The sequence below is a fragment of the Equus przewalskii genome, chromosome 21 (assembly GCF_037783145.1).
Source record: "Equus przewalskii isolate Varuska chromosome 21, EquPr2, whole genome shotgun sequence".
NCBI classification, from domain to species: domain Eukaryota; kingdom Metazoa; phylum Chordata; class Mammalia; order Perissodactyla; family Equidae; genus Equus; species Equus przewalskii.
In genome coordinates, this window is record NC_091851.1 from 23587543 (window position 1) to 23713270 (window position 125728).

At 48.7% G+C, this 125728-nt stretch overlaps 2 protein-coding genes across 6 annotated transcripts; both read left to right on the plus strand.

Moving 5' to 3' along the window:
• Window positions 1-5156: 5156 nt before the first annotated feature.
• On the plus strand, window positions 5157-33316 carry MAPRE1 (microtubule associated protein RP/EB family member 1). 2 transcript variants are annotated; one of them, XM_070588013.1, is made up of 7 exons: window positions 5157-5391; window positions 10329-10452; window positions 19411-19556; window positions 21779-21986; window positions 24533-24654; window positions 29556-29708; window positions 31576-33316. In XM_070588013.1, the coding sequence occupies exons 2-7, from the start codon at window positions 10332-10334 to the stop codon at window positions 31630-31632; spliced, it is 807 nt and encodes a 268-aa protein (XP_070444114.1). In that variant the 5' UTR covers window positions 5157-5391; window positions 10329-10331; the 3' UTR covers window positions 31633-33316. The 2 variants fall into 2 exon arrangements, with proteins under 2 accessions (XP_070444114.1, XP_070444115.1); XM_070588014.1 differs by lacking the exon at window positions 10329-10452 and having other exon boundaries at window positions 5249-5391.
• Window positions 33317-39293: 5977 nt separating this feature from the next.
• Window positions 39294-105998, plus strand: EFCAB8 (EF-hand calcium binding domain 8). 4 transcript variants are annotated; one of them, XM_070588008.1, is made up of 27 exons: window positions 39294-39500; window positions 42851-42890; window positions 45192-45360; window positions 48766-48884; window positions 50342-50442; window positions 53250-53385; window positions 56178-56283; window positions 56503-56587; window positions 57152-57276; window positions 59767-59840; window positions 64358-64488; window positions 68638-68705; window positions 69028-69179; window positions 70678-70815; window positions 72226-72339; window positions 73533-73760; window positions 74510-74580; window positions 75366-75570; window positions 76383-76592; window positions 77763-77897; window positions 84823-85044; window positions 85591-85728; window positions 92768-92936; window positions 102742-102871; window positions 104069-104273; window positions 104357-104455; window positions 105325-105998. In XM_070588008.1, exons 1-27 carry the CDS (start codon window positions 39412-39414, stop codon window positions 105793-105795), a joined length of 3930 nt encoding a protein of 1309 aa, XP_070444109.1. In that variant the 5' UTR covers window positions 39294-39411; the 3' UTR covers window positions 105796-105998. The 4 variants fall into 4 exon arrangements, with proteins under 4 accessions (XP_070444109.1, XP_070444110.1, XP_070444111.1 ...); XM_070588010.1 differs by having other exon boundaries at window positions 39374-39500; window positions 45177-45360; XM_070588009.1 differs by lacking the exon at window positions 77763-77897.
• The last annotated feature ends 19730 nt before the right edge of the window (window positions 105999-125728 follow it).

The window sequence follows — 125728 nt, forward strand, 5'->3', positions numbered from 1 at the left end:
TCCTAATACAAGTGACTAGAGTGATTAGTTAAACGCTTGATGTCTGGAACAGTCATCTCAAGACTATTTCTTACAGCTCTTGGGTAGCTCATCAAGGTGATTAATGACGCAAGAATCCCAGGGCTGATTTCTCCCAGTTCCTGGTGGCTTTGTGGAATTGCCCTGCTCCACTGCCCCCAAGTTGTGGAGTGGTTCAGCCACGTTCAGCAAGGGCACTTGGCCCCAGTGAGAATTGGTTGGGAGTGGCCCCGTGATTCTAACATAGCTGCCTGTGGCCTCACTTCTTTGGCTAGAGTGTGTACCTGTTGCAACTCCCTTCAGTAGTAACATCTGAAAGTTTACCTGGGGGCACCCAGCCACAGCGTCCCAAGCCCAGAGCCCAAGGTGCCCTAATCCTCACGTCTCACTACTTCTGTCCTTTGGTCAGGGAAAAGGAGCCGATGAAGATTTCAACACCTCTTCAGAGGTTAATATTGGTCAGCTGGTGTGTGCAGAGGGCGAAGGGTGTGTAAACGAGGTGTACAGAGCATCAATTGAGCAGTAGTTGGACTTGGCACCTCTCTGAGCCTCTCAGTTTCCTCATGTAAGAGAGGTCACAACCATGGCCACCTCCATGATTATAGTTGGGTGCCTCAATAAGGTCAAGTTCCTAAAGGGTCTGGTCTGGAGTTGCAGTGGAGGATGAGAAACCAACTGTTTTCAGGTGCAGCTGGGCTAGAACAGCCCAGGTGTGAGTTGCCATGGTGAGACAATTGGCAATTAGCGTGCTGGGCTGGCGCTCCTCTCTGAGGCGTTGAGACCCAGGGGCCTTGGCAGCCCTGTGAAGCCATCTTGTGTACAGTGCTGCACCAAATGCCAGGACAGGATGAAGCGAAATAAACAGCCCCGGCCTCGAAACCCTAAGAGAGGAGATGGACTAGCCCTCCAGGTGAGAGGCCCTTGGGTGTCCTGCCTGCTCCTGGGCCCTGCTAGGGGAGGCCTTGGAGGAGCTCTCGGAGCGGTTTTTTAATGTGTTTTCTCAAGATGGCCAGGTTCTGAGCTGAGTGATCCCAGGCTTGGTGGCAAGGGGACAGCATGGTGAATGTTTCGATCTGGGGGGATGGGTTTGGAGTTTGTGCCACACGTAGGCCTTTTAAGCAGTGGCTTGGGGCTGTATCTGGGGTCTAGCATGTTGCCATGTCACTTTGGGCAGGTGACTCTTGGGGTGGAGATCACAAATCCTACCTGCTTCCTAGGGCTCTGAGTGTTCACAGGCACCGTCTGGGTAAAGCCTGGTGTCTGGTGTGCAGTAAGCCCTCAAATGTATTGGATGGCATTGTGATAACGAAAGCCATTGATCAATGCAACATTAATGACTGGGTGCTGGTAGCGAGGGTAACATCAAATATTTATTAATGTATTAATGAAGTATTAAAAAGGAAGGACAGCAATATTCCCCCAGGTTGTTGCACAGGAGCTGGGCTGACTGATACTGACTGTAGCAACAGCAGCATCTGGTGTGGAACTTGTGTCCATCACGGCCCCTCACATGTTGGGGGATGCTGGGGAGAGTGGATAGGGGTGGCTTTGGCATCCTCCACCCTAGAGGCCTGTGGAAGGGATCTTGCCTGGGGGTGCAGAGACTGGTCTCTGGACAGTTCCATAGCTATTTGGTGGGGGGTCACCACCAGACAGACAGGGTCTGCTATCCAACCTCAGTCCCTCTGGTTTTCCAGCCAGCTGCTTCTTGAGGTCTGCACTTGTTCCTTGATTCCTCTCTGCAGCCAGCCTGGGTGCTGTTCTTGGCTTCACCTCCTCCTAACTTGTGACCTTGGGTGTGCTCCATAGCCTTCCCATGCCTCAGTTTACCCAACTGTAAAACAGATGATAATATCAACCTCATAGGCTGTGTGGATCAAGTGATTTCAGTGTACGTGAAGCACGTGGAAGAGTGCTTTCGGGTAGTGCTCAGTGACCAGCAGCTGCTTGTTTGTTACTGTTAGAGAACTCTGCTGGCAACCCTGATGTGAGGCTGTAACTAACCAGGATTTTAGGTAAGAGAAGTGAGACTCAGAGAGGTCCCATAGCATAGCCAAGGCTACACAGCCCGTGGTAAAGGAGTTGTGAGTTGGAATCTGTTGTGTGAAGCCAGTCTACTACTATTTCTCCTTGGCCTCACCTACATCTATTTACTTTTTGGGTTTGTGTGTGTGTGTTTTGTTTGGGCTACAGTTTGCCTGCCTTCCTTCCTTCCTCCTTTCTTCCAGCCTACCTTCCTTCCCTCCCTCCCTCCTTCCTTTCTGCCTTCTTTCCTTCCTTCTTTCTGTTTAACCTTATTTATTTCTTAAATTTTTTTTATTTTAAAATAATTTCAGATTTACAGAAGATACAAGAATAGTACAAAGAATTCCTAAATATCCATCACCCAAATTTTCTAAATATTAACATTTTGCCACATTTGTTTTGTCATCCTCTCTGTATTAATATTATTTGTTTCTGAACCATTTGAAAGTAAGTTGCAGACATCTCTCTACCATTAAATCCCGCAGTGTGTATTTCCTAAAAACCAGAACGCTCTCTTATATAACTACAGTACATTTATCACAGTCAGGAAATGAATGTTTATTCACTTCTTTATCTAGTCTGTAGACCTTATTTAGATTTTGCCAATTGCTCCAATAGCGTCTTTACAGAGGAAGGAAAATAAATATATATATTTTTGTGGTCCAGTATCTATTCCAGAATCACACATTACACTTGGTTATTTTTGATTTTTACAACTTTTAACTAATTGTGAAATACACAAACAGAGCAGTGCAGAAATCCTGGTGCCTCCGGTCTTATAACCTACCTGTGCTCTCTGAGCTTTGCTTCATCCTGAGGTCTTGGCATTGCGGAAAGAAAACAGAGGCTGGCATTACTGGAGGTGGTTTCTGCATACTCTGAGTCTCTGCACCTGCTGTCCTCTGCCTGGATTAGCCTTCTCCCCTTTCCCAGACCGGTCCTCCAGTTCTCACTAATATCCAGGAAACCTTCTTTGCCCCGATTCTGGGTGGGATTAGGAGCCATTCCCTCATCTGCATGCTCCGTCCCTGTGGGGGACAGAAGAATCTATCAGCACAGAGCACTCTGTATTATAAGTTCTTTCTTTTGTAAGTGTCTGCTCCATGAGCTTGTGAGGTCCTCCAAGTGGCTGAGACCTCCCAACACCATTTTTTAGTTCCATAAATTTATCATACAATGGAAAACTCAGGCTTTAAAGTCATAGTTTTTTGATTTTGGAGAGGAGACTCAACAATTTCTGTCTGTGAAAATGAGATTACTGTACATACTAAAACAGTTCCTTAAAGGCTCATATGAAAGTCCCTGAAGCTATTTCTCCTGCTAGATGGAAATTCTTTTTTCTTTCTGCTCTCTGGCCTGTTGCAGTCAAGGCTTAATTGGACCAAGAATAGCTTGGACAGCCCCCTCCTCAGGGAGGAGAGTGGACGCTGAGCAGGTCACGTGCCCCTCTCTCATCTCTTTGGCCACTGTCTCCTGGGAGGGTAGATGAGTTTTACTTTGGAGGCCCTTACTCAGAAACCTCCTGTGATGCCCTGTGTCTGCAGAACCAGGTCCAAGCTCTAGTCGGGCTCTTGAGGCTCTTCTTGACTTGGCTTTCTCCACGGATCTCATCCCCAACACTAACGTCCTCCCCTCAATCCAAAAGGGCCTTTAGGTAATGCTGACAACAATTAATTGACATTAATTGAATGCTGACACCAATTGAAAGGGACTCAGAAATCACTAACATTTACTGAGCACATCCTATGCGCTAGGAGCAGTCTAAGAACTTCACACACATCTCATTTAATTCTAACTCTTAGCAGAGTGAAGATCTGAACCCAGACCTGCTGGCTTTGCTACTCATGAAATTTGCTTAGCTTCTTGGGAACTTAATGTTCTCCCGTATAGAATTGGGGTAACACACGTTGCCCCAAAGCACTTAAGAATATTTATCTTTACTCGATGATCCATGCTTCCTATCAATTCACTATAAGGCTAATTACTACTATTTCTCAAATCATTTGGTTACAGGGCTTTTTGCCGTTTCCTCCTGCTTGCTTTTTCCTACCCCAGCCCCTTTGCTGGGTTAACATCTCATCTTTTAGGGCAAGTATCGTCTCCGGGAAGCCTTCCCACACTGCTCAGGTGCGGTCATCACTCCTTGTGATGAACTCTGGGAGCTCTACATACCAGAGAGACAACCAGCAGTACAGGTGGTTATAAAATTCAAATGCCTCCAGACCGGCTGATAAACAGCTCCTGCCCAAACTCCCCACCCCATTCTTCCCTGAACATCTGCCCAGGCTTCAGCAGCTAACTGGGTGAGACCTGGCCCGGAAGGGGCCTCCAGGACCCCACTCCATGCAACCCAGGTGCCCTCATCCCTACCGCATACCGCTCCTGCCTAGCACAAAGTCTGGTTTGTGATTAAACAGCGATTTGTGTCATTAATTCTGTCCTCTGCCTCCCCTGTTAGAGTGAAAACTTAAAGACCTCAGAGGCTGTGTCTGGTTTTCGCTCACCATCAAAGCCCTAGGGCCTGATTGACCAGGGAAAATAAATATCTGTTGAACACATGAATAAATGATATCAAGACAAAGAAACCAGCTGGAAACGTGGAGCAGCCTCTGATGCTGGACAAGTCAATCGGCCTCTCTGAGCCTCAGTTTCCTCTTTTGTAAAGTGGGTGTAATTCATCCTTTTAGCAAGTCTCTATTAAGAACCTATGTGTCAGGCACTGGGACACAGCCGAGAACAGGACTGTGGAGATCTTTGCTTTCGTGGAATTTACGGAAAGGCAGACAATAAAGGTCTAAACAAATAGACGAGATGACTTCATAAGGAACCCAGAGGAAAATAAATAGATGATGAGATTAGAGGGTGGTCACAGAATGTGTCTCTGAGGTGACTTAAATCTTTCCTCATAGCGCCTATCAAGTATCTTTATTATCCAATAACCCATTTTTGCAGAAATTCATTGTAAAACCAATTTTTTTTTTGGCTCCTGGGGTGGAGAATGTGTAACTGGATCCCGCCTTCTAGGCGGAGTCACACACGGCCCGATGCAGGATCTCATTGGCTGCGGCGGACCACGTGGCTGTATTGCTCCGGCGGCCGGCGCCCCGCCCCTTGGGCGCCTCAGCTGTCGATCAAGGACCGGGCTCCGCCCCCGGCGCGCGGCTGAGTCCCTCTCTATAAAAGGAGCCGGCGGGCGATGACGAGCCTTTACGTCGGCGCGTAGTGGGGAGGGGGGTGGTGCGTGTGAGGTCATCGCGCGGGCGCGCGGGCGGGGTCGGACGGTTTGAACGAGACGAAGACGGAACCGGAGCCGGGCACGGGCCGTGGACGCCGTCCCACCGAGAGCCGGTGAGCTGGCTAGCGGGCACGGAGCGGCGGCCGGGGCCGGCCGGGTGGGCCTCGGGCCGCGCAGGCGCCGGCGGGCCCTGCGAGCGGGGCGCGGGCCGCTCCCCACGGCGGTGCGGTTCGGGCCGGGTGGGGGAAGGGCGGGGCCGTGACCCGGCGCGCGCGGGCTGCGCTGGGGGGCGCGCGCTCCGCTCTGTCGGGGGCGGGGCCTTGGGCCGGAAGTGGGGGCTGCCCCTCGGCGGCGTGGGGCTTCTGGGCCGCCGCTGCGGTGTAGAATCCGGACAGCGGTGGCGCGAGGTCCCGGGGTGACCGGGCCCGGGCGGAGGGGCGTGTGGTTGGAGGGGGTCCTGGGAGCTCTGGGGAGCCCTGCTGTAAGAGGCGGTGTCGCCTCATGGTTGAGAGTTCCGGTTTTGGAATCGGACCTGGGTTCGATTCCCTCCTGTGTGACTTTGGGCAGGTGCTTTAACCTCTCTGGGCCCCAGTTTCCTCGTGTGTGGAATGGGGACCATGATAATACAACGTACAGAAAGCTCTTATCGCGGTGCATGGCAAAATGTAAGCCCGCTCAGTGGACGCCTTCCTTTCTTCACCGGGTATTTGTTGAGCGCCTTCTAAGTGCTAGACACTTGTGCTGAGTGCTGGCTGGACACCCGGGAGCAGGAGGGGAAAGGCCTGCTGTCCAGGCGTCTTCATTGTGGTGGGGAGACAGGTAGGAAATAAGAATGAATACGCACGTGGACAAGACAATTTCACATAACCGCTGGGAAGAGCACGTAGCAGGGTGCTGTGAACAGTGCTTTTCCGGTCCCTGCTTTACAGCCGTCTTGTCGTACTGCAGGGCAGACTGTGGCCCCCGCCCCGATTTGGGGATGAGAATCCTGAGGCCCATTGAAGGAAGGTGCGCCGAGCCCGGCAGTCCACCTCTCTGATGGGCTGTCTCTAAGAGTAGTAATAATAACAGCAGCTATTTGCTGATTCGCCACTTGCTGTGTGCCAGGCATTGTGTTAAGTGCTTGGTGCTGCATCATGTGATTTGATATCGCTGTCTCTAAGAGAGACCATCTTCATTTTACAAAGGAGGGGCCCGAGACTCTTGAGTGGTGAAGTGATGTTCAGCAAGTGGCTGAACACACATCTCTGACTCCTGAGTGGAGGCTCTTAACTTACCTGTTATATACTCTCTGTACACCCCGCCTCCTTGAGGTCTAGAGCTGGGTAGCACCTTTCATACACACGCGCCCTCTGTTGTGGCCTTTCAGAATGCCTAGCATGGTTTCCGGCGCAGAGGGAAGCTTAGGACGTGATGTGCTGTGTGCACTGAAGTGTTTTCAGTTGGATTCTCATTTAATCTTCACCGCCCCCTTGCGCAGAAGAGAGTGCTGTTCACCTTTCACAGGTGAGCCACTTGTGATCCAGAAAGGTGTTTACTCAGGGTCACGTGGCTTTTTTTCTGGCAGTGCCTCTCTCCCCCTTTCCATAGGGCGCAGTAGGGTGCCTTGAAAGTAATAGGGTGCTCATCAGTCAGCGTTGAATCAGAAGGGGCTTGGGAGTCTGCTAGGAGAACTGCTCAAGGAGAAGAGTTACCTGGGGAGGCAAGAGGGAGCTTTTTCTAAGGCAGTTGAAACCTGGATCAAGGAGCCTTTTAAGGGCGAAGTTTGCCTGGTGATTCTGGAGCCTTCCTTTGAGGCCGGGCAATGGAATGCTTATGGAGGAAGAGTGAGCTGTGGCTGACTGTAGCTCTGAGAACTAGGCTCTCTTTTGACTGCCTGGAAGAGCTAATTAATTGAGTCATTGGATGTTTATTGAACATCCACTGGGTGCCTACCCTTATGTATTTAGTGGCTGCAGAGTTTACGGAGCACATGGGACCAGGTATTAATGTATTGCTAATGAAAGAGTTTTAAATTACATGATGATGAAAGGCCATTAACGTTTTCTGGGCTGGGGTGTGGTCAGGAGACACACGTGGCTTAACCAGCTGCTTACATTTTATGGTAGCATGACACACACAGTACCCAGTGTGTGTGTGGATGTTGCCAAAGTAGATTGTAAGTGCTCAGCCTGGGACCGTGTCTTTTGTGTGGATGTCTCTCCTTGGTACCTTATAATAGCATTTTGCACACAGTGTGCATTTCATTTATTTGTTCAGTGATTTTTAAACGGGAGGTACTTGATCTAATTTGTGATTCAGAAAATTCTTTCTGGCTGCTGTGTAAGAACAGATTGAGACAGACTAATTTGAAGGTTGTGGCAGTGGATCCTGGGAGATGATGGTGGCAGGTCTCGGGCACTGTTTCTGGCACTGGAGATAGGACGATGAATGAGACAGGCTTCCTCCCTGCCCTGGACCTTGTTTGTTTAATACTCATTATGCGTCAGATACCATGCCTAGTATTTTATGTACCTTATCTCATTTAAACCTCACCTCATCCTTTTGTGGCATTAACTCTAAGGTAACTGAGGTGTATTGAAGTTAAGTAACTTGCCCAAGGTCATACAACTAAGGAGTGACAGCATCACCTTCAAACCCAGGTCCTCCTGGCTTGAAATCCTTAGCTCTTTGCATAGAGCAAATTGTCTCCTGGCCCAAATCTGGTCCAGGAATGGTTCAGAAATGAAGACATAATGACAATCCAGTATGATAATTCCTATGGTAGAGGTTTGAATGAAGTACTGTGGGAACATAGGGATTAATTTCCCAGTGGAGTCAGGAGCTAAATTCTGTTGGCTTCTTGTCTAACGTGGTTTTATCATCTGAGTTTAAAAATGTAAGAATATTGATGGTTTGCTGTCTGAAAAAAGTTTATATAGGGACATTTTTATCTCTTTGATGCTGTCCTGCCAACCTTAAAAAAAGCATTTACTGAGCACCCACTGTGTGCAGGGCACTGTGACAAGAGCTGTGGGGGATTTGAGGGCACAGACCTGATTGATATGTCATTTCCCTCTCCAGGCCTCAGTCACCCCTGCTCATGAAAGGGATTGGATGGGTAGATCTGCATCCCTTCCAGCGCCCACATTCTGTGGCTCTGTGACCTGGAGCTTGCAGCAGCCTAGTGCAGGAGACATGGGAAGTGAGAAGACCAGCTCATACACTAGGCACTAGGTGGAGAAAATGAAGTGCAGCAAGAGAGCATGGGGTCTCATCGTGGTTCCAGATTTGCTCTGAGGTTCCCCCCGCCATTAGTAATATTGACGTCTCATGAAGTGAGGAAAATTGTGTGTCAAGGTCACTATGAAATCCAGTGTTTTGGGGCTGGTTGGGTGGCTAAGTGGTTAAGTTCGTGCGCTCCGCTGAGGCGGCCCAGGGTTTTGCTTGTTTGGATCCTGGGTGCCGACATGGCACCACTCATCAGGCCACACTGAGGCGGCGTCCCACGTAGCATAACTAGAGACTCACAACTAGAATATACAACTATGTACAAGGGGGCTTTGGGGGGAAGAAGAAGAAGAAGAAGAAGAAAAAAGAAATCCAGTGTTTTATGGTTGTGTGTCCTCTTGGTAATTGCCCAGAAATTTCGTTTAGATCTGGAGTAGCCTGCCCTTATCTTATATTGCTTGAGGCTTCCCTTCCCATAGTCTCCTTTCTACCAGAAGTCAGGGTGATCTTTATCAAACAAATGAGAGTGTGATTCTACCCCACTTAAATCCCCTCAGTGGACTCCTTAGAAGTCAGAGAATAAAATCCAGACTCTTTACCATAGCCTGCAGAGGCCTGACATGATCTGGTTTCTTCACTTCTTTTCCCTCTTCTCTTCCTGCTCTCCCCTTGCTCACTGGGCTGTTGCCACCCTTCCATCTCCATGTGGCTGCTTCCTTCTGGTTCTTAAGCTCCAACGGCAACTCGAGAGAGAGGCTTTCCCTGACCGCATTCCCACCACCCCCATTGCCTAAATGGTCGACATGAAATGACATTTGTCCTTGTATTTGGTCAGCGTCAGACTTCCACCATTAGCATGTGAAGGCCCTACGGGTAGCAGCTGGTCTCTCCTGCTTGTCTGTTTCTTGGGCCCTAGTGCAGTGCTCGGTAAACATTTGTTGACTGAGGATGACGGTGGCGTCCACATTTAATAGCATTTTAAAAGGTTAGTGTGTTTCTGTGTGTTCGTTGTTTTGAATTTGAAGGCCTGGCAGAAAGATGAGGGGCAGCATTTTCTAGGCTCAGGGAAAGAATGGTTGATGGCGCTGGGCAGGCTTGGCTGCCAATTCCCAGGGCTTCTGTGATGAGCCTCTCTTTCCTCATCTGTAAAATGAGAATGGGGTGAACCTTGCAGAGAGTTGTCAAGTTTAAATAAACGCCTGTGAAGCTTCTGGCGCTTAGTAGGGCCTCAGATGCCCTCCGGTCCCCAGGTGGCTCAGCAGAGAATTAGTACCAAAGATTCTTCATTACCAGGTCGTTTGCCACTACCTTTGTGGTACTTAGGTTATTTGAAAAGCTTATTTACTTTTTTGATTATGAAAGTCAATATAATGTTTAAAGAAAATTTGGAAAATGGTGAAAACCATAAAAAGAAATTAATAAAAGGCCACCATCTGAAGAAAACTGCTGTAAACATTTTGCTTTGTCAGTGGATAAGCTTGGGCTAATGTTTTCTAGACAGGGACGTTCTTGTTTGTGCATCAGCCTCCCTTCAGAAAGCACTTAATTATCCCTTTACTCAGTGTCTTGTTGCTTAAAACTTTACACCAGTCACATTAAAATGAGGCCTAAATTTCAGGCTGGCTGGTGTTGGGCAGTTCATTCCAAGTCATGTTTGTGTCTGGAAATCCAGGCTCATGGCTGGAATCCTAGTGTCTATGATTTGGCCTCTTGGGGAGGAAGAAGAGACTTAAAAATAGAGTGTTCCCGTAGGTCTGCTCTGGGTGACTCTCCAGGAAATGCCTGCTCTCCCTTACATGCCTACTAACTCGAGCCCTTCTCTCTTCCTCACGTGCTGTAGAAGATGGCAGTGAACGTGTACTCAACGTCAGTCACCAGTGATAACCTAAGTCGACATGACATGCTGGCCTGGATCAATGAGTCTCTGCAGTTGAATCTGACAAAGATTGAACAGTTGTGCTCAGGTAAGAGAAATTCACTAGACCAGTCTTCCAGGAGAGCCTGCAGCTCCTTCAGTAATGTGCAGGCCTGTATCTGACTGTGGAAGCCACAGGTTCAGGTTCTGTCTTAGGGCTGCCCCAGTTCTTCCTCTCATCCCTGCCCTGGTTCCACGTCTTTTTTTTTTTTCTTGAGATTAGCCCTGGGCTAACATCTGCCACCAATCCTCCTCTTTTTGCTGAGGAAGACTGGCCCTGAGCTAACATCCGTGCCCATCTTCCTCTATATGTGGGACACCTGCCACAGCATGGCTTGACAAGTGGTGCGTAGGTCTGCGCCTGGGATCTGAACCAATGAACCACGGGCCGCCGAAGTGGAATGTGTGAACTTAACCACTGCACCACCGGGCTGGCCCCCCTGGTTCCACTTCTGAAAGGAACTGCACTTAACTGCTTCTGGCCTGTGTAGCCACCATTTCCTGCCGTAGAGATTGTTATTTTGAGGCCTACAGCTTAGCCCCAAATTCTCTGTCTGCATTCTTGTGCATCCAGCTTTGAAATGTTTTATTTGAGGACAGTAATTGTAATTGTTGTAGTTCATATTAGTTTATCAGTGGCATTTCTTATTCTCAAGTAGCACAAGACTAAAGTCAGGCAGATGCTGTTTCAGCCACTGTTTTATCGAATTACTCTTTAATAAGAATTTGGCACAGAGTTAATGATTTAAAACCAGAACAAAACATGTTCTGTTTCTGTATATAATAATTATATAACATTTAGAAGACTAGAAAGAAGAAAACGGAAAATTCTGGTAGTGGCATTATTCAGAGAAAGCCACCATTTGGATGTTTTCTTTCAGTTTTCTGTGCACTTAAATAGTTGTATGTATTCCAGCTTTTTTCACTTAATGTTAGATTGTGGATCTTCTCTGCTGTCATTCAGTATCTTGAAAGTGTTTATTTTTAATGGCTGTGTGCTATTTCTTTCTGGATATGCTGGAGTTGTTTAAAAATCTTCCCAGTTTTTGGATTTAGATTGTTTGTAATTTTTCCATTGTGAATAATGGGTAGGTTGAGTATCTATTAATGTAAATCTTATCTCAGTTTATTTACTCAGTGATTCCTAGAAATGGAATTGCTAGATCAAAGAGTATAAACTTTAGACTCTTGGTAATTATTTTTCATGAAGGTGTTACCAGTTTCTACTTCCTTTAAAGACTTCCTGTCACACCTTTTGAGAGTTCTGCTGACTGCCCCTGACTGTCCTGACAGATAGGTGAGGTGAAGAATATTCCAGAAGGATGAGATGTGTATTCTGCTGCTCCTGAAGTTCTTATCTTGTGTGTAGGTTAGAGAATTAGAACCCTCAGCCTCTCCCAGTGTGACAAGAACAGTAATCCTTTCATTGAAGCCTCTGTGCCAGGGGTCATGTAAATGCCTTTCAGGTATCTCTTCGTTTCCTTCTCTCTGTACCTCCAAGAGGTAGGGATGTTTATTAACCCCGTCTTACAGGTGGGGAAATGGGCTGAGAGAAATTGAGAAACAAGTCCAGGGTCACACAACCCAGAACAGAATTGAGACTTGAACCTTCGTCATGCCAAGAGCCCCTGCTCTTCAACCTCTGTATCCTACTCACTCTCCAGACTTTTCCTTTACTGACTGGTGCCATTTGAACTGATTTAAAATGATTGCTCTCATTTGTATGATTTTTTTTTTTATGAATTCAGCTTTTGAACTTCCTTATTTTATAGCTGGGTCCTAGTCTGGGTCTGAGTTTCGTTTGCTTGTCCTGTTGTTTCCCTTGGGAGGGTTAATCTCAGTTGTGCGGGTGGTCACAGGGAGGCTCCGCATGATGCTGTACAGTGAAATGGTGGTGCCCAAGAGCCAGGCTTATTAAACGTTAGTTACTCTGTTAGTTGTGGGCATAGGTTGTTAGCTTTAGATCTGTACTGCCTTCCCCCGTTTTCGATTAGTTTCCTCAGTTTCATCTCCACATCCCCATTTGTTTGAGGCTTTTAAAGCACTTGTTTGCCCCGTGATTGGTGACTAATGTGGGGGTGAAGTCATCCTAGTTTTCATTGGAGCCAGCTTTTTTACCAGCAATTTCTAAAATTTACCTCTTTCTAGAAATACGCTCCAAAGTATATTCCACTTAGTTAATTGGAAAATGAGATCTCTTTTCATGTGTAGATAAAGTTGTACATGTGCTGATCTGGCTCCAGGGTTCTCTCATTCAGACAGGGAGCTGTCATGGATAGTCAGGACTGGCCATGAAGAGGCTTCAGTCTGCTCTGAGCCCTGTGACTTTGGATGAGTCCCTTAATGTTCTAGTTCCTTGTCTGTAAACGGGGTAGTAGACCTGGCCCCATGTTGGGCTGTGGTGAGACTCACCTGTGAAAATAGCTCTTGGACATTGATTCTGGGCCAGACCGTGGAGGTGAGTGTAGCTCTCTTGAGGTGGGGCACATCCTTGTTTTACAGAGGAGGAGACTGCCGATGGGGCACAGCTTATGCCTTACAAAGGTTGGTTTTGAACCCGGATCTTTTTGACCACCCAGCCCATACTTTTTCTGCTGTGTACATGTTAAACCTTTTTAAAAGAAGCATTTGGAAGAGAGTTAAACAAATGTAAATTATATAATTGATAATAATGTCTCTATAAAGATCTGTGAAGAATTTCAGCATGGCCTGCCATTTTTCTTATCCTAGATAAAGTGCTTTTCCCCAGAAAGTAGCAAGTGCAGGACACTTAACTGATACGTAAACAAACTTTCATTCATTGTTAGCTAGTTGTTTTTTTGAAAGCTGTGTAGGACTTCTCTCGTGTTTGTAGATGGTTGCATTGTGTTTCACATTGGTGTTTAGAAAACCAGGTCCTGGCCTCCACTATGAAACCAGACAGGATGAGCCGCACACTGTGTCCCTGAAGAAGGGCTGCCTCCAGGGGATTGGAGTCATAGAGAAAGTGAGGCTCCTCAGCTCTTTGCTAAGTCTACTGAGGCCCAGGGAGAATCCCAGCAGCCTTGAACACTGGTGCCTTTCCCTCCTGATGCCTCTGATGAGCAGAGGATCAAGCAGACCAGAATTGTCTACCAAACCCAACCTTTGAAAGGTGGGAATAGGCCTCTCCCTCGAGAGGGCAAAGCTGTGGGGCCCTGCACTGTTAATGTGTTGGCTGCCTGTGAAATGGCTGAGTTTTGTCAGCCTTGCGGGCTCCCCGCCCCCCAACAGTGAAACAAGCCTCTGCTTGGCTTTTGTAGTGGGATAAGGTTGGATAGCTTTCAGTGACAGAGTTGGCAGGTTGTTTCACGATTCATTATATTCTGTAGTCTCCCTGTTTTAGGGAGCTAGTTATCAAGTGTTTTGGAAAGATAGTCATCAAGAAAAAATCCCTGATCACAAAGAATGATTTTAATGAGGGCTTGCTGTGTCAAAAAAGGGAGGCTGGTTGCTTTTTGTCAACCATTCCTGTGTTCCCTCAGTTCCATTCCATATGCAGGCTTCTCTTCACTTTTCCAAGGGCCCAGCATTGTGCTTTGAACATGTAGAGTGACTCTCCCTCAGTGTTCTCAGCTCCCCCTTCTCTTCTCTCCAACCTGGCCTCCTTTATAATTCCTGTGCTGTACGGAATGGGAGAGGTGTCCTGATGTGCCCTGGCAGATGCTAGGTTTCCTTTTTCCTCAGCTTATTGTGGGGCCCTGCTAGCTCTTGAGTGTCTGTAAAACAGCTTGTCAGTTTTGGTCGTGTGTTGCTCTGAGGGCATGTGCCCGTGCCCCTAACCAGACCTCCCCCACTTTTTCTCCTTAAGTTGGCTCCCTTTTGCAGACACTCCATTTTGGGCCATGATTCTACCATTCTTCCAGTGTCGCAGGCCTGAGAGCATCTTTTGAAGCTAATTCTCAAAGTTCTGTATGTCTCTGAAGGGTCTTTTGGATCTGGCCCTTTTTCAGTTTACTGCTAACTGGACACTGGGTCCCCCTCCTCTGTTCCTCTTGTTGGGCCACGTTAGTCTGCAGCCTTTGTAAGAAACCATTTTTATTATGTCACTCCTCTGCTTAAGGAAGTAGCTCTTTAACCTTTTTTGCCTAAATTATCAAGCACCTCCTTGATTTTTCTTTGCCTTAATTAAAGCAAAACAAAAGACAAGAAACCAGTTTTCTTCTGCTTATAAGTAAATAAGTCTTCGTTATAGAAATGTATTAAGAAGAAAACCACAATCTGCTGTAATGTCCCAAGTTAATGGTAGTCATTGTTATCTTTTAGCTGTGTGTGTATCTATATATATATATATTTATTTATTTATTTTTTTTAAGATTTTATTTTTTTCCTTTTTCTCCCCAAAGCCCCCCGGTACATAGTTGTATATTCTTCGTTGTGGGTCCTTCTAGTTGTGGCATGTGGGACGCTGCCTCAGCGTGGTTTGATGAGCAGTGCCATGTCCGCGCCCAGGATTCAAACCAACGAAACACTGGGCCACCTGCAGCGGAGCGCACGAACTTAACCATTCGGCCACGGGGCCAGCCCCTATATATGTATTTTTTAACTTACAGCTTTATTTATTGAACACTTACCATAGGCCAGACACTTTCCAAAGTGCTTTACATATATAACCTGGAAGGTAAGGACTAGCGTCCCCATTTTATAGGTAGAGAAACTGAGGCATAGAGAGGTTAAGCAGCTTGCCTGAGGTTACTCATTTTAGCTGTACTTTCAATATTTTCCTATAATTTTTAAATATAGTTGACATACTGTATATGGTTTTTATTTTTTGAGTGACTGAAAGTGTCAAAATGGCTTAAAATTCAACAGGAACAAGAAGATAAATGAAAAGTGAGAAGTCTCCCTCTTAACCCTGTCTACCAGCCACCCAGTTCCCTGCCCCAGAAGTAAACGTGTCATCACCTTCAGAGAGCCTTCAGAGAGAATGTGTATGAACGAGCAAAAAACATCCATCTAGCCATATTTTATGTGTGTGTGTATTCTCTTTTTTCCCTTTTTACGCTAATGGTAGCATGTTTAATCACACTGTATATTCTGGAGAGTGTTCCATATCTGTGTATCATATGCCACTTTCTTGTATGGCGGTGTAATTTCCGCAGTCAGTCCCTATTAATGAACATTTGGTTGGTTTCAGTCTCTTGCTATTACAGACTGTTGCAATAAGTAACAAATATAAGCACACATATGTTGTACGGTTCTGTTTCCTGCTTTTAAAATTAAAGTAGGATTATTTTTCCCATGTTAAAATATCTTGAGGCTGATTTTTAATGTCTGCCTTAATGATTCCTCACAGCCCTCTATTTCCAAAGTTCATTCATCCTTTAGGATGACACAAGCCTCACTCACTCCCTGAAGCCTGAACACTCTCAGATTTAATAGTCAGAGTGTGTTTCCTGTGTGTTTGTGTTAAAACATCGAGAGTTCTCACTCTGGGGTTTTCCGGTTAGGGGAGCATCTGTTGGATCTGGGCAGAATGTTGGCTGCCGCTTTCATCTAATTCTCCCAGGGACCCTTGACTCGAAAGGCTTGAGAGCCAGCACGCCTGAGATATTGCAAGCTTTTGGAGCGGGGACAGCATTATGCTCTTGTTTTGTGTTCTCTGCTTGCAGCGCAGATCCTGGTAGGGTGGGGCTGTGGCAGTCAGTGATGCAGTGGCACAGCTGGTCCTGCCCTAAGTCTGTCTGCGTCCTGAAGCTGCAGGTCGTTGGGACAGCGGCCGTCTAAGAGGGCTCCTCTTCTAGCCTTGCTTCTGTTGTCAGCCTTTGTCATTAAGGCAGAGACTGGAAGGAAGGCCCCTTGTTAACCTGTTTTGTACCCAGCCGAGACATTTATGGGCCAGGAATTTTCAGCCTTTTTGGAAAAAGCAGTTGATAAACTTTTTTCTTTTAAGCACTTACCTTCTTTTTTTGTGTTCTGATTATAAAAGTAATATTCACTGTAGTACATAATAAAATATTTAAAAAATAGAATGCGTTCAGTACCACCCTCCAAAGATGGCCACTATTCAGGCATTTTTTTTTTTTTTAAAGATTGGTGCCTGAGCGAACAACTGTGACCAATCTTCTTCTTCTTCTTTTTTTTTTTTTTTTTGCTTTTTCTCCTCAAATCCCCCCAGTGCATAGTTGTATATTTTAGTTGTGGGTCCTTCTAGTTTTGGCATTATTCAGGCATTTTGATTTACAGAACAGTAATTTCATATGGTTTAACCTAATACGTTGTGTTTTCTTCTAGTTTTTTTCTATGCATATGTATTAAGATGGGTATTTTTACGTATATGAAGACATAGATATGTTTTGTATCTTTTTCTTTTGATATTACATCTTGAGCTTTTCCCCCAAAAATGAAAAAGAATATATTTTGAGTGCTGGTGTAATATTCTCTCAGGCAGATGGTGTGCTAAAATTTATGTAATTTATTGCTTCTACTGTTGGACATACAGGTTGCTTCCATTTTTTACTTCTGTGAATAGTTATGGTAACCAGTTTCTTGTGTAAATCTTTGCCCTATTTTTTAAAATTGCTTCCTTAGGCTAGACCTCCAGCGTTTGTTAGCCATTTGCATGTCTCTTGTGAATTGTCCAACTGCGTTGTCCATTTTTAGTGGGGTCTTACTGTTTTTCTTTATGTATAAACTCTCTGTTTGAGCTTCTCTCTCAGTCAGCGTGGCAGCATGCTGTATCTCTTTTTTTCCCTGAGCCAGGAAATGCTTCTTTATTCAACTGAAGGGGTTCTAAGGGAGTGGATAATGGTATTGTTGAAAAGAGCAGCAGATGGGATTCAGGAGACCTGGGGTCTGATCCTAAGATTGGTCTCTGGCCTCTGTGGTCTTAGGACATAGTTTTTGGTTCTCAGTTTTTAAATTTATAATGGCTCTAAGGATTCTTCCAGCTCTAAAATAAAAACTGATAGTTCTTCAAGTGGTTTTTTCCTGAGAAGCAAGCAGGTGACTCCTCTTTTTAGGTAGTTTTGGTTGACTTGAGCTGGAAGTCCCATGGATGGCTTGGGAATAAATGCACATTATTTTGCTGTTTCAGAAAAATATCTTTCATATGTAGAGCAGTGCTATGGGTATAGATGCTTAGTAGATTATTTTTGCGTGTGTGTATGTCTGGTTTTGTTTTTTTTATTTTTTTTAAAGATTTTTATTTTATTTTATTATTTTATTTTATTTTATTTTATTTTTTCCTTTTTCTCCCAAAGCCGCCTAGTACACAGTGGCACACTCTCTGTTGTGGGTCCCTCTAGTTGTGGCATATGGGACGCCGCCTCAGCGTGGTTTGATGAGCGATGCCATGTCCGCGCCCAGGATTCGAACCAACGAAACACTGGGCCGCCTGCAGCGGTGTGCGCAAACCCAACCACTCGGCCACGGGGCCAGCCCCGTGTCTGTTTTTTTTTTAAGTTGATTCTTATATATCAGGATCCAGATAAGATCTATATGTTCCAAATAGTAAATTGACTTTTAAATCTCTTTTAGAATTTAACAATTACTCCTCTTCGTTGTGCTCTTAGTTTCTTAAAGAAACTGGGTCATTGTCCTCTAGAATTTAAGAAGCTATTAGTGTCCCTATTTTAAAAAATATAAATATTGCTAATTCAGTGCCTGGTGCATAAAATTCCCTCAGTATATTTTTGTTGGATGAGTAAATAAATCAGCCACCTCGAAAATCAGGCTTTCACTGGGGCCAGCCTGGTATTGTAGCAGTCCAGTTGTCACGCTCTGCTTGGGCGGCCTGGGGTTTGCCAATTTGGATCCCGGGCATGGACCTAGCACCGATTGTCAAGCCATGCTGTGGCAGGCGTCCACATATAAAATGGAGGAAGATGGGCATGTATGTTAGCTCAGGGCCAATCTTCCTGAGCAAAAAGAGGAGGATTGGTGGCAGATGTAAGCTCAGGGCTAATCTTCCTCAAGAGAAAAAATCAGGCTTTCACTTTCCGATGTTCCTTTCTGCTAAGAATGTCACTCTGGTCACTGAAGTGCTTTTGCTCTCTTTGCATCTTTCCAAAAATAATGATAATGGCACTCTTTGTGCCAAAACTGTCAGGGAGCCAGCTTGGCCTGATTTAAAGTAGGTTGAATGTGCTTATTACGCTGGTCTGTGTTCTGCACACCACCTATTGCTTAGTCACTGGATTTCTTGTCGTCTTCCTTGGCTTGTTCTTTGGCGAAATTAGCCCTGGAGGAGCAGTCAGTGCACAGGGAAGCCTGCCCTGTATCAGGAAGGTGCAGTTTGGTAGGCATTAGAGAAGTAACGTTCCTGGAAATTTTAAGCACCAAGAAAACACTTTTTTGGGGGTGGTGATGAAAAAAATGGGCAAGTGGGGGAAGGAATGAAATTGGGGAGGAGGAAATGAGATTAAAATGTATGTGGTAAGTTCTTTGAGTTGCCTTTGAAATTAAAAAAATTTAAATGGAGGAACACAAATATGTCTTCTATTCAACTTTGTGTATAAAATGATAGGTTAAGTTTATTTAGAGATGTAAGAAGCTCAGAAAGACAGACATCTTAGAAAAACCATTTTCTTAACCTAGGTCAGAGGACGGATCTTTGAAATACTTGGGAAATCCCTCCCACCACTGGGGAGGAGGGTAAGTCCTTGTGACAAATCAGACAGCGTCAGCTCTGTTTCCCTTTTTTCTCTTGTAGGCATTCATTTTTCTTTGTAGTGGTCATTTTATTGTCATGCTGGTTTCTTATAAAGAGTAGTTTTCAAATTTCATAGAAACATCCCTTTTTTCCTCATCATAGGCTTCCAAGTTGCAAATGTGTTGTAGAACTTATCAGGTAAAACCACAGTCTTATTATAGATTTAAAAAATTGGCTTGAGAGTCAAGTGGTAATGAAGCTTTTGGGTTTTGTAGGTTCACTTTACAACTTCTTAAATGGTATGTGGGTTAAGTGGGTCTGGGTAAAAGTTCACCCCACTTATTTACTAGTAGTGTTTAATGACCTGGTGTATATTTTATTCTGTTGTTCATTCAGGGGCTGCCTATTGTCAGTTTATGGACATGCTGTTCCCAGGCTCTGTTGCCTTGAAGAAAGTGAAGTTCCAAGCAAAGCTTGAACACGAGTACATCCAGAACTTCAAAATCCTGCAGGCAGGTTTTAAGAGGATGGGTGTTGACAAAGTGAGTCAATTTTATTCTTTCATTTAGGTTGTTTCTTAACTAGTGGTTGTTACTGAGGATGTAGATGTTGGCCAATAACTTTGGACATTTTTTCTTTTCCCGATTTACATAATTATCATTTCTCCAGTTAATGCAGAATTTACTAGGAGCAGAGTTTCCCTCTGCCCTGCTACCACCAGTTCCCTCGCCGTCTGCTTTCTTCATCATGAAGTTAGTAACCATTTGGAGGAATCAACCTGTAAATCTGTACCTGTGATTTTTTCTTTTTGCTTTTTCTCCCCACATTCCCCCAGTAGATAGTTGTCTGTTTTTAGCTGGGGTCCTTCTAGTTGTGGCATGTGGGATGCTGCCCCAACATGGCCTGATGAATGGTGCCATGTCCGTGCCCAGGATCCGAACCGGTGAAACCCTGGGCTGCCAAAGTGGAGCACACAAACTTAACCACTCGGCTACGAGGCTGGCCCCGTGATTTTTTTTTTTAATATTACTGTTTAATCTCAATTAGTCGCAGCTCCAACTGTTTTAATCTCTGGATTTACTTCTGTAAAGCATACCATATGGTAGAGTAAATAGTTCTAATAGGGAAGATTCTAGAAATACTTGTTATAGCAAGGTACAAGGAAGATCTCTAGTAGGTACTGGGAAGTTCTGTTTGCCCCCAAGGTTATTTGAAGGTACTAGAAACATGGTTCACCCGGGTTCATTAGGACAGATATTATCTCTGTTTTTAGATAATAGATTATTGCAAAATTAAGCAATCCCTACCCCCCCCCCCAATTAAATTAGAAGGGTTTATCCTTTTAAACCATTTTGGGGGGGAAGACATTTATTTTAGTAAAGCTTATAATCATCCCCTAATTGTCTTTCTGGTGTATCTGTTTTTTATTTACTTTGAAATCAGTCTTATTTTTATTTTAGTTTGTCTCTGTACAATATAAAATGTGCATTTGTAGTCTTAAGAATATCATTTAGTTACCAGACATGGTTAAACTAGGTGTAGCTTATATACAGTGATTTTTCTTTTTCTTTTTCTGGAATTATATATATTTTTTTGAATAAGGGAAATTTCTAAAGCATGCAAAAGTAGAATAGTGTGCTGATCTCCCATGTGTCAATGATTGTCAGCTTCAGGCCAGTTTTGTTCCAGCTTTACCTCTACCCCACCCCCTGTACTTCTGGATTATTTTAAAGTGAGTTGTGGTCATAACATTTTATTTGTAAACGTTTTAGTATTATACAAAGTAATTTAAAAAAGTTATATTTATTTGCTCAGAGGGGTGGATATAGTTCAGATCATTACGTACATTCTTTTTTATAAAAATACCATTGCAGCTGGAATCCTTAAAGAGTTAAAAGATAGTTAAGCTCTGGCCCACAGTCCAATGATTTGAAGTAATACCTGATAACACAGCATTCTTGTACAATAAAAAAAACGTACAGGGTCCTTAAAATATGTTTTGATAGGATGGAATTGCTTGAAAAACATCATAGCAGTTTGTAGAAATCTACCCTGTGACTGAGTCTGTACCTTGACCTATTTTCTTTTTTAAAGATTGGCACCTGAGCTAACATCTGTTGCCAGTCTTCCTTTTTTTTTTCTTCCCTTCTCCTCAAAGCTCCCCTGCCAGTACATAGTTGTATATTCTAGTTGTAGGTCCCTCTGGTTGTGCTCTGTGGGATGCCACCCCAGCATGGCTCTATGAGCGATGCCAGGTCTGCAGCCAGGATCCAAACTGGTGAAACTGTGGGCCGGCGCGAAGTGGAGCGCGTGAACATGACCACTCGGCCAGGGGGCTGGCCCCACCTTGACCTATTTTTAAGACAGAATTTTCTTTAACAGAGTTCATGGTAGATACCTGTGGTTAGCTTGTGCTCTGGATTTCATTCTTTGTGACAGGCACTGTGGCTGTGCAAGTTACATGGGAATGATGCATCTTAGGATGTGTGCATGTGACTTATATATGACACCTACTGCTCTTGCTTTTCTTATTCCTTTTGATGGACTTGGGTGGGGGTTGGCCGGTTTAGGTACTCTGTGGAAGGCAAACTGAATGAAACTTGCTCTATGAACTTCCAGGGGCTTACTTAGCACTAAGTTCTTGCCTCTAAAATATTTTTTTCCCCTTTTGGCAGTGCTTTATACTGATTTGGTGCATGAACACGTTTGATGCTTGCCAAAAACTTCATGCTTTGAGCTAAACAGTCTTGATGTTTCTCTGCAGATAATTCCTGTGGACAAATTAGTAAAAGGAAAGTTTCAGGATAATTTTGAATTCGTTCAGTGGTTCAAGAAGTTTTTTGATGCAAACTATGATGGAAAAGACTATGACCCTGTAGCTGCCAGACAAGGTCAAGAAACCGCAGTGGCTCCCTCCCTTGTTGCTCCAGCTCTGAACAAACCGAAGAAACCTCTCAGCTCTAGCAGTGCAGGTAAAAAAACAAAACAAACACCATTTCCAAATAATAGTATTCCAGATATTCATTCATTCATTCATCATTCAACTAGAATTTTCCGAGTAGCCATAGGTTTAGGGAGCTTAAGGAGCATAATCCCAGCCCTGTGGCGGGAGTGTGGTTCGTGGCATCAGGCAGACCTGTATGTGTTCTTAGGTCTCTGTAGCCCAGTGTAAGCCACTTCACCTCTGCCCGACAATTTCCTCCTTTATAAAATGGGAATTTCAGTACTTGCCCCAGAGGGTTGTTCTTGAGGCCTGAGTGAATTACTGAGTGAGTATGCAGTTTTGTCACTACTCTTTAGTTGTATGGAATAGAAATCCCTCGGGTTAGCTCACATGAAAGAGAGCTTTAGTTTGAACACAAGGACATTTCACAGAGCCCTAGGAAGGGAAGTTAGAACCAGACCTGAACTCCCAGGAACTGAAGGAACTTTCTAGGTCTCTCAGGGACTGCTCTTGGCTCTCTGCATCATGATTCTTTCTGCAGACCAGCTTCCCGTGCTTACGTAGTGCTTCCCCGCCCTTCCCTACAACTTTAGCTCCTAAGTGGCTTTAACTTGCTGTGATGCCAGCGGAATGTGCGAGGCAGGGGCAGGAACCTTCTTTAAAAGGTCTTGGCCTGGTAGGTTTCCCAAAATGTGTTTCCAGTAGTATATTCATAGAACATATGTATAATTTAGGGCAAGTGGATGTTCTATAGATGCTAACTCCTTTTTCAGAAGGTGGCAAGAACATTAGTTAAGGTCCCGTAGTACCTTGAGAGAGAGGCTGATCTGTGTGGTAGGTAGAGAGGGACACTGAGTACTTTTTATAGCTTTGTTGAGATGATTCATGTGCTGTTACGGTTCACCCATTTAAAGTGTATAATTGAATGGTTTTTAGTATGTTCACAAGTGTGTTCAACTATCACCACAATCAATTTTGGAACATTTTTGTTACCCTAAGAAGAAACCTTATGTGTGCCCAATAGCAGTCGCTCCTGTTTTCCCGTTTTTCTTCCCCACCCCCGCCCGCCCCCAGCCAACCCTAAGCAACCACTAATCCACTTTCTGTCTAGGATTTACCTATTCTGAATATTTCATATAAATGGGATCATAGATTATTTGGTCTTTTGTGTCTGGCTTCTTTCATTTAGCATAATATTTTCAAGTTTCATCCATGTTGTAGCATGTGTCAGTACCTCATTCCTTTTTATGGCTAAATAATATTGCATTGTATGGCTATACCACATTTTATTTATTCATCAGTTGATGGTCATGTGGGTTGTCTCCACTTTTTAGCTGTTAGGAATAATGCTGCTTCTGCTGCTACGAACATTCCTATACAAGTTTCTGTGTGGGCGTGTGTTTTCTTTTCTCTTGGGTGTATATCTAAGAGTATATCTTGGAGCAGAATTCTTGGATCATATGATAACTGTTTAACCTTTTGCAGAACTACCTGACTTTTCCGAAGTGGCTGCACCATCTTACATTCCCATCAGCAGAGTATGTCAGGGTTCCGATAGCTCCAGATATTGAGTACTTTTATTCTTTAGCTTCCTAGAATGGCGAACTGCATAGGTAACCCTGTGCATTTCATATTTCAGATGCTGCTGACGGGCACGTGGAGACTTGCATTAAGCGTTAGTCTTCGGAATAAACACATACTAGAGATCATCCTAAGGAAATGCCTGTTACTGCGGGCAAAAGGCCTTATGAGTATTGAATAGTTTGGGGTGTTAGGAAGATCACGTGTTTCTAAGCCTGGCATAAAGTACAAGCTTTACAAAATAATTGCGGAATGAGTGAATAGAATCATGATTGATAAATCTCCTTGAGGTAGCGCATTCTTGATGATTTTAACTTGTAGATAGGTTGGCCCCTTCACTGCGTTTTCCTTTTCCTTGTCTGCCTTTGGCTATTACAACTGAGAGAAATCAGTAAATCGTAGTCAGTGTGCTGCTGTTGTCTCCTTACCCCTCTGAACACCACCTCAAAGGTGCGCAGGCGGCGGGTTTGAAGTAATTAGTGATAAGAGCAGTCTCTACCGCCCTCCTCTTCCCGGTCCAGGGAGCCCACGGTTCTGAATTAGGAGGCATCTTACTTTCCAGTTGGGGAGCTGTGGGCACCTGGCAACAGCTGGGCCTGAGAGCTCAGCCCTGGTGTGAAGTTTGCCTTCGCTCCCTGAAGCTGCCCTGTATGTGGACTTGGTTCGAGCTGGGTTAAGGTAGATCATCTTCATGCACCATAACGATTGCCTTTTTCAGATGATAGTCCTGTTCACCCCAGCGGGAAAAAGACCTCACAGAAGGACTTATTCCCAGCACAGAAGATTGTGGCTAAAATTGGTACTTAACTCTGCTGCCAGGATAAAACATCACTTTGGGCCAGCGTGGGGGTGTTGTCTTGCATGCTGGGCTGTCTATGTCGGGTCCCTTCACTGCATAGCTGTGGAGGGCAGTTGGTCACAGCTTCCTCTTGTCTGGTGTGTTTTTCTTGTCTTGAAATTTCTTTTCTTAAGAAACCTCTGCTCCTCTCTCAGCTCCACAGAGGCCCATTGCAGCACACAGAACTACAGCAACCCCTAAGGCTGGCCCGGGTGTGGTGCGAAAGAATCCTGGTGTGGGCAACGGGGATGACGAGGCAGCCGAACTGATGCAGCAGGTAGGCCCCCTCTCCATCCGAGGTGGGAGTCCTTGGGGGGAGGACACTTGCTGCGCTCATCAGGGGAAGCCTGTCTGTGTTCTTGGAGGGAGACCTGCCTTGTCTGCTTGCAGAAGCAGTCCTTATGTCACGTGTGAGCACTTGGTGTGGTGTGGGGATCGTGAATGTGGAGGTGGGGGCTGGTCAGGCATTTCTGACATCTGTTAGTGTGACGGAGACCGATGGCTGTCTGGAAACCCACCCATACGATAGAACCCTGTTGAAAGTCTGGTACGCTGTCAGGAGTCTCTGGGGTTCAGAAAGTGCCTCTTGAATTTTGACTGTGACAGAAGATAAAGGAAAGTTCCTTTTTAAAGAAGTAAATAAAAAAAGATTCCGCAGTGTCTCTACTGAAATCCTGGGTCCCTGGAGATTCAGGTTGAGAGTGGAACTGGTATGAAAAGCCTGTTGCTCTTCTGTTCTTAACAGGTCAGTCATTTGAAATGTCTTCTTCAGGATTAGTTAAATATCCTGAAGGTACTTGTCAGAAGTCTCTGTGGAGCAGAACAAATTTTAGACATTTAGACATCTTCTCACTAATTCTTGCAGTTTGTTTGTTTGCTTTTGCATGCCTCTCTTGATTAATTCCGGTTTTAAAGTCAGGGGTGCTTTGTGATGCCCCTGAGTTTGTCATTGAACCCTTTTACTTTCCTAAAAGCCGAGTCCTAAAACCTGAGGAAAAAGACCTCACTTTTAATCCAGAAGCTCTCGCGACCCTGACCCTGCTCCCAGGAGATGGGACATAAGAGCCTGCTCAGAGGTCACATTTTGTGTTTTTATTCATTGATTTGTGTGTGCCCCGTGGTCCTACGTGCCCTGGGAGTGTCAGGGTGACTGGGTCACCATCCCCATTAGTGTGGCTGCCTTGAGCACCCTCTGGGTGTTGTCACTGTGTGTCACTTGTCACTCCAAGTACGCCATCCTGGAGAATAAGGAGACTTCCCTGTAACTGTTGGTTTCCAGATGTGGATATACACAGGACACAGCTTCAGAGGAAAACAGTAAATGCCAGGACTGGGTGGCTAGCGCAGGGTTGATCTTGTGCCCTCTAGGAGAAGGTGCAGCGTGTTCCATGTGACTGCTGTCTGGCTCAGCTAGTGTCCTAGGGGAGGGAGCACGGGCTTCGGGTTGCGCGGATTTGGAGATTGTTCTGGCTCTGCCACTTCCTTCTCCTTGAGATGCGTCAGTTCACCTCTCTGCACTTAGTGTCCCGTGCGAAGTGGGGCTAGTGCTTTGGTCATGGTAGCTGAGTGGATTACGAGCTGATGCTATGTCAAGTGCCTGGAGTGGTGTTTGGGATAAATGGGGTAAATGGCAGTGGATAAAAGACAGTTGTGATTATTACCGTTCTTCTCTGTGGGTTTTTTTTTTTTTAAATGAATGGTTTACAGTGTATTTTTAAAAAAAAATTTTTTTTTTAAGATTGGCAACAGTTGTTAGCTCAGGTGCCAATCTTCTTTTTAATTTTCTGCTTTTTCTCCCCAAATCCCCCCAGTACATAGTTGTGTGTTTTTAGTTGTGGGTCCTTCTAGTTGTGGCGTGTGGAATGCCTCCTCAGCATGGCCTGACGAGTGGTGCCATGTCCGCGCCCAGGATCCGAACCGGTGAAACCCTGGGCCTCTGAAGCGGAGCGTGCGAACTTAACCACTTGGCCACGGGGCTGGCCCCTTCTCTGCGGTTTTGATAGAGTGAAATAGGTTATGTAGTGTTTCTGAAAGTTCACAGGAATCAGATTTTTGGGGTGAAATACGTGAATGTTAATAATAATTAAACAGTGACTAACAATTTTAGAGTGTGTGTCATTACTTTACTAGGCACTTTAATCTCAGTTGTGCAGCAGCCCTGTGAGGTTTTACGGATAAGAACAGTGTGGCTCGGAGAGGTTCAGTCACTTGAGCTGGGTCTGGAACCTGCCTCACACCCACATGGTCCAGCCCTGCCTCAGAAGTACTTTATTTGGTTTGCACCGGGTTTTCGTTTATTCCTCTTCTTCATATGAAGGATTTGAGGTTCTCTCCAGGTCACTGACGTCCTTACCACCACCCCCTGTAACTGACTCCCTTGGCTCATACATGCTCTTTCTGGAAGTATTTGAATGTGTGCCCCTTGATAAAGGTGTGGACGTCTTGGGGCCGTGACCTGTGTGGGAAATGGAGCCAGAGGGGCTTGTTAGGCTAGGAGAAGAACAGTGTATTCTACAAATTACCTTGTAGTATTCATATCCTTGGGAGATGGGCAGCAATTCCACATTCTTATGTCATCCGGGAGAAATTTACTTTCAGTTGATTTTAGTCTAAAGCAGCACTGTGCAATAGAAACAGAATGCAAACCAGAAATATGAGCTTCATGTATAATTTACAATTTTCTAGTAGTCACATTAGGAAAAGTGAAAAGAAACAGGTTAAATTAATTCTTTTTTTTGTGTGTGAGGAAGATTAGCCCTGAGCTAACTGCTGCCAGTCCTCCTCTTTTTGCTGAGGAAGACTGGCCCTGAGCTAACATCCATGCCCATCTTCCTCTACTTTACATGTGGGACACCTACCACAGCATGGCTTTTGCCAAGCAGTGCCATGTCCACACCCAGGATCCGAACCTGCGAACCCCAGGCTGCCAAAGCAGAACCTGCACACTTAACTGCTGCGCCACTGGGCTGGCCCGGTTAAATTAATTCTAATAACACGTTACCCAGTATATCCAAAATGGTATCATTCTCACGTGTAATCAATACAAATAATTATCAGTGGGATGTTTTTCATTTCAAGACTGTTATAGGTCTTTGAAATTTAGAGTGTATTTAATATTTATAGCCCGTCTCAATTGCACTTGCCACATTTCAAGTGCTCATAGCTACCATGTTGGCCAATGCAGGTCCAAAGCGTTCTCCTTGGGCTTCTTAGGTTATAGCTATTTTACTACAAGAGAAGGTTCTAAGAGTGACGGTGGTTACTAGCCACAGGTTTTTAATAAGCTCATAAATAAGCATTTAGAAGAGCACCAAGTGAAAGCCAGTGACTTAGTGTATACTCACTGTCTCTGTGGATACGTGCTCCTTGAGTGCTGTCAAGGAGGAGTGCTGCTTTGAGTGCTGTCAAGGAGGAGTGCTGCTTTGGCTTTACAGGTGGGACCCAGAAGGCTGGGTTCTGGTGCCTTGATGATTTGTAGGCCAGAGAAGGTTTAAATGGGTTTTGAGGGAGGTACTAGTGAAACGTGAGTGTGCGGATGGAGTCCAAGCTAGCATATCTTTTTAAGCTGTTTTGACTGTCCTTTCCTCTTTGGTCGCTAATATGATGGGAAGGCCTGTTCCCTGGTGCTTGGATCTTGGAGCTGAGGATCCAGGGCAGTTTCCTGCTTACTGCTGAGGTTGGTCAGCTCTTGCCTTTCTCTCCCCTCTTGTGCTCCCCTTTGGGGCTAACGAGACTTGAAGGAAAGGAAACAAGTAGCAGTAAAACAGGGAGGGGTGAGTAGGGGGAGGTGGATGATTTGGATTTGCTGGCTACTAGGTAATGGTAGTGCTTTATCGAAACTTTCAATGATTTTTAAAAGTGATTTCTGTGACTGATAAAGGAATAGTGAAAGGATATCTCAAACCTGGTCCTGGTTTGGGCTGTTCAGCCTTTTGATGATGAACATTGAAGTTAAGTATTTGACAAAATGGTCCTGGTGCTTCCAGTCACCTGCGCTTCATCTCTGAGTGCTTCTTGACTACAGGTTCTGAAGGGGAGCTTCCTTCCACCCTGGAACGGGGCTCGATCCCTTGGTTGTGTCTGGCTTCTTGATCAGAAGAAGTGTGGGGAAGCTAGGTAAGCTGTTTGATTCATTTTTTGCAGCTAGAAATTCAGAAGGCTGAACTAGATTTCTGGGGTGCTTCTGGCTCTTGGAATTCCCTGCTACCCAAATTGTTCTCAGCAGCTGCCCCTGTGATTTCCTGGCTTGGCTTGCCCTGTGGCCTAGCCTGTAAGTCCTGTGAGGATTTTATGTGGCACGGATGCTGTGTGATTTGCATTTAGTGAGCATTAAATTGAATTCACGTGTCATAGATTTGAATACGGGAATGAAGATACACTGTGCTTAAAATACACAAAGGACCGTAAGAGTCCTTATGACTTTTATTACTCTTGGCTAGATAGAGTCTTGGCCTGCGCACTGAGGTTTCTTCCTTCATTGCCGCTTTGTGGAAATTAGAGCCCCTCACTGGGACTCCTGGAGGATCCTGCAGCATTGTGTGGTGAGCTGAGGAGATGCTCAGTGGAGCTGGCAGTGGAATGTGGTGGGGTTTGCTCCCTGCTGCCACTGTCCTCTCCCTTTTGAGACTTTTGGGAAGAATCATTGAGTTTTCCGTGCCCAGGCCTCCCTCGGTCCTAGCTGTTTTTGGCTAATATTAATCATCTTTGGCTAGTCTTCCCCTCCTGGCTCGCCATTTCTACCCTGCTCCCTTGGACCAGACCCTGTCTTTTGCTGACCTCCATACGCAGAGAGGTCTGGACTTGATGGACCAGTGCCCTGTAAGGACTCAATTTATGATTGTCTGCCATCCTGCTGGGCTGGGTTGTGGATTCTGCTTGTCTGTTTGTCTCAGGCTCCCATAGTTTTTCTCCCTGATCTTTTCTCAGTGCCTGGGAAGTTCCTGCGTGTTTCCTGGTGTAGTCTGCCCTTTCCTGAGAGTTAGTATAGTCAAGGTGGTAGTGAACAAGCCCATGTTATTTATCTGGGGCTGAAGAAAATTGACATTAAACTACAGTGGGTTTTTGTCCACGTTAGAGAGTTTGATTAAAGACCACATCTCCTTTTGGGCTAGAAGTTTGTCTGATGTGTTATTGGTACATGAATGCCAGGTGTCTCACCCTTTTTAATGTCTTGTGCAGGTCAACGTATTGAAACTTACCGTCGAAGACTTGGAGAAAGAGAGAGATTTCTACTTTGGAAAGCTAAGGAACATTGAATTGATATGCCAGGAGAACGAGGGGGAAAACAACCCTGTGTTACAGAGGATTGTGGACATTCTCTATGCCACAGATGTACGTGTTGACTATGAGGATATTTTCTTGCCATTTTGCCACCTAAGAAAATTTTATCTGGTTGGTTTTGGCAAACTCAGTGCCAATGCTTCTCGTGTTCCAGTGTAGTATTCATCAAAAGACTTCGGCTTTGACCCTCAAAGTCAGCCAGAGGGAGCCTCTGCCTAGCTTCAACATCTGCCTTGAGGTCTGGGAGCTTTTGAGGCAGGAATAGGACAAAGAGTGCTGACTTACCCTGCCTTTCTAGTTTGTGGCCACTGATAGGTGATGAGTGCCACAGAATGCTCTTAACCCCACCATCCCCACTCCAGTCCCTGTAGCTTGGACCCCTCAGCCTCAGGTGCTGCCCCCATTTTATCAGGGCCCCAGGTATGCTCTGATAACCAGACATGTGGCCCGTTGGTGACGTCTGCTGCCCATAGCCATCAGAGTGCACCTCACTCTTCCCTTCCAGGTGCGGCCTGCTTCCCATTCCCTCGCAGGCCTTTGTGGTCTTGTTTCTTGGGATCCATGTATGTCACACAGCCACATCTGCTGATGCTAATCATGACATGTTAGCTGCTCAGGGAAGGCTGATTTTCCCTAGATTTGGAATTTGGTATCTTACTGTGTCCACTCTTTAATGGCTGTGTTTTTTAAGAATTCTTCTGTATACCTACCAGGGTCTCTAGGGTCAAACCACAGTATGTGTCTTAAGTGTTTTGTAGTATGTGTAGCAGTACACAAATATGAGGTGATATTAATGCTGTTATTAACACTGTCCTCTAAACAAATCAGATGAATTTTGGGGGCTTAAGGCAGATGACTGAAGAGTTGATAATTTGTTCAGTAAATTCTTATTTTGGGATTGCTTTTTGCTAGATAACAAAAACAAAGATGGTGAAGTTATGAGAGTCTTTGGTCGAGTCTCAGTATTATTTTAGTGGAATCATAACTAAATTCAGCCCTAGAGATTTAGTTAAAAAAAAAAAAGGTGGTGATTGAAGACGAAGTCTAATTTGTTTTTAAAGATTGGCACCTCAGCTAACATCTGTTGCCAATCTTCTTTGTTCTTTTTCTTTCTTTCTTTCTTGCTCTCTTCTCCCCAAAGCCCCCCAGTACATAGTTGTATATTCTAGTTGTAGGTCCTTCTGGCTCTGCTATGTGGGACACCACCTCAGCATGGCTTGATGGCCAGGATCCAAACCTGCAAAACCCTGGGTCACCAAAGTGTAGTGTGCGAACTTAATCACTCAGCGACAGGGCCGGCCCTGGAAGTCTAATTTTGATGGTAGTGTAGCCATTAGTACATGCCAGAGTGCCCTGGCGCGAGGTGAGGTGGGAGCCACGAATCTGCTCTTTTCCCATGCCACGATGTTGGGTCAGTCTTTTACCCACAGTAGCATGCATGGTTCCTAAGTGGAGTCAAAGGAAGGTGGGAAGCAAAGCCTGGCTGGACTGACGATTTATTGAGAGGAGATGGTGTGGTCCTGAGCTTAATGGTGACTTCAGGGGTAAATTTTCTTTTTTTAAGCAACTTTACTGAGCTATAATTGACGGAATGAACTGCAGATATATATCAGTACTACTTGATGATGTGTGAAATCATCACCGTAATCAAGACCGTGTGTGCATGCATCACCCCCAGAGTTTGAGGGTAAATTTGAGTGTGCTCAGTTCTTGCCTCTTGTGAGAGATGATTCTTCTGCCTACATAATAAAGTTGTGGTCAGTTGGTCTTGTGCCATTAAATGCCAAGTGTGTGATAGAGACAGGAAGAACCATTGACTTTGAGAGGCTTTAAATATGCAGAAAGTGAGCCCACAGTAGAAACTGATCCGTCATTTAGTATTGAGTAATGGCTTTCCCCTCTTATTTTCCCATTTTAGGAAGGCTTTGTGATACCGGATGAAGGGGGCCCACAGGAGGAACAAGAAGAGTATTAACAGCCCGGACCAGCAGAGCAACATCCGAATTCTTCACTCCAAATCATGTGCTTAACTGTAAAATACTCCCTTTTATTATTCTTAGAGGACTCACTGGTTTCTTTTCATAAGCAAAAAGTACCTCTTCTTAAAGTGCACTTTGCAGAAGTTTCACTCCTTTTCCGATAAGTTTGAGTTAGGAGCTTTTACCTTGTAGCAGAGCAGTATTAACATCTAGTTGGTTCACCTAGGAACAAAGAGGCTGACCATGGGGCTCACCGTGTGGATGCTGGTAACGATTGCTGGAGAAGGTGTTTTTGTGTAATACGCTGAGAGGGAGACCTCAGCAGAGAAATGTAAAGACTGATTTGAATTTTAAGCTAATGTGAAATCTTGGCAGAGAACATTTTAATAAATAAATGCCTTAAGAGTATTTAAAATATGCTTCCATATTTCAAAATAGAAAATGTAACATGACAGGAGATTTTATGTTTCGACATTGTGTCTGGGAAGGAAGGGGGGCCACACATGGGAACATTGGGAACCTGCTGTTCACAGGCCTTGAGGGCTGCTTGAATCCTCATAGGCCTGGACCTTGGCCCAGAAGGAAAGTTTGAAAAGTTGCTCTGTAAAGCCGTTTGGTGTCCTTGCCCAGTTGCATCCCTGCTAAGAAGCAAGAGGCATTGTTGCCTGGTTGAAGAGAGGGTGTGGTTCAGCCCTGAGGTGTTTGAGGTGAAGAGCTTGATCTTCATTGAGCATTTCTCTGACGATTTCTCCAATGATCCCTGAAAATTCTATGTATTGTGTTTTTTGGGAAATGAAGTGTGTCCAGTTTTTAAATCTAACAACTACTTATGGGGACTTGCCCTCACCTCTGGGATTTGAATGAGGGTCATGTCCCATTTTACTGTCTTTTAAGTTTACATTAACGTGTTTCTCTTCTCTGCTCCCCTTGCCCACTGGGGACTCCTCTTTGGCTCCTTAAACTTTGCTGCTTAGAGTGGAAGTTCAGCAGGCAGGTGACCATGCTGCGAGTTTTTTCTGGACCTCTGGCAGAGGGAGTGATCGGTGAAGGCCATCGCTACCTTGGGATTTGCAAAGCTGGGTGTTTTCGGTACCTGCTGTCCAGAGCCCTCCGCTGTTACCGGAATACTTTGCCAGTGCACTAATCTCTTTGGAGATAAAATTTGTTAGTGTGTTACTAAATGTTAATTTTCTTTTGCAGAAAATACAGTACCATGTCTGAATTAATTATTAATATTTAAAGTATTTCATTCCTTAACTCCCTCATTTCCTTTGCCCATAGCCTATTCAGTTCCTTTGTTTGGCAGAATTCTGCAAAATGTGTGTCACCCACTACTGAGATTGTGCAGCCCCTGATGTATTTGTATTGATTTGTTTCTGGTGGTAGCTTGTCCTAAAATGTGTGTAGAAAGCAGGTATTTTATGAAAAAATTGTTGTGTAGTGCATGCTCTGTGTGGAATTCAGAGGAAAACCCAGATTCAGTGATTAACAATGCCAAAAAAATGCAAGTAACTAGCCATTGTTCAAATAACAGTGGTGCTCTTTCTCTCTTGTGGCCTTTTAGACTTTTGTTGCCCTAAAATTCCATTTTATTGGGAACCCATTTTCCACCTGATCTTTCTTGACAGGGTTTTTTTCTACTTTAAACCAGTTTCTAAATAAAATTCTGTATTTCAAGAGTGTCATGGCTTCTGAAATTTGTCTTGCCCTGGGTATGTTCTTGTAGGTTCAAATGACAGGTACCAATGCTTCTTTCTTAAATGAGAACTGGTCTGTTCAAATCCTTCACTGTATTTTTAAATGTGCTTATTTCTAAACCTGTTCCTTTTTTCTTCGTTCTCCTCTTTAACATCTCTCAGCCTCCTGCTGTTTGACGTGCTCGTATTACTGTGAGCCGTCATTCAGAAGTCTGGCTCGGCCGCGAAGGCTTTTAAGGCTGTTTCCTCCCGAGAAGTATGGCAGGACAATGCTTGGTGCCTACCATGGGGAGATACTTTTTTGTTGTTATTTTTCCTGAAAGTATGTTTCAAAGGCAGTGAATATAACTTTAATCTATAAAATAACTGAAATTGTCACCATTTTTCCTCCCTTTTAAAATTCTGTGCCATAAGAAATGAATTCAAAAGGAGACTTGCTGCCATTTTCAGTATGAAATAAAATTAAATGGGCAGAAGGTAGTTTTCTGTATGATGTTTAGAGTACATACCACAATTATGGATCCTCTGTAAACTCAACTTGATGACTTTGACTAGAATTACACCCACATTACTTCCTCTAAGAGTTAATGGTAGGATACCTTCCTTGAAATGGTGTGCACCTTCAGAATGAGTTTGACACCGTATGTGTCGGTAATCTACAAGAAGATTCCTCCAGGAGTGCGTGGAGTTTGTGAAGATACTATCGGGTAATGTCAACTGAGAAGCCACCTGGGAAGGATGAAGCTGATACTGTGTGTACCTCTGACATGAGTCCACTGACCTGGCTCTAGGCTGAGGCACATAATGTCTTCTGAGGAGACTAATGGAGGTTCGGTCACTGGTGCGGTAAACTTGAATAAGCTGCTTGGTTTGCTTGGCAAGTTGTGTGCTGTGCAGAGGATAGGTGAACAAATGGGTTCTCTGGCTGGATTAGGATTTAGGAGTCCCTCATGCTGGTGGTCGTCAAACTGGTGGGCTTCAGAATCACCTGCGGGAGTTGATGGACAGGTCTAAAGCCTGTCCCCAGAAATTCCGAGTCAGGAGGTTGAAAATCTGTGTTTTATTATGTGCCTCAGAGCACTTGGGCTTGATTTAGTCCTCAGACCTGTACTTTGGCCTTGCTCTCTGCCTGCAAGTTCAAGTCTGGCTCTGGCAGAGGGAGCCTCAGATTTGAGTCCTTGCAGATCCCTCCTAGCTTTGTGACTTTGGAGCTAATGGACCTCTCTCCTTGTTCTGGCCTATAAAACACGGATGATGATGGTGGCTGAAGTGCCTCCCTCACTCGATGCTTGTTGGAGCAGAATGAACTGACAGACAGAAAAAGCAAGCACATGTTAGAAAGCCCTGCATGGGCTCTTCACATCCAGTCTGAAATTCTGTTTATAGAGCAGAGAAGCTTAGCACAGGGGTTTTGTATCCTGAGAATTCAGGAGGGCATTCCTTAAGATAGGCTTTGAGTATTTTGTAAAAGAAGTAGCAAGTTTTTTTAATATTTCTTTTTCAGCTTTCTGGTATTGATGGGTCCAGCTCCTTTCAGTTTTCAGACTATGATTTTCGTCCTGTTTTTTCCCTAAATGAAATTGAGATCTAAACACACATGCCGCGATTTTCTTTTAAATGAAGATTCAGTGATTGAATAATTCAGATTCACTGATTTAAAAAATTGTATTTTCGTCATGGTTTACTCTCTAGAACGTAGTATGTTGGAAAGGAATTAGTTTTCTTTTGCTGTCACCAAAGTGAGTGTAGAGAAGTGTTTCTTTAAGGATTGTTTTGTAAGATTTGGGATGAGGAGCTACTTTTGTGATGTTTACTGTAATTCACCATAGTCCACAAACAAGATTTAGCTTTTAAGTCTGATCGGCCTAATCGGATTGGCTTGCTAGTATGCGAGTGGCCTAATCGGATTGGCTTGCTCTAGTATGCGAGTGACCCACGTGTGATTGCTGTCTGTGGGGTGGAAGTAACTGCACTGAACCGAGCCTGTGGTCAGCGTTTGTGAATCATCAGTCATTTTGCTGGTCTGACATTGCTGCTGCTGACTTAAAATTAGGAATATGTCATACTTTTGATTTACACATTCCATTGATAAAATTTTGAGACCAGATGAGTTTGTTTATTTCTGACCCTCGCTGCTTTTTTCTCAGAGTTTGCGCATGTGAGGTTGTGACTGAGTATGCAGAGTCCTTGTCTGAGAGAAAGCCCATGGAGGGATTCTCTACTTTCACATTGAACTTGAGTACAGTTAGAACATTAAAACCCAGATGACTTCACGGACACGTTTCTGTGGGTGGGGAGAGGCGAATCTTTGTCCCATGCATTTGAAAGCAAACCAGGTGAGCCTTGCTCAGTGGTACCAACAGAGTTAGAATTGCAAAGTGACCTCTCAGCAGTTTGGAATTCTGTAGGATGTCTTACCTTAAGAATTAAAAAAATTTCTCCGTTAGCTTTTTCCGGGTTTACTTTGCGTGTTTTCGGTCTGCAGGGATTGTTGGTGCCGATAGGCCGGAGGCAGGGATGAGGAAGAAGAGGAGGAGCGCTCCATTTACTGAGGTCTCTGTTTGAACTTTCGGTTTGGGTGGTAGAATGAGATTTGGGAAGCTGCTGGTGAGTTTCACTTCAGGGTAAGTCTTAAATCTGGCTTTATGGCTCTTACTGGTTTCCTCTGGGGACAGAGATGGGTTTCTAAGATTCACCCTTCATGGATGATTCACACATTGCACTGTAGACAAGGTTAAGTCCAGTGTCAAGCATACCAGTGTGTAGACTGAATATTCCAGCGAGTGTGTGGCTAGACCCTTCTCTGACCTTTACCAAAATGAGCGAGGAGACAGTGCTGTGGTCAGGGCATCAAGGACCAGGAGTTGAGACCAGGGTCCTCCTCCAGACCATGTGTGCCCGGTCTGCAGAGCATGGCTTTTCATTGGCTCAGTGACAAGATGAGCGAGAATGGTTCCCCAAGATCCCTTCTGGGCCAGAAAAAGTTACTTAGGTCTGTAAAAGCCAATAGGATCCTGGAGCAGAACAGGTGGGAGAGTGCCCAGTTCTGGCATATGTTGCCTCTAGAGGCCAGTTTTCATCAGTTGAGGGACAGTTGTACAGTGTCTCTCAGCATCAGCTGTATACGTTTTGCATGTGAGATTTTTGGAAGAGTTCTCACTGGCAGTGAAATCGTTTGTGAAATGCACGACTTTTGTGTTTCGATCAGAGTTTTGACTTGAAGAGGCTTTGACAGGAGAAGTAACAAGTGGTTCAACACATGTGTTTGGATTTTTCCCCACAGTCTGCAAGCTGCAGGGAGAGCTTGGCCAATAGATGCATCCCCGAGTCGCCGTTTGGTGCAGGAATCTAACTGTACTCTCCCAGGCTCTGCCGTGGTTTATCCTGGTCTAAGCCGAGCGACCTTCACGTTGCTCTCCTTTCTTGCTTGCTTCCCAGTTGTTTTATCATGTCCGTATTTCTCTTTCTCATAATGGGCCCGTTTATATATTTTGAAGTGGTTCTAGGTATTTTAAGATCCAGCATACCTCAGGGTCGTCTGGATTTTAAAAGCATTCTAAGGGTTTCCAACCTGATAGCCGCCCCCCTTTTGGGTGTTTTATCTGTTTTTCTACAAAATAATGTGAGTTAAATGTGTATAATTATGTATGACTTATTTTTACTTTGAAATTTTAAACTCTGCTTGGAAGAATGGAATATTTGTGCTTTTAGCTATAGGCCATCCCAGCTTGCCCGTTTGTGTGCACCTTCCTCCCTGTTAATTTTAAAAGCTGAGAGAAGAAATAATAATTCCGTGTCATATGAAATAAAAATTATTTAACAAAATTTCATAAGAATTTTTAACTCTCTGACTTAATATTTTCCCACCAATGTTTAAGAAGTGCCTTTTTTTCTTTCTTTTTTTGGGAGGAAATGGGTAAGTAGCTACTGAACCAGATTGAGATTCTGCCTTTTTTCTTGGATTCTGGTATTTTGAAATCTTTGGCATTTGGACCCGGAGTTCTCTTTGGCAGTGTGCTGTGGTAGGAAGAATGCTGTCTTAAATGTCATGGCAGCTGAGTTGTTGACCTCAACTAAAGATGTGATCTCAATATTAGTCTTCAGGGGCCCTTCAGTTCCAACAGTCGCTGACTTCTCTCTCGTTTATTTGTGTTTGAAAGGAAAAAGCCTCTCTCCCTGGCTGTCAACTTGCATGTTAAAATTTTTTGCAAATTATATAACACTGAGAAGGTTACAATTTTTTAAATTTAACTTTGTTGAGGAATAATGGACACATATAGTGGCATATTAGGAAACTAATTTTGGCATTTTAGGACCCGCAGTTGTCAAGCTGGAGAGGACAGTATTGCCGTGCTGCTGAGTGGACTGGAGGGGCCTTCCCTGGAGCAGTTAATTGTGTGTCCCTGCAGCCCTAGCTGCCGGAGTCACTCCCTTCTGGCACGTCTCACCTCTACTTTTAGGGATCAGAATCTCCTTAGGGTTGGCAACTGATGCCTGAACCTAGTCTCAAGTAGGACTTTGAAATTTTTTCCAGAATTATTTTTGTGCAAAGGTTTATCTAGGAGAGTTTTTCCTCAAAATGCCCTCCCTCCCATTTCTGTTTCTTTTTAAAGATTTTATTTTTCCTTTTTCTCCCCAAAGCCCCCCGGTGCATAGTTGTATATCTTTTAGTTGTGAGTCCTTCTAGCTGTGGCATGTGGGACGCCGCCTCAGCATGGCCTGACGAGCGGTGCCATGTCTGTCCCCAGGATCTGAACCAGCAAAACCCTGGGCCGCCATAGCTGAGCACGTAAATTTAACCACTCGGCCATGGGGCCAGCCCCCCATTTCTGTTTTCTTCTTTTTTTTGCCTGAGTTGTTATTGATGATCATGTTTTCACTCTTTTTAGGTGGGAGTTTTGTGAATTTTTCCTTTCCTAAAAAGTGGAGTGCATCCTAGTACCCTTTTTTCTCCTGTTTCCTCCCAGGGAAGGAAAAATATATTTATTATGACTGAATTTAGCGTATTTTGGGCACATATAAAAATATTGATAAGTACTGGAACTGCTCTGAGTAGGAGTAACATTGGATTGAAAAATGAAAGTACTGAGCCAAAAAAATAGTGGGAAACTGTCAAATGTAGGGCCATCAGCGTTGTTTCTTTTTAAAATAAACCCTTCTAGTTTATTAATACCTAGTTTAATAAAACTCTGATTTAAAAGACGTTCTGCACCGTTTATGACATTTCAGTGAACCTCTCTACTTTTAATGTTGTACAATGTGACAAAATCTTTTGTCTCCATTATTGATGAAGTGGAAGCAGAAATTTTCTCTGTATGTTGGTGTTCTCTTTATGGTGTGAGTCTAGGGAGAATGTCTTGTTTGGTGGTGGTCCGTTAACCTTTTGGTAACATCTAGGTCATCATGAGATGTGATTGAGCTGGCTACCTTTAAATCTGGAATCCATGTCCCTGGTTGAAATCTCCCCAGAGATTGACCTTTGACAACTCCTCCTGCTGCCTGTGCCGTGGATGAAGACTGAGCAGTGCTGCATCGAGTCCCTGCCTGCTCCGAGGTCTGGACTTGTCAGACCCCATCTCACACACGATGCTCTTGGAGCCTTCCTCTTTTCAGAGACTTGGAGCTCATGCAGAGGGCATGTTAAGAGAGTGGCTGTGCCTTCCACTGTCGCAGCTGTGGGGGCCAGCTGGCCTTTTGGTTTTGGTGAACCAGCCTTATCACAGGGCTCCTTGGCATTTTCCACAGTTTCCGTGAGAGGTGGGCACTGTGTGCTGTAATTGTCCTATGGGTCGTTTTGTAGTCATACTTGTCCTGGCTGTTTGCTGTAGCTCCTGTCACTGTGTGCTGTAAGTTCAACTTCATCAATAAAAAGAATGTCTCAATTTGGATGAAAAATGGCTGCTGGTTATGGTTTGTGGGATGGATTCTGATATTCTGTTTTGTGTTCTGTACATGGAATTCTGTCTCATTTTCCTGGTTCTAAATGTGACCGGCTGACTTTGCAGTCAGGTGGAACTCTTTGGAGTTCCACAGTGACTTCATAGAGGAGCTCCTTTGGATTCAGGGCGAGCTGCCGAGATGTCTCAGTCGAGATGCCAGTTGAAAACCAGTATGCCTCTGTCAAGTATAGCCAGCAGGAGTAACTGGGGAGAGCAGATTGGGTCAGGGTGAGTGAGGGTTTGGGATTAAAGTAGTCTCCCAAAGCTTGGACACCTGGGCCCTAAGATACGTATGCCTGAGTGCGAAGTCTCCACAGGAGAGCATCTCCTGCCTGTTTCCAGGACAGCTGGAATTGCATTTGGCCTTGAGTTGTCTGCCCCTACAAATTCTTGCTATTTAGCCAACCAGTTATCGCCAACCCACCCCCCTCAGTCCCAGCATGCTGCCCCAGTGGCTGTTCTAAGCTCTCACCCCTGTTTCCAGGTTTATGCCGTCTCACCTGCTTCCCCCAGAGCAGGTGAACTTCAGGGAGTAGATTGAGGCCAGTGGGTGTGGCTTCCCCAATCTCACGTGTTGTCTAATTCGAACTAGAAATGTGATTCTACGTGTGCATTTTCTCTTCTTCACTCCAGTATCAGAGGACAGTACTTCTCTCTCCTTCCTCCTCTTACTCTTCTCCTTTCCTCATGGGTGTCTCTCTTGCCCTCAACCAATATTTTCCACTTGTTGCCTCAGTCTATGAACATACAGCTACACAGAGCTCCTCTTTCTCTCTTGATGAAACATGTTTCTCCCTCTTCTAAAACCTTTAGTTTTGAAATATGAAACATATTTGAATAGTTGTAAAAATAGTGTAAGAAGTCCTCTCTGCCCAGATTGACTCATTGTGAACATTTTGCCATGCCAGATTTGGTTTATTACAGTCATGCGCCACGTAACCACATGTTGGTCAATGATGGACAGCATATACGATGGTGGTCCCATAGAGGTAGTACTGTGTAGCCTAGGTGTGTAGTATGCTCTAAATCTAGGTTCGTGTAAGTGCCCTCTATGATGTCCATGCAATGATGAAATTGCCGGATGATGCGTTTCTCAGATCATGTCCCTGTTGTTAAGCAAAGCATGACTTTATATGTTTGTTGAACCATTTGAGAATGAATTATAGACGTTTTGTCCTTAAATACTCAAGTGTATATTTCCTAAGAACAGGACATTTTCTCTTATAAGTACAATATAATAGTCAAAAGCAAGAAACAACGTTAGCTCAGTATCATCTAGGAATGCAGAATCCGTGTTCAAATTTCACCAGTGTCCTGATAATGGCCCTTAGATTTTTTTTTCCCAGTCTGAGATCCAGTTCAGCATCACCCATTGCCTTTAGCAGTTGACTCTCTTTAGTCACCTTTAATCTGGAACAGTTCCTTAGCTTTTCTTTGTTTTCCGTGACGCTGACATCTTAAGACTAAAACACAGTTATTTTGTAGAATGTCCTGCAGTTTGGGTTTGTCTGGTCCTCATGATCCGATTCAGGTTATGCATGTTTGTCAGTAATACCATCGAAGTAACGGGTCCTGAGTGTACACGCCAGGAGGCATGTGATGGTCTTTTGCTCCCTCATTGATGGTGTTAATTTTATCACTTGTTAGCCAAGACTTGAAAGCAAAACAGAATGTACTCATTTCCTTTATACATACCCATGCTTCCTGTTCTGTATAAATGTGGCGATAGACATGCCTTTGGTTGGTGCAGCATACTGTGCACTCTTTTCTGCATCTTTCCTTACTGATAGTACCTCAGGGAAGTCCCTCCTAGTCAGCTGCTGAAGGTCAGACTCACCTTTGGGTGCTTAGGTCATGTTCTGAGTGCAGGTGTATTGATTTGTTCAGCCATTCCTCTGATAGCCATTCACTTTATTTTATTTTTTGCTGCTATGAATGATGCTGCAGCAACCCCTCATGTACGATGGTCAGTCACAGATGAGTAGTTGAAATCACTACCACCATTCTACCCATTCTGTTGAAATAAGTCCTAGAGATTGCCGTGAGCCTTTTTTGAATTAAAAAAAAGTAGAGAAATGCATGATTTAGACTATAGAAATCCTCCATAACCTCACCTGCCAGAGATAAGTGCCATTACATTTGGGGTGTGCCTTTCCAGGCTCTCTTTCTGTACCTGTGCCAACATATACATGCGTATATTCTTAACAGAAATGGACTTACAAATATACTTCTGCAGCTTTTTTCACTGGTGACCTTCACTTGCTGTGTTCAGTGGCCTTTTCTTCTCCTTATCATCTTGGCCCACTGTGAAGCATCCCATCCTCCTAGCTGACTCATCCTGTCTCTTGTGTGTTTTCCCTCCTCTTTCTGTTGCCTAAATATAGCCATGCCTCCAGTGTCAGTCTCCCATTTCCAGGTATTTGTCTTTTATTTCCAGTTGGAAAACCCAGTGTCATGTGCATTAAGCCACTTTCCCTCCTTGCTCCCATTTCTGGAAACGTTTCTGGCCTTTCCCTCAGTTACCCTGGTTCTTGGCTTCCAAATCTCCTTTCCTTGCCTCTTCTCTCTCCTTTGGTCCTTACATCTGAGCTGTTGCCAAGACACTGTTAGGTTAGGACACTGTTGGCCAGTCTTCAGTCTTCCTCCTCCTTTCTCCCTCCATCTTATGCTGATGAATCTTCATAATTGCCCTTCATCCTGTTCAGTCTTTCTGGTGAGATATTTACGATTCTACATTCTGCTTCCAAGTTTTATTCTCTCTCTTCTCTCTTATTATTCCTTCCCTCACCCCTCACGCTCTCTCCCCCAGGAACCCTTTGTCAAACCAAGCTGGCTCATTTTCTCTGTCCCCTGAGCCTGTCCAGGGCTTGACTCTTTCCTGTCCGTTCCCCTGCCATCCCAGAGTGCCCTCTCCATTCTTGCCTGGTGGGACTTGCTATTTGAGGTGAATTGACGCTCCAGTAATCCTATCATCTCTGTGGAGGTGTCACTGACCCTGTGGAAATGTGCCCTTTATATTCTCAGAGCAGAGCTCCGTGGAATGGCCCTCTTCCACACACTCTCACCTGATCCTTTGCTGCTGTGAGGAGAGTTCTGTCTCCAAGGGCATTGGAGGGTGGGTAGGGGGGTGTATGCAGTGGAAAGTTGGGGCCTGTCCTGCCCCACCTCTGGAGCATGTGTTGGCCCTTTGCACACGTGCCTGCCCCTGAACCTTATTTTCCTAATCTGTGAATTGTAGTTGGACCACAGCATGGCCTCCTATGCCCCTTCTAATTCTGTGAAAAGGGTGAGCCCCCTTTAGGAAGCCTCTGGCACTAAGCCCCAGGGCTTTAGGAAGACAACTTTCCATCAGGGGAAAGAAGGCTCACAGTTGTAAGCTTGGGAAAAGCTCCCTGCTGGAGAAGGCCCTATGGGAAAAGGGATTCTCATCACATGCATGCTGGGGGTGGTCCATGGGCATGGGGCAGCCACCCCCAACCCTGACTTCTTTTCCACTCTCCTGTGACCCGGCTAGGTCAGCTCCCCCACATGCTCCTTACAAAGGCTGGAGTTAAAACGACTATGGTTCCCTATTCTAGGTCAAAACCAGTGTCTTCCAAGAGCCCTCAACCTCAAAAGGTAAGAAAACAATCAGAGTTGATAAGGGGGCGGGGGTGTTTTGGAGCCACCCAAACATCACTCATTAACATAGAAGTCTATCACTTATGAGTCTTTGCACGAGGGGTTGCAAACTCAGATATTTACAAGGCCATGTAGGTAACTGAAGTGTGCGCTGCGTGGGCTGGTTTTTCCTTTTAAAGCACTGCATCAGCCAAGTGCAGCAAACCTGAGGCTACCAATTTGCAGTCCTACATGGATTCTATTTAATTTTGTCCAGCCAAGTTGTGATAGTGGTGGGATGGGCTGTACAAATTACTATCTAGCTAGATAAGTATTTAGTGTCTATTATGTGCTTGGGGCTGGGGAATAGATAATTAGTATAAATTAAATTAAGATAAATTAAATATGGCCTTGCCTTCAAAGAGCTCACTATGAGACCGCAAGTTTAACAGGAGCTATCATTTATTGTGTAACTACAGTCTCCTGGGGCTTCACATGTGTTCAGGCGTCGTGTAGGTCTCCCCACATCCCTCTAAGGCAGGTACTGTGGATCTTGATTTTGCAGGTGAAGAAACTAGTGGCTCAGAGAAGTGATGTGATATGTCCAAAATAAATTAGCTTGGAAGTAGGGAGCCAGGCAGAATTCTAACACAGAACTCTGGGACTCTATAGCCATGTGTTTCCCATCACACCTTACTTTCTACACATATGGACAGACACACACAAGTATCATGCATGCATGGCAGATAGAAACAGAGTTTGGGAGCCTGGAGGTAGCAGTGAAAGTTACGGAAAAGCTCCTTGGAGGAGGTGCCATTTGAGCCAGACTTTGAAGAATGGGTAGGGGTTCGCCTCTGGGGAGATTGTCTGTATTGCATAGAGGGGATGATGTGAGTACAAGTGGCATGCTTGCTGTGTTTGGGGATGGAGAGCAGTTGGTGTGCCTGGACCATGGTATGTGCATTGAAACTAGAAAGATAGGTCAGGGCTACCTTTGAATGCCACACTCAGGAGCTGAGGGTGGTAGGAGTATCCTGGAATGTGTCAGAGCCAGGGGAAAGTCATGATCAGATTTGCCTGCCAGAAAGATGATTGGTGCCAGTGTTGGGAGGAGGATTGGAAGGGAAGGCCAAACTCTGGTCCCAGTCAGGGGAGGTCATTGTACTTGTCCCAGGAAAAGGCCAGAGGTTGGGGTGGGAGAGGGATGTAGGAGAGGAGGGTTGAGATGTAGGAGATAGGTCATAGTAAGAATCAATAGGAGGGACAACAAGGATGCATAGAAGGAAAGGGAAGAGCCAAAGATGGTGCTGAAATGTTGAATTTGGGGGCTTGCAGGGCTGGTGAGAGCATTAACTAGCTCATTTGTTGGGCTCCATGATGTCAGGTCTCCACTTTGTTCACTCATGTATCCAGAGTGCCTGGCATTCGGCAAATGTGTGTAGACCATGAGTGAATGAATGAAAGTTCACGAGAGGATGAGCACGTTTGCTTGTTTGGTGGGAGAGGGTGGGGAGAGTGAGCCATCTAGCCTCCACCTTGTCTTTTAGCTTTTTGAACCAAAATCTTCTTGACTGCCCAAGGCCCAAAGCAGCATGTCTCAGCGAGCAACACTCAATGGTTATCCCGGAGCGCATGCCTGGAGTCTTTTGAGGGTGGCAGCCTTTGACGACCTGAGACTTTAGTGACCTGAAGCATTGGGCTAAGTGTCAGAATGAATCGTGTGTAGGAGCTGAGGAGAAAAAGCATTGTTGGGAGCTGGATGGATGGGGAAGGCTAGGGGAGGGATGTGGGGAGGTGAGTAGGAGGAAGCCGAGAGCCCCTGGGGGAGGGGTCAACCTGAGCTTTGGGGTGTGCGCAGATGATCTGACCTGAGCTGGGGGGGGTGTCTGGGCTGTCAGGACCAGATCAAATTGGCTGGGAAGATGGAGCTGGATTCCTTGGAGTCTTGAATTCTGACCACTGGAGATTTGAGACAATAGAGTTCTGAACTGAAGCACCTTATAAATTAGAGTCCTCTTGTGTGTGAGGCGGAACCTTGGCTGTGCCCACTAACCTCGCTGAGCCTCGGTTGTGGCATCTGTAAAAAGGGAACAGTGGTTAACTCTGTAAAGTCAGGAGAAGCACACTAGATCTTTCTCGGCCTTCCCAGGTCTAAAAGTGGTTAAGACTGACTCGTTTGCATCAGTTAGTAGCACACTGCAATACTACATATCCTGCCGTCCCCTAAGAGTCTCTCTTCCAATAAGATGTGCTTCACAAGGTTCAGCTCAGGAGTTCGGCCCTCTCAGCTCCTGGTTCTTGTAGCCATATTTGTTCTAGGCGTCCATCCCAGGTGGATTCCAGAAGAGCAAGGAGGTTCCTAGCTTCCCAGCATCATCCATCACCCTTAGCCAGATGCCCGACTTCCAGCAGGAGTCTCAGCTGTTTACCGAGCTACACCTGGCCAAGGTAGAGAAAATGTTTGAGGATGACGTCAACTCAACTGGAGGTAAAGCTGCCCTGTGGCCTCAGTCCGTATGGCTTCTGCGCAGAGCGGGACCCAGCACCTGGAGGGTGTGGAGGGTTCAGACTTGACAAGCATCTTTGCATCCAGTGTCTCCTTTAAGACTTTTTATTGTTATATAGTATTATAAGCATATTAGAGGCTGTTTGGGACCTAGAAACTTAAAAACAAAAACCCTCTAACCAAACACCCAAATGTAACCACTGTTAGCAGTTTGGTATATTTTCTTCCAAACAATTTCATATGTGTGGTTTATCATCTATTGCTGTGTAACAATATTCCTGCAAACTTAGTGGCTTAAACCAGCATGTTTATTGTCTCAGTTTTGGTGGGTCAGGAGTCAGGCACGGCTTAGCTCGTGGGTCTGCTCAGGGTCTCACTGGGCTGCAATCCAGGTGTCAGCTGGGGCTGTGGAATCATCTGGGGCTTGACTGGGGAAGGATCCACTTCTGAGCTCACTCAGGTTGTTGGCAGAGTTAGTTCCTTGCAGCCACAGGACTGAGACTTTCCATTTCTTCCTGGCTGTTGGCAGGCAACTGCCTTCAGCTCCTAGAGCTGTCCACAGTTCCTGGCCATGTAGGACTCACCAACATGGCTGATGTCAAGGCTCAAGCCGGCCAGGGAGATAGAAACTCCAGCAAGATGTGTGCGACAATCTTAGAACATAATCATGTAATCATGTACACATGGTCCTGTACATCCTGTCACCTCTGCCGTATTCTGTTGGTTAGAAACAAGCCACAGGCCCTGCCACGCTCAAGGGGTCGGGATCTCAGGAGGGCATGAGCACCAGCAGGTGGACATCATGCGGGCCGCCTTACGTCTCTGCCACGCACGGCTATGTGTGATTTCACATGTCTGTAATTGTACTTTATGTGTAATTTCAGACCTTTTTTTCTCCTGATATTAATACGTTAAGGGCTAGGGGTTGGTTGAGAGGCAGTTGTAAGAGCCCCAGCTCATCACATGACAGCCCTGCATAGAGCAGTGGAGATTATATCAGAGACGAGGGAAGACTTCCAGTTTCAAATCCCTGCTGCGCCCCTGTGTGTCCTTGGGCAAATCCCCAAACCTCTCTGTGCCTCTGTGTCTCATCTATAAGATGGGAAAAATGACATACCTACATTGTAGGATCATAGGATTCCTGTGTGGATTTAGGAGAAAGGGAATTGAAAACCCCGTGCAAGTTTTCAGCCTGGGTGATTGGGTGGAGGTGACGCCATCAGCAGAGATGGCGAACACAGGAAAGGGGAGCAAGTTGTGGGATAAAGATAATAAATTGGACTTTAGATCTGCTGAGTTGGAGGAGCCAGAGGGACACTTGGAAATAGAGTTAGGGATATGGGAGAGAAATTGTCTCCTGAGATGCGGAGATGGGTGAATAGATGGGGTCACTCGAGGAGAGTGTCAAGCAGAACAGCAAAGATAGTGACGAGAAGAGCCAAGGCAGATGCTGAATGCCAGGGCAGGGTGGGTGGTGGAGCCCGGAGCAGACAGAGCCTCCAGGGAGATGGGAGTGGCCAGGGGGTCACCTTTGGAAGGGAGGAGGCCCCAAGGACAAGGAACGGCACCATCGGGTGTGGTTCAAGGTCACTGGTGGCTCAGTGTAGTGGGCTGGCAGAAGCCAGGGAGCCCCCAGAAGGTGCCCTCCTGCCTGATCCTAGTACTGACCCCTCCCCAGGGAGGGATATTTTCACATTCATGCTCTGAGAGCTATTAATTAACCCTTTGGTGTGAGATAGGCGAGCACTTCCTTTCAGAGGCAAAGCAGAGCCCCTGCCTGGCCTCCACAGTGTACGTTTCCTTTCCAAAATACCTGTGTGTCTCTTCTCTTGTTATTCCCAGAAAACTTTTAGTAAACTGTTTATAAGAAGAAGTATATTAAAATATTACGGCAGTGGGCAATGTGTATGGTTTCCTAAACACCCATGGAAGGACTCGGTCCCTACAGTGCTTTCCTGAGGAGTTTGTTCACTAACTGCCACAAAAAGGTGCTTTGACTCCCAGCTCTCTCCTGAGGGGAAGGCTCCGTGCTGGTGGGCTGTCATCTGACATCCATCTTATCCATGGAAGGACCATTAAGCGCCACTCAGAACGCGTAAGCCTCTTGGCGCTAGCTTCAGATAAGCAAGACGAATCCTTCTTTAAGCAAGACAAGTTCTGTTCATGCTCTCATTTGTTCCCTAATCTAGCAAGAAATAATAGTAATTGCTGCTGTAGCACTGTGCTAGGTGTTTTATGAGGAGCACATAGTAGGGTGAGAGCGTGACCTCTGGGGCCTGATTGCTGGGGTCAGCCTCTGGTGCCGCCACTTACTGGCTACTGGTACCAGCCACGTGACCTTGGGCATGCGACCTCACCTCTCTGTGCCAGAGTTCCCTCATGAGCCTTCCCCACCACTAGGTGGTCAGTATGAATATACACAGATGATACTGGGCCCCAGGATCCTCGCCATCGCACCCTAGTTCAGACAGAAACACTCGGGGAACAAACCTTTGCTGAGTGCTGGGGACCCAGTCATGGAGGGGACAGGCTCACCCCTGCACTCCCAGAGCTCCCAGGCGGGACCAGTAATGAGGAACGTCGAGGGGACAGTGGAGCCGGGCAGTGGGGTGGGTGGCCAACTTAGATAGTCCTCAGGAAGGCTTCCCTGTGGAGGGAACCAGACGGTGCAAAGGCCTTGCAGTGGGAGTGTGCTTGGTGGTGAGAGAGAATGTGGTGACATTGTGACTGGAGCAGAGAGTGAGGGGACCATGGTGGGAAGGGAGGTTTGAGGGAGGCAGAAGGTGTGCAGCCCTCAGGCCAGGGTGAGGACCTCAATTATTTGGAGGGGTTTTAAAAGCACTTTTTAAGAACTGTGATTAGAAACGACGTCTAGACGGGTTATTGACCCATTTGCAGACAGATTTCCTTAGAGCCACAAAACCCAGTGTGGGGAGGATATTTTGTTCCCGCCCTCTCTGCCTCTCCCCTCCCCATCTTTCCCTCCAGTCAAAGTTTGTATTTTAATTGCCTTTAAAAGATGCACTTCACCTCTCCCTCTGTATGTTGGAATTTATGTCTCTTTGTCGCCATTATTTGCTTTTTGGGGTCCTCATCAGTTGTCTTTGTCTCAGTGCCTGGCCTGTCGTATTTGTTCAGAAATGGGATCTGATCTTGGATCTGACTTTTTAGTACCCCCTGGACCCCTGCTGTGGGGCCAACGCAGTGCTCTTGTGTGGAAGGGGTGCAGCCAGGATCTGTGGGATGATGGAACATTGAACAGATGAGATGCAAAAGGGAAGCCTGCAGATGTGTGTCCCTCCCCGGTACCCAGACATCCAGGAACACCGGTGATGGGGCTGAGTGACTTGTGATAAAGTGGATGATGTTCTTTCTTCTCCTTTGAAGCCCTGGACAAGAAGGCTTTCATTAAGGCCATGAAGAAGATGGTGAGCGGTGTGTCAGACGAGATGCTGGAGGCGCTGTTTTTGAAGGTGGACACAGACTGTAGTGGCTTTGTCACCTGGGTGAGGAGGCCGCCCCTGCTGCCACAGTAGCGGGAGGGAGGCTGGAGGGCACAGGGCTTGGCTGGTCCGTGGAGCACATGAGGGTTTAAGATGGCAGTCACGACATCAGAAGGCCTCCTGTGGGTTCTGGGGTGTTTGCTGGGTAGAGGGAACCCTTGGGTCTTTGAGGGGGCCCTCCTGAGACTCCTGTGAGCTGGGCTCATCTCAGTTCATTCCCCTCCCGGGGAACAGGCAAGTGTATGACGAATGTCAGTGACTCCTGCACAAGTGCACAGCCATGAGCAGCAAGGGCCCTCCCCACCCGCTGCAGGGCTCTCCTGCACACTAGCCTCCCATCGGCTGAGGGGATGCCGGCCGATGCCTCACCATCTCGTGGCCCTTTATGGTAACTCAGGACAGGCAAATCTATGGCTTAAATCCAAGAATGTGAGGGTTTTAGAGCATGTTAATAATAATGCTGGGTTTTTTTCCTGATTCTAAATGTTCTATGATGAGTACATATGGCATTTACGAATACAGAATACAAAAGAATACACAAAAGTACAAAAAATTAGTCTGACATGTTGATGTAGTGATGATGACATGATCACCAGCGTTGGCACCAGTCACTGTGCTAAGCTCTTTATTATTTTACTTAAACCTCACAGGAATCCTAAGAGGCTGGTGCTATTATTTACCTCCATTTGATAGATGGGGAAACTGAGGCATAGAGAAGTTAAGAAACTTGTCCAAGCTTACAGGGCTAGTTAGCAGTTGAGCTTGTCTTCAGACCCAGGGGCCTTGCCCCGAGAACCCGTTTGTTAACTGCTTTTTCAGACTTCTCCCTTGGTTTGGGTGCACATTCTGTTCTTTGATTTTTGTTTTTTGCATTTCTTTCTCTTAATATGATATAATAAGCGTGTTTCCAACATCCTTTGCCATCTACACAATGATTTTTCTTAAATTCTTTGATTTCTGTGTTTTGTTATAGTTTCATATGGTAGCCCGTTTTGGCTTCAGCCATGTTTTCATGAGACTGGTCAGTGGAGTCTAGAGTTGCCCTAGTCGCCTGGCTTATGGGTCCTCCCTGCTGCTAACTTGATATATGAGCCGGGACAACTCCTATACTTACATGGCCCTCAGTCTTCTTATCCATAAAGTGGGGGTGAATAAAGAGTTTCAGATGAGGTGCTGGATGTGGAGGTGAGGTGGTGATGTGTTTAGCATTACAGAAACACGTTAAGGAGGGAGGTGCTGCTGTGTACTTGCAAATAGACCCTTCACGCATTCCAGATCCAAGAAGAGCTCTGTTGCTGGCCTGCTTCTCTTGGCCAGCCTCAGGAGACGGCTCCCAGAGCCCCTTGGAAGGGGCTGGGAGCGATGGGGAGGACGCTGGAAGCCAGTCGTGGGTTCCCGGAGCCCAGTGTTCAGCCTCTCTGGCCAACGCCCTCCCTCCCGTGGGTTTCTTCCCGAGACAGCCGAAGTATGTGGATTACATGATACGCGAATTCCGGGGGAAGGAGATGATGAAGAGCCAGTACCGTCTGCACTTCCAGCTTCCCATGAGGATCATCCCCCTGTAAGGAGCCTCTCCCTGGACTGAAGGGGATGTCTGAACAAGGCTAGGCCAGTCCTGCAGTGAGCCCCGCTTCCTAGATCCCTGAGCCACTCCCTCGGGCCCGCCAGGGGCCTGCCATCTGGCCCAGTGCCTGATGTTCTTTAGCTCATTTCAGCCTCACAGCCCTGTAGGTAGGCTTGAGCATTAAGGTAGCTGATGTGTCCCATTTTACAGGTCCCACTTCACAGAAAGGAAACTGAGGCTCAGAGAGGGCACGTGAAGGTGGTGGGCTTGCTCTGTTTGCCCTCCCAGTCCCTCTGCACAGCGTGCACACTCTCCTGCTTCCTCGGACAGGTGCCGAGTGGGTCTGGTGGTTTCATCCCCAGGCACAGATGGCTCGCGTAGCGTGGATAGGGCTTTCCTCTGAGGTGACAGGGAGTGAGAGCCATCACAAGAACTGTTCCTCGAGCTGCACTGGGCCCTGGGGGCAGCCGCCCCATCTTTCCTGGAGCATGTGGCTCTGTCCCTGCCTTGACTTCTGCCTGACCCTGCCTGCTCTCTCCTCTTTGTGGCTCCTCCCCACTGTGCCCTCTGGAGCTTCACCTTTTCCTCTCTCTGTGCCATGGCCCTGTTTGCCCCCACCCCTCTCAACTCCCCAAGAGTGAGGAGCACCCCAGTGGATCCGGCCCCCTGACCCAGGTCTCTTGAGCTGGGCTGCCTGTAGGCCACTGGCTTGCTTCCCGGAGCCCATCTTGGGTTGGAGCACCGACTGCCAGGTGCAGGCGGCCAGCATCTGGGAGCTGAGTCTTCTGGTACAACATGTGGTAACCTACATTTGTGGCCTGGTTAGGAGGGGCTGTGGGTGGGTCTGTCCTCAGGGGACCACCCAGAGCAGACCTCGGGGAAGACCACAAACTAGAAGGCAGGCTGTGCCTGCAAGCAGCCTCAAGTTTAATAGAGAAGACGGTTTAATGAAAACCACAAAAGGGGAACTTCAAAAACAATTTTGGTCAAGATTTAATTGAGGAATAGCCAATAACTATGAATGATGAAAGATTTTATAATCATAAATTTTGACATGAAAACTTGGCTTGATGTAGCCAAGCCTTCACTGGTCTTTCTGTTTCCTTGGGACATTCAGAATCCCAAGGTACTGAAAAGACCTGAACCAAAACTGTCAAGAAGCTTGCCCCTGTTTTCTCCTATTTATTTTCTCAACCTGCAAACCTGGAAAGCACTTCCAGCTTGGCAGAGAAACTACTAGATACATTGTATTTAATTACCTGTTTTTTTTTTTTTTTGAGGAAGATTAGCCCTGAGCTAACTACTGCCAATCCTCCTCTTTTTGCCAAGAAAGACTAGCCCTGAGCTAACATCCATACCCGTCTTCCTCTACTTTATATGTGGGATGCCTACCACAGCATGGCTTTTGCCAAGCAGTGCCATGTCCGCACCCGGGATCCGAACCAGCGAATCCTGGGCCACCAAGAAGTGGAACGTGTGCACTTAACCACTGCACTGCCGGGTCGGCCCCTAATTACCTGCTTTTAAAGGCTGGCTCTCCTTTACCGAGCCTGGGCCGAATTCACTAGCACACCATCTCCTTGGTCCCACCACAATCCTAGGAGGTGGAGGTGCTGTCCTTGTGCAGATGAAGAAGCAAGACCTCATGAGGTGACATTTCCCTAGGGCCCTCTTCACTTGTCATAGCTCTCATCTGCCACATCTATTCCTCACTGTCTCTTGGTCCTGACAGAGGAGGTAGAATTGGAAGTGACGAGTAGAGGGTGACTGAGAACATTCATCATGGTCTGGATGGAGCTCTGGGCCGAGGAGAGGAGGGGGAGGAGTGTCCAGATGCCCGATTCCGCTCTCTTCTACAGAGATTGTGACGCAGTGGCGTTGCACAGTGACTGGCTTGTCCTGAAGCTGCCGGTCAGATCACTGGGAAAGGGCTTTGGCTAGAGTAGGGATCAAGTTGCCTGGGTTCAGTGCTGCTCTGCTGGTAACCAGGATGTAACTCCAGGCCAACGGTTATCCCCTGGGTCCCTGTGAGGCGAGGTGACATTACCTGCCCTGCTGGGACCCAGAGGTGTGGGCACATCAAGTGGGACAGTGTGTGCTCTGACGTGTTGGGAAGTCAAAATCACGGTGCCCTTTAATAACCAGATAGCTGCTTAGCCAACTTTGGGGCAGGAAAGAAGCCACTGCAAGGTGGCGCTGAAACTGGGAAGGCTGTATGTGGCTTCCTGCAAGGCCAAGTCGGCCCCAGGAGCTGTTTGCTGGGCTCAGTGTGTGTCCTTGGAGACGCAGAGTTGGGTACTCAGGGCTCTAATTTCTTACTGTCCCCTTGTCCACTTTTATCTCATTCTCGGGCCTCATTCCCCCCCTTACCCTGGAGCACTAGAGCAGTTGCTGAAAGCAGTGTTATTTTACAGTTTTCAGTCAAAAGCCCCATTCCGCTCACCTTCTGTGGGCCGTTTTTCCCAAAAAAGATGGTTTGCAAAGGACCTCTGTTCTCGTCTCCTCTGACCCATGCCATCCTGAGGAAGCTGACTGGCTATTTCACAGAAGAAGCTTACTGCTTTTGGAGCCCCATCTCAGATCGGCTTGGGTCTCCTTTTCTTTGGGTCCCCGTAGATAATGATAGAAGTCCCCTCAGAGGAGGGGCAGTGGCCCCGTCTCACGGAGCCAGCTAGATTTCTTTGGTGGTGTGCATGTGCGCACACATGCGTGCATGTGAGCGAAGCTGCTCTTGTGCTTTGTCCATCTTCCTCTGTGCTTTGTTCTGTTTTTATTGGCCTTTTCTCTCTCATTACCTTCCACAGGAATCATGGGAGTGAGATTGTGAAAGTGGAGTTTTTAATCCATCGGTTCAAGAAGACCGGGTATTTCCTGACCATCACCAAGGACGGGTTCCTGCAGTCCTGGTCCGAGTCCTTTGTGCTGATCAACTGCTTTAGGGTGAGTGGCGCCCACATGGGGAACACACATGGGCTGGTCGGAGAGCCTCTGCCCTTGCACCCTGCACCCTGAGCGGGCTCCTTCTTGGGGCTCGTGGTCTAAGCAGCTCACACTTGCAGTCATAGCTCCTGGGTCCAGGTTCTGGCTTCACTGTGGGACTATGAGCCTCAGGTTTCTCTCTGCAAGGATCCCACCTAGATGTCCATTCCACTAGGCTGTCCAACCGATGCCTCAAACCCGGTTTGTCCCAACAGAATGTCACTACAGCCCTCCCTGCCACCAGACTTACTTCTCCTGTGCCCCTGTCTCAGTGAATGGCATCAATATCCCCACAGCTCCTGTGCTGGGCAGCAGCCTCCTTTCCTTTCCCCATCACACCCACTGTATTGCCAAGTTTGGCTGATTCAAGTCCTTTCCTGGACCAGGGGAAATCATAGTGGCTGTGAGCATGGGCTCTGGAGCCTGGCTGCACCCCTTCCAACTCTGTGACCTTGGACAAGTTAGTGTAGAGCACTGTGTGCCTCGTTTCCTCATCTGTCACATGGGGTTAGTGACAGTGCCCCCTGTCAGGGCTGGTGGGAGGATTTAATGGTGCAATATATGTCTCGTCCTTGGAGCAGAGCGAGGCACACAGCAAGCACCCGATAAACAGAAGCTGACATCGTCATTGTCTTTCAAGCGCTCTAAGTGATAAAACACTCAGAACCAGCCGCAGTGTGCTTGGTGTTCCCAGGCCGGTTCAGAATCCTCCAGCAAAGGAGGAGGGCACAGCTCTCCCGAGATGAGAGGCTCACTGAGAATGCTGCCAGCACGTGAAAGCTTTCACAAGCCTGTGTCATTGCAGAGTGTTTGGTGGCTGATTCGGGGATCCTCCCTTGGGGCAGGAGCATTCTGCATAGTCCCCTCCCCCACGTGGCTGCAGACTAAGGGCTGTGGAGGTCCAGTGACTCCCCGGGACACACTTGGCAGCCCAGGACCGAGGGCAGGCACACCCATGTTTCGGAGGCCGGGGTTTCTGGCACACTCCACCCTCTTTTTCTCTGTGTGTTTGTTGGGGTTGGGGCACATTGCAGCCTGAGCTCCTGGTTGTGGCTGCCATATGGTCACCTCAGTGCCCCTCAAGGGCCAAACCTCAGAAGGGCTGAGGACAGAGGAAGGGTCCCCTGGAAGGCCCAGCAAACCTGGGCATCTTTCCTTGAGGGGCTGCTTTGGCAAGAGTGAACCATCAGGCACCATCTATGAGCACCCACTGCATGCCCAAGTCACGCAGATGGAAAGCCCGGAGTCTAGGGTGGGGCCTGGGCTTCACTAAGCGGCTGCGCAGCCTTGGGCAAGTTGCTGAGACTCCCTAGGGCTCTCAGTTTCTCATCTGAACATGGGGGCTATGGGCGTTGCCGTCACTTCAATTGTGTGTGGGTTAGACCCAAGCCATGGGCAGGAGAGGGGCCTCAGGGGGCCCTGGTCCACTGTTGTCACTGCCCCAGCCATTAGCGCAGGCCCCTCTGCTCTTGGTGCTCTGAGTTCTGACAGAACAGTCCACTTCCTGGCCCTGCCTTTGCCATCCCTTCTGAATCTCCGCCTAGAGGAACTGCCTTCGAACACCCCTACCTTTCTTTTTCAGGTCGTACCCTCTGCTTTCTTCAGTTCAGAGCCCGCTCATTGTTCAGGGAGTAAATGCAAGTTCCTTAGCATCCTTCCCTAACTCACCTCCCAGCCTCCCCAACCCAAGCCTGTCGGGCTGGCCGCCTCTCTTCCCTGGACACAGCAGCTCATTTCTGCTGATGTGCTTTGCTTGTGGCATCCCCTGCCTAGAGTGCCAGCTCACATTCTGTCTGCACAAGCATTACACGAGGTGGCACTAGAACAGAGAAGGGCCCCCCTGCCTGCTGAGCTCCTACATGTGCCAGCAGCCACTAGATGCTCTATCTTTCATTCCTCACAATCTGGCAGGACGATTTCTCCTTAATAAGCCACTTTGACCAGGTGACGCCAGCAGATGGTAAAGATTCAGACAAAAACCAAAATGAATACAGTGTTATATGTCAATTATGTCTCAATAATAACTGGGGGGAAAAGATTCAGGCACACAGAGGGGCAGATAGTGGAAAGTCAGTCTCCCCCTCCCAGACGCTAATTCCTCTCCCTGGAAGCAACTGCTGTGACCAGTTTTGGGGCACTCTTCCGTGGCTAGCCTGTACCCCCCCCCCTTTCTTTTTAAATATACAAATGGTAGCACGTTATAATGCTGCTTTTCACCTTGCTTTTTCACTTAATAATAGATCTTGGCAACGATTCTTTATTGATACATACACAGCTCCCTCGTTCTTGATGTCTGGGTGGTGTCCTGTGGTGTGGATTTGTGTAAGCTATCCTTTCCAGGTGGTCTCTGGCCTATTGCTGTCATAGCCATGTGGCAGTGTCCACCCGTGCATATACTTCCCTGTGAAAACATGCGAACGCAGCTACGGATGCATCTTGGAAATGGATCCCGAGCTTACAAGCTATGCATATTTAAAACTTTGGTGAGCTTGTCAAAGTGCTAAAAAGGGGTTGTGACGATGGGTGTTCTTTAAGCGCATTTTGCAGATGTGGAAACTGAGACAGGGAGGTTAGGGAGTTTATCCAAGGCCCCATCATTGGTCATTGGTGGCAGCGCTGGGCTCCATACCAGGTCTACTCCTGGCTCCAAGGCCTCGGGCAGCAGGAGAGAGTTCACGGGGACCCTGTGCTCCTGGTGTGTTCTCCTGGCAAGCCTCCCTAGCCCGGGTCCCCTCTGCTCTTCGTCCGGCCAGCTTAACAAGATCCAGCAGCTCCACAACCAGCGTATGTGGGTCATCGACATGGTGTGTCTCCACAACATGAACCTGGTTGCCGTTGCGTCCACTGACCAGAGGATAGGTGAGTCCCTGGCGGCTCCCCAGGCCTGCTCTTGGCTGTGGGGAGCCACGCATTTGCGCTTGGAGAGATCTGTCCGTGAGCCAACCAGGAGTCTGGATCAGAACCCTCTAGGAACACCACGGGGCAGTGAGCAGTGGGGCTGCTGGTCCTCACCAGAGACCCCTGAGGCGGGGATGTGGGTGTGGGTTCCATGCGTGCCTCCCTGTGTCTTTTCCGCAGAGTTCTTTGATATCAGTAACCATAGCTGTGTCCCGGCCTTCACCTTCATCGATCTGGACAGCTGTGTCCTGGTCATGGACTACTGGTGAGTCTCGTGGGAGACTGCTGTGGGGTCTTGACAGCAGCCACATCACTTGGGGGGTTTGGGACCCCCAGAAAGCCTCTCTGGAAACAGCCCTGGAAAGATTCCCACCCTGTGTGCCTGTGCTCTCCTCCCCGCAAGCTGCTTCTCTCTTGGGGTCCCCTTTCACGGTCACTCAGACCTCAGAGTCGTCGTCGGCTCCCCTTCCTCTCCCTCCCCCACCACCTCAGCCATCAAACCCTGGCAGAGGCTTGTCCCGCTGTGGCTGAGGACTCTGGGAACGTCATGGTCCATCAGTAGGGATGACTTGACAAAGAGCAGCTGGAGGACCAGGGTTTCATTTATTTTGGTTTTACATACTGATTTCTTTCGGACCTGGTTCTCCACGGTTTGGATCTGGGCGGCTGGTCCCATGTTTGTCAGCTCTTGAGGGCAAGGCTGGACAGTCATGTGGGAACTACGCTCGCTCCTGGGTGGAGGAAGGCCCCTGGAGGCCAGGGACGGGGTGCAGGACTGCAGCTGGGTGCCCCAGCCGGCTCCACAGTCTCTGTCTCCATCTTTCTGCAGGTCTGACTATAGCAGAGGTGTGTTCTGCTATGGGGACACCAAAGGGAACGTCTTCGTCTTCACCTCCGACAATGTGACCAACGGGCTGTTCAACCCCCAGATCTTCCCCAAGGCCTCCAAATGGGGTAGCTAAGACGCTGGGGAACGGGTGGAGAAGGCCTGCCCCAAGGTGCTCTGCCCTCTGCCTGCCTCCCTGCTCAGAGCCGCTGGGAAGCCTGGCTCCTTCAGAAGCTCAGGCAGCCGTGCACTTGTACACGCAGCTCAGAGTGGCCTGTGGGAGACAGACGGGGTGATGGGGTGACAGCAGGAGACAAGGAGGGGCTGAGAAGAGGGGCAATTTCTGAAGATGGGAGGTTGTGCAGGTGAGGGCTGAGGGCTGGGGCTTCGGGACCCTCCTCATCCCAGGATGATGAACCTGTGCCAGCTGTGTGACCCTGGGGAAGTTACTCAGCCTCTCTGGGTCTTAGGATGACGGCACTCACCTCCTCCATGGTTGTGAGGAGAGTTCTGCTCTCCTTGGCGCTGTGCTGCCTTTGGGGTGTGGGGAGTGGAGAGGCTGCCCTGGAGGTGGGCTTGGTGGGGCCTGAAGGAAAGCCTGGCTCCATGCGAAGGTGAATAAGCACAGCGACATTCGCTGAGCACTTGTGTGCTGAGTGCTTTGGGTGCATCACCCCCTGCAGTCCCGCACCCCTGCTGTTGTCACAGTCTGTTAGGAGAGGAGGAGCAGAGGGTTAGGGCTGAAGCTCTTGCATAGGCCCCACGGTGGGCAAGTGGCAGCTGAGGCCTGAGGCGGGCAGTCTGTCCCAGTGTCCGCACTGTAACCACCTGCTGGGCTCTATCCCAAACTGACTACATGCTGAAGGATGCTGTTTGGGGCTTCTCTGCCAGGGGCCCTAGATCCTGAGGCCTTGGGGCCTGCGGCAGTTGGGGACACATCTGAGCTGGACCCTGTCCAGGATCGAGACTTTGATGCACAGTGTCTGGCCTCCAGGCTGCTCCACATCCATCCTGAGGAGGCCCAGGCCACTGGGGGCCCCAGTCCACAGGGACACTGCCTCCCCCTCCATCCAGGACACCAGAATGGCTCCTTGGGCTTCCAGTCAGGGTTTCTGAGCAGGATACTTTCCAGGGGCTCCTGGGCCTTGCTGACACCTCCTGCCAAGCTTTTTGGGGCAGCATCCCCCACTGGCTGCACAGAAACACATTCTGCCCTGGATGCAGCAGGGGCTGGCTCCCTGCTTTGTCCTTGCCTCATCAGCCTCTGTCCCTGCTGCCTGCTCTGCCCTGACTCGGCACCCTGGTCTCTCTGCACCACCCTGGGAATTGGCGTGGGTGGTTGTGGTGGTCTTTGAGCTGAGTGTTGGATGGGAAATCAGAGCGGCGGCCGATGAAGCTGGAATGTTGGTTGGGAGTCCTTCCAAGCCACATAAAGACAAGGTGGGCCCAGCAGTGTATTAACTTGGCAGGAGTTGGACAGACCAGCTCTGTGACCTGGAGCCAGTTGCTTAACCTCTCTGTGCCTCAGTTTCCTGATTCAAATAGGGATGAGCGTAATCAATTCACAGTTTCACTGTAAGGTACAAGGAGAGAGTGCAGTGTGAAGCACACAGTAAGTGCTGGTGACTGTCTCCCCTGCCCTCCTGGGCCTCCTGGTCCAGTGGGAGCGGCAGGCAGGCCAGCAGGCTCGCAGAGCAGAGGAACTAAGCTTCCTCCAGCCTGTGCCCGTGCAGAGCTCCCCCTACTTTAGTGACCTTGAGCAACACTCCACCCCCTTGGGACTTCCTTCTCAAGCTTCCTCCTGCTCTTGCAAGATGGGGAGGTGACCTGCAGCACTCGTGCGCTTGACATAAGTCCCCAGATGGGCTCCTCTCTTGTCTCCATTTTGCCTGGGAGTTTCTCTCAGACTGGAGCCCAGACTGCCCCGCCCCTCTGACCTATGTCCCTAACTCCCTTCTGAAGGCAGGCCCATGCTTGTCCCCTGTCACTGCTGACACCGCCCATCCAGCTGGCACCAGGGGCCTGCTAGTGCTTTCCCTGGGGGCTCCTCAGCTGCCTGCCGTGGGCGGTTCCGCAGCCAGGAGACTCAGCCCCCCAGGCCTGAGGTGAGGCTGAGCTCAGCGCTTGCTTTCTCCCGGCACGCTTGCTCTATGACGCACATGCGCAACTTCTCCCTCCTGGACTGTGAGTTTCTGGAAGACGGGGCATGGAGTTTGAAGCATGATGGCAAACTCCCAAATGAGTATTTTCAGAATGAACGGAGCCTAGGGTCTCAATTCGTTCTCCACTCCAGCAGAGCTGGGTCTCCCTAATGGAGCACTGCTGGTCTAGGTCGCAGCAGCTACGGAGAGGGAAGAGACCCGGAATGTGGTTCCACTTCTGCCATGAGCTGGCGGGGGGCTCTGGGCAGCAGTGTTCATCTGCCCCGTCTGTTTTCTGGGTGTTGAGTTCACTCCACTGAACTCACCAGGACACAGTGAGGCTTGAACGAGCATTTGAATGGAAAAGCCCTTTCAGACGCTCGGGAGTTGCCAACCAACTCAAGTGTCTTCTGAGACTTTGCTTGTCTGGCAAAGGGGAAGAGCTGGTGATGTGGACCTCAATTTTCCCCCTCTCAGATCAGGGGATCAAGGTTTCCACGCAGAAGCTCTTAAATGAGAAGTCCCCTTTGCACAGAAGTTACCGACTGAAGGTGAGTCGTATCTTTCTATAGCCTGTTACCATGGTAACTGTCTGTCCACACGCCACTCAAAATACATGCAGGGAGTGCATTTGTCCCCTGGGTTCCGATTTAGGCCTTGAGGCTTGACCTCTGGGAGCCGGGTCAAGGCGGCTGCTGGATCCTGTTGGCTCTTTCTGCAGAAGACGTACGTGTCCCGAAGGGCCGTGGTCCCGGCACAACTTGCCTTGCAACTGGATGGCTGCTGTGGCTTCCAGCTATTTCCCCGTGTGCTTTCTCCAGCAGTCAGGAGAATGATCAGATACAAATACAGTCATGTTGATGTGGGGTCGGCGAGCCGAGGAGTCGAAAGAAAGATTTCTTAGACTCTCAAGATCTGGCAGGAGTGCTCTTTTATTTAGAGAATAGTGTAGAATAGCATGGGGACAGGACCCATGGGCAGTCAGAGCTTCTGCTGCCACTTCTGCTGCCCCCGCTGGCATGGGGACAGGACCCATGGGCAGGCAGAGCTGGTGCGTGGGGACAGGACCCACGGGCAGTCAGAGCTCCTGCTGCTGCCCCGAGTTGAGGGTTAGGGCTAATTTTATAAGGCATGGGTATGTGAATCATTTCTTTACAAGACAAAGGAAAGAACATGAAAAAAAGTTAAAATGGTGTCAGTGCAGGTGGGGTCTGGTTGTTGGGTGATCCCATGACTTTTAGACAAGAATCAAATCGGAATAAGTAAAGGTCAGAAGCCACCACCCTAAATCAGTTACATGAGATTGCCAGACAGCAACCAACTTAAGTTCTTGCCTTCTCCATTAAGAGTTTCTAGGGATAAGGTCATCTCTCTTCTTCCTGGTACAGAGAGGGAGGCACCTTTTACAGATAGAGATTTACCTTACAAATGTAAATGTGTCCCAACAAGGGCAAGTTCCATTCCCCAGAGCCTCCTTCCCTGTCCCAGTTTATCAAAAGCAATCAGCCCAAAAGAATCCCCATGCCAAAGAGACATATCTTGGGGTGGCCAATTTCAGGTCCCTACAAGGTCATCCCCCCTTCCTTCACAAATGCAAATGTCTCTCAAAAGGGCAAGCAAAATTCCAGTCCTCGGAGCCTGCTTCTCATCTACAGTTTTAAAAGTAACCAGCCTAAAATCCTCATCAATGTCACTCCTTTGCTCAAACCCCCCCGGTAGCTTCTCATCATGTTTGGAACAAAATTTCAAGTGTTTACTATGACCATCAGGACATGAGGCGATCTGGCCCCTCACTTGTTCTGGGTCTTGCTTTCTACCTATCTTCTCCTCTGCTGTAGAGATGCAGGCAGCCTTGCTATTCCCTCAACACACAAAGCCCCTTTCAACCTCAGGGCCTTGACACATGCTGGGCCTTCAGGCTGCCGTGCTCTTCCCTATGTACCTATATGCTGGTCTCCCTGCTTCCTTTAGATCCCTAACCAACCAGCCTGGAACAGCTCTGCTGCCTCCTCTGCCTATATGCCTTCACCCTCCAGCACTTATAGGATCTGACACCATGACAATGTGTGTTTATTTTTCATATCACCAAGCAATTCTTCGACCCCAGCTGGGTGTCCTACAATTGAACGCAATTCTGACGCTGTCTACCCACAGATAGCATCAGATTCTACAGTCATGGGCTCATTCTCACAAGGCTGCCCTCCACTCCAGATGCTATCACAAGTCCAGGTTGTCCCCTCTGCTTCTGACCGACTGGCTGTAAATCAGAGGTTCCCACGATGCTTTCTTTGGGTTCGATTAATTTGCTAGAGCGGCTCATAGAACTCAGAGAAACATTTTACTTACTTGATTATCAGTTTATTATAAAAAGATACAGCTTAGGAACAGGCAGATGGAAGAGATGTGTAGGGCAATGTATGTGGTAAGGGGCATGGGGTTTCCATGCTCTCTGGGTGCACCCCTTTCCCCAAATCTCTACGTGTTCACCAGCCAAGGAGGTCTCTGAATCCTGTCCTTTTGGGGTTTTGGGGGCTTCATTACATTACATAGACATGATTGATTAAATCATTGGCCAATGGAGATGGATTTGACCTCCAGGCCCTCTCCCCTTCCCCAGAGCTCAGGGAGTGGGATGGAAAGTTCCAGCCCTCTATCACGTGGTTGGCTCCACTGGCAGCCAGCCCCCATCCTCAGGTGCTTTCTAAAGGCCACCTCCTTAACATAAACTCAGGTGTGGTTGAAAGAGCTTTGTTAGGAATATCAAGACACCTTTATTGCTCTTATCACTTAGGACATTCCAAGGGTTTTAGGAGCTCTGTGCCAGGAACAGGGACAGACACCAAATATATGTTTCTAATTATAAATCACAATATCACAGCTTACCACCTCCCAACTTCGTATTGTCCCTCCAGTGGTTTCTCATCCTGTCACCTTCAGGAGATTGACAGCTCCTTGAGGACAGGCCCTTAGTGTGTGGTGTTCTCTGTTCTGTCGCAGTGCCTGAAATAGCACCTGGTGTAAGTGGGCTCCCAGTGCATTTGTTGAACAAATGAACGCATGTGTGAATGAATGAATCTGACACTCAGGGCAGTCCAAGTTGAGTGGTCCAAAACCCATAAATGCTTCTTTTCGAGCAGGTTGGATCATTCAGGCCCTGGGACCCTCTCAGGAAGAGTCACACCCTAGCCCGCCTTCTTTTCCACCTTCTGTGGGCATCTCATCTTGGCCTTGGTTTTCCCTCCGAGTTGCTAAGTGTCCCCGGTTCCGTGCAGGGCCTTGGATTCTGCCTTCACGATGACAGACTCTGGGTGAGACAGTGCCTGTGAAACCCAGCTCAGAGCCTGGTCAGCCCCCACCTCACCTCCTCCATTCTTGTCCCAGAGAGGAGATCTCTGGGTTGGGAGGCCGAGCCCGGGCCAGACCACAGAGCTGGAGCTCCAGTGCAGAGCCCCTTGCCTTGTGGGTCTCAGCCTTTTGTGGCCCAAGTTGCAGCAGATAATGTTCTCCTGCACTGCAGGCTCTGGGAGCAGACCACCTTCAAACATGGACAAACATGGAGGGAGCGGTGGGGCTGGGGGCACTGGCCGCTCTGTGCTGGGGCCCGTGGATGCAGAGACTGTGGACAAACATGGAGGGAGCGGTGGGGCTGGGGGCACTGGCCGCTCTGTGCTGGGCCCGTGGATGCAGAGACTGTGGACAAACATGGAGGGAGCGGTGGGGCTGGGGGCACTGGCCGCTCTGTGCTGGGCCCGTGGATGCAGAGACTGTGGACAAACATGGAGGGAGCGGTGGGGCTGGGGGCGCTGGCCGCTCTGTGCTGGCCCGTGGATGCAGAGACTGTGGACTAACATGGAGGGAGCGGTGGGGCTGGGGGCGCTGGCCGCTCTGTGCTGGCCCGTGGATGCAGAGACTGTGGACTAACGTGGAGGGAACGGTGGGGCTGGGGGCGCTGGCCGCTCTGTGCTGGCCCGTGGATGCAGAGACTGTGGACTAACATAGAGGGAACGGTGGGGCTGGGGGCGCTGGCCGCTCTGTGCTGGCCCGTGGATGCAGAGACTGTGGACTAACGTGGAGGGAGCGGTGGGGCTGGGGGCGCTGGCCGCTCTGTGCTGGCCCGTGGATGCAGAGACTGTGGACTAACATGGAGGGAGCGGTGGGGCTGGGGGCGCTGGCCGCTCTGTGCTGGCCCGTGGATGCAGAGACTGTGGACTAACGTGGAGGGAACGGTGGGGCTGGGGGCGCTGGCCGCTCTGTGCTGGCCCGTGGATGCAGAGACTGTGGACTAACGTGGAGGGAGCGGTGGGGCTGGGGGCGCTGGCCGCTCTGTGCTGGCCCGTGGATGCAGAGACTGTGGACTAACATGGAGGGAGCGGTGGGGCTGGGGGCGCTGGCCGCTCTGTGCTGGCCCGTGGATGCAGAGACTGTGGACTAACATGGAGGGAGCGGTGGGGCTGGGGGCGCTGGCCGCTCTGTGCTGGGCCCGTGGATGCAGAGACTGTGGACTAACATGGAGGGAGCGGTGGGGCTGGGGGCGCTGGCCGCTCTGTGCTGGGCCGTGGATGCAGAGACTGTGGACTAACATGGAGGGAGCGGTGGGGCTGGGGGCGCTGGCCGCTCTGTGCTGGCCCGTGGATGCAGAGACTGTGGACTAACATGGAGGGAGCGGTGGGGCTGGGGGCGCTGGCCGCTCTGTGCTGGGCCGTGGATGCAGAGACTGTGGACTAGGCAGGCTGCAGTTCATCTGTCCTTCCCCTGGGTGGGCTGACAGACAGTACTGGTCTGGGCCTGACCTTGCCTGTCCTCCAGCTTATAAGCAAGATTTCACGAGCAGCAGCCTTAAGTACTTTTAAGCCCTTTCACTGAGAAGCGATGGCCACACCCCCCTGGTCGCAGGACCTGGTGTAGGACTGCAGGGTCAGATCACTTCGTCAGAGCTGTAGTCGGCAGAAGGGCGTTGGGCTCGGCGATCTCCGGGCCCGGTCGGCCCCCAGCACTTGCTGTGTTCTGGGGAACAGGCCTGGAGGCTGTCCGTGGGTTGGGTCTCCCACCACCGCTGCTCTCTTCCCAGGCTCTGCATCCCAACTGGTGCCAACAGGTCAAGTTCATCCCCCAGCTGAACCTGGTGGCCTCCTGTTCAGCCATTGAGAAGTCCTCTCTGGTGCTGACGATATTGCCATCCAAAGCCCCCGAGAATCCCAAGTAAGCGCACGTCTCTCCAGGCTGGGGTGGTGGGGCTGGGCGGGGGCGGGTGGTGACAGTGCCCCCAGGGAGCTGGCTTCATTCCTGCTGAGAGTGGCCACCCCCAGGACGGTGGCATGTCCTGTGCGCACGGCAGAGTCCTGCGGATCATGCCTGGTCTGAGGAAGCACGCGTGTCCTCCGGGCCCACGGTGGGTGTGCTGGTTAGAAGGTGGCCTCTGGAGTTGGTTTTAACCATCATTCTGGCATTGCCACCAGTGGCAAAAATATCATAGGCCTCTTTCGCCCGCCAATTTATCTGCAAAACTCAGCATAGAAGCTGGGACGTAGTGAAAGTAGGCAGTCAAAAAGTGTTTCCTGGGGCCAGCCCCGTGGCCGAGTGGTTGAGTTCACACGCTCCACTTCGGTGGCCCAGAGTTTTGCTGGTTTGGATCCTGGGCACGGACATGGCACTGCTCATCAAGCCACGCTGAGGTGGCATCCCACATGCCACAACTAGAAGGACCCACAACTAAAATATACAACTATGTACTGAAGGCATTTGGGGAGAAAAAGCAGAAAAAAAAAAAAAAAAGATTGGCAACAGTTGTTAGGTGCCAATCTTTAGAAAAAAAAAAAAAGCGTTTCCTGAATGAAGGAATGAATGCAAGTCACTTCCCCTCTGTGAGCCTCAGTTTCTTCCTCTGTCAAAGGGCGTGAGAACGCACTCTGGTCACTCCCTCAAGGGTTATGCGAGTGAATGTGTACATGGCTTGTGTTCAGTAATGGGGGCATTTGTTCTGTGGAGACACTTCTCATCTATTTCCTTCATTCTCGAGTCCTCTACCCTGGAGTGAATTTTTTCCTTTTCTTTCTTTTTTCTTATTAGTCACACGAGGAAATATGCGTACGTTATCCCTGTAACAAATTAAAATGTTATAAATATAATTGGAGTCCTGTGGCCCCCCTGCCCTTATCCAGTCCCCACTGGCTCACTCTGTTACCGAAGGGCCTGCTTCATCTGGTCAGGGGGACCTGTCACTATGCCTTTCACGGTATGTCTTTCCTCCTAAGGATTCCTTCCCTCCTCTGCATCTTCCTCCTGTTCAGGTCTTTACCCTCGGGAGCCTTTGGGTCTGTGACATTTTGCTCTGAGCAGCCGAATCATGAGCTGCAGCCTCAGGCACGTCTTGGGGGAAGAGCAGGAGATTTGAGACCCATGCTGGGGGAGCAACTGGGTGAGGCACATTGAGGAGACTGAGAGCCATTCAGGCCCCATCTCCGTCTGTCCTTTTCTGTCCCAGTTGTTTTCCAGAGGGAAGCTCACACCTGGAATGGTAGGGCTAGTTTAGTGCAACCCCTCAGCTTACAGATGGGAAACTTGTGGCTTAGGGAGGGGAGGTGCCTGTCTTGGAGCAGACGTTTGACCTGGGGTTGTGTCCCAGGCCTCATTGTACGTCCAGTGTCTTGTTAACCAAAGAGGACTCTGCACATTGCTGTCCAAGTCCAGGAACTCACTGCAGGGTGGAGGCGGTGCCTTGGAGAATGTCCGCGGCAGTGGGCAAATTTCGGCCTTGTCTTCAGTGCTGTGAGTGGGACAGGGTTCAGGATCTTGCTTGGAGCTGGTTTGCTGAGGTTCGCCTCTCTGCTTTGGTGGTAGTAGGACCTCACGTCTGCGATGTGTTTCATTCAGCTTCTTGCTTTATGGGGTGTCAGTGGCAGGAGGGCATCAGGGGGATCACCTCACCATGTTCGTGGGGCCTCTGTGGTCTGGCTTGCTGCCTTCCTCATCTCACCTCTTCCCCCTTGTGACTCAGGCATGCTCCTGCCCCAGGGCCTTTGCATTGCTCTTCTTTGTCTCATGTGCTCTTGTTTTTTTTTCGTTTTTGTGTTTTAAACATTTTTATTATGAAAAATTTCAGACACAAAAGTAGAGAAAATAGTATAATGATTTAATATCTCTAGTACCTAGTCCAAGTTAATCTTCCCCCAAATGTCTCAAAATGTCTTTTTACAATATTTGAAATAGGATATAAACAAGATTCTAAGATGATTTTGAGCAGAGCAACTGTGCGGTCTGATGTGTGGGAGCACCCCTCTGGCTGCTCTGTTGCAAGTAGAGTGTACATGGACAGGAGTGGCGACGGGGACACCAGTGTGGATGCCATTGTAATAACTCAGGCTACGTATGATGGTGGCCTGGAGCCGGCCAGTGGAGTGGAGATGGGGGGACCTGATATACAGTCTGGGGGCAGGTTGGCTGTATGGCGCACCGCACCCTTTCTTCTTGCCTGAATGCAGTACACACATTGGCCAGCAGGTGGCACCATTGACTGCTTGCTGGTCTCCTGTTCCTGGCAATGACCTTGGGGCGTGGCCTCTGCAAGTGGGGTCTGGCATTGCCACCCCAAACTCTGCCTCCAAGGCAGTGTGGGCCTCAGCGTCTGGCTTCCTGGAAGCCAGCCTGAGATGAGTTCCTCAGGTGGTTGGAGCCAACAGTGACTCTGATGGAGGAACTGGGGAGGAATGAGTGACCCACTGCATCTCCCCTGCTTTCCCCCTTCTCTCACGTCTGCCACCACCACCTAGGTAAAGCCACCATCATCTCCCACCTGGACTGCTTGCCATGGCCTTTGCTGTGTCCTCTCTGACCTTCCAGTCCCTTCCCTGCACAGCAGTCATCTGCAGACCTGGTCTCCTTCAGCTGTCCTGTCAAAGCCGCCTGTTTATTCCCTGCAGGATTGGCCGTGATTGTAAAGGTCCATCTCCCTGTCTCTCTGTTCCTTTACTTGCTTGTGCTGCTTCCCTCCTGAAGGAAAGCTCTGTGAAGGCAGGGGCATCATATCTACGCCTCTGGCCATCCTGGAAGGGCGTAGGAGCCAGTAAATGTTTGTCAAATGAATGAGTCAGCCAGCCCGAAATAATTTCTTGTAATGCTTTTGTGTCCATTCTTCCAGAATATTTCTCTGCACTCGTACGCATGGAGGGAGATGTATCTGGTTGGACAATAAATGAAATACATGTATTCGATATGTTCTTCCTGAAGTTTGGTTTTTAGAGGGATCCTTCTGGCTGTGGAGGGGAGAGCAGACTGGAGAGGGATCAAGACTGGAGGTTGAGAGACCCCTGGGAGGCTGACACAGATGAAGGGGTCTGTCCTAAGCAGAGGTCAGCGCTGTGGTGGGATGTGGGCAAGGGACTTGGGGCCCAGCTGGATGCTGAAAGTGCGGGAGAGGGAGCCTCCAGGATGATGCCCAGGCAACGGGCTCAGGCCGCGGGAGTGGCAGAGGAGCCAGTGCAGGGGCAGGTTCAGTGGGGCATGCTGCATTAGAGGGCTGGAGTCCCTACAGCTGGGGCCTTTGAGTGGAGTTCTGAAGAGAGTTTGAGCAGAAGGAGCTGGCAGGACAGGATGTGTGGATAAGAGGGAACAGCATGTGCAAAGGCACAGAGCTTCCAGGGCCCTTGGACCTGTGAGGGCTGCTGGCTTCCCAGAATCACCCTGGCCCTCCCAGCCTCACCTCTTCCTTTCCTGGAGCACCAGTTGCTGAGCCTTCTGCCTCTTCCTGTCATGCCCACCCTGGGTCTGAATCCTGACCCCCATCTTGCCAGCCATGTGACCTTGGGCAAGCTCCTTAACTTCTCCTTTCTGTGTCCTCATCGTGGCACAGGGCTGATGACACTCTTCAGGGTTGTGGGAGGGGTCCAGGTGACACAGGAGCAGCACCCAGCATGGGGCCAGCCCGGAGCAGGGGCACCCAGGAGCTTTCTGCCCTTGCCCCTGGCCCTTGGAACGCCCTCCCCTTTTTTTGATTTGTGTCATGGGTTGGGGACACCTGTTCCGGTGTAGGTGAGGTGCAGATCAAGTTAAGTTTGCCCTTGGAATGAGGCCAATGTGTTACACCTGTGGGGAGCGGCTCCTGTTTTGGGGGCTGCTTTCCCCTACAGGCGAGAGGTGGGTGCCTTCTCCTCGAGCTGCTGGCTTTGGGCCGAGACCCGCGGCTGCCACTCTGCCTGCGGTGCTGGGCCCTGGCGTGGCGGCAGGGTGAGCCTGGTCAGGATTTCTGGGGCTGCTCCTCCCAGGCCCCTGCCTCCAGCTCCTTCCCTCCCCAGGCCCAGAGACTCCCTGAGGCCACTGCTCCCAGCCCTCGGCCTTCCCTCTTTGCTGTTGTAGGTTTTCAGTGCTGAACTTGAGAAGAGGAATTCTTTGCTTCGATTACTGCCCAGACAAGAACTTCCTGGGTAAGTAATCTCCATGTCACGCAGCAGCGGCTGGCCTGGCGGGGCTGAGGTGAGGGCCGCTAGGGGCTCGGGGACCATCAGAGCTGAGGAGGAGGCCGTGCGGTGTCCGGCCTCCTCTCCTACCTCTCCGGTCCCACTCATGGGCGCGGGTGTGATGTGGTGACACGGGCTCTGCGTGGCGTGTTGGAGGGGGTGGTGCAGGAGGGGGAGGGGGAGGGGTCACAGCGATGCCCCCCCATCTGCCAAGCCTGGCTGGGGTCTGAGGTCTGGCCCCAGGAGAAGGGTAGGCCTCCCCGTGGCTGATACCCATTTTTGACCCCAGTGACCGGTGGCTATGATCCTCTCATCCGCCTGTGGAACCCCTTCTTTTCGAAAAAGCCTGTGTGGCTGATGAAGGGGCATCAGACCTCAGTGACACACATCCTTGTGAACAGCCAGAACAGCAGCATCCTCCTCAGTGTCTCCAAGGACAAGGTGCCCCCCTTGTGGAGCATGGCCCTTATGCCCCCCACAGCGTCCCCGGAAAGATGCTGGCCCAGGGCTAATGATCTACCTTGGCCAGCCATGTGGCCAGCAGTTGGCAGGAGCCTGAGGCCTGGGGAAATGGTGTGGCCTCCCTGTCCCTGGTCCCGCTCCTGGCCTAAGGCCCAGAGGGAAGTGCCCTAGGTGGAACCACCATGAGGGGGCCCTGGGTCTCCAACAGCCCCCGGTAGAGGCCTGAGCCCAGCCTTGAGCAGCCCACCAGAGCTGGGTTCCCATGTAGCCCAGCCTGGCTTTGTCCATTGTGGTTCTGGGCAGGGCCCTTCCCTTTTCTGAGCCTCAGTCTCATCCCTGGAATGGGTTGTTGCGTGGTTTGGAGGAGAGCTGGTGGCAAAGAGCAGCGTGTGCCTGGCTCAGTCTCATCCCTGGAGTGGGTCGTTGCGTGGTTTGGAGGAGAGCTGGTGGCAAAGAGCAGCATGTGCCTGGCTCACAGTCGGTGCACAGTCCCTGTGAGCCCTTCCCTCCCTCCCCCCACACACACACAGACTTGCCCCTCTCGGCCCTCCCAGTGGCCCCTTCTCAGTGCCCGAGGCTCCCCTGCTCAGGCCCCGTTGCGTTGCTCTTCTGCAGCTATTGGTTCAGGTACTGCCCCCTTTGCTGGGCTGCTCGGGCGTTTTGGCCGGTGTGGGGATGCAGGCCAGCAGCTCCAAGGCCCTCCGTCAGGGGACAAGTTGGTGTCTTCCAGGGCTCCGTAGATGGAGAGTTGGCAGGGCCCTTGGGTTACCCAGGCCACCCTCCCACCGCATCCTCACACTTCCCATTGTCTCGAATTCCCCTGGCAGCCCTGGGAGCCGGGCATCCTCCCCTCTGATGAGGGAGTTGAGGCTGGAGGGGTCGGGGGACAGGCACAGACTTGCTAAAATCTTCCCGGTCAATGCTAGGCGGAGCTGGGCTGCAGACTCGATTCTGGTCGACCCCGAGTCTGTGCCCTGTCCAGCTCCCTGCCGATGCCTCTGAGCAGTGAGGAGCATGGAGATGGGGCCTCTCTAGGGACAGTTCTTCAACTCGGGATGAACTCCAGGGGGCTACTCTGGGGACAGGCGGGCCTTTTTGGCAGTGATGTTGGTAGCCACACTGTGTCCTGCCTGGCTTTACTGGAGGGAAGCGGGAGCGGGAGCCGGGGAGGGTCTGCAGGGGTGCATGCGGGCTTGCTTGGTCTTCATCCTTGGCCACTGAGCGCAGCTGCTCAAGTAGGGGAGAGGCCCTGGGGGAAGGCTGGGGTGGAACTGTGCCTCGGTTTCCTCACCTGAGCCTAAGGCAGCGTCCCTGTCGTAGAGCTGTGATTGTGGCAGACACAGTGCAGTGGGGGTGTGTTGGAAGTGCCTGCACTGTGTACCCCTGGTCCTGCTCCCGGGAGCTCCCCGAGGCCTCAGGTGCTGGCCGCATCCCCAAGGATCCACTCTCGGCCTCTCTGCCTGTGTCCCACGCCCAGAATATCCGCGTGTGGGACATGCAGGACTACATATGCCTCCAGTCCTTCTGCGGGAAGCTTTTTGCCCTGGGAAACTGCCCCATCACCAGCGCCTACTTCCACAAGAACGACAACACCCTCATCTGCAGCACCTATTCGGTGAGTCTGCGCAGGAGGCGGGTCATGGCTGCGCACACAGGGTGGCCCCGTGGCTGGGGCCTGACGTCCCAGAGGGCGCTCGAGGGCTGGTTGCATCCTGTCCCTCCCAAGTCTACTCTTCATGACATGAGGACAAAACTCCTAGACCCTGTGGCCTGGCCCGAGGCTCCCATCTCTTGTGATTTCCTGGAAGACCGTTTGTAGGCACCCAGCCTGTCACCCTCTGTGCTGCTGCTCTCTCTGCTCTTTCCCGCCCTGTCCATGCCCTAGATTCTCCTCCTGGAAGCCCACGCTGACCCCCAGGCTGGGTTAGGTGGCCCCCTCTGAGCTCCAGTGGCCCTGTGCTTCCTTTCCATCGCGGCCTTTGTAACTGTGTCCTCTCGCGGCTACATGACTCTCTTTCCTGCCAAATCGTGAGCTCCAGGAAGCAGGGCCCAGGCCCGACCAGCCCCTCTGAAGGAGAACCTGGAGAGATGAGGTGTGGAGACCGTCTGGGTGCTGTGACCTCGCTGGTGCCCATGTGTCCCAGAGGACAGGACAGAGTGGGAGAAGCACAGGGGCAGGCTGTCCCGGGTGACGGTGGGGCCTGTGACGAGATGGGAGCTCAGGGGGCTGCCAGAAGATGGGGAGGTTCTGTCTAGAAAGGGGACGAGGGGGTCATTTGTGTTTGAGAGGAAGGGGTAGCCCCACTAAGGCCTTGTCCCCTCCGTTGGCCAGGCCACCCTGTCAGGGGACACATACGTCATCCTTGTGCCCTTGGCTGTCTGTCCCCCAGACGGCAGGTTTCTTGAGAAGGGAGGTTGTGGATTCCTTCATCTCTGCTGAGTGCTGGGCTGGCTGCCGGCATTTGTTGAATTAAATGGACCTTTGAAGTTCATTTCAAGTCATCAAACGTCAACCCCCTGCTCTTTGTCAGAAGCAGAGAGTATATTAATTAGACACTGTCCCATCTCTCGAGGAACTCAGCTGATAGAAGGAGAACAGATAATTTTAGCAGAAAATGCTGTGTGTTATGATGGAGATGTGTGCTAGGGGCTTCATGGAACACAGAGATAGGATCCTTAGCCTAGCCTGGGGCAGGGTAGTCAGGGAAGGCTTCCTGGAGGAGGGGATATCAGATTGAGGCTTTATGCTTCTCAGAAGTTATAGGAGGGAATTTGGACTTGGACTTTGGGGTTCTAGGAACACTAGGGTTTGGGAGCCCCACTCTCTGAGAGTTGGGCCTGTGGAGTAGAGGTGAGAGGTACATATCAGCAGGCATGCTGAGAGCCGTGGGGCCTTGCTGGGCCCAGGCCTGCGTGCAGTCAGGATGTCTGGGTGTCCGTTTGTTGGGAGTTTCTCCCGGGGGCCAGTCACTGAGGGCAGAGCCCTCTACCTGCCCAGCTGCTGCCCCTCTCCCCACCCCTGCAGATTGGGATCCTGAAAGGGTACTTAGAGACCCAGGGGCCTGGGAAGGCCGGGGAGAAGATCACGACCCACAGCACCCCGCTGTGCAACGTCCTCTACAGCAAGCTCTTTAAGCAGGTGAGTGGGCCCGAGCTGCCTCTTAGGCTGGCGGGAGTGCCGGTGACACGGGTGGCACCGCAGCCTCCCGCTGGGTCCAGATCCTGTCCACGGAGTGGTCAGGACAGGCGGTGGGGATTTGATGGTGGTGTGGGCGGCAGGGTGCGGACGAGAGGCAGCCCTGCAGAGGGGCCGGCCCAAGAGGATGTCGGAGCCCCACTGCTTGGTCAGCGGATCCTAATTCCTCCAGGCCTGTGTGCCCCTGGCCACTGCCTCGGGTCTGTTCTGGAGGAGCCACCTTGCTTACACGGAGGGTAAGATGGCACACTGGGTGTGACTGCTCTGCAAGGCTCTCAGGGTGGGTGCTGTTCCTGGGTGCCGTTTTCCCGGGAAGCCCTCGTTCGGCTTTGTCCACTGTGGGAAGGGAGGGAGGCCCAGGCCACAGACAGCACCCTGGTCCTGAGTAGAGATCTCTGGGTCAGGCAGGGCAGCTGAGCACATGGTTTCTCAAGTGTAGGAACAGAAAGGGCTCCTGGGCCCTCTGCCCACTCCCCTGGTGACCTCTTTTCTGGCCTGCGCTCCAGGCAGGGCAGGCTGCCTTACCCTTGGCCACACGGGGCCAGAGCTCACCTCTCTGGGCTTCCCTCCCATCCTGGCTCCGGCACCACCATCCTGCATACCTTAGGGCTCTTCAGTGTCTTCAACCAGCTTGCAAAAACATCCCTCCCCCAGCTTTCCTGGATGTTCTCAGCAGGAGGGGTCTTCTGAAACAGCCTCGCCTGCTGCTGTTGCCTTGTTCCGGTTGTGGTGGCAGTAGATGTTGCATCAAGTCCCGTGACCATCCTTTACTCTCAGCGTTTTCCTACTTAGGGGGCAGTTAGCGTTTCCCGTTTTTTGTTTTTCCTATGATTAATGATGCTTCAGTAAACGTCTTCTCCAAGTTAGAGGTTATTTTCTCTGGATAGATTCTGATAGATGCCATTTCTAAGTTAAAGGGGATTTCACTAAATTGGTGTCTTCTAAAAGAGCTGTGCCAGTTTGCTCTGCCCTGTGCTACAGAGCAGAGGAAGGCCTGTTTCAAGAGGGGCTTCTCCTGCAGCAGGGGCCCTGAATGACTGTCTTCTCAGTCTAAAGCCAGCCCGACGTGTAGAGGCCGCCCCTGGGAGTGGGGGCGCTCTCCTCGCCAGGAGCCCCAGCCGTGTGCTCCCCTGCAGGTGGTGAGTGGCTCCCTGAGTGGCATAGTGAGCGTGTGGGAGATGGTGACGGGCAGGAGGATGCTGGAGTTCTCTGTGACCGGTGACGAGGACGTGGAGCTGACTGCCATGTCCCTGGATGAGTCGGAGCGGTGCCTGCTCACAGGTTTGCAGGACGGCACCGTGAAGATGTGGAACCACAGCATCGGCGAATGCCTGCTGACCTTCCCCTCCCAGGATCAGCTGGAGGTCAGTCCGGGCAGTCAGCCGGGGCCGGGGGCGCCTCTTGAGAAGCACAGCACAGCTTCCATAACCCGGGGACATAGTATTTTTTGTGCCACCCTGAATGGCTGTGCATAGACAGCCTGGCTTTGTGCCTCCCTGAACCTTTGTGTCCTCACCTATAAAATGATGATAGGTGACAGGGCCTGTGCTTAGTACCTGTCTACAAGTGTCGGCTCCTCCTTCCTTTCTTCTTAGCCCACGGCTGAGGGCTCTGGATTGCGTTTCTAGCTGGGGTCGGGTTCAGAGGCACCCACGCTCACCCCTCCTTGGGAAATGCCTGCCAGGGTTCTAGGGATAGTCTGTGGGTGTGGCATGGAGCAAAGCCAGCAGTCCCTCTTTGGAACTTGAGCCCATTACTAACGCCTGTGACACAGCCCTTTAACCAGCTCAGAAGGAGCACTTGGCCAAGCAGCCAGGGGTTTGGTCCAGATCCTATCGCTCAGTTACTTACCTGAGCCAAGTCACTTGTCTGTTTCCCAGTTATCCCCCTAAATAATGCACATGGATGCCTATGCTGTCTGCCTCCTCCAAGTCCATCAAGTGAGATGATGGGATGTGAGAGCACTCTGAGAAATAGATGGTGGCACCGCCTCTGGGGGATTCTTGTCATCATGGAGAGTCTGGACTTCTTGCTTGATACCGCTAGGAAGACGTTCAGGGCCCGGGCCGTTTTCTCTGAGGTGCCTTAGCATTCTTTCTTTCATCTTCAACAGATTAGTGGGATTGTCCATATGAACAATGTGTTCTACGTGACTGGGTGGAGTAAGAGAATCACTTGTTTCAGGTGAGTAGCAAGGTGCGTGTGGGTGGATAAGGGCAGCTGACCATTCTCTCTACTTCCAACGGGCTCCTCACTCCTGGCGTTGCTGCTGGTTGAAACTCCAGGCAGGAAATGAGTGATGGGTAATGTCCAATGCTTCATCTACTGATGGATTTCTTCATCACTTCTTGAGGCTGATATGTTGTAGACTTTGTGCTAGGTGCTGGGGTTGGGTATAAACAAGAAGGATGGAGTCTCCGTCTTCCTGGGGCTTCTAGTCAGAGGCAGAGACTAATCAAATAACTTCATTTCTATTGATAAAGTCTGCTGAGTTTCTACGGGGAGGGGACGGCAATCTGATTCCGCCTTAGGTGGTCAGAAAAGGCTCCTCTGAGGATGTCGTGGGTGGAGTGGGATCTGAAGAATGAGCAGGAGAGGTCTCAGTGAAGCAGCGAGGGCTTGGGACAGAGGAACATTCCAGGCAGGAGTACAGCATGTGCAAGGCCCCTTCCTCTCCAAAGGGCCTTTCCAGGGCCGTGGTCTCCCCTTCTTTAAACCTGAGTCCTTGCTCGAGTGTCTAAATGGGGTGAATCTGTAAGATTAGTTTCTGTAAAGCCCCAGGACAGGGCCTTTATAGGAGGCACACAGTGGGTGCTTAGTAAATGAGGTCGGTGGGGCAGGGCTTCAGCCTGCTCCGACGCCTGAGCGTCCTCCTCTGAGTCGGCTCCCAGAATCCTAAAGGCCTCGGTGTTCCCCGGGGGAGCACTAAGGCTGCTCTCTCAGCTCTCCTGCCTCTGGCATGTGTGCAGGTTCCACAAGGCCAAGCCAGTGCTCTTGTCCTACCACTGGCAGACCTTCCACAAGGAGGACGTCCTGAGCATGGCCAAGTACCAGAACCAGTTCCTCGGGACCTCCTCCTACAACGGGGACATCCTCTTCTGGAATGTCAGCATGTTCAGGCCCATCTTCAATTTCAATGCTTCTGAGAGCCCCTTGCCCTTGACGCCCAAGAGGGTATGGTCAACAGGAACACCCCTCCTCTCTCCTTTCTCTCGGCTGTGGGCCTGGGGGTAGGGAGCACCCCGGGAAGGAGAGGGGACTGGGGGGACTTGTTCTGGAGGAGATTGGGAGCTACGTAGGTAGGTGGTAGTTTCTATAATTCTCAGTTGACGGGTGAGGAAACTGAGGGACAGAGAGGTTAAGCATCTTGCCTGAGGTCACAAAACCAAGGAGTGATAGATCCAAACTCAGGCAGTCTGACTCCATGCCTGGTGTGCTTGTCTTGTTCTCTTGGGTAGATTACCCTGTCCTTAAGGTGGCTCACACCTCACCCATTGCTGTTACATGTTACCACTCCAGGCTCACTGAGCTCGCGTGGGCACCAGGAAACCCATACAGTCTCTGCATTACTGTATCTTTGCAGATCAAAGCTGGAAGGGGCCTTAAAGGCCACCTCATCCAGTAGTTTTCCAAATGTGTTGAGGGGAGAGGCTAGGAGGCTATTGCAGGGGCCTCTCCCAGAGCAGCTCAGCTTTCTATCAATCTTACACTTTGGAATTTCCCTTAAGATTAAAAACAACCTCAAAAACATTTGGAAACCACTGTCCATTTTACAGACGGGGGGACTGAGTTCCTCATGGGAACAGTCTCTTGCCTGGGGGCACTCAGGGTTATAAGCTCTGTTTCAAGGCCTTTATGGGTCCTGCATTTCAGGGAAGCCAGCCCTGGGGCCCTTGGAGAGCCATGTGGTGGCAGCGTGGGGCCAGGCACTCTGCACTTGCCTTTGGGACACTGCAGTGCCTCAGGCTGCTCACTCTGTGGCACAGGTGCGAGCAGCGGACGACTTCCTGGGCCAGATGCACTGTCCCAGCAAATCCTGCTTGCGGCTGACGTGGGCCCACAGGAGCTCAGAGCAGCCCCAGGACTCCAGTGAGAAGACTGTGGCCAATGCCAACCTGAGACGGACCCTGACGTCAGCCCCCCCGGTGATGAGACAATCCAGAGACAAGGACCCAGGCAGGCCTGTGCCCCTGCAGGTGGGAGCGAGTGCCGAACCCAGCCACCACCCTCACTCTCCAGACCCCTGAGTTTGCTGTTGTGTGTTTGTTTTCTCACTTGGAGGAGATTTTTCTGGAGCGCCTTTAGGTCCGTCAGTTCCCTTGTCTTGACACGGACAAGGCCCCTCCTGATTAGGCACAGTGTCTAGCCTGCTCTGCTGCCTCGAGCCTGGGCACAGTCCCTTCCCAGAGCACGGCTGATGCCAGACCCCAGGCTGTGCAAGCTTGGGGCCGGGACTTGGAGGGAAGACAATCCAGGGAGCCTACACCAGCGGTCAGCTCCTGGGCTGCTCTCTCAGGCCTCCAGCTCACGTTGCCCCGGTAGAGAGGAGGCGCTGGGCCTGCCTACCACCCCCAGCAAGTCTCACTGCCCTGGGGACCGGGCTCAGGGGCATGAGGCCCAGATGCAGGGGAACCACTTCCCTCCTCCTCTGAGCCCTGGTCTCTGCCCCATGGTTAACCCTTCCAGGCTGGACTGATGGTCCTGTTTTGGGGGCAGTAGGGGGAAAGAGCAGGGGAATTGCTCTCCCTACTCACAGGGGTGGTTTGGCCTCAGACCCTCAATACAGTAATCTTGGGTGGGGCTTGGGGAGCCAGTCCGATTCTTTCAGCAATTGAAGTCTGATTCCAGTTCCTGGGAGCTGAGGCTTGAATGAGAAACCCCTCCTTCCCCAAACACGCAATCCTAGTCAGGCATAGCAGCCCAGACCTGGATCCCACATGACCTGCTAGAACACGGTTCTGCTGTGAGATGCTCACACTGTACGTTACTATAAGACGCTCATACCACCTTCGAAGTATTAGGGCCGCACCACTGCATTCAGATCTTCTAGAACCTTGGGTATATACACCCCACGATCCTCACCTTTAGCCAGCTGTCTCTTGTGGGACTGAGAAGGGGGCTTCCCCAAAGGCAAACTCAGGTCTCTGCTCTGAGAGTGGAAGCTGCTGGTAACTTAAAATGAGACTTGCCAGCCTCAGAGTGGATCAGAGGATCCGTCAGATACTGGCTGTACCTTTCACAGCGTGGTGTGTCTACTCAATGGGGCTGGGGTGGCTGCTCTTTCAGCATCTGCCTCTGGTCTTTGTTCCCCCGTAGGGTAGGGGGACCCCCTCATGATGACCTTGGAGGCCCATTTTGCTTTCCAGAAACCTCTCAACACTGGCAGCCCCAAGCCGTCAAGAATGCCGCGTGGCACACAGTCACTTTTAACAGAGGCTGAAAAGAGAAAAGGGGAACTCATGAAGAAGATATCGCTGCAGTCCAATGCATCGGTGGAGAAGGTTGTCCAGGCTTAGGCAGGGTCTGGGGTGTGAGCCGGGGGGTCAACTGTTGGGATGGGGCCGGGAAATGCAGTGCTTATGAGCCTGGGGGACCTGAGGGGCCCAGCCTGGTTCTCCCCAGGGCCTGGAGAGGCATGGAGGAGAGGATGGTGCTGCTGAGGATTCTGGCTTCAGGGCTGCTGTGTCTGGGGGGTGCTCCCTGGGTATGGGGGTTCTGTCTAGGGAGGTGACCAGTGTCCCCTCCTGGTTGGGGGGCTGGACTGGGAGGTGGGAGAAGCAGCATTCCCAGAATCCCATTAAATGCCCTCTGGGGCTCTGTAGGGTGTTTGGTACAGCACATGAGTGCATCCAGTCCTCTGTTCTTCTCTCTTCCTCCTGTGCCTTTCCCCTTTCTGACCCTGGATGCCCCTCACTGTGTCACCATGGTTGAGGTGACCCCTAAGGCCCCTTCCGGCTTTAATCTGCAGAGATAGTGTAATTCAGAGACTAGGTTTCCTAAGTCCTTAACGTGAGCCCAGTGAAAATACGAATCAGAGTTATGTTAGGGTGGGCAGGAGTGCCCCCTCACCCAGCTCCAGAGACCAGGCACTCAGGAACAGGGGAGCAGTGCCCTGCAGAGCCGGGTCCTGTGGTGGGGGAGTGGAGGGCTCTGAGGGGCTGGATATTCTCTCCTCCACGTTCTGAATGTGGTTTCCTCTCTTTTATTTTGTTACATTTTTATTGTTTTGATTGGCACCTGAGCTAACATCTGTTGCCAGTCTTCTTTTTTTCTTCTCTCCAGACCCCCCTGTACATAGTTGTATATTCTAGTTGTAGGTCCTTCTAGTTGTGGCGTGTGGGACGCCGCCTCAGCATGGCTTGACGAGTGGTGCCGTCTTCATGCCCAGGATCCGAACTGGTGAAACCCTGGCCCTCTGAAGCAGAGTGTGCGAACTTAACCACTCAGCCACAGGGCCGGCCCCTCCTCTCTTTTAAAAATGCCTTTAACTAATGTTCCTCAGCATAAACAGGAAGGTTGGCAATGAATGTCAGCTCAGGGCCAATCTTCCTCACCAAAGAAAAAAACCCTTTAAAAAAGCTTTAAAAAGTAATAATGCTGATTGGTAAAAAAAGAAAGACAGAAGGAAAGAAAAGAAAAACTACTTTGTGTGCAAAGTAAAAACTAAAGGTCCCCTGTGTCTCCCCACAGTCCATGCCATCCCCACAGTAGTCACAGTCACTGCTAACGGATTGGTTTAGCTTGTGTCCTTTTTATTTTTAGACCAGTGACATAAAATTATAGCTAAATTATAGCTGTCCTGCTTTTTCGTTGTTTAATTGTGTATCCTGGATATATTTTCACACCAGCAATTTTTATTCAGCTTATTCTTTTGTTATCTCATTCTTTTTAATAGTTGCACCATGCCCCATCGTTTGGAGGCATCATAAACTGTTAAGCCAGTCTTCCACTGATAGGCAGGTTAGTTCTAGTTTTTAACTTTACATGCTGCATTGCACTGGACATCCCTGTGCATACATTTCTGTGCACTTGTGTGAGTATCAAAAGGATGGATTCCTGGAAGCAGAATTGCCCAGAAGACCCCGTCTCTTTCAACCTGTGAATCCGATCGGGGACTTACAGCCCACCTTTGGGTTGGTGACCTCGTCCTGTCAGGGCACAGTTATTCATTGAGCGTCTCCATGTGCCGGGCACTGTCTGAAGTGGGCTTACTTCTGATGCTGACCCTTGCCCCTGGCTCCTAAGAGCTCTGTCTTCACCCCCACTGCTCCTTGACCTGCAAAGTCTCTTCCCTCTGAGGAGCTGGGGGGCAGATAGAGTGACACTTCTCAGGATGGTGCCCTGGAGAGGGTCCAGAGCTCTTGGGTCACCCTTGGTCCCGGCCTTTCCTTAGTGGACGAGGGGTGGGAGTGGGCTGGGGCAAGGACACCTGGGAGAGTGTCTCGTCTGTCTGGTCTTCCTTCTCACCATTTCTGTCTGGCCTCCGAAGACTGTGGGGTATGGCAGAAAGGGCACTGGGAAGGAGGCAAGGACATGGATCCAGGCACAGCTGTGTCCCTTACACTCTAGATGAGGCCCCGTCCTGGGCCCTCTCCCTAGTGGTGAGGACCAAAGAGGTGGGAAGTGGCAAATTGCTCTGAAAGGTATGAAGCCCAGCCCGGGTGTAGCCTCAGCTGCTTCTGAAGGGGCCTTTAGTCCCTCTGTGGTTGAGAACCATCGGGACCACTGGACTGAGGGAGGCTGGAATGCCCAACCTCAGTCCAGCAGCTCTTTGCAAAATGAGCAGAGGGATACGTTTGAGGTTTCAGGGACCAGGTGCAGAGTGCAAAAGGAATAGTGTCGGTTACCTGCCTCCCAGCCACACGGGTCCCGCTCTGTCCTGCCTAGGGCCCAGCGTCCTGACTGTGCACACTCCTGACACTGGCCACACAGCCCCAATTGTGTGCTCCCTTTGGGGCCTACGGCCCTCTCTGAGGCTGCCACCATCCTTTCACCTCACTCCCGCCAGCTCTAGCTGTCCCAGGGCGGTGCAGGAAGGCTTGGGGAGGAAGCCTCAGCTTTCTGCAGTTCAGAAATAGGAGCTCTTTGTGGCATATTGTTTTGGTGAATCCTGTGCAGCTATGAGGAACCCCATTTTAGGGGAAAACTTAATGATCTGGAGTATGCGTATTACAAATTTTTTAAAAAATTTGAATTCATAATAGTTTACATCATTGAGAAATTTCAGTTGTACGTTATTTCTTGTCTGTCACCACATAAGTGCTCCCCTTCACCCCCTGTGCCCACCCCCCACCCCCCTTCCCCTGGTAACCACTGAACTGGTTTCTTAGTCCCTGTGCTTCTTTATATTCCACATATGAGTAACATTATCTGGTGTTTGTCTTTCTCAGTCTGGCTTATTTCTCTTTGCATAATTCTCTCCAGGTCCTTCCATGTTGTTACAGATGGGGTGATTTGTCTTTTTTTCTGGCTGAGTAGTACTCCATTGTGTATATATGCCACATCTTCTTTATCCAATCATCGGTCGATGGGCACTTGGATAGTTGCCATGTCTTGGCTATTGTGAATAGTGCTGCAATCAACATAGGGGTGCGTATGTTACTTTGGATTGTTGATTTCAAGTTGTTTGGGTTGCTTATTACAAAACTTTAAAAATTTCCTTAAAGTATAGTAGTGACTACTACAAAGTATCAAATGTGCGTCTTTGAGATTTATTTTTAAATGCCTATATACTATATATACACACAGGTATGGTTTTGGTTTTCAAACAAAACTGGGAGCATTTGAGACTGTAGTTGAGCTGTTTGCTTTTTTTTGACTTAGCCATGTACAGTAGACGACTTCTCCTCTCAGTGCCTGCATGTCTATCTACTTCATTCTTTTTAATAGCTTCGTACGGGGTGCCGATCTAGGTTTTTTGGAGCCTGAAATTTGTACAATTTGGGAGTCAATCTTTAAGAAAAATAACACAAAATTATGCACAAAAAATTAGTACAAAAGTGAAAATTTGTTTAGAATAAGAAAACAAATGACAACAAATTCTGAAGCCTTCAGAGCTGACAATTAGAGCAGTCACCAAATGTTGCTGGTTTTCCCAGGACCTTAGAAGGGGATTGAACTTGACCTTCGCCTTGAACTTCATGAACTTCACTAGTAAATCTGCCCCTGGCTGCAGTGTGTTTTTTTGGATTTGCCATAATTTACTTAATGAATGCCTAATTGACAGACTTTTAAGTTGTTCCTAGTTTCTCACTATTACGAACAATGGTGCAATTTGAGATCCTTATGGATCTGTCTGTGCAGTTATGCCAGATTTCCCAGAAGTGGGACTAGTGGGTCAGCAAGTGTGCACAGTTCATGCTGTGATCAGTCGTTGGGGTGCAGAATTGGCCACCTCAAGATATGTCTCTTTGGCATGAGGATTATTTTGGGTTGGTTACTTTTTTTTTTACTTTTTATTGCGATTATGATAGTTTACAACCTTGTGAAGTTTCAGTTGTACATTATTATTTGCCAGTCATATTGTAGGTGCACCACTTCACCCTTTGTGCCCACTCCCTACCTCCCTTTACCCTGGTAACCACTAATCTGTTCTCTTTGTCCACATGTTTAACTTCCACATATGAGTGGAGTCATACAGAGGTTGTCTTTCTCTGTCTGGCTTATTTCACTTAACATAATTGGATTGGTTACTTTTAAGAAAGTGCAGATAGGGGAGAAGCTCTGAAAACCAAGTAGAAGTTACCTTTTGTAAGAAACATTTACATTTGTAAGGGAAGTCTCCATCTGTAAGATCTCTTCCTCTCTGTACCAGGAAGAGGGGGACGACCTTATCTCTAGAAACTCTTATCAATGTGGAAGGCAAGGACTTAAATCTGCATAATAACCTTACACTTGCTTACTGTACTTTTTCTGGTAATCTCCCGTAACTGACTACCCCCACCCCAACATCCTCCTTTGTCTTTAGCTGAGGATGATGTTTAAGGTGTTGACCTTGGCCATTTTTCTTGGGTTTACTTCCATGTATACATATTATCAAACTTTGTTTGATTTTCTCCTGTTATTCTGGCTCATGTCAATTTAATTCGTAGACCAGCCAGAAGGACCTAGAAGGTAAAGGATTGTCTTCCTTGCGTACACATCAGGCCAGTTTGCTCTCCAGGGAGACTGTGATGGTCTCCATTCCCTTCAACAGCGTGTGCCTCTGCCTTTGTCCTCACACAGAGCCAGAGCTGGACAGCAGCCTTTTCTTAATTTCTGTCACTCTGGTAGGTGGAAAATAGCATTGTTTTTTGATATTTCTTTGACTATTTGTGATGTTGAGCTTTTTTTTATATTTGTTAGACGTCTGTATTTCTTCAGTGAATTTAAATGTCTGTTCATATGCTTTGTCCATTCTTTTTTGTATTAATTTCTTGGAGCTCTTTATATGCTCTGGAAATGAATCCTTGGCTTGTTGTATTTTTCAAATATTTACACTTCATCTGCCTTTGTGGTATCACACTGAAGTTTTAATTTTTATCTAGCCATCTTTGTTATTTTCCTTTCTGACAATAGAGAAAGGCATTGTTTATCTCAAGATCACAGGAAAATTTGTTATATTTTCTTCTAGACATTTATGATTTTATATGTTTTTAGTTAGTTTTTTGTCCCATCTAAGTAATTTTATGTAAGGTGTGATGTATGAATCTAATTTTCTTTTTCTAAATTGGTAGCCAGTTGTTCAAATACCACTTATTGAACAGTTTACTTTTTCTCCACTGGCTTAGGATTCCATCATTCATACATATTATAGCAGTTAAAGTGGGGAAATTTCCCTTTCTTCTCTTCTTGTGTTCTTATGGCTGGACTAATAGTAAAATTGATGCAAGACCAGATTAACAGGAGAAAAACCCAGTTTAATGTGTACATATTGGAGATCACAGAGAAATCCTGCTCAGAGAGTGAACAAAGCAGGCAGTGTATATATATCTTCTACACAAAGAAACAAAAATTTGTGAGGAATTGACAGGACAAAGACACTTAGATTTGAGGTACGTAAATAGTGAAGAATTTAAGCAGAATTTAGGCTTGAGGTCGTTAATTAGCAAGGTCTGTTTATGCCGGCTCCTCTGTCCTGAATCCCTGGCTCTGGGGATCAGGATGCAGGGAGAGCGCCTCTCACAGAGGAGATTGATTTCCTGCCTTCAGGGGAACAGAGACAGCTGGGTCAGACTGCCCTTTTTGTTTTTCAAGTAACTTTAATTCAAAATAATCAGTATGCTATTGTAGGATATTTTGGGGTGGCCTATCCTGGGCCCCAGCATAGTCTTCTGTAACCTATTCTGGATCCTCTCTATTGTTCCATTGGTATATTTGTCTATTCATGCATGTATATTTCATAATTTTAAAAGATCTGGTAAAAGTCTTTGTAGACAATGCAATCAGAAAAAAGCTGGAAGGAAATGCATTAAAATCTTAATGGTGATTCTTTCTGGGATTCAGTGGGTAATTTTAATTTCTTTTCATCTGTCTGTGCTGTCCACGTTTTGTATGGTGCACAAGTACACTTGCATGAAGTGAGGAAATGCTTGCCCTTCGTTGTTGCTTTAAGGACTCCTGGTTTTGTGACCTTGGCACCTGGGCCAATGGGAAGCAGTTTGAGCGTTTTGTTTTAGATCTCTATGACAGTTAGGAAATAGGGTTTTTGTTGTTGGTGGTAGTGACTTGTTTTGGGGACACATAAGCCACCATACTATAATTTCTGACTCAGGAGAGGTGGGGAGGCCTCTCACTTCACCCCCCATGACCAGACTCTCTGCCGCATGCAGGGTGGGTACCAGGTAAGCGCTCTCTTCTCATGCTCGTCTTGCAGTCACTTCCCACAGTGGCCCCCAAGTGGACCACAGGGGTGACATGTAAGGTGACAGTGAGCAGAGGGGGGAATTAGCAAAGGGCATGGTCAAATCAAGACTTGAAGAAGAATTTGGATAAAATGCTTTCTTGACAATTGGCTGGAAAATATGAGCATATCACCTAGAAATGTATGAAGAGGAATGAGTTCGTTCTCCAAATCACTTTGAGTTGAGTTACAGGACTTGGAAAATCTTGTGTGAGCCCAGGACAAATCAAACTTGTGTGTCTTCATTTAATAACCATTCATTGGTCATGTGCCATGTGTCAGGCACCATTGCAATTGCTGAGGATAAAGTACTAAACAAAAAAGGACACAGTTCCCTAGCCTCAGGGAGCTCATAGTCCAGCAAAATGCTCCTGTCACTAGCCAGGTAGGAAAGGTGGTGTCCCATTACCATTCTCACTGGGCATCCAGGAAGTTGGGGGACCAGTTGGATCTGGTGATTGGCCGGGGCCCCTCAGCACCGTGGACAGCGGTTAGGGTGAGCCCAGCAGGCAGCACTGCTGAGCAGGCTCACATCTTTTGTACAGATAATCTTCCTGCAGACCAGGCCTCGCCTGCCACACACAGCCGCCCTGCTGAGCAGCTGCGCGGATGGTTGCATCTATGCCTGGTCCATCCATGGGAATGGTGGCCTGCTGGGGAAGTTCCCTGTGGACTTGGAAGACAAGTGGGACGTGGTTGTGGGCGCCATGGCCACTGATGAAAATGACTGCATCCTTGTCACAGGGGATAATAAAGGACACATCAAGGTGAGGAAGAATTGGCATTAAGATTGAGGAGCTGGCGTCAGCCAAGTTCTGGCCACCTCTTTGCCACATGTGGCCCTAGCCTAGTCCCTACTCCTTCTGGCTACTGGTTTCATTTGTAAAACAGTAGAGGGTAGGGTGGGTTACCTTGGAAGCCCTCTCCTGCTCTGATGTGCCCAGTGAAATGAGGGAGGGCATGATTCAAAAGGGCCTCCAAGAAGCCTTCCCCAGTGGGTCCTGTGCTCCATCATTCTCTTCCTACAACTCCTTCACCCTCCAACCATGCATCTGATCTGTGATCAGCTGTCTCTGGAACTGATTTCATGCATTGTGAGACATGAGGCAAGAGTATCTTGTCCTTGGGCCAGTCACACCCTTTCTGCCTGCTAGCTGAGATCCCGTGGGCCCCTTCTGGCTCTGAATGTCTGGGTATCTGAGAGGTGTGAGTAAGAACTGCCCCCTAAAGTGAGGAGAAATGGTGTGGGGGAGGGCCCACAGAGTGAGCTGGTGTTGGGGTCACCGCTACAGTAACCCACACTTTGTGCCTAGATCTGGGACATCAAGGATTACTGCACACCCACTGACAAGCGGTCATCCCAACACAGTGGAGTAAACAAGTTCCAGTTCTTAATTCCTAAACGGATCCGGACCAGCCTCCCATACTACGTCCCCTTGAAGGAGAAGGAGGTAGGAAGATGATTTGGATGGTTGCTCAGAAAAGTGCCTTTGAGCCCCATTAATGAGCCAGGACCACAGTTCTCTCACTGAGGCTCTGAGTCTCATGTTTCCTGTTCAGGGTTGTCTGGTTGATGCAGAGAAGTTTCTGTTAACCAGAAGTCACCCTTAACCAGTAAAACACAAGTGTGCACACATTAAATACAACCACATGCATATGTAAACACACACACGCACACACCCATTCCTTGTGCTTTGATCTTTGCAATGAGGGCCCTGGAGTCACGAATTCTTTCTAAAAATAATGAAAATACTTATGTATTTCCTTGAGTAGGTAATTCATATACATAGTTCAAAAATCACTTGATATTTTCCTGATGACTGCTGAAGTTGAGCACCTTTCATTAGTTATCAGGAAAATGCAAATTAAAGCCGCAATGTGATGCCACTACATGCCCACTAGAATGGCTAAAACTAAAAGACAGGCAATACCAAATGCTGACAACGATATAGATCAGCTGGAATTTCCCTTGCTGGTAGGAATGTAAGTTGGTGTGACTGCTTTGGGAAACTGTTTGGCAGTAGCTTCTAAAGCTGAATGTATGCCTACTCTGCGGCCCAGCGATCCCACTCCTACGCTCATACCCTAGAGAAATCTGTTCTCTAAGAAACGTGAATAGGAATGTTGACAGGATTATGATGTGTGATAACTCCACATTTGAAACAACTCCAATGCCCATCAACGTAGATAGAAAAATAGATTGTAGTATACACACTATGTAGAATAACATCCAGCATTGGAAGTGAATGATCTCACAACCATTTGCTACAAAATGAGAAATTCTTCAAACAATTTAAGTAAAAGAAGTCAAACACAAGAGAGTATATCTTGTATGTTTTATAGTTCCATTTATGTCAAGTACAAAAACAGGCAAAACAAAGCTATCCTATCAGAAGTGATTATCTTCGTTGGGGGTTGGAGTGGCTGGAAGGAGTGAGGTTCTAGGGGCCGGACAGCTCTCTGTTTCCTTACCCAGGTCTGATCATACCATCACATTCTGTTTGTAAAAAATTCATTCAGTGGTGCATTTATGATGTGTACATTGTCCTGTATGTGTGTTATACATCAGTGAAAGTTAAAAAATGAGGCGGTGTGCAAAGGCTCATGGTGAGGAGTCGTCTTAGTCCCACTGCTGTCCTCCCCCAAAACCAGTCCTTGTTCCCGGAATTAACCACTTCTGTTGATTTTTGTTTATTTTCCTGGTGTTTACTTGTGCAAACACAAATGTGTAAAGTTATTTCCCTCTTTTTTTTACATGAAGGTAGCATGTCATACACACAGTACTCACTTTGCTTTTTTATTTTATTTTTTTTAAAGATTGGCATCTGAGCTAACAACTGTTGCCAATCTTCTTTTTTGTTTTTTCCTTCTTTTCCCCAAAGCCCCCCAGCACATAGTTGTATATTCTAGTTGTGGGTCCTTCTAGTTGTGGCATGTGGGATGCCACCTCAGCATGGCCTGATGAGTGGTGCCATGTCTGCGCCCAGGATCCGAACCAGTGAAACCCTGGGCCGTGAAGTGGAGCATGTGAACTTAACCACTTGGCCATGGGGCTTGCCCTTACCTTGCTTTTTTTTGCTTTCTTTCTTTCTTTTTTTTGAGGAAGATTAGCCCTGAGCTAACTACTGCCAATCCTCCCCTTTTTGCTGAGGAAGACCAGCCCTGAGCTAACATCCGTGCCCAGCTTCCTCTACTTTTTATATGTGGGACGCCTGCCACAGCATGGCTTGACAAGCAGTGTGTAGGTCCGTACCCAGGATCCAAATCGCCGAAACCTGGGCTGCCGAAGCGGAACGTCCGCTCTTAACTGCTGCGCTACTGGGCCGGCCCCTCACCTTGCTTTTTTAACTCTATAATATATCTTGGCGATTTTTGCATATCAGTACATTATTTTTTTATGGCTGTGTAGTACACCATAGGATATATTATTGATATAATTCCCTTTTAAGGGAAATTGAGATTGTTTTCAGTCTTTTGTTCTTAGATAAAAGTGAATAGTGAATATATTATTTTACATATGTGACAAAAATGTCTGTAGGATAAATTCCTGGAAGTGGGATTGCTAGGTCAAAGAGTTGTATGCATTTTCAATTTTGATAGCCATCTTGCAGTCTTAGGTGCCTCTTGACTCCCTGCACAAATATATTATGTCTAGCCTAGTTTCAATAAGAAGAGAATTTCACTGCATTCAGATCTGTTGGGAATTGGTTACCCATGGATTCAGTATATGAGGAATCTACAATGTTAATATAAGCATTATAATAACAACAATAATGTGTCATTTATTTACTATGTTTTAGTGATTGTGATAAGTGCTTTTATGTATCTTCTCATTGAATCCCCATAATGACTCTGTGAGGGAGATACTATTTTTCAGATGAGGAAGATAAAACTGAAGAGCTGGAGGGACATGTCTAAGCTCACACAGCGGCCAGTTTGGACCTGAGAGTAAACCCAAGACTGTCTGACTCCGGAGTCTGTGTTCCTGACCATCTGCTCTTAGTTTTATACGGATATACTTTAAACAAATTGGGATTATATTGTATGTAACTAGAATTTCCTATAGCATCAAATATTTTTTGAAAATCAAGCTTTCTAATGATTAAGTAATATTTCACTTTATAGACCTACAATCATTTATTTAACTTGTTACCTATTGTTGGATAATAGGATGGTTTCTAACTTTTCATTGTCAAAAAATGACAGAAAATGGACAAATTCTTAGGAAGATACAAACTACCAAAATGGGCTCAAGAAGAAATAGAAAATCTGAAGAAATAGAAAATCTGAATATAGCAAGTAAAAAGATTGAATTAGTGATAAAACATCTCACAAAGAAAGTCCAGATATAGATGGATTCACTGGTGAATTCTAACAAATACTTAGAGAAGAATTAATGCGACTTCTTAAAAAATTCTTCCAAAAGAACTTTCTGTGAGGCTAGAATTACTTTGATACCAAAATCAAAAACATCACAAGAAAATAAAACTACAGACCAATATATCTTATGGATAGAGATGCAAATATCCTCAACAAAATACTAGCAAATTGAATCCAGCAACATATGAAAAGGATTAAACACCATGACCAAGTGAGACCTATCCTAGGAATGCAAAGTTGGTTTAATGTCCAAAATCAATATGGCAATGTTATGCCATATTAATTGAATGAGAAACACAAGACACATAATCGTCTCAACAGATGCAGAAAAAGCATTTGACAAACTCCAACACCCTTTCCTGATAAAAGCACTCAGTTAACAAGGAATAAAAGGAAACTTCTTCAACCTGATAAAACGTATCTATGAAAAACTCACAGCTAATATCATACTTAATGGTGAAAGATTAAATTCTTTCCTCCTAAGATCAGGACCAGGATGAGGATGTCTGCTCTTTCCTCTTCTTCCGGCGTTTTACTGGAAGAGCAGTTAGGCAAGAAAATGAAATAAAAGACATCTGGATTGGAAAGGAAGAAGTAAAACCTTTTTATTTTCAGACGACATAAATCTTATACATAGAAAATCCTAAAGAATCCACTAAAATCTATAAGAACTAACAAATTAGTTAAACACGGTTGCATGAACAAGATCAATATACAAAAAATCAGTGTATTTCTGTACATTAGCAGTGAACAATCTTAAAATGAAATTAAGGAAACAGTTTCAGTTGCGATAGTATTAAAATAGAATAAAACATTTAGGAGTGAATTTACAAAAGTAATGAAAAACTTGTACTTTGAAAATTACAAAACATTGTTGAAAGAAATGAAAGAACACCTAAATAAATTGGAAAAAATCCTATGTTCATAGATTAGAAGATCTAACCTAATATGGCAGTATTTCCCAAATTGATTCAATATAATCTATATCAAAATCCCAGCAGCCTTTCTTGAAGAAATCGACAAGCTGATCCTAAAATTCATATGAAAATACAAAGTACCTAGAATAGTCCAAAAAATCTTGGAAAAGATGAACAGAGTTGGAGGACTCACATTTCCCAATTTCAAAACTTACTGCAAAGCTACAGTAAAGATAGTGTGGTACTAACGTTAGGACAGACATATAGGTCAATGAAATAGAATTAATAGTCGAAAAATAAACCCTAACATTTCTCATCAATTGATTTTCAACAAGGGTGCCAAGACAATCAAATGGAGGAGAGAATAGCCTTTTTAAACAGATGGTGCTGGGAAAACTGGATATCCACATCAAAAGAACAAAGTCACAACATACACAAAAACGTACCTCACAACAGACACAAAAATGAACTTCAAGTGGATCATGGACCATAGGCGCTAAAGTTATAAAACTCTTAGAAGAGGACAACAGAGAAATCTTTACAACCTTGAGTTAGGCAGTATTTCTTAGATATGGCAGCAAAAAACACAACAAAAGAAAAAATAGATAAATTGAACTTCATCAAAATTTAAAACTTTTGGCCTGAAAGGACACCATCTAGAAAGTGAAAAGGCAACCTGTAGAGTGGGAGAAAATATTTGCAAATCATATATCTGATAAGAGACTAGTATCTAGAATATAGGAAGAACTCACACAACTCAACAATAAAAGAGACAACCCAATTGAAAAATGGCCAAAGGATCTAAACATTTCTTCAGAGACATCCAAATAACCAATAAGCACATGAAAAGATGCTGAACATCATTAGCCATCAGGGCAATACCTATCAAAGCCACAATGAGATCCCACTTCGTGCTCATTAGGATGGCTACAGATAATAAGTGTTGGCTAAGATATGGGCAGATTGGAACTCTCATCCATTGCTGGTGAGAATGTAACGTGGAACAACCGCTTTGGAAAACAGTTTGGCAGTTCCTCAAAAAGTTAAACATAGAGTCAGCCTATGACCCGGCAGTGCCACTCCTAAGTGTATACCCAAGAGAAGTGAAAACATATGTCTATACGATATCTTGTACACGTGTTTATAGCAGCATTAGTCATGATAGCCAAACTTGAAAACAACCCAAATGTTCATAACTGATGAAAGGATAAATTGTGGGCTATCACTACATTGGAATGTTACTGAATAATAAGAAGGAGTGAAGTACTGATACAGGCCACAGCCTGAGAAGCCTTGAAGACGGTGTGCTCCGTGAGAGAAGCCGGTCACGAAAGACCACATCTTGTATGATTTCATTTATACAGACTGTCCAGAATTAGGCAAATCTATGGAGACAGAAGTAGATTATGGGGTTCCCAGAGCTGGGGGTGGAATGAGGAGTGACCGTGAGTGGGTACAGGCTTTCTTTTTGGGGTGAGGAAATGGTCTAAAATTGATTGTGATGGTGGTTGCAAACTGTGTGTGTACGAAAAACCACTGAGGTGAGCACTTTGGGTAAATTGTGTGTGAGTTATATTTCAGTAAAGCTGGGTTTAAAAGCTGTAAAAATGATGGAGCAAATAGGCTTTTTCACGAGTCTTTTGTTTGTAGTTGTTTATCTGCAAACAGTTTGTCCCGAGGAAATAGTATGTAAAAGAACGTAAATCTTTCTCAGGACGTTAATGCGTGCTGCCACACCACGCTTCCGAACATTGAGAGTTTTGTATTTTATTAGCCTGTCTTGCTTCGTCCTTGACGACATGAGGTATTTGTTATCAGCGGTATCATCTGAAGGAGGGTCCCCTGGGTCCATCAGAGTGCCTTGCTTATTGAAGGCATTCAATAAGTGTTTATTGCCCATTTTTCTATTGTGGTAACCATCTTTTGTAAATGATGTATAATCATTTAAAAATATATTAAAAGATATTAACTCATTGTCATAGGCACTGCAAATATTTCCCCCCAGTTTGTCATTTGCCTTTTAATTTCATTTATGATGATTTAAAAATTATAATATTTTTTTGTGGTCAATTTTTCCTCCCATTGTGATATTTCTCATTGCCTATCACTTTCTTAATTCAGAGATGAGTAGTCACTCACACTTTTCTTCAGATTTTTCTTCATTTTTCTTTTTTGCTGAGGAAGACTGGTGCTGCGCTAACATCTGTGCCAGTCTTCCTCTATTTTGTATGTGGGATGCCTCCACAGCGTGGCTTGATGAGTCGTGTGTAGGTCTGTGCCTGGGATCTGAACCAGTGAACGCTGAGCCACCAAACTGGGGCATGAGAACTTGACCACTACGCCACTGGGCTGGCCCCTCTTTGAGATGTTTTATGGTTTCATTAAAAAGAATTCTTTGACCGTTGGAGTGTTTCTTTACTTGTAAGACATGTGACAATGATGTGAGTTTCTCTAAATGCTTCCTCAGGCATTCCAGCACTGTTTGTCCAGTCCTTCTCTCCATCACCGCAAGTCTTCCTGCCCCTCTTATCTTACACCAAAGTTTTCTGTGTATATTTGGGTGGTTTCTGAGCTCTCTATTGTCTTCCATTGTTCTGTTTAAAGTTTTATTATTGTGACTTAACAAGCTTGAATATGGTAAAATATGTTCCTCTTCAATTATCTCGTTTTATTTAAAAATGGTCTTGGATATTGTCACTCAGTTTCCAGTTTAGTAGAGTTTGTTCCTTCATAGTATAACGTGATACATCACCCCCTTACTCACCCTGTTCTCCTCCCAGTGCCCAGCTGAGTATCTTTAGAGGAAGACCTGGGTTCTTGTCCTAGCCCCATCACTTTCTAGCTAGGTGGCTTTGGGCTGTTACTGAACGTCCCTGTCTCTCCTCTGTGAAATGATGAGACTCGTGTTGTGATGTTCCACTGGAAGAATCTGTATGGAGGTACTTGGTAAACAATATAGCAGTATGCAAAGGCTTTTTATGATTTTACCAAAGGAGCCAGTGGGGGCCAGAGGAGTGCTGGGACGTACCTGAGGTCACCAGAAAGTTAACATAGGAATGGTCCCAGAGCTAGAACCCTGGCCCGTGTCCAGGGGCCCTTCCAGTGGGCTCTGCTGCCTCCAGTCCTCGGTGCCCTCTGATGAGCCTGTGTGATGGCTTTGGTATAAGTAGTTCTCCTGTACTGTCCCTTCTAGGTCGTGGCTGGCCAGACCATTTCCCTAGTCCCCCCCAAGCTTCTGATTACCTGGAAGGGCCATTTGGGTAGTGTGGCAGACATCCTGTATGTGGACAGCTTCCAACTGGTTATCAGCGCTGGGCAGGACCGGGACGTCAAGGCTTGGAAACTCACCGGTGATGCCATTGGTATGAGTCCTGCTGAAGCTCAGCCATGCCCCATGGCCTTCCTGTCCCTGTTCCTGTTCGAACATAAGTTGACATAAACCTTATATCCTGTGGGGTGGGGGGTTTAGGCCACAGCAGTTGTCTTTGCTCAAATAGTCTTACAGGGTGTGAGTCTATCCGGTTGTCCATTTAGCGGTCTGTCCATTCATCCATCAAGTCTCCATCCACTCATTCACCCAACATCATTTGCCTTCATATATTTTTGCAAATCGTATATCTGATAAGGTATATTCCTTTCTCTTTTAAAAAATGTTGCATTAAAACATACATTAAAAAAAGTACACAAACCAAAAGGGTTCAGCTTGGTGAATTTTCAGAAAGTAAACGTATACCCATTGAGCCACCATCATATTAAGAAGCAGAACATTACCAGCACTCGGGGCTCCCTATCCCCCCACCCCAACCATCACTACCCACTCCTCTCCAAAAGTAACCACTATCCTGATTTCTAAATCCTCAGAGTAGGTGTGTCTGGTTTTGAATTTTTTATAGATGGAAATATGCCTAGGTTCTCCTTTGTACCTGGCTTCTTTCTCTCAAACACCATCATGTTCGTGCAGTTCAGCCGTTTGTTGATGTGGTTGTTCATTCATTCTCATTGCTGAACATCATTCTGTTGTTGAGATACCATAATTTATTTATCTATGGTACTGTTGGTGGGCATTGGGGTTGTTTCTGGCTATTTTGGGCTATTAAAAATAACAGTGCTATGAACATTCTTATACATGTTTTTTGGTGAACAAATGTATGCATTTCTGTTGGAAATCTAAGAACAGAATTGCTGCCCCACGGCGTATATATGTCCAGTCTCAGCAGATACTCCTAGACGGTCTTTCAAGGTGGTTACCAATTTGCACTCTTTCACTAGCAGTGGACAGCAGCTCTTACTGTCCCATAATTCTTCCAGCACTTGGTATTGTCAGTGCTTTAAATTTTAGCCATTTTGATGGATACCTAGTGGCCTCTCATTGTGGTTTCAATTTGAGTTTCCCTGAGGAGCAGTGCTGTTGAGCATCTGTTTGTTGTTACAAATGGGACGATTTTGTTCTTTTTTATGGCTAAGTAGTATTCCATTGTGTATGTATATAGATAGATAGATAGATAGATAGATAGATACCACATCTTCTTTATCCAATCATCAGTTGATGGGCGCTTAGGTTGCTTCCACGTCTTGGCTATTGTAAATAATGCTGCAATGAACATTGGGGTGCATGGGACTTTTGGAATTGCTGATTTCAAGCTCTTTGGATAGATACCCAGTAGTGGGATAGCTGGATCGTATGGTAGCTCTATTTTTAAATTTTTGAGGAATCTCCATACTGTTTTCCATAGTGGCTGCACCAGTTTGCCTTCCCACCAACAGTGTATGAGGGTTCCTTTTTCTCCACAACCTCTCCAACGTTTGTTACTATTTGTTTTGGTTATTTTTGTCATTCTAATGGGTATAAGGTGATCTCTTAGTGTAGTTTTGATTTGCATTTCCCTGATGGTCAGCGATGATGAACATCTTTTCATGTGCCTATTGGCCATCCGTATATCTTCTTTGGAGAAATGTCTGTTCATGTCTCCTGCCCATTTTTTGATCGAGTTGTTTGATTTTTTGTTGTTGAGTTGTGTGAGTTCTTTATGTATTATGGATATTAAGCCTTTCTCGGATGTATGACTTGCAAATATTTTTTCGCAGTTAGTGGGTTGTTGTTTTTGTTTCAATCCTGTCTTCCTTTGCCTTGAAGAAGCTCTTCAGTCTGATGAAGTCCCATTTGTTTATTCTTTCTATTGTTTCCCTTGTCTGAGAAAACATGGTGTCCGAAAAGATCCTTTTAATACTGATGTCAGAGTGTACTGCCTACGTTTTCTTCCAGAAGCCTTATGGTTTCAGGTCTCACCTTTAGGTCTTAGATCCATTTGGTGAGAAAGAATGGTCAATTTTCATTCTTTTACATGTAGCTTTCCAGTTTTCCCAGCACCATTTGTTGAAAAGACTTTCTTTTCTCCATTGTATGCCCTCAGCTTCTTTGTCAAAAGATTAGCTGTCCATAGATGTGTGGTTTTATTTCTGGGCTTTCAATTCTGTTCCATTGATCTGTGCACCTGTTTTTGTACCAGTACCAGGCTGTTTTGATTATTGTAGCTTTGTAGTATGTTTTGAAGTCAGGGATTGTGATGCCTCCAGCCTTGTTCTCTTTTCTCAGGATTGCTTTAGCAATTCGGGGTCTTTTGTTGCCCCATATGAATTTTAGGATTCTTTGTTCTATTTCTGTAAAGAATGTCATTGGGATTCTGATTGGGATGGCGTTGAATCTGTAGATTACTTTAGGTAGAATGGACATTTAACTCTGTTTATTCTTCCAGTCCAAGTACATGGAATGTCTTTCCATCTCCTTATGTCGCCATCCATTTCTTTCAGAAAAGCCTTGTAGTTTTCATCGTATACATCTTTCACTTCCTTAGTTAAATTCACCCGGAGGTATTTTATTCTTTTTGTTGCGATTGTGAATGGTATTGTGTTCTTGAGTTCTTTTTCTGTTAGTTCATTATTAGAGTATAGAAATGCTACTGAGTTATGTAAATTGATCTTATACCCTGCAACTTTGCTGTAGTTGTTGATTATTTCTAAAAGTTTTCCAATGGATTCTCTGGGGTTTTCTGTATATAAGATCACGTCGTCTGCAAACAGCGAGAGTTTCACTTCTTCCCTCCCTATTTGGATTCCTTTTATTCCTTTCTCTTGCCTGATTGCTCTGGCCAGGACCTCCAGTACTGTGTTAAATAAGAGTGGTGATAGAGGGCATCCTTGTCTCGTTCCTGTTTTCAGGGGGATGGCACTCAGTTTTTGCCCATTGAGTATGATGTTGCCTGTGGGTTTGTCATATATGGTCTTTATTGTGTTGAGGAAGATCCCTTCTATCCCCATTTTGTTCAGAGTTTTTTTCGTGTCAGTCATATGTTTTGATGAACAGAAGTTCTTAGTTTTAATGTTATCCATTTAATCAATCTCGTCCTTTGTGGTTCGTGCTTTTTATATCTTCCCCCCAAATCCATTTTTTATTGTGGTAAAAACAAATAACATGAAATCTACTGATTCAGCATTTCCATTTCTGGGTTATATCTGAAGGAAATGGAATCACCATCTCAAAGAGACATCTGCACTGCCCTACCCCCCAGGTTCATGGCAACGTTATTCACAACAGCCAAGACACGGAAACAACCTAAGTGCCCATTGATGGATAAAGGGATAAAGAAAATGTGATATATTATTCGGCCGTAAAAAAAGAAGGAAATCTTGCCATCTGTGACAACGTGGATGAGACTGGAGGGCTTTATGCTAAGACATGTCAGAGAAAGACAGATACTGCATGATCTCACTCACGTGGAATCCAGAGAAATCAAACTCGTAGAAGCAGAGTAGATCTGTGGTTGCCAGGGGCAGGGCGCGGGATGGGGGAAATGTATGCAGGAGGTCAAGGGGACAAACTTGCAGTTATACGATGAATAAGTCTGTGGATCTAAAGTACAGCATGGTGACTATAGTTACGGACGCTATGTAGTATTGTACCATAAAATGGTAACTGTGTGAGTGATAGATGTGTTAACTAAACTTACTGTGCTAATCATTTCAGAATGTATGCATGTATCAAATCATCATGTTGTACACCTGAAACTTACACAATGTTGTATGTCAGTTACTTCTCAATAATGCTGGAAAAAACCCATGAAATCTACCCTCTTAACAAAATTTTCAGTGTGCAGTACGTGCTGTTATCTGCATGCACTTTGTTGTACAGCAGATCTCCAGAACTCAGTCATCTTGCAGAACGGAAACTCTGTACGCTATGGAAACTCCCATATAGCCTCCCCTCGGCCCCTGCAGCCACCATCCTCCTTCCTGCTCCTATGAGTTTCACTACTTTAGAGGCCTCCATAAGAGGAATCATGCTGTAGTTTTCCTTCTGTGACCAGCTTATTGCTCTTAGCATAATGTCCTCAGAGTTCATCCATGTTGTAGCGTAAGACAGGATTTCCTTCTTAAAGGCTGAATAATATTCCATTATATGTATGTACCACATTTTTTGTTTATCCATTCATGCATTTATGGACATTTAGGTTGGTTGTTTCCACAACTTAGATATTGTGAATAAGGCTGCAATGAAATATCTCTCTGAGATCCTGCTTTCCTGTTTTTTGGATGTCAGAAGTGGGACTGCTGAATTCTATGGTAGTTCTATCTTTAATTTTTTTAATTTTTAATTTTTTTAATTTTTATGTTTTTTTAAGATTTTATTTTTTCTTTCTCTCCCCGAAGCCCTCCAGTATGTAGTTGTATATTTTAGTTGTGGGTCCTTTTAGTTGTGGCATGTGGGACGCCACCTCAGCATGGCCTGATGAGCGGTGCCATGTCCGCACCCAGGATTCGAACCGCTGAAACCCTGGGCTGCCGAAGTGGAGCGTGCGAACTTAACCACTTGGCCACAGGGCCGGCCCCTATCTTTAATTTTTTAAGGAAGCTCTACACTGTTTTCTATAGTGGCTGCACCATTTTGCATTTCCACCAACAGTGCTCAAGGGTTCCAATTTCTCCACATCCTCACCAAGACTTATTTTCTGTTTTCTTTCTTTTTTGACAGTAGCCTCTCTATTTCTAGTTAGCTGAGAGGGCTTTGAATGGGTGTTGAATTCTGTCAAATGATTTTTCCCCTATTGTGATGATCGTATGGTTTTTCTCCTTTATTCTGTTAACGTGGTGAATTACATTCTTTGAATTTTGAATGTTAATCCAATCTTGCATTCCTGAGGTACACCTCAGTCAAGATGTATTATTCTTTTAATATGCTGTTGAAATCTATTTGGTAAAATTTTGCTTAGAATTTTTTTCTTTTTTCCTTTTTTTTTTTTTGGTGAAGAAGATTCACCCTGAGCTAACCTCTGTTGCCAATCTTCCTCTTTTTTGCTTGAGGAAGATTGGCCCTGAGCTAACATCTGTGGCAATCTTCCTCTATTTTGTATGTGAGATGTCTCCACAGCATGGCTTGATGAGTGGTGTGTAGGTCCACACCTAGGATCTGAACCTGTGAAGCCTGGGCCACTGAAGCAGAGTGTGTGAATTTAACCACTACGCCACTGGACCGGCCCCTGTTTAGAATTTTTGCATCTATATTCATGAAGAATATTGATCTGAAGTTTCCTTGTAATGTCTTTGATTTTAGTATCAGGATAATGCTAGTGTCACGGAATGATTTGGGAAGTACTCCCTCTTTAACTTCCGGGGCAATTTATATAGAATGGATATTATCTCTTCCTTAAATATTTGATAATTCGCTGATTAAACTCATTGGGTCTAGAGTTGTCTTTATGGAAAGGATTTTTTTTTTTAAGATTTTTTTTATTTTTTCCTTTTTCTCCCCAAAGTCCCCCCAGTACATAGTTGTATATTCTTCGTTGTGGGTCCTTCTAGTTGTGGCATGTGGGACGCTGCCTCAGCGTGGTCTGATGAGCTGTGCCATGTCCGCGCCCAGGACTCGAACCAACGAAACACTGGGCCACCTGCAGCAGAGCGCGCGAACTTAACCACTCGGCCACGGGGCCAGCCCTGGAAAGGATTTTGACTGTGAATTCAATTTCTTTAGTAGATATAGGGCTATTTAGGTTTCCTATTTCTTCTTGTGTCAGTTTTGATAAATTCATTTTTTTCAAGAAATTTGTCCCTTTCATCTAAGTTTCAAATAAGTTGTCATTAAGTTCTTCACAAGAGCCCCTTATCATCTTTTTAATGTCTACAGGATCTCTATTAATGTCCCCTTTTCATCCTGATACTAGCAATGTGTGTTTTCCCTTTCTCTTTTATCAGTTTGGCTAGAGCTTTATGAATTTATTAATATTCTCAAAGAATCAGCTTTGGCTTTATTGATTCTTTTCTATTCTTTGTTTATTTCCTATTTTATATATTTCTGCATTTATTTGTTTATATAGCATAATTTATTAAGCTTTTTATCCATAAAATTATCAAATAACTTTTTTCCATTTTTTATTGTGTTAAAAAACACATAACATTAAATTTACCATCTTAAGTGTACAGTTTCTTAGTGTTAAATATCCTCACATCATTGTGCAACAGATCTCCAGAACTTTCTCATCTTGCAAATCTGAAATTCTATACCCATTAAACAACAGCTCCCCTGCTTTTATTTATTTAAAAATTATTCTCTTTCTTCTATTTCCTTTGGATTTGATTTGCTCTTCTTTTTCTAACTTCTTAAAGTAGAAGCTTAGATGATTTGTTTTACATCTTCCTTTTTTCTAACATCGGTGTTTGAAACTACAGATTTTCCTCTAGGCACTGCTTTAATTATATCCCACAAGTTTTTGTATGACTTTTCAGTTTCCAGTCTTATTTTCTCTCAGTCAAAAATGATTTCTAATTTTTTCTTTGACCTATGAGTAATTTAGAAGTATATGGTTAATTTTCAAATATTTGGTGAACTTTCTAGCTACTTATTATTATTGATTTTTATTTTAAAACCATTGCAGTCAGAAGATAAACTCTATATGATTTTGTTCATTGGAAGCTTATTGGGTCTTTTATATGGGCTATTTTATTGACAATCTTGTGCATGTCCCGTGTGTATTGTGAAAAGAATGTGTGGTCTGCTGCTGTTGGATGTAGTATTGTGTAAATGTCAATAGGTCAAGCTGGTTGGTAGTATTGATCAAATCTTTTATGTCTCTACTGTTTTTTTGTCTACTTGTTATATGAATTACTGAGAGAGAGAGGTGTTAAAATATCCAAGAATGATTGTGGATTTGTCTATTCATCCTTTTTGTTCTTTCCATTTTTGCTTTAATTTTTGAAGCTGTAAATTGTGAGGCATATCCACATTCAAGATTATCATGTCTTCTTGAGGAATTGAGTCTTTTATTGTTATGAAAAAGCCTTTTTAGTTTTTGGTAATGTTCCTTGTCCTGAAGTCTGCTTTCTCTAACATTTATATAGCCAGACCAGTTTTCGTATGCTTTGTTATGCATAGTGCTTGCATGGTATATCTTTTACTACCCTTTCACTTTTAACGTCTGAAAATGTCTCCGTTTCAATTGTTGTTTTTCATTTAATGTATTTATTTACTGGTTAGATTTAAATCCACTATCTTAATTTGTGTTTTCTGTTTGTTTCATCTGCTCTTTGTTCCTCTATTGCTCTTTTCCTTTTTATTTTGGATGAGTGGACTTGTTTTGTTTTCTATTCTATCTCTTGTATTGACTTTTTAGTCTATTTGTGTGTGTGTGTTTTTTCTTTTTATTTTCTCTTAGTGCTTTATTATTAGTTAATTTCTTCTGGTTTTCATTGTTATTGCTGAGAATTCAGCTGTCGATTTTAATCATGATTCCTTTATAGGTAATCTCTATTCTATCTGACTGCTTTTAAAATCTTCCCTTTGGCTTTGATATTCTGCAGTTTCACGTGATGTGTCTAGGTATGGATTTCTTTTAATTTATGCTGGCCTAGATTCTTGCATCTGGGGGTTGGTGTCTCTCATGAATTCTGAGAAATCATTAGATATTATTTTTTTGAATATTGCCTCTCCTCTGTTTTTCTGTTTCTCTTTCTGGAATTCCCAATAGATATATTATGGGCCTGCCTGCTTGCTATCCTCCATGTCTTATAACCTCTCCTTCCTATTTTCTCTTTCTCTCTTTGTGCTGCATTTTAAATAATTTCTTCAGAGTTATAGTCCAGTTCACCGATGCACATTCATTTGTATCTAATCTACTGTTCAACCTGTGTATCCAGCTTTTATTTTAATTTCTTATATATATATTTTTATTTATTTTTATTTATTTATTTTTGTGTGTGTTTGTGTTTTTAAGTGGTTCCTCTAGAGGTTAAATAAAAATTTTCAACTTATCAGTCTTACCATTAAATAATAATACACTGCTCCAGGAACAACGCAGAATTTTCAACAGTATAATTCCATTTATTCCCCTATAGTACGTTATGCTCTTGTTGTATTTTTTTCTCTCTATATGCTATAAACTTCACAATGCAATGTTGAATTTTGTTTTTAGTCAATAATAATATTTTACTGGATATGTTGTTTTCTATATTTACCCAGATACTTACCCTTCCTGGTGCTCTTCCTTCTTTTCTGTAGATCTGGGCTGCCTTCTGATATCATTCCCTGAAGAACTTTTAGTATTTCTTGTAGTGCAGATCTGCTGGACATGAGTTGTCTTAGTGTTTGTCCATTTTGTTCATATTTTCCTTTATTTTATTTAACATTATTTACACTAGTTACTTTAAAGTGTTGATCTGCTAACTCCAATGTCTGAATTATCTGTGGGTCTGATTCTAATGCCTATTTCTTCTTTCGATTATTGATTATATTTCCTGTCTTTTCACTTCTTATCATAAAAAAACCCAACAAAACAAGAAATCAAAAATGAAAACAAAAAAAAAAAACCCAAACAAAACTTTTCTGGACTTTGTATGAAAGAACCGTAGAGACTGAAGTTGATGTGCTTTTCCTCCAGTGCATTTGCTCCTTCCTCTGTATAGGGCTGCTCCTCTCAGTGCTGTCAGGAATCGAGCTGGCTTGGCCCTGGACGGCAGCTGTAGGTAGACTGAGTTTCCTTCTGTCTTGAGTTGTCTCAAGGGTGAAGTCTTCCTCTGGTGGGACTCTCTCCCAACAGTCTCATCTGGCTTTCTAGTCCAACCCTCAGACCCTCGGCTCCCCCAGTGCTCAGCGAATGTCCTGGGAAAACAGCTGTGCCTTTGGGACTCTCATAGACCTAACCCAGAATGGCTATCACAAACTCTGCTGTTTTTCCTTCCTTCCCGTCTTCTTTCTCCCTAAGCCGAGCCTGATTTTCACTCAGCTGTGCCCAGAGGAGAAAGCAGCTCCTGATTTCAGTTCTTCTTGGAAGGACTCTTCCCTTTCTGTAATTTTAGTTTATCTAGTCCTCTTTGCTTCTGCAGTTCTCCATTCATTTTTTCTTTTTTCTGAAGATTGGCACCTGCACTAACAACTGCTGCCAATCTTCTTTTTTTTTCTTCTCTCCAAATCCCCCCACTTCATAGTTGTGTGTTTTTAGTTGTGGGTCCTTCTAGCTGTGGCGTGTGGGATGCCTCCTCAGCATGGCCTGACGAGCAGAGCCATGTCCACGACCAGGATCTGAACCAGCGAAACCCTGTGCCGCCGAAGCGGAGTGCATGAACTTAACCACTCGGCCACGGGGCTGGCCCTTCTCCATTCATTTTTAAAAATATGATTTCATAACATATCTGTTTTATTTTTCTTAATTAAAAAAAATTCGGCTGCAGGAGAATGGCCTGCTACTCACTATACCCTGCCCAGAAGCAGGACTCACGTTTCTCTCTTCTCACTACCTACTTTCTACTCCAGCCCTATTCCTCCCCGGCCCCACCCAAAACATCTCATGTGATGGATACCTCATCATTTTGTGCCACTGCCATTTTAAACACGAGCTACTTCAAGCCCGAATCAGGATCACTCCATCATTGCCATAATACTCCCTCCATCTCAGCCCACATATGGGGCTGGATGCTCCACGTGTATTCTGGGGCCAGTGTCTGATTCTTCCGGATATTTGTTGAGTAGCCAGCCTCATCCTTGGCATAGGGTGGGCATCATGAGGTGTGGGCCAGGGGTAAGGAGGTGCTGGCTGACTCTTGAGGGTGGAGGGTGAGGGGCAGAGGGTTCGGAGGAGGGGCTGTGCAAGTCCTTGTACTAAGCTGGGTCTGGTTAAATCACAGGCACATTCGGCCTGAGTGTTTGGAAAAGGCTGCAGGATACCCAGGTGGCTGGTGATCATGAACTAACAAAAACCTTCAAAGAGGAGGCTGCCTCCATGGCCGCTGCCCAGAAGTCCTACTCAGAGCTGCGGTGAGTTCTCACAGCCCGCCTGGTGGTGTCTGGCCTGAGGAGGGGGTGCTGGGACCCCCAAGCCTGGGCTGCCTCATCTGGATTGGGTGGTCTGGGCATGTTCGCGAGGGCCCTCCGAGGCCAGAGGCGTGGGACCTGCACAGCTTGTCTCCACTGGTGGCAGCTTTGGCCTAAGAGCCTGAGGCTGTGTTCTAGGCTAGTTCAGCTGCAAGGCTGAGCAGTACAAACCAGAGGAAAACGTGAGAACCCGAGTCCTTAGATGGGATCTGCCCAGAGTCAGGGTCAGATTTGCCGGATCTGGCTTCCAGGCAGAGGCCATTTCTCTGTGGCCAGACGCCCCTGGCAGGAGAGTGCCCAGGGCTCTGGTCCCGAGCAGACACTTGTGCTCTTTCTCTGATTCATGGGGAGGGCAGGCTGCTTCCTACTTGTCCCTTCCTCTATAGGTCCCCCCGCCCCCCCATGCAGCACCCTTGTTGCTGACCAAGTCTCAAATAATTTTGGGTCATTCAAAAAATATCTATTGAGGTCCTGCTGACTGCCAGGCCCTGTGCTAGGTTTTAGAGATCCAAAACAATCCAGACACAGATCGTGCCCCAGAGAACTCACAGTCCACGTGGGGAGATGGACATGCAAACCCATGGCTGCAGTTGTATGTGATAAGTGATGGGACTATTAAGAACAGGGATAGCTCAGAGGACAGTTACCTAATTGAGTGGGTGGAGTAAGGAAGCCTTCATAGAAGAAGAGATTTTGGAGTTGGGTTTTGACATATAAGTAAGTTTTCCAGACACCCACAGAGTCTTTGTGGCTCCTGTCAAGGCATACATCTTTACAGAACTCTTGGGGGATATCAAACAAGGCAGAGGCGTGGTTTCCCTGGGAGGGAGAGGATGTTTAAGTATTCCACAAGGGGTGGTCCAGGTAAGGTCAGCATAGGGTGTCAGGCCCCCATGGGCGAGAGCACAGGGTGGTGGGAAGGGTCACAGGACTTGTCGGGGGCCAGTTTAATCTGGGCTTTGCTAACATTAAGGGAACACCTGCTCAGTGATGGGCCTTGAGCAGTATGGCCTCAGGGGAGGGATGAGAAGGTTGGAGAGGATCAGGCCCAGGAGGAGAAAACCCTCTTGGGGTTTCTGGGAGGGCCACCCTACTTCATGGTGCAGAGGACATCTTGTGAATGAAAGTCCCTCCCATCAGGGAGGAGCGGGACCTTGCGGAGGCCCTGGTGCACCAGCGGCGGGAGCAAGCGGCCCTCCTGGCACTCCTGAGTGGGAAGCTGGACTCGGAGGCCGAGGCTTGGGCCAGGCTGCAGAAGATAATGCTGACATCCCCATGGGCTGGAGGGCGCTCCTCTGAAGACATTGAGAACAGCTGGCGCGAGTGGGAGTCCCAGGGCAAGCAGGTGAGGCTGCGGGGGGACACAGCGGGTAGAGGGTCCCCCAACTCTTAGCCCCGAGCCTTCCCTCTTGCCTTTGACTCTTGCAGGGGAGCAGAGTTGTGGGAGCAGCGTACAAGCCCAGGGAGCGGTCGCGGAGTCCCGGCCTCCTGTCCACTAATGTGCCATACGGCTGGATGAAGTACCAGGTGGGTTGGGCTGAGGCTGGTTCACCGAGATGCCAGGGCTGGAGGCCAGGGAGCTTGGCTCCGTCAGCGGCCACCCTCGTGCCCACACGGCCCTGCACCGGGGGCAAGGGAAACATCTGTCCTTTCACAGATTCTGGGCCTCAGACAGTTCTAGAATGAAGCCAGTCTGGGGGGTTGGTTTGCCAAGGGCCTGGCTGAGGCCATGGACACAGGTGTCCTTGAGGACAAACCTCACGGGGCCTGTGGGAGGGATTCCTCTGTGGGCTGGCAGCTGGCGAGAGCCTTCAGAGTCTATCTCAGAGCCTGTGGCTATTCGTTTGTTAATGTCCATCCTACCGGCTGTTCCTGAGCCAGGCATGCAGTCAGTAAGAGACGGAGGGAAGGGGAGGGAGTGGGGCCTCCTGCCTCTTGGATGGGGCAGGTCCCAGCCTCTCCCTCCTCGTCTGCTGTCGGGGCTTTATGGGAGCTCCCTCGCTCTTGCTGGGGACTCAGAAAATGTGTGATAACTCTCCTGTCCCAGCTGGGGAGAGGTCGGTGTGAGGGACCGCCTCGCATCCCTGCCTCCTCCTGGAGATGGGCCTTGAAGCACAGCTTGGCAAGTTCTCACGGGAGCGGTGGGAGCACGTCTGGGGACACCCTTGGAATCCAGCTGGAGGCCTCATTCTGAGCTGGGGACAGCCCAGTCCCGATCTCACAGGGTTGGTGCCAGGTCTGGCGCACAGTGGGCTCACAGGCTCAGCAGGCTGTGGTCATCAGTAACAACCACAGCATTCTGGAGATTTCTTTCACGCAGGAAGACCCATCCTTCCTGTGATCCAGCTCTTGGTCCTAGGTGCCACCTCCATGCTCCCCTGCTCTGTTCCCCACAGATCTCAGCTCAGGTCTACCAAAGCTTACACTTCAGTGAACTGGCGCCCACTGACCAGACTGACTTCATGATGCACAAGGTCCCGGGCCAGCAGGGCTGGCTCACCTATCTGGCGACCGATGACATCCAGAAGGACCTGGACCCCTACAGGGAGACCATGACCAACACCATAACCAGCATGTCCACTGCCATCCCCTCCCGCTCCTCCCTTGCCTCGTCAGCCTCAGGCTCCGGGACCCTGGTGTCCAGCTTGTCCTCCTACCCTTGGGTCCAGCCCTCCCCGACCTTGCTGCGGCCCTGGTCAGCTGCCACAGCCCAGTCCTCCCCCACAGCCCTGTCCCAGGCATCCGGGTTCACCCTGCAGAGGTCGGCGACCCCCATACCTGTCGCCTCCTCTCTCAAGCAGCACTCAAGGCCTGAGAAGGCCACCCTTTTGTCCTCCATGAAAAAGGGCTCCCACGTCAGGTTCTGAGATGGCCGTCCTTCTCTCCAGCCCTCCAGCAGAGCAGCCAGGCCCACAGGGGTCCTTCTGTCCTGGTTTACCCTCTGCCAGGCCAAGAGGATACGAGCCTTCCCTGGGCTGTCCCCACTCTGCCCAGCCGGTGAAGCTGACCTTCTTCCTTCTCCAGAGTCCTGCCGAAGAAAATAAATGTCCCCAGATGTTGGAGTCCCACAGCCACGAGGTTGGGCTGGGTGTCCTCGCTCCTTTCAGAGTGGGTTGTGTCTCCAAGATTGGGTCACATCCCCCTCACAAGGCCCTGGTGGGATGCACGGAGGAGAGGCCCTCCTCAGGACACCTGGTGCGGTTGTCTGGCAGGCTACAGGCCAAGGCCCAGGGCAGGGGCTTTGCAGGCCGTGGGGTGATGTTGTGGGGGGTCATGCCACTGCAGTGAGCTGTTTGGCTCTGAAACTTGGTCCAGCCCCACAGTTGGAGTGAGGCCCAGCAGCTGTCCAGGGGTGGTAGCAGCCGTTTGTCTCCTGGACCTGCTGTGTGTCTGTCCTCCACTGTCGGGCACTCCACCACCGGGAACCCTGTGTTTATAAGTTGTTCTGTCCCCTCATGCAAGAGAGGCGGGAAGTGTGGTAGACGGCACCCTGGCCTGGCTCTGTCACTGTCTGGCTTTGGGCCCTCTGGGCTCATTGTCCCCCTCCAGCCCTGAGGCACCCATCCAGGCCTCTGCTGGGCCACCAGCCCTCTTGGTAGCTCCACATTGCGCTCTGGGGCACATGAGGAAACTGGACACATGACCTACAGCTGGTGGAGAGCCAGAGGGCCACTACTGCTGTGCTGTGGTGGCCATGGTGTCACACTAGGTGGGGCTTGCTGGAGCAGTGGCAAGGTGGGCTGCAGGCCCAGTGTTCTCAGGGGGTCTCTGGAATGCTCTGTGTTCCCACGGATCCTCCTGCCTGGCCACGGCTCCACCCTGAGGGGTGCACATGTGGCTTCTCACTCCCCTTCCACCTCCCTCTCACACTCCCCAGGGTGCGGGCACAGGGCTTCCCTCTCCTCTCTAGCAGGGCGTCCCCTCTGTCACTGCACCTCTCCCCGGGCCACCCTGTTCTTTCTGCCACGGAGAAACTGTGATCTGAGCCCTCCAAGGCTTGGTTCTTGGGTTAGGGAGGCAGGGGCACCGAGGAGCCAGGATTCCTGAGGCCAAAGTACCTTTGCCCGTGGACCCCAGCATCACCCCTGTATCTGTCTCCTAGGGCTGCCGTAACAAGGGCCACAAACTGGCAGCCTAAAACACCAGAAGGCATTGTCTCCTGGTTCTGGAGGCAGAAACCCCGGGTCGGCCGGGCCATGTTCCCTCGGAGATGTTTAGGGGAGGATCTTCCTTCTGTCTCCAGCTCTGGTGGAAGGCGGGAGGACACCCGCACGTCTTGGTGTCCTTTGCTTGCAGCCATGGGCTCTAACCTCTGCCTCTGTTGTCACGTGGCCTCCCATCGTGGGCTCGTGCCATCACATGGTGGCCTCCTCCCCGTGCGTGTCTCTTTTCCTATAAGAACACCAGTCAGTGGATTAGGGCCACCCTGCTCCCCTATGACCTCATCTTAACTAGTTACATCTGCAGACACCCTATGCCAAGTCAGTTCGCTGTCTGAGGGACTGGGGCTCAGGACTTCAGCGTATCTTCTTGGAGGATACAGTCCAACCCAAGCCAGTCTTCACGTCATAGATGCCCTCTCATGACCAGAAAGCCGCCTGCACCTTAGGGACCCGCGGTGCAGGAAGCCAGGGTGCGAGGACAGATCTTCTGAGCGAGGGCCTGGGGCTCGGGAGGTGGGCCAGGCCTGAGTCCTCAGTCCCACCTCTCTGGTGGCAGGCCTGGCCCTCTGCCCCCTCGCTTGGTCCTTCTCCAGGGCCTCTTGGTGTCTTGTTGCACTTGCCCCTCGCAGCGGTCCAGGGAGGCAGGCTGGAAGAGGCCTGAGCCCCAAGCAGAGGGAGCTGTGGGCCGATGCTCCCTCCCGAGGGAGACGCCCCTCTGCTGGGCGGGAGACTCCTGCCTGCTCGGCTCAGTCTGCAGGCTGCACGGCCGTTTCCCTGGCCCAGCTGTCAGAATCCATCCGTCAGAACCCAGACCGTCCTGAACAAGGGTCCTCGCCCTGGTCAGGGAGGAAGTGGCAGAGCCCGAGCCCACTGCTCACTCCTAGCCCAGGCTTCAGTTGCACCCATGTGGCGCAGTTACTCAGTGCTCCCCTGTACTTCGCTTCTAGGCCTGCGGTGGGGGGTCTCTGGGGCCTCCCACATTTGGGAGTCTCAGGGGAGAAGCATTAGAAGGGCTCCCGGGCTCAGCTGCTCTGACATGGAAGCGTGAGTTTTCACATCTAGAAACTGGTAGAGCTGGGAGTGGAGCCCAGGTTTCTCTGAGCCAAAGTCCTCTGATCCTCCCTCCGCATCCTGCCCTGGGCAGCGTCTGGAGGGAGGACTCGGGAGGGGGAGGGTGTGGACAGGGTAGGGTGAGAGCAGGGCCAGGGCCTCTGCCGAGGTGGACAGAAGGGGGAGCTGGGGGGGAGCTGGTGGGGGGCGGTGAGGGGATGCCAATTACCAGGCCTCAGGGGATTTTCTTAAAGGCCTCTGCATGGCCCTGACCTGGAGGGAGATTCGGGGGTCCCTTTTAGGGCCCGAGATCCTGACTAGGGCCCATCCAGCTGGACATTAGGGGCCAGGACATGCCATATGGAGAAGCTTCCACCTGACTCCGGAGCTCAGTGAATCCTTCCCTCAATGGACCCAGCCCCATTACAACAATGTTTTACTGTATTTGCCCCTAAGTTTTAGCTTTGGCATGTCGTAGGCACTTGTGAAAAAATTATAGAGGGCCCGCCCCGGTGGCCTAGTTATGTTTGGCGCACTCCACTTTGGGTTCAGTTCCTGGGTGTGGACCTACACCACTTGTCCCTCAGTGGCCATGCTTTGGCAGTGGCTCACTTGCAAAAAGAGGAAGATTGGCAACAGATGTTAGCTCAGGGCGAATCTTCCTTAGCACACACAAAAAATAAAATTAAATAAAATAAAAAGAAAATAATTGTAGAGTCTGAGTCCCACCTCCTACCCCCACTGCTGCCAACCCTGGAGATTTGCCTCTGGCTGTGGGAGCTCACAGGTGGCCCCTCACGGCAGCAGGCATCCAAGATGCAGAATCCCAGGCCCAGAACCAATGGAGGGGCTGAGCTGGTGATGTGAGCGACCCTCTGTCTTTCCTCTGCCAGCACCCAGCCCTCCTGGCCCACGTCCTACCTGGGATATGGGGCAGAGAATTCCAGAGCATCGGGGTCAGGAGCTCAGCATACCGATGGGGAAACGGGGGCCAGCGTCACACAGAAGCTGGGGTGCGAGGAGGCTGATTGGAGGCCCGGTGTCCTGCCTCCTGGTCCCCCCGCTTCCTGAGCCCCACAGCGTCCCTCCCCCTCCCTGCTCCCACTCCCTTCTCCCAGGCCCAGCGGCTGAGGAACCAGACCTGTCTCTGCTCCATCCATTCTCTGCCTGTTGCATCAACGGCCTTACATGACTTATTCTAGCTCTTTTCTGATTCTAAAAGTAGCACAGGCTGAGCATAGAAAATTAGGAAAATACAGAAAAACATAAAACAGTAAAAACCATCTGGACTGTCTCCCCCAGAGATCACTTTGGTGCCTTTTTTCTAGATTCTTTTGTCTTTCTGTGCATAGTGCTCACACCTATATATGCATGCATGCACACCCTCACACTTGTGGACTCATGGCTCCCACCCCCCCCCACCCCCCCCACCCAGAACCTTGGCATTCAGGCTCCAGATGCAGCATTCCTCATGTGATGAGCCAATGCCCGTCGAGGCAGGTCCTCGGGACCGTCCAGCCCCTCCCCTGGCCACCTTCGGGATCCAGGGCTGCCGCCTTGCTGTTCTTGGGAGGAGGAAGGCACGCGACTCCTGTTTGCCTCCTACCGGTGCATCAGAGGCAGGAGCAGCCACTTCTCTCCAGTGGAGCAGAAACGTTTTCCTGGGCCCCGCTGGGCTGAGGGGTTGTGACCCCGCTGGCAGACTGAGGGTGAGTGTCCCTCTACCAGGAGATGGGGCACAAGGGCACAGAGTGGAGTGTGGGGACAGCCCTGTCCTCAGAGAGAAGCCATCATTGATCTTGTTTCTGACGCTGCTTCCAAATGTCACACTTGTTCAACGCTTACTGAGCACCTGCTGTGTGCTGGACGCTGTTCTGGGCCCTGGGGACACCCGGCCCTTTCCTGTGGGGACACAGATCACTCCGCTGTAGTGTGGATGCATCTTCTCACTGGTTTATCCAACAAGTTATCTTACTGAGTACAAGCATGGGGCATCCAGGGGGAGGCAGGTGGAGCTCATGGGATGGGATGCAGTGGGGACCAGGAGAAGCAATCTGAGAAAGCTTCCTGGAGGAGGGGGCCTTTAAGCCCAGAGCCAGTGAAGACCTTTGTGTGTGCTGTCCACTCTGCCTGAGAAGGGCTTCCCCCAGCTCCAATGGCCTCTCCTTCATGCCCTGCTCAGGCATCCCCTCAATGCCCAGCCCCTGCTCTCTCTACCCCCTGCCCCGCTGTTTTCTCATCACAGTACTTCTTTGTGCGTCTGTTTATCACTGTGCCTCCTTCCCCCAGGACCGGGTCCGTCTGGTTCACGGTTCCCACGCCTGGCACGGCGCTTGGCGCACAGCAAGTGTTGGATGACTATTTGTCCAACAAATGCTCATGACTGTTAGCTCAAAGTTTGCCTCCCCTGAGGCAGCATCTGAGATTGATCTCACCTTGCTTTTCTCTCCTCTGGGCCTGTGTGTCCTCTGTTGGCCAGCCCTGCCTAGATTTTGGAGTGTCCCTCTCCAGGGCGGGACCCCAGATCCTGTCTGTGAGCCCCAAGCCTCTGGTGGAGCTGCTGGGAAAGGCGCGGTGGCCAGGGCCTCGGGGCCTCGCCTGTCTCGGGGTATCTGGGCTTCTTTCTGGACTCCATGCTGAGCAGGTCCTGACTGGGCCTGGAAGGATGGGTGGGCCTTGGATTGGCAGGTAGTGGGGAACAAGGGGTGGTGTCAATCAAGGGAAACTGCAGGGGCAAAGGTCTGGGGGTGGGGCATTGAGGAGGGCCTGGGACCGGGCTGGGGGTCCCTTTGCTCTGGGGGCCTGACTGGCAGCAGAGGGGCCCCAGAGGCTGTGGTGGCTGCTGGGTGTTCTGTGTGGCTGAGTCTGCCTGTGGGGACAGCACCACCGGCGTCCTGTGCTCAGGGAGCGAGGTGCAGCTCAGAAGGGTGTGTTGCCCGCCCCAGGACATGCATACGTCGCTCTCAGTCCATCGCTGAGGCGGCGGCCTGAGGGCGGGAGAGGGGAGATGCGCGGCCACAATCACGGGCGCTTTCGTGTTGAACCGCGCGTCCTGCGCGTTGGACAGCTGTGTCCAGACCAGTGCCGGCGGGTCGTTGTGGGCGATGGTGAGGGGCGTCTTCCAGCAGAGGGAGCGGCCGGGGAAGAAGCCCTGAGTGGGAATGAATCGGCATTTTCTGAGGGCGGCCAGGAGGCAGGTGTGGCTCCTTGGACTGAACAGGAGGCGAGAGGAGCATGGGGAGAGGCCCCGAGGGGCCCGTCACACAGGGCTTTTTTCTCTTGGGCATCCCAAGGGCATTTTAAGGAAAGGTGCAACGCAGTCTCATTGGTGTCTTCAAAAGCTCCCTCTGGCTGCTTGGTGGGGATGGACTGTGGAGGCGGGGCTGGTCTCGGGAGACCGGGGCGGGGGTGAGGGGCGGGGATGGGGGCGCCTGCGGCGGCCTGGACCAGAGAGCAGCGGACACTGATGGCCCGAGCCGTGGGGGCCTCCAGGGCGTGCAGGAGAGGGGCTCTGTGCTGCTCCGGGCTTCTTTCCCTGCAAAGATTTCCTCAATTCTCAGACATGTTTTTAAAGTTGTATTAAAAAAAAAATTTGAAAATGTCTCAGAGATTGCGATGCGTCTCACAGTTGACAGCTACGTGCAGTGAGTTTTTCCCCTTGGAGAGCGGGCATGTCCTCACTGGAAACAGGGCAGTAGGGCGCTCGTGCTGGGGAGGGGCGCCCCCTGGTGGAACGAGGTCCCGTCACAACCCCCGGCCCTTCGAAGATGAGGAGGGGATTCCTCCGCGGGGAGAGGAGCTGGGCTTGCAGGGGCCTGAGGGTGGGTGGGAAAACTAGTTCTCCTTGGGGTCTGCTGGGCGGTGGGACGGGAGGAGGAAGAAACCCTCCAGTTTGCCAGACGTTTTACACACATTTTCTCACAAAGATCCTGTGAGGTAGGTCGTTCTATCCCCATTTTACAGATGGGGACACTGAAGCTCAAACAGGATGATGACTTGCCCAGGGTCACCCAGCCAGGAAGTGTCAGAGCTGAATTTCTAACCAGGGGTGTCAGGTGCTTCTCCCACTTCTGGGCCGAGGTGTTCAGGATTTGGGGGTGCTGTGTTTGGGGGTGGTCCCTTGAACGCTGGAGACAGGCAGAAAGGCTTCCGGACAATTCCTTGTGACAGGAGACCCCCACCTGTCTTAGCAGACAAGGTCAGAGGCCAGGGAAAGAGGGGTGTCCTCTTGTCTGGCAATGCTGTTCAAGCTTCCCAGCGTGCTGGGCAACTCGGACGAGTCACTCGCTTTCTGTGAGAGGGTGTCTGTCTGTCCCCTGACCTTTGGGCTGGGGGATGCCATTCCATGAGTGCTTGCCTTGGCAGAGGCTCTGAGACCCAAGGCCTGGCCTCTGATTTGAGGAGTGGAGAGGGGGAGAGCCCCCATCCTGTCTGGCCCCTCCAGCCTCAATTTCCTCCTCACCCACTTAGTCACAGAAGCCAGTAGAACTGAATGGAAACTTCTTGTCCCCACCTTCTTCCAATCACTTCTTCTTCTTCTTTTTTTTCTTTTAAGATTTTATTTTTCCTTTTTCCCCCCAAAGCCCCCTGGTACATAGTTGTATATTTTTAGTTGTGGGTCCTTCTACTTGTGGTATGTGGGATGCCACCTCAGCATGGGTTGATGCGTGGCGCCATGTCTGCACCCAGGGTCCGGATGGGCGAAACCCTGGGCCTCCAAAGTGGAGCGCACGAACTAACCATTCGGCCACAGGGCCGGCCCCTAGTCACTACTTCTTAACACACAGAACTGAGGAATATTAAAATCGACAGGGCCCTTTAAATTTTATTTGTTCCCGGGTGAAAGGAGGGCAAATAGATGCCTGTGTACCACCCCCCTCCCACCTCTTGCTCTGGGCACACATCGCTAATGGATCACGCGCTGTCTTCCTGAGCCTGGACGCGGCTCCAGAATCCTATCCCAGGCAGCCACCTCCAGTCGATCCCAGTGGACACTTGAGGTTAGACTCAGCCATCCATGCTGCCCAGACTTTGAGAGGCCGACTCCACCCTGAAGTCAGTTCTCGAATATCCCTGTTTGGGCGAGAGACAGGAAGCCAGTCAATAAAGCCAGTCCACTGCGGGCTACTGGGTCTCACTCCTGCTGGGGCAGGCTAGAACCAGCCGCACCAGGTGTGAGGATTCAGGGAGATCATTGCCAGACTGGCATGGAAAAGTAACAACTTTTTATTGAGTAGTTATTTTGAGCCAGGCATGACCACGTTTAACCCTCACAACCCTGGGGCTCAGAGAGATTGGGTAACTGGCGTAAGGTCACACAGGTAGGAAGTAGCTATACTCCTAAGCAGCCCACTCTCCTGCCTCCATGGTAATAATAATGACTGACATTTATCGAGCACTTACTGTGTGCCAGGCACTGTTCTCAAGTCTTTACTTTTAATCCTCACAGCAATTCTCAGAAGTGGGTGCTAATAGGATCCCAATCTGCTGAATAAGAAAACTGAGGCACAGAGAAGGGTCTTGTTGGTTCATAACGGGTCTGGGATTCGAACCCGGGAAGAAGCCTGGCTTCAGAGCCTGTTCTTTCCCTTTTAAATAACCTATGTTTTTAATCGGCACATTATCTTGGTTCTCTGAAGGTACCAAATGCCCAATAACTGTGAGTTTTTATTATGATCATCATTGTTATTACAGGCAACAAGCTGGAGGCTGCGAGGAGGGGCACGGACACACTGAAAGCAGAGTCAGGTGCGAGGGTGGAAGACGGCCCATGGCCCAGCGGGGAAGGGGTTACCAGCTCCTCTGTGGCCAGAGGAGGCTTGTCCTTTCTGGAAAGAATTCAATCATGATAAGGAGAATAAACAGACGTGTGGCACCACCAGGGCTGGAGCCGTGAGGGCAGGAAATTGACACGGGGGATGCAGGCCTGAAATGGCACCGGCCATGCCCCTCTGTCTGCTGAGAACGCTGTGCCTCTGCCCTTAGCCTAGTGGCTGTAGTCTCGTCTGAGCCTCAGAGTAGCCCTGCTGGGAAAATAGCTGCTCTGTTTTATGGATTGGGAAAGTGAGCCTCAGAGGGCAGCTATGACTTACACAGTGGCACACTGGCTGCCTGCCCTGCCCCCCACTCCCCAGATGGGATGCCCATACACCCAAAGGGGGTCACAGTTACTCTGGTTTCATAGGCCTGCCGTGCACAGAGAGGTCAAGCATCTGATGTAACCTGTTAGGATCGAGGCCCAGACGGGATTTGACTGTTAAGCACGTTCAGTTTTCAGAGTTCCCGAGTCCTTATCCCAGTGATAGAATTACAAGAAGAAAAGGCCCAAGGAGGCCAGGTTCATGCTCCTTTCATGACATCCACAGACACGCTGGGTGTCCTTAGGCAGGTCCTGCTCCTCTCTGGGCCTCAGTTTGCCATATGGGGCTCTAATTAGCTCACTGTTTCCCAAAGTGAGGACTTTGAACCACACATGGTATGTGAGGTGGTTTCAGGTGGACATGGGGTTAAATAACAATTGATGTACAGTGAGGACAAATATTTCCTTTTCTGTTTTCTCGTATAAAAGGTTTTTTCAAAGATTTGCTAAAAGATCGGTGTAGAATTGGTATTTCTTCCTTAAATGTCTGCTAAATTTCACCAGTGAAAACATCTGGACTTGAAATTCAATTTCTTTGGTAACTGACTACTCATGTTTTCTATTTCTCCTTGAGTCAGTTTTGATAATTTATGTTTTTTAAGAAATGTGTCCATTTCATCGAAGTTGTTGAATTTATTGGCCTAAACTTCATAATATTCCCTTATTTTCCTTTTAATATCTGTGGGGTCTATTGGGGTGTCCCATTTTAATTCTGATACTGGTAATTTGTGTCTTCTCTTTTTCTCCCTTGATCAAAAGACCTAGAGGTATCAATTTTCAATTTCCTTTTAGTCCTTCTCATGAAACTGAAAAGAAAGCCTGTGTTTGGTGCTGACAGTTCTTCACAAACAGCTCTGATGTTCCTTAGTTGCTCTTTTTAACAGAGAGAGCGAGCGAGCATGCGGGTCTGGGCCTTCAGCATCCAGCTATAATTTAATTACATTTTTGGAGAAGTTTAGTAACTCTTTACTTGTCTTTTCATTTCTGGAGAGTGATTCTGATTTTCCCTTCACATTAGGCAGCTACAATTCCCTTTATTTATTTTTTTAAAAGATACGCTGTTTTTTTGTTTGTTTTGTTTGTTTTTGGTGAAGATTGGCCCTGAGCTAACATCTGTTGCCAATCTTCCTTTATTTAAAAAATTTTTTCTCCCTGAAGCCCCAGTCCGTAGTTGTATATCCCGGTTGTAGGTCCCTCTAGTTCTTTTGTGTGGGACGCCACCACAGCATGGCCTGATGAGCGGTGCACAGGTCCACGCCCAGGATCTGAATTGGTGAACTCCGGGCCACTGAAGCGTATCATGTGAACTTAACCACTTGGCCATAGGGCCAGCCCTGACAGTTCTTTTTAAAAAAATTTATTGAAGTAAAAAGAAAAATAGTCAATTAAAGAGAACCATTACGTCACTAAGAGGAGAGGCGGCTCACAGACTTGCCCAGTGGAATGGCTGTGGTGGGGCCCATGGAGTCAGACGAGCTCCCTAGCCGGGGCCTGGGGTCCTTGCAGCCAGGCACCCTATATTCTTTCCAGGGAAAGGGCAGGACGTGGGTCTGAGCCAGGAGGGCCTGGGCCCTGCACAGTGACCCTGGCTTGTCCCCAAGAGTACTCTGACTGTGGCTCACTCAAGAAAGTCATCTTCAGGGCACCTGCTGCCCGGGTGAGTGGGGCTCTGCCTGGGGGATGGGAGGAGATGAAAGCCTTTGGGTGTCTAGAGGCTGAGGCAGAGACGGGGGAGGCTGTCCCAAGCAGGGAGGGGGCCCAGGAAGGGACATCGTTAGGGGAGGAAAACCACCTATTATCCTCAATGGTGAACGCATTATATGGACTTTCCCTCTATAGGTATTTTTATGTTCGCTATTTTTCAGATGAGGAAATTGTGGCTCCGGGGGTTATTTAGGTTCTGTGTGGCTCTCTAAGGGGTTAAAGGTGTCAGGGGAGGGGACGGGTGCCCAGGAAGAACCCTGGAACCGGCAGTGTCTCAGGGTTGAGTTGGTGCTCAGCAGAAGGCGGGCTGCGGAGTTGGACTGACTTGAGTTCAAATCCTACCTTCTCTGAGCACTCCTGGTGTGACCTGGGAGAGCATCTGACCCTCTTAGAGCCTCAGTTTCCACATCTGTAAAATGGGGATAAATGACTGGTGGCTGAATAGTCTACCCACTGCAGGGCATAGACAACTTGGGGAGGGAGGGTCCCATCCCGATACCAGTCACCTGGTTTGGGGTGGGGGCTCTGAGTCCTTCTGTGGCCTAAGAACATGGGCTTTGGTGACTGACTGATCTGGGTCCAAATCCTGGCTTGCTGTCTGACATGGGCAGGTTACCGCCCCTCCATGGGCCTCAGTGGCCTCATCTGTCAAATAGGGGACTGGGGTGGGGAGATAAGGCAGGTGACAGGCTCAGCCCATCACCGTCGCCCAGGGAGCCATCTCTTATTGTTGTTGTTACCAGGAGGCTGCCAGCTCTCTGTCCCCTGTTCCCTGGGGGGGTCTGAGGGGCTGGCTCCAAGCCTAGCAAGGCCAAAGCTCACCTCCTCCTTGCTCCCAGGGTCTCTGGTCATATTAGTGGAAACTGAGGCTCAGAGATGTTGAGACTTGCCCTTGGTCACACAGCAAGCAGTGCCTGAGTGAGGGTGGGTGTTGGACCCCCCCGCCCCAGGCTGTTCTGAGGCAGCTGGGCTCTGGGGAGAGGGTGACACAGGGGAGGGGGCACCTCCCAAAAGGGCCTGCGGCCTCTTGACTCAGCAAAGGGAGATGAGTTGGCATAGCCTGGTGTGAACACTGAGGACAGAACCCGGACCTGGGGCCCCTCAAATATTGGCTGAAGTCTCCAGGGATGAGGGCAGGGGAGGGACACTTGGCTGGTGACGAGAGGGTGGCAGGGGTGGGCCAGATCTCAGCATCCGTGAAGGCGCTGGCAGGGAATGCCTGCTGACGGCCCTGCAGGTGCAGCTCGAAGAAGCTCGACAGAAGCTCCGATTCCCTTACAAGAGTACCATAATTTTGGCCTTCCACCCCATAATATAATTTAGTATGAAAACAGTGAAAATACAGGTGAATCTCTTTACCTTCTCCTGCCCCCAGGTCTCTGCAGAGATTGTCACCTGTCCCTCTCATGGGCGTGGCCGTGTGCCTGGAAAGTCTGGGGGTCGGTGGGGTGTCGCGGCTCCCTCGGACGCAGCGGTGGGGCGGCGTCTCAGTTTCTGTCTCCGTCACTGTGCTCTTTCTACCTTCTGGCAGGACTAATGGGCTTGGTGTTTCTTTCTCAACCAGCAGAGCTGGTTTTACTCTGGAGCCTGGGGGTCCTTGTGGCCCCTCCCCGTTAAGCTCCCCATCCCCCAGCTAGAGAAGACACAGGCCTGGGTAGCACCCCACCTTTCTCCACTGGCTCAGGGACAGAGGGTGTTGACAAGGCAGGTGAGATCAAACGGGCACGGGGGCGGTGGTCCCAGGAAGAGATGCAGTGGGAGAGATGGTTAAGGGAACGGGCCCTTGTGGGGACAAGCCGTCAGGAGCCAGGCGCGGTGGCTGGGCCCCCAGTGCCTGCTGCTGGGGATCCCTCTGCCCAATGTCCTGAGTATGGAGCTGCTGGCGTCACCATGAAGATTGTCTGAGTCGTCCCATGGCCTGGGCGCTCTCTGACCCCTGGCCTGCCCCCCTGGGAGCTCGGGGCTCTTCTCCCAGCGCCCTGCTGCAGGGCCTCGGTCCTCCTGGAGGAGAAACGATGGTGCTCCGCTCTCCAAAGGCCTTTCCTGCCCTTCCAGTCAGAGGAGGCTGAAGGGCAGGAGGTGGGCATCCATTGTGCAGATGGGGAAACTGAGGCCCAGAGATGGACTTGGCTGGACCCGGGCCTCCCGCTTTCCAACACTTGTCTCCCTCTTGCCCACTTGTGGGTGAGCACCGTGCTCTCCAGGGAAGGCCGCTGGTGGGACCCCGACTCCAGACTCAGGGACTTGGGGGCGGCCAGGCGGCTCCACCCATGCCCATCCTTACCGGGCCTTGTGCTATATCAGCGTCTGTTGCAAATAAACACCTTTGTTTTTCCCTGATGCCGAGAGTCCGAGCCTGGGCTGTGCCTGACCGGGCAACTTAGGGCATTGGCACCCCTCCTGTGTGCTGTTCGCTCATCTGGCTTGTGTCGGTGGAGCACCTACTGTGTGCCAGACTCGGTGCCAGGCTCTGGGGACACAGCAGTGGATAAAACCAACACGGTGCCTGCCCTCGGGGACCTCACACATGCAAACAAGGGAGAATAGCAAGAATAAGCAAACAGTGTCTGATAGAGCACTAAGTGCTAAGAGCAGGTCAGGCAGGAGCTGGGGAAGACAATCGATGGGGCAGGAGGTGACAGGGAGTTACTTAGGACACGTGATCAGGGAAGGCCTCCCTGAGGAGGTGACATCTGAGCTGAGACCTGCAGGATAGAGGAGCCAGTGGGTGAATGTTTGGGGGACGGGAGTTCCAGGCAGGGGCACAGCCGAGGTGAAGGCCTTGCCGTGGGAGTGGGACCAGCGTCCAAGGAGCAGCAGGGCTGGGGGAACCACGGAGGAGAGGAGGTCAGCCAGGCAGGTGGGGCCTGCAGATCGTGACAAGGGTCTGGAGGTTACTCGCGTGAGATGGGGCCATCGCAGGGTTTGGAGCCGGGAAGCGACATGGTCAGATTGGAGCGGGGCCCCAGTGGGGAGGCTCATCTGAGCGTGGGGGTGGAGGGCATGGGGGGCTCAGGAGGTGGAGGCGGTGGGCTGTGCTGCTGTGCAGGAGCGGAAGTGTGGGGAAGGGAGGTGTCGTGTTCAGCTCCCTGGTTTCTGTCTGAGGTCCTGTGCACTGCAAGTCCCACTGAATTCCCAGAGAGGTGAGCGGACTTCCCCCCTGTTTTGCAGAAGAGAGTAGAGGCTCAGAGAGGGGAATTGACTTGCCCAAGGTCACCCAACAGAGAAGCTAGTGCTGGATTTGCACCCAGGCCAGGCCGACCCCTGCACCTGGCTCCTCCCTCCCCTGGCTCTCCTGGGTACCCTCTGGGTTCTGTTCCACGCTGCCTGGGTGACCATGGGCCAGTGGCTAAATCCCTTCAAACCTCATCTGGAAAGCAAGGCAGCCCCTCCTGGTGATTCAAATGAAAATAGCAACATCCCAATGGGTGGCACTCACGAGACAGTCCAGGCTGAGGACCCCTCAGGGCGGAGGAGGAAGGAGCCACCTCTAAAACCAGGTTAGAGAATCCACAGAATCCTGAGCTCCTGAGTAACCCCACTCCACCCGGGCTTGCACCCCTCCTGGGACAGGGGGCTCATTTCCTGCAGAGTCGGACAGTTAGAAAGTCCTCCCTTGGGTGGCATCCATGTTTACCTCCTGCTCTGGCCCGGCTCTGCCCGGAAGAGTGACGTGGGGTGGGGAGGTGCCAGGCTGAGCAGCTGCGTTCCCTTGGCTTCTCACAGGGGCCACAGGAGAGACTGGCCATGCCAGCTTGCAGGGGCCCCAACACCCCCTGCCTCGTCCTCCCTGTGGACCCACAGCCACTGACCCTTATCCCTACCAGCCCTTCCTTTCCCAGACACACCACTAACAGGAACTCTGGTGACAGCCCAGCCTTGCATTCCAGCTCTGCAGCTCCCGAGCCGTGTGACCACACGCAGGCCACGTCGCCCTCATTTCCTCCTGCTGCACCTCCCTCACAGGGAAGCTGGGAGAAGTGGACGTGGGGATGGACAGCGAGCACCTGGCTACAGGCCCCACAGGGCGAGCCCTCTGTGAAGGGCGCTGGTGTCATTTTTATTGCTCATCCCCTTTGCAAAGCTCAGGTCTCAGAGCCTCCTGGAACGATGCCCGGCATGTCTGTGCTAATGGAAAGGGCCTTCCAGGAACTTCTGTCCTGGCCCAGAGGGGATTTCTGGAGGGGATGCTCCCGCTTGGCCAAATGCTGGTTGGTGTCATCAATGGTGGACAAGCTGGCAGGGTAAGAAGGGAGTGGTCACTGGGGAGCTCTGCTATTCTGAACCTTGGCGAGTGACGAGGCGGCCCCCCACCCCAGACCCACAGCTAAAGCTGAGAGCTCAAAGGACTTGGGGCTGCGTGGGGGGCAGAAGCTCCCTGGCCCCGGGGCTGGAGGCTGGCCTAGCCCCTCCTTCTCCAGCTCTGATTCCTCCTGGAGCACGAGCCCCAGGGACTGGCCCAGGGCCAGCACCTGAGAGTTGAATGGAGCAGGGGATCCTTTGCCAGCACTGAGGGGCAGAGTGGCTTCCGTGTGTCCACAGACCCAGGAAGCGCATGGGGGTTCTGGGGGCCCCAGAGTCTGGGCCACCCTTCCAGGCCACCTAGAGCTTCCCAAAAGCCCTAGGGCCCCATAGTCAAGAAGGGGTTGGACGGGAGTCCTCAAGCCGAAGCTCCCCAGCTGTGACCATGACACGTGGGGACCAGCAGCCTCGGCCCCTCCTCTTCAGGGCCGAGTCATCCCCAGAGCCCTGGGATGGGGATGGTGACCTGAGAAACGACTGCTGTGGGACTCCCCACTGGCCTGGGTGCCTGGACCCGCGTTTTATCTGGAGAAATAAAGAACGTGGCGCTTCCCTGGGTCTATGTGTGAGGGATTCCCAGCCATTACTGCAGGCCACACGAGCCTTTCACATGGGGATCTGGGGGCCTCTCTCTGCTTCTGGCCAGGAGGAGATGAGGATTAGCAGCTCCTGGGTTCACAGGGGAAACAGGCTGAGAGGGTGACTCCCTCCAGGTCACACAGTGAGGGAGCACAGGGCAGGGGCACCCAGGCCCCACCCGCCTGCCCCAGCCCTACCGGCCTGGCGTCTGGGGATCGGCGGGATTAGTGAGAATCCTGGGGCTTGAGCCAGGCTTATTGGTGGCGCCACCCCGGGGGCCTTGGCAGGGGCTTTGGCATTCTGTACCTCCGGTTCTGTCTTGGTCGCCGCAGAGAGCTGACTCCCACCCTGGCTGGTCGCCCACTGCTCTGCTCCAGGCCAGCAGGTGGGTTGAATGGCAGGCAGGCAGCCAGCCTTGGGCGTTATGGACCTGGAATAGGGGTGGGGGGCATGAGGCCTAGGGGCTGCCTTTGTTCTCTTGCAGGATGCTGCCCCAGAAAGGAGCCCCTCCTTGGTGGGAGCAGGCCCTGCCCCTGCTGGGCTGAGGAGCTTTCTGTGTGGGCCTTGGGTGAGACCGGGTCCCTCTCGGCCTGTCTCTCTGTGCAGAGGGGACACTGTGCACTGTGAACTCTAACACCCAGGGCCTCTTGACCTTGGAGGACAGGGGCTGTGGGGGTTTGGAGGACATGTATGGGGTGGGTGAAGGGGGGACCCATGGTGAATAAAGGGGCATCTGATAACCCGGGCAGGGAGCTGAGCCGCGTGCAGTGTGTGCTTCATGGAGAGCAAGACTCCCCGTTGATGCAGTGCCTGCCAGGCTCTGCCACTTTCCCTGGGTTGTCTGCGTGGTTGTCCCACTGGCCCTGGGGTAGGAGTGGGGCCATCGGGCGGCCTTCCAGGGCGCAGCTGGGACAGAGCCCGGGAACCCTGCTCTCCACTCACGCTTCCACTGTGGGTCCATGGGCACCTGTTGGAAAATGAAGTGACTGTGGGAAGGGTAGGGGGGGAGAGCAAGCACTCTGGGGCCTGGCAGGTCTGGGTCGTGGTTTCGGCTCCACCACGACCCACCCTGTGACCCTGGGAAGTGGCTCCACCTCTCCATGTCTCAGTTTCCTTGTGTCTGGGGGAGTGCTCCATCCCGTAGTGAGCAGGAGATGCGGTGACGGGTGTGAACACACCTGTGCAACATGGAATGCTTGTGGGTGATGTGAGTGTCCACCCAGAACACCTGGGAGAATTTACTTGCACCCTCAAGACAGTGGAGACTATGGAGGGGCAAGTGCCTCATGAGTGGCTCTCGGGCACTCATAGCAGGAGTTTCCTGTGCAGCCGCGACCACAGTAAATGTCACTGAGGGTAAAGATTCCATTTACAATCACCCCAAACTGCTAAAATATCCAGGTAAAATGAGTCTGGCAAGAAAATCATATGAAGAAGGGATACTTTACTCAAGATGTTGAAGGAAAACTTGAAGATATGGAGAGAAGGTTCCATGTTCCAGGAAGAAAGAGCTGACGTGGCCAAGAGATTTATTCTCCATATGCAAATCCGTAAAACCAGTGCTAGTTCAGCTGTTAAAAAACGCAACTTGATAAACTCATTCTAAAGTTTGCCAGGAAGAGAAGGTGTATGAGAACAGCCAAGAACGTCTGGAGACAGAGCAATAAAAGGAGGTGACTCGCTAGCACGAACCAGCACAATTCCAAAACCAGAGTAAGTCAGAGAGCGTGATGTGTGTGCAGGAGGAGACGGGGGCTCCGTGGCGTGCGGAGACCAGGAGCTGGGCATTGCAGTGTTTCCAAGCTACAGGGAAAGAGGGGCTACTCCATAATGGTACCATATTATGGCCTTTGGGTAGTAACTGAGCAAAAATTAAAATAAATCCCTACCTCACATCATGCACAAAAATAAATTCCAGATGCATGAAAGAGCTTTTATACATCCAAATCTTGTCTGTGAGCACTGAAGAGCATCCATCTATATCAATATCCATGGTGTGTAGATATATATATTATCTATAATATATTATGTATGCATATTATAAAATTAGTAGAAGAAAATATAGGAGTATATTTCTATAATCTTGGAACGGGGCAATTATATTTATATAATCTTGGAACCTTCCTGACAATGTACACAACTTAGCAGATATAAAGGAAAAGACTGATTTAACTACACAAAATTTTCAAAAATATCTGTTGAACAAAAGACACTTTATTTATTTACTTATTTTTAACTAATTTCTTTTTTTTTGAGGAAGATTAGCCCTGAGCTAACATCTGCTGCCAGTCCTTCTCTTTTTGCTGAGGAAGACTGGCCCTGAGCTAACATCCGTGCCCATCTTCCTCTACTTTATATGTGGGACACCTACCACAGCATGGCATGCCAAGCGGTGCCACGTCTGTACCTGGGATCCGAACTGGCGAACCCTGGGCCGGTGAGAAGTGGAACATGCGTACTTAACCACTGCTCCACCGGGCCGGCCCCCAAAAGACACTTTAAACAAAGTTAAAAGACAGATGATGGGGAGAAAACATCTGGAATAGTTAGAGGAGTGAGGCCAGGAGCCATCCGGGGAGGAAGTGGGGTGTCCATGAGTCGCTTTCATCAAATCTCTGTATGGTTTGGCTTTTTAATAACAAGAATGTGTCACATGAAACTATGGAATAATGCCAGGCTAGAGGTGTGTGGCTCCCAGGTCCACTGATTGCTGGGAGAGGGTGGGAGTGGCAGGAATATGAGGTGACTCCTTGAAGCCCGCCCCACCATAGAGACCATTGGAGGGCAGGCCCTGGGGCCAGGTGCTGGAGGGCCCCCTGGGGCTGGTGAAGCCTGGCGGAGGGTCTGAGGGGCGAATTCTGCAGCAGCCCTGGGGCCTGTCCAGGGTGCCCTCCTGGGAGACAAGCATATTTCTGATTTATCGGGTCTTCTAACGCCCAGCTGGACCCTTGGCAGCGTCTCCACTTGTGTGGCCCTGCCCATATGAATTCCCTCCCTTGCAGCCTCCAGTCCCTGGGCCTTTTCTGGCTTGGCCAGTCTGCCCCACTCTGGGGCCCTGCATAGGGGCGGCATCACCCTCTCCCAGAGGACTGGGCTTCCTCTCACCTGCCTGGGGCTGGAGGTCGACAGTAACCTTGGTGACCATTTACCCATCACGTACTGGGTGCCATGTTCTGTGCTGAGAGCTCCATGGATGGAGTGACTGTAGATACCGGCTGTAGAGACTTGTTTTGTAGCAATTCTGTAAGCGCTCATGTAAGTACTGGAACAGGTGGGACTCAGCTTCAGCAAAGATTACGCACGCAAAATATGAGTGACAGGTTTGGGGAACAGAAACTTAAAACAATTTACACCTGCATTTCTAATAGTAATGACACGAAACGTGCTATCAGAATTTATAAGGTTTTCTTATAATGTTTCTGAAGTCTCCCAGATTTTCTCCTTTACAAGATTTAAGGTATTTTATAACGTCTTTCAATTTTGTTTATTGTGGTAAAATACATATAAAATTTACCGTCTTAACCATTTTTTTTTTTTTTGAGGAAGATCAGCTCTGAGCTAACATCTGCTGCCAATCCTCCTATTTCTCCTGAGGAAGACTGGCCCTGAGCTACCATCCGTGCCCATCTTCCTCTACTTTATATGTGGGACGTCTGCCACAGCATGGCTTGATGAGCGGTGCCATGTCCACACCCGGGATCCAAACTGGTGAATCCCGGGCCGCCGAAGCAGAACGTGCACACTTACCCACTGCGCCACCGGGCCGGCCCACGTCGTAACCATTTTTAAGTGTACAGTTCAGTGGTATTAAACACATTCATAACATTGTGCAACCATCACCACCATCTATGACCATAACCCTTTGCATTTTGTAAAACAGAGGCTCTGTCCCCACTGAACACTAACTCCCCATTCCCCCGCCCCAGCCCCTGAGGACTGACTAGTCTAAGTATCTCACGTAAGTGGAATCATATCTTGTCTTTACGGCTGGCTTCTTTCATTCAGCACAGTGTCCTCAAGGTTCATCAGTGCTGCACCATATGTCAGAATTTCCTTCCGCTCTAAGGCTGAATAGTATTCCATTGTATGTCTATACCACATTTTCTCTATCCGTTTATTCATCCATGGGCACTTGGGTGGCTTCCGCCTTTTGGCTGTTGTGAACGTGGGTGCACAAACATCTCTTTGAGATCCTGCTTTCAGTTCTTTTGGGTGTACCCCCAGAAGTGGGATCGCTGGATCATATGCTAATTCTAGTTTTCATTTTTTGTTGAACTGCCGTACTGTTTTCCACCGCACTGTACCATTTTATTTTCCCACCAATAGTGCACAAGGGTTCCAATTTCTCCACATCCTTGTCAGCACTATTTTCTGCTCTTTTTTTTTTTATAGTGGCCATCCTAATGACTCTGAGGTGATAGCTCATTGTGGTTTTGATTTGCATTTCCTTAGTGATCAGTGATGTTGACCATCTTTTCATGTGCTTATTGGCCATTTGTGTGTCTTCTTTGAAGAAATAGTTATTCAAGGCCTTTGCCTATTTTTGATTGGGTTGTTTTCTTGTTGAGTTTTAGGAGTTCTCTATATATTCTGGATATTAATTCCTTCTCAGATATATGATTTGCAAATATTTTTTCCCATTCTCTGGGTTGCCTTTTTACTTTGTTGATATTGTTTTTTGATGCACAAAATGGAATAGAAATCGTTATACTTGGAGGTCCAGAGAGGGTGTGTGTCCTGCCTAATGCCATACAGTAATTTGTATGATGTTGAAACACTTCAAGGTGGGCAGGAATGGGACTTCCCATTTCCCGTCTCATCTGATACTACAGCCATAATCCTGTTCCCATGGTACAGATGGGG

Excerpts from the sequence above, each read along its gene's own strand:
- MAPRE1 (XM_070588013.1), top strand. The coding sequence starts at position 10,332 with ATGGCAGTGAACGTGTACTCAACGTCAGTCACCAGTGATAACCTAAGT. Across the intron at positions 21,987-24,532 it reads TCTCAGCTCTAGCAGTGCAG|CTCCACAGAGGCCCATTGCA; the intron begins GTAAAAAAACAA and ends CTCCTCTCTCAG. Across the intron at positions 24,655-29,555 it reads CAGCCGAACTGATGCAGCAG|GTCAACGTATTGAAACTTAC; the intron begins GTAGGCCCCCTC and ends TGTCTTGTGCAG.
- EFCAB8 (XM_070588008.1), top strand. The coding sequence starts at position 39,412 with ATGTCTCAGTCGAGATGCCAGTTGAAAACCAGTATGCCTCTGTCAAGT. Across the intron at positions 57,277-59,766 it reads CCCCAAGGCCTCCAAATGGG|ATCAGGGGATCAAGGTTTCC; the intron begins GTAGCTAAGACG and ends TCCCCCTCTCAG. Across the intron at positions 104,274-104,356 it reads GGGAGTCCCAGGGCAAGCAG|GGGAGCAGAGTTGTGGGAGC; the intron begins GTGAGGCTGCGG and ends TGACTCTTGCAG.